The 111,676-nt window shown below is 37.2% G+C and overlaps 10 protein-coding genes, 1 long non-coding RNA gene and 1 pseudogene across 34 annotated transcripts; 6 read left to right on the top strand and 6 right to left on the bottom strand.

Annotated features, from left to right (window-relative positions):
- Positions 1–8,118: 8,118 nt before the first annotated feature.
- Positions 8,119–15,386, top strand: LOC113722449 (probable aquaporin NIP5-1). 2 transcript variants are annotated; one of them, XM_072063965.1, is made up of 4 exons: positions 8,119–9,001; positions 13,088–13,507; positions 13,623–13,684; positions 14,740–15,386. In XM_072063965.1, exons 1-4 carry the CDS (start codon positions 8,786–8,788, stop codon positions 14,993–14,995), a joined length of 954 nt encoding a protein of 317 aa, XP_071920066.1. In that variant the 5' UTR covers positions 8,119–8,785; the 3' UTR covers positions 14,996–15,386. The 2 variants fall into 2 exon arrangements, with proteins under 2 accessions (XP_071920066.1, XP_071920067.1); XM_072063966.1 differs by having other exon boundaries at positions 8,122–9,001; positions 14,800–15,386.
- A 772-nt stretch (positions 15,387–16,158) lies between these two features.
- LOC140013608 (WAT1-related protein At1g43650-like) lies at positions 16,159–19,095 on the bottom strand (annotated as a pseudogene).
- Positions 19,096–20,109: 1,014 nt separating this feature from the next.
- Positions 20,110–20,778, top strand: LOC113722423 (uncharacterized). The gene is made up of 2 exons (XR_003456716.2): positions 20,110–20,249; positions 20,729–20,778. It is a non-coding gene; the product is annotated as an uncharacterized lncRNA (long non-coding RNA).
- A 3,584-nt stretch (positions 20,779–24,362) lies between these two features.
- LOC113722422 (nuclear pore complex protein NUP98A-like) lies at positions 24,363–35,013 on the bottom strand. Of its 2 annotated transcripts, none has more exons than XM_027245731.2 (13): positions 34,583–35,013; positions 34,066–34,161; positions 33,319–33,615; positions 30,989–31,492; positions 30,684–30,905; positions 29,961–30,598; positions 28,722–28,809; positions 28,479–28,539; positions 27,886–28,021; positions 27,544–27,660; positions 27,248–27,419; positions 26,161–26,223; positions 24,363–25,364 (listed from the first exon to the last, which is right to left on the bottom strand). In XM_027245731.2, the coding sequence occupies exons 2-13, from the start codon at positions 34,079–34,081 to the stop codon at positions 24,679–24,681; spliced, it is 3,000 nt and encodes a 999-aa protein (XP_027101532.2). In that variant the 5' UTR covers positions 34,082–34,161; positions 34,583–35,013; the 3' UTR covers positions 24,363–24,678. The 2 variants fall into 2 exon arrangements, with proteins under 2 accessions (XP_027101532.2, XP_071919491.1); XM_072063390.1 differs by having other exon boundaries at positions 34,575–34,918.
- A 6,584-nt stretch (positions 35,014–41,597) lies between these two features.
- LOC113722453 (uncharacterized) lies at positions 41,598–46,255 on the bottom strand. Of its 17 annotated transcripts, none has more exons than XR_011820497.1 (7): positions 46,083–46,255; positions 45,910–45,956; positions 45,400–45,450; positions 44,766–44,821; positions 42,098–42,160; positions 41,960–42,025; positions 41,598–41,859 (listed from the first exon to the last, which is right to left on the bottom strand). XR_011820497.1 is itself a non-coding variant. In XM_027245755.2 (6 exons), the coding sequence occupies exons 1-6, from the start codon at positions 46,233–46,235 to the stop codon at positions 42,018–42,020; spliced, it is 375 nt and encodes a 124-aa protein (XP_027101556.2). In that variant the 5' UTR covers positions 46,236–46,255; the 3' UTR covers positions 41,959–42,017. The 17 variants fall into 17 exon arrangements, 1 of the variants encoding a protein (XP_027101556.2); XR_011820498.1 differs by having other exon boundaries at positions 41,960–42,022; XR_011820504.1 differs by having other exon boundaries at positions 42,098–44,395; positions 45,910–45,976; positions 46,083–46,249.
- A 475-nt stretch (positions 46,256–46,730) lies between these two features.
- On the top strand, positions 46,731–52,150 carry LOC113722416 (uncharacterized). Of its 3 annotated transcripts, XM_072063331.1 has the most exons (8): positions 46,731–47,002; positions 47,110–47,150; positions 47,441–47,869; positions 49,954–50,088; positions 50,168–50,210; positions 51,295–51,363; positions 51,456–51,570; positions 51,678–52,150. In XM_072063331.1, exons 3-8 carry the CDS (start codon positions 47,541–47,543, stop codon positions 51,806–51,808), a joined length of 822 nt encoding a protein of 273 aa, XP_071919432.1. In that variant the 5' UTR covers positions 46,731–47,002; positions 47,110–47,150; positions 47,441–47,540; the 3' UTR covers positions 51,809–52,150. The 3 variants fall into 3 exon arrangements, with proteins under 3 accessions (XP_071919432.1, XP_071919431.1, XP_071919430.1); XM_072063330.1 differs by having other exon boundaries at positions 46,731–46,998; positions 47,110–47,869; XM_072063329.1 differs by having other exon boundaries at positions 47,110–47,869.
- A 989-nt stretch (positions 52,151–53,139) lies between these two features.
- LOC113722415 (protein NTM1-like 9) lies at positions 53,140–59,955 on the top strand. The gene is made up of 7 exons (XM_072063120.1): positions 53,140–53,757; positions 54,874–55,178; positions 57,755–58,054; positions 58,161–58,544; positions 58,828–58,927; positions 59,008–59,234; positions 59,511–59,955. Exons 1-7 carry the CDS (start codon positions 53,592–53,594, stop codon positions 59,802–59,804), a joined length of 1,776 nt encoding a protein of 591 aa, XP_071919221.1. The 5' UTR covers positions 53,140–53,591; the 3' UTR covers positions 59,805–59,955.
- Positions 59,956–60,988: 1,033 nt separating this feature from the next.
- LOC113722437 (uncharacterized) lies at positions 60,989–61,951 on the top strand. Its single transcript, XM_072063755.1, has one exon. It carries the CDS (start codon positions 61,475–61,477, stop codon positions 61,703–61,705), a length of 231 nt encoding a protein of 76 aa, XP_071919856.1. The 5' UTR covers positions 60,989–61,474; the 3' UTR covers positions 61,706–61,951.
- A 5,670-nt stretch (positions 61,952–67,621) lies between these two features.
- Positions 67,622–69,964, top strand: LOC113722427 (heavy metal-associated isoprenylated plant protein 30-like). Of its 2 annotated transcripts, none has more exons than XM_027245735.2 (3): positions 67,622–68,145; positions 69,115–69,190; positions 69,438–69,964. In XM_027245735.2, exons 1-3 carry the CDS (start codon positions 67,975–67,977, stop codon positions 69,758–69,760), a joined length of 570 nt encoding a protein of 189 aa, XP_027101536.2. In that variant the 5' UTR covers positions 67,622–67,974; the 3' UTR covers positions 69,761–69,964. The 2 variants fall into 2 exon arrangements, with proteins under 2 accessions (XP_027101536.2, XP_071920121.1); XM_072064020.1 differs by having other exon boundaries at positions 68,024–68,145; positions 69,093–69,190.
- An 11,849-nt stretch (positions 69,965–81,813) lies between these two features.
- LOC113722425 (uncharacterized) lies at positions 81,814–85,127 on the bottom strand. Of its 2 annotated transcripts, none has more exons than XM_072063380.1 (2): positions 84,624–85,127; positions 81,814–84,041 (listed from the first exon to the last, which is right to left on the bottom strand). In XM_072063380.1, the coding sequence occupies exon 2, from the start codon at positions 83,946–83,948 to the stop codon at positions 82,359–82,361; it is 1,590 nt and encodes a 529-aa protein (XP_071919481.1). In that variant the 5' UTR covers positions 83,949–84,041; positions 84,624–85,127; the 3' UTR covers positions 81,814–82,358. The 2 variants fall into 2 exon arrangements, with proteins under 2 accessions (XP_071919481.1, XP_027101534.2); XM_027245733.2 differs by having other exon boundaries at positions 81,814–84,036; positions 84,624–85,126.
- A 14,669-nt stretch (positions 85,128–99,796) lies between these two features.
- Positions 99,797–103,037, bottom strand: LOC113722430 (soluble inorganic pyrophosphatase PPA1). Its single transcript, XM_072062474.1, has 9 exons — positions 102,899–103,037; positions 101,943–102,080; positions 101,784–101,812; positions 101,138–101,203; positions 100,814–100,921; positions 100,611–100,676; positions 100,399–100,519; positions 100,207–100,288; positions 99,797–100,084 (listed from the first exon to the last, which is right to left on the bottom strand). Exons 2-9 carry the CDS (start codon positions 102,073–102,075, stop codon positions 100,042–100,044), a joined length of 648 nt encoding a protein of 215 aa, XP_071918575.1. The 5' UTR covers positions 102,076–102,080; positions 102,899–103,037; the 3' UTR covers positions 99,797–100,041.
- A 963-nt stretch (positions 103,038–104,000) lies between these two features.
- Positions 104,001–107,657, bottom strand: LOC113722450 (large ribosomal subunit protein uL11c). Of its 2 annotated transcripts, XR_003456722.2 has the most exons (6): positions 107,138–107,657; positions 106,824–106,996; positions 106,568–106,631; positions 104,564–104,827; positions 104,242–104,431; positions 104,001–104,144 (listed from the first exon to the last, which is right to left on the bottom strand). XR_003456722.2 is itself a non-coding variant. In XM_027245751.2 (4 exons), exons 1-4 carry the CDS (start codon positions 107,397–107,399, stop codon positions 104,619–104,621), a joined length of 708 nt encoding a protein of 235 aa, XP_027101552.1. In that variant the 5' UTR covers positions 107,400–107,607; the 3' UTR covers positions 104,433–104,618. The 2 variants fall into 2 exon arrangements, 1 of the variants encoding a protein (XP_027101552.1); XM_027245751.2 differs by lacking the exons at positions 104,001–104,144; positions 104,242–104,431 and having other exon boundaries at positions 104,433–104,827; positions 107,138–107,607.
- Between the last annotated feature and the right edge of the window lie 4,019 nt (positions 107,658–111,676).

Below are 111,676 nucleotides of genomic sequence, written 5' to 3'. Positions count from 1 at the left end.
AAAAACTTCTCAAGTTGATGGAAAGTAAGAATAGAAGAACTTCTCAAGTTGAGAAATGTTTAGGATAAATTAGTTGAAATACATACTGTATTTATTTTGATGATCTATTTATGTAAAGTTTCGAATTCACATCTCCTGTCCTCAACCAATCAACAAAGTGTTATAGAAAAGCGAACACCAATTTGTTGGTGGAATGATCTATTTTTACTTTAGGGATTAATTCCACTTTACACCCTTTAATTATATCTACTTTGGTCTTTAAATTTTAAAATAAGACACTTTAATTCCTAAAGGATAAAATATGTCCCGCTTTAATCCTTAAGATTATAATATCTATGTGACTTTAATCCTTAAAATATAAAATATTTCCTACTTTAATCCCTAAAATATAAAATTTATCATAAAATTTGTTCGCCAATAATTTTACTTGGGTAAGATAAATTTTAGGATTAATACCACTTTGTCCCCCTAAACTTTGGACGATTACCTATTTCAATCCCTAAACTTCAAAATGGGACACTTAAGTCCCTAAACTTATAAAAACCTCTCACTTAAGAAAAATTGTTAACAAATTCTGAATGCCGTTGGTGGTCAAAATGTCCCATTTTATAAGGATTTAGGGATTTAAGTGTCTCATTTTATAAGTTTAGGGACTTAAGTGGGAGGTATTTATAAGTTAGGGATTTAAATGTCCCATTTTGAAGTTTAGGGACTGAAGTGGGTAATCGTCCAAAGTTTGGAGGGACAAAGTGGGATTAACCCTAAATTTTATACTTTAGAAACTAAATTATCCCATTTTTAAATAAGATAAATTTTATACTTTAGAAACTAAATTATCCCATTTTAAAATTTAGGGACCAAAGTGAAAATCTATATGTAGTTGAAAGGAGCAAAATAAAATTAACAACCGTTCTTTAAGAAAATGATGAAAGCACTGCACGACTTTGTCTTTATCGTCATTCTCCATAAGTGCTGCAAAGAAGCAACCGCAAAATCCGCTCAGACATGGCAATGGTAAAGAGCGAGCATTATTATTCCTCTTCCCTGTCGTTACCTAATCGTATAATTGCAATGGGGGTTCCAGTGCAGCAATATAAAATAAAACATCATACGGATGAGGGTAGGTATAGGACTTGGGTTCTGTTTGGAAGCCAAGTTTTTGAACAAGTTTTTACTTACTAGTTTTTTAACAATTTTTACTACACGAACCCCAAAAAATTTCTTAAAATTTTTTACCTACACACTTAAAATATCCAAAATACAAAAACAAAAAAAAAAAATTTCCTTCCCTTTCTCTTCTTTTTCTTCCTCCGCCACCAAACCCACCACCATCTTCGTCGCCGGCCACTACCTCAGCCGCCGGTTTCGGAGCCGATCACCTCTTCCGGTGTCGATTTTCTTTTTTTTTTTTTGCTCTTTTTCTCTCTCCCCCTCTTCCTCCCCTGCCATCCTCCCCTCTATCTTTTTTTTTTTCCCCTGCGTCTCCCCTACTCCTCCCCCACCACCCTTCCCCTTCCTCTCTAGGCGATAGGGTCTAGCGACCAGATCGCACGGGAGAGGGGTGAGGGTGGCGGGGGAAGGGGAGGGGGGGAGAAGGAAAATTGTCCAAAAAAAAACTTCATTTCGCTGCTTCATCTGCCGGCAAGAACAAGGAGAGGAGACGGGAGGAGAGAGAGAGGGAAAATGTCAAAAAAAGAAAGGGGCAGAGGGAAGGGGAACAGGAGAGGGGAAAGGGACAGAGAGGGTGGCGGGGGAGAGAGGGAAGGGGCAGAGGGAAGGAAAGGGATGGTTGGCATACAGGAGTGACAGGGGAGGAGTGGCGGCCCAAGGGGGGTGGCGGGCAAAAGAGGGAGGAACGGGGAAGGGAGTGGGAGGGGGGTGGCGGGGGAAAGGGGAGGAAAGGGGTGGCGAGGAGAAAAGAAAAAAAAAAAAAGAGACGTGGTGCTGGCAGAGGTGCTGGAGGTGGGAGGCAAAGGTAACGGGGAAGGGGGAGGGGGAAGGAAGAAGAAGAAGAAGAGAGGAAAGGAAAGAAAAAGGAAAGAAAGAAAGAGAAAAAGAAAGAAAAAAAAAGAAAAGGAAAAAAATTTTCACCAAATAAAAACTTCTACAAAAAATTTTCAAAAATTTTTACAGTGCACTGCAGTAAGAAAAACTCCAAAAAAACTCAGGTTCCAAAAAACCAAAAATGGAATTTAAAAATGTGTTCGGTTCTAAAACCAAAAACGTGATGATGCGTGGCCTTTAAAAATGGAATTTAATTAGGGAGACATGCTGTCGTAGTGGATGCACCAGTCTGATCTTGAAATCAACGCCCATAGACCAAGGATAAGGAAGAGTTGTTGCTTGTGGAACGTGCGAGATTAAATTTGCAGTTGATCTTTGATCCTTAAATTCATCGCTGTTTTTCCCAAGGCCAGTGCAGATCATGTTGATTAAACTCTCCAATTTAGCACTGCTTATTACTCCAACTTATTATTCCCAAGATACACTAATAACCTAGCCACATTTATTGCCATCCTCATTAATCTGCACAGCTAAGGTAAGATGGTATACTTCCACTAATACTGAATTTTTCTTATCAAGTTATGAGATAGATTTACAGATAAAATAGGTTATCTTTCTTTTACTATTACTTGTCGCTCTCAAAGCATAAGTTGCAATAGCATTAGTAGCCTACTAGTCTTTTTATCTCAAGGTCCACACACATATAGGCGATAAAAGTTAAAAAAAAAAGTCAACAATGTAGGAATTATTAGCTATTCAAATTATATTTAAATTAGAATTGTACGTTACAAAAATTATTATAACTGAAAGTCTTAATTTCATATAATAATCATTTAGTCAAAGAATATCATTCACACACCAATAAATCCAAACAAAAGTTATAAAATTGTTCTCCTTGTAACTGGCATATTTTTATTAAAATAAATACTATGCCAACGGTCAAGGTAAACTCGACGCTATGCTGTTATGGCGTGCTTGCCACTGCTAAATGCTGAAAATCCCTTTTTAGTTGACATATCGGAAGAGTCAGAATCACAAGCAATGCTTGTGCGAAACTCCGAATTTGCAGCTACATGCTTCTCAGGGCCGATACCAATATTAGCTAATAGGGCAAGCCCTCCACTACACAGAACATCAAGTTCTTCAGCAACAGCAGTGAAATAAATTCTACGACTTTGTTGTTTGAAACATAATCTATGCAGAATTTCCAGTTCTTCCATTATTTGTGTAGATGCTTTATGATACCTTATTTACGTATTTTTTCCTTCATAAATATACCTGTATACACTTCGATCTCAACTCCTTGCCTGATAAAGATCAGCTGTTGACTCCTTGCTATCAAGACCGAATTTTTTTGGACTCCAATTAGTGACAATTTGATTTAGTTACTTGAAAATGAATATCATTCAAAGTCAATAACCCAAGTCTAGCTAAATGTGAAAGAAGTGTCTTTTGTTGATGAAGAAAAACTGGCAAGTGAAAAAAGTGACAGAAAGAAAAATGCTACAGCACATTCTGATGACCAATGAGTGATAACCCACGTGGAATTGGAGTTTCAACGCAACAAAAAAATTTGTAATTTTTGGATAGGCATTTATGGTACTACAAGAAATAAGGGTTCAGTTGTCACTAAAAGTAAAAAAAAATTTGTCACTGTATGCTCTTAGTGACAAAAAAAGGCCTTGTCACTAAAAATATTGTATATTATTGTCTTTTTTAATGTTTTTCTAAGGTCAAAAGATGGGACTTAAAAGCCGAAAAGGACCAAAGAAATTTGAACCATGTATATTATATTATTATCTTTTTTATTTTTTAAATTTGAAAAGATGTGACTTAAAAAGTAGAAAGGAGGCAGAGGGATTTGTACTCAGAACTTTAACCATCAAACAAATTTCCCCAATAAATACGCTATTGTGATTAAACAAGAAAAAGTCATCGCACAAAACCTTTATAGTGACGATTTTCAGGAGTTAAATACGCTTTGTAATAATAACACAATTATCAGTCACTATAATAATCCATTCAATACCATTCGTGCTATTCTTAATTCTTTCAAAAATTCACTTCTGCTCAACATATTAAAATGAAATTGATTAACAAACTATGTAACCATACAACTCAATTTTAAATATATTATAAAAATACTGGCACTAATTAGGTTACAAAATAAATGCTTCATTACAAAGCATAAATGTTGCAATAGAGCCTCAGATGGTAAGCATGTCATCAATGTTATGTATAACAATTTACAAAGACAAAATCCCTACTTCAATAAGCAACAACCATATCACCAACGTATTCTCCTTGGAAACGCTTTGATAATTCCAAAAGCACTAGCCAAAAATCATCCTCTTGCTTATTCAACCAATTGAGCAAAAGAACTCCAGATCAAGACTACTATTGTAGGGCTCGCTAGCATTTACAAGAATTGAAGCAACTCATTTCTTAAGAGCTACAGGTCATAGTGGAGCTTTCTTTTAACATGGTTGCAATTTTTTTTTTGATTTGACATCACAGTCACAGCACTTATTAGATATAAAATTCAGAGCTTAAATGTGCATATGATGAGAACAATATTTATCAACTGTCAAGGAAAGACATTTTGAAGTAATATAAATAAACATAGTTAGCTAGGAGATTGTAGACTAAAGCCTTAACATCCAAAGCTTCAAACTTATCCACTCGCTTCAGGATTCAACTTTTGCAAGTACTATAGAAATGACTCTCCGATTGTGTCTGATAAGTGAAAAAATTGATTTACTCAAATAGATTTAGGTGCTTAGAAGTGATAAAGAGATTGATCATTCTAAACTGACTAATTGAAATGAAGTCAATAGTAGTAATTCGCACTGGATATATATTAAGTTTTTCCTTTTTTAGAAGTGATAAATAGATTGATCATTTTAAAAGATTGAAGAACAAACAAGTACCATATATTTGGATCCCGGGCTTCACATTTAATAAACAGAAACAACACTTTTATTTAGTTGCAATGCACTTGTACCTCTGAAAGGGCAACAAGGCCCTTCACCTCTTACTATGCTCTGTATGCAACGAAATCTACTTTTATACTGGATTGCCGATCCCTGTAGAGCAAGAAGATTAATGTACCATACCACTTAACGTAACAAAAGTGATAAATGCAGGAAATAAAAGTTAAAACCCGTATGCGAGAGTAAGATAAATAAAAAATGCGACCTAAAACTAGTGGGTTTGTTTGGATATCAAATTTTTTAAAATAATATTTTGCTTATATTATAAATACATTTTCCAACTCATCTTTTTGTATTTCTAACCACCTTCTTATCACACATTCATCATATCATAAAATGTACTACAGTAATTATTTCAAAAAATATTTTAAATAATAATAGTATTGTCAAATCTTGAAGCTGCTAAGAAGTGTAACCAATACTTATCTATGTAAAGTACCAAATCAAGGTTTAGCCATCTTCTAGATATAGAAAAACTTCATTAATCATCAGGAGGAGAGACACCTTACCAACAAAAGAAATAGAAAATCAAGGGCGGAGTACTATTTGAAAATTAGAGCAATATGACCCATAAGTGGCAAGAAGGAAAATTGCCACTAGGATGATACGTGTCAGCGACAAGCCCACGGGGAGTTGTCACTGATGCCAACTCACTATGATGACAAACACAGTGTTTTCACTATTTACATCGGTAAAGTGACAAAGTTCCCCTTGTCATAACAATCTTGTCACTAATCGGCTAGTTTCTTGTAGTGGATCCGTTTGGGAGAGGAATTTTCACAATTGTGATGAATTGATGGAGCACATATATTGAGGTTTAAGAATATTGCAGAATTAGCAAACGCCTTGTAGGTGGTTAACATGGTGGTGGTGGAGTGCAGAAATGTTGGTTATTTGCACATAGGTTGGGTAAAAAAGAAATGGACCTTTCGGTCATTTTAGTTAACAAATAAATAAATTTCCAATCGTTTAAGTAATAAATGAAAGTATTTTTAATGGTAAACATCTCATCCTTTTGAAATTGTACAGAAAGCTCAATTAGAGTGGATGGAGTTTATAGAAACTCAAGTAAAGGACAAACGACCAAGCATTCAGGAAACAGTAACGGTGGAGGAGGAAGTTCAGAAGAGCAATGAAGATGGGAATTGTATGAATATAAAAGTTGAGGTGAGTAATCAAAAAGACGGCAAGGCACTAGGAATTTGGTACAATAGCATCAAAGGCTAACAATACACATGTTGTCTGGGCTACAAGGGAAAGAAGCAGAGAAGATATTATGTTAGGCTATACAACTGAAGCTCTAAAACTGGCACTGAGTAAGAGAAGGGAGCAACATTGGCTGGAGGTGAGAGTAGAAGTTTCATCATCTAACCTGCTACATCTTTTTAAGACAAAGAAAGTTAAAGACATCCAAAACTAAAGATTATTGTTTTTGAAATGCTAGTTTAATTTGTCTTCGCATGAAAATAGCAATAGAAGTAGAATGATTAGTGTTTATGTTGCTAGCTCAATATAAGACGAGGAATGTTGGAATCCTCCGTGTCTTAGAACACTTTTGTAAAGCTCAAAATGAGCATTTGCTCAAGAATTGTATAGTTTATTTATTTTTTATTAATAATAATTCTAACGTTTTCAAAAAAAAAAAATTGTAATAAACTTTTTCCGATTTACAAACGGTACAAAAGTTATGCGCATTTTATGAATTTCCCGCAAAAAATATATAATTCATATTGTTTAGTTAAATTCTACTTGTGTTCTTGGATGAGAATGAGGTACGATGCCCTGAAATTATTATCACATAATAGCAAATGAGTTTTTAAAGCTAAAATGTCTTTGAGAGTAGATCTTAGAACCAAAATAAATGCTTCTTAATCATGTTGGTAAACGAAGAATTAACATCGTTTTGAGAGTCCATATTAACATCGTTTTGAGAGTGAGAAATAAGAAAAACAAACGTAAAACGTGGAAAACTAAAGACTAAGATGCACGCTACTATTTTAACCGTCTAGTTGCCGTTCAATATAATATTGTTGTAATTAACATATTACAACGCACTAAAAGATGTCCATCCGTGTAGTTGTATTACTGTCAGCGTATAAACTATTGGTTGTACACCGTCCAATGGCACTGCGTATGCTGGTACAGTTCTCCACGGGGGAAGTGTACAATGTACTACATGTTAATGATATGATGAGAAAAGTTTTTTTGTTTCTTTCTCTGTTTAGTCAACAAACCCGTATGCTTTGTCTAAGTGCATTATTGGGAGGGAGGGAGCAGAAAAATGGGAGAGTGAGGAGGCCGTTACAGGGCTGGGATTGGTTGCTGTATCAAAGTCCCATGTTTACAAAGTCGTCAACTGGTGGCAATTGAATGATTCCTGAATCCTGACGTTTGGATACCAATAATGTATTCAACTTAGTAGCAATTGAATCCGCGTCGTCGGTGGTGCTGGCTGCCATGATAGACAAATATAAATATTAGGCGTCTGTGACTTTAACAAACATGAATGGAAGCAGTAATTATGCGTTCCTTCAAAAAAAAAAAGAAGAAGTAATTATGCACGCAAGATGGCTGCCATGATAGACAAATATAAATATTAGGCGTCTGTGACTTTAACAAACATGAATGGAAGCAGTAATTATGCGTTCCTTCCAAAAAAAAAAAAAAGTAATTATGCACGCAAGATGATGATTGGGGGCGGGTAACGTATAACATAAGCTTGGCTCAATTAATGGAGATTTGAGTCCAGTCTATTTAAATTTTTATTACAAAAAAAAAAAAAAAACGGGGCTTGTGTTCTTACTCTCCGTACGAGGACGTATGCAATTATGGCCTGTATTGGTGATCGGAAGCGTACCCGTTTAAATATTTTATTATAGAAAAAAAAAAAAAAAGAGAGCTTGTGCGATTTATGGCTGGTTGTGGTGATAGAAGTTAAATTTATCCAAATTTTTTATTAAAACAAAAAAAAAAAAGAATTGGGGAGTGGGGGGAGATGTTGAGAGTTGACTTTTAATTTCATGCTCATTGGCTCATAGGCTAGACGGCCCCTCTCTTTTTAGTATTTATTTAACTTTATATGTATACCTTTAAATAGATGCATGTTTGCTGATTCCACCGTCAACTTGTTTCCAACCAATCCCTTCCTCAGTTCCTCCCCCAGCTTAATCAGTTGCAGTTCTTTCCATTTTTTTTTTTTTCATTTAGTCATTTTCATGTTTGCGTCTGCGGCATCCTGATCCGGGAGGTGGTAAATTAAAGCTTGAGGCTCAGACGAACCAACTGCTCCTCTAGTCTTCCATCTTCTTGTGTTCTTTTTTTATCTCCGCCACCAAAATTCTCTCCCTGATCTTTTCGTAATCAAAAGCTGGATCTCCTCTGCAAATTCTCTTTTCCACTCCACCATATTACATAATACATACAGTTTCTAGCTTGTAAACTGGACCACTTCATTCTTTATATTCCGTAGCCGCAAATTTATAAAAAGCTGCTAAGCATGTAATTCTGATCGACTCCGTCTTTTCCTCTTCCCCAAAAAAAAAAAAATCAAAAATATATATTCCAGTACGTATATGTTTTTTCATTTGCGTACCTTGTTTGCCCAGTAATCATAGCGTTATAGAGCTGGCCCTAGCTCAGAAGCTCGTGTAGCAAGACCTTTATAAAAATCCACAAATCATGTAATATCAGTCTTTCAAGTTCTTTCTCTAGAACCAAATCTTTATAAAAAAAAAAAAAAGACAAAAAAAAGAGGTTGTTCTAGCCGATTCAAGTTCTGAAGACGGAAAATGGCAGAATCGGATGGTGGAACTCCACGAGCATCGGCGCCTCCAACGCCGGGGACTCCAACGCCATTGTTTTCGTCGGTTCGAGTTGATTCAATGTCCGGCGATCGGAAGTCAATGCCCCGGTGCAAGTGCTTGCCGGTGGAGGTGCCAACATGGGGTGCACCTCACACGTGTCTCACCGACTTTCCCGCCCCAGATGTCTCCCTTACCCGCAAGGTACCCTACAACTTGGCCCCCTTTTTTTGATATTTTTTCAAATCTTTCTGCCGCCGATTAACTCTCTCTGCCTTTGCATCACTTTTGCCTGTTTTTCTATGCTTCTCCTTGTAGGTGTCATGCGCTGTAACATGTATTCTCATTCCATTGTACAAAGTTCAGCGGACACTATTATATTCTCGATTCATAGAGTTTGTTTTTATAGACATCCCATATACTATGCTAGTTTGTCGACATAATACAGAAACCATTGAGGAAGGCTCATCATTGTCCCTGGTTGATTTTCCCTTTTCCTTTTTCTATATATACACAATTAATTCACAATAATTAGATCAATATTAACAAGTCACCGATCTTAAACTTACTATCAACTCATAACTTGTGGTATAAAAATTTACCACATAATAAGACTAAATTCACAGTTAAAATCTCTATTTCCCACTGCCTTGACCTTGGTCATTTCATGACCGCCATTTATACATGATTCATAAATTTGTAACAGTCTTATAGTACTCAGTTTAATTTTTTAGGCATTATGCTAACGACCCCAACATATAGGACTTTCAATGGGCTGGGCCCAAAAAGGGCTCATTTAGTTTTAAACTTTAATTGGGCAGGGCAGAATTTTGGTTCTAAATATTATATTTAAAGTAAATGTGAGCCAAGACTAAGTTTAAATCTAATTAAAGTCCGATCCATATATGAGTATAAGTATATATGTGATGTAAAATATATATAGTAATGTATAATTTATGATTATACATATTATGACATAAAATATTAATAATTTATTTATAAATTTGTATTAATTCATAATTATAAAATATATAACATATATAATTATGTATTTAATTATGAATTTGGTCAAGTTCAATTTCAGCCTAAAACTCATATAATAGTGTGGATTAAGTTTTGAACCTTTAATATGAGTCCGAAACTTGAAAACCGAAATCCAAAAATTCATGTAATTTGTGAACCAAGTTTAGGTTTACTGAAACTAAGGCCCTATTTGGCACTTGAGTTTTTTTTTCAAGTTTGTTTGCTACAACTTTTTTAAAACTTCTGTTTGGATGGGAGTGCTTTTCAAAAATTAGTTTTTTAAATACAATAAAAATTTTTAAAAAGTATTCTAAAAGTTAATCTAAAAATTAGTTTAAATTTTTTTAGAATTTTAAAAAATATCTCAAAATATATTTTAGAAAATTTTCTACTTTTAAATATCCCAAAATATACTCTAAAAACTCTGCTACAGCAAAATTTTTCAAAAACACTCCCAAAAATAATAAACTATACATTTCAAAATATTTAAAAATTTACACACTTCAAAAATTTTTTTAAAAATTTTTACAGTAAGTAACAGTAAAATTTTAGATAAACACTCAAAAAACCCGCTTGCCAAACGAGACCTAAGATTCAAAAATCCAATTGACACCCGTACCAACATAGATGGTACGTATGGAGACAAAACTTACACCATTTAATTAATGTCATTGCACATGCTTCCCACGGATTGATGACGCGTCAACAGATATTTTGACCTCCTGCATGACTCAACAGGTTCCCCAGAGAAGTCCATTCTAATCGTTGGATGTACTCCCTCGGTCTCAATATTAAAGTTGTTTTTTTGATAATTCAAATTTTTATGATAGCGTAGTAATTATTATGTTAAATGATGTGACATTGGTAAATTTATGCATGTATCTTTTGAATTTAAAATATTTCATTTTGAAATGCGCACCAAAATTTTAAAATGATACCTTTTCAAATGATAAGATTAGAAAGTATTTGTTAAATTTGGAACATCAATAACGTGAAAATATAATGTTAACAATGACATGGAGGGAACGTGTAATATGTCAATTTTGGTGAAATTGCTCAAATCCATAGCCAGCACTGACGCCCATTGTGGAATTAAATAGCAGCATTTAGCGTGCAACAGATTCTATGTCCTACTTCTTTGTGCTACTTTCTGTTTCACTTTTTTATTATATTGTCATTTCTTCTTCATAAACATCATACTTTAATTTTTTTTTATTTTCTTGAGATTCCAATAACTAATAATTGAGTAATGCATAAAATTTAATAAATTCAAAAAAATCAAAATGCATAAAAATGAGATTTTTTTAATGAATTTTCTGCTGTATTTTTTAATTTTCTATTATATATTATTTTTTTGAAACTATTGTATTTATTTTTTATTCAATTAATAGTTATTGAATATTAAAAAAATAAAAAATTAAAATAAGATATCTATGAAAAAGGAACGACAATATAATAAAAAATAAGATAAAAAATGGCACAATAACTAGAACAGAAGATCCGATCTAGTAATGTATGCCGCCCACATGCTATCGTACGGACCTTAGCTCACTCCTAATATTTGTATCCTGCCATAAAATAAAATAAGTCGTTGCAAAAGAAGCTTTCTTTTAGTGGACTAATGGTATCTAAAAATTGGCCCTTTACCACCTCTGCTCTTGCTCACACGAAAAATTGAAAACAGTGACGGTACGTAAGAACACTGATTAAATAGCCTCCATTATGTTAATTGCGTTTGGAATTTTATTTTTCCTCCCCCTTGACTTCAAGAAAAACTCGGCCTTAATTATCACGAGGAAAGGGGTAAATCTCACAATTCTCCTATCATTGTAGCTCTAGGCCCCTCTGGATCCTCCGAGGCCTCGCAAGTTTTATTTTACTCAAGTTTAGAGTAAAGTTGACCCCTGTTGGGGTTTCCATCCCACGTCGGTCTTGGGGGTTGGGGTTTGGGTAGTTAAGTCTCCTTGGGAGCCTTCAAAAGTTGTCGGCTTTTGAAGGATTTCTCAGGAGTTTAGATTTGATTGCCGAATTCTTACTTTCGTAAGAAAATGCAAGAAGAAACATTCCGCAGGGGGCCTAGCTGGGGTTTGTGGGGGGGGGGGTAGTTACTTCTTAGCAGCAGCAGCCCTTGGAGGTAAAAAAAGCTGAGAGGCTTGACCCCTGTTGGGGTTTCCATCCCACAGCGGTCTTGGGGGGGTTGGGGTTTGGGTAGTTAAGTCTCCTTGGGAGCCTTCAAAAGTTGCCGGCTTTTGAAGGATTTCTCGGGGATTTAGGTTTGATTGCCGAATTCTTACTTTCGTAAGAAAATGCAAAAAGTTTAGAGTAAAGTAGCTATTTTAACTTTTGTTACATCTTAATCTAATTAAGTCACATCGCATCTAAATTTTTATTACACCCTTTTTTAACTTAATTATACTCTTTAGACAAATTTGTCTTAAATGGAACTTTTGAGGCCTTGTCCATTGCCCACTTTCCACCTTTCTTGGGTTTCGAATCTTCTGTCATCAAATTAGTCTCTATCCTCTCTATCTCTTCTTTGTACAGTTGCCACGTGTCTCTAACTTTTTGATAACCCAAACTCAAATAAATCGATAACAATACGTTGACAAATTTATTTAAAATCAAAACTTGCAATCTTCTTCTTTATGTAAACTAGAGTTGAAGAAATTCTGATTAGGGAACCACCGCTTGATTTATCCAAAGAAAAAAAAATAGTTTTGAGTTTATTGAAATTGCTTGATTTATCCAAAGGCCTAAAAGTTTTGAGTTATCTGTTTTAATTGGTTTTGAGTAAACTTGTTAACGAATTATTATCGATTTGTTTGACTTTGGATTATCAAAAAATTAGAGACACGTGGCAGCTGTATAAAGAAGGGAGAGAGGAAATAGAGACTAATTTGGAGACCCAACATTCAAAACCCCTTTCTTGTACCATCTCCGCTTCGCTTCGGAATACCCAAAAGGTTTTGGATACTCTTCTCTTATCCGACAATGGTTATTCCCTGATAAATTCACCATAAATATCGTACTTAAAAGTTCATGGAATAGTAATTCTGCAACAGCAGTAAAACATCGAGGAAGAAAATGGAGGGAACAAATCGTGATGAACTTGTTAATCTACTAAGACAGAAATATATATATATATATATATGAATGATGTAAAAGATTAAAGAAGTGAAGTCATCAAGAATTGGCACCTTTTGTTTTTGTTTTTTTTTTTTGGGGGGGTTTTAATAATGAATGAAATTTGAATTATACTGAATATAGCTGGGAGCAGAATTCGTGGGCACATTCATCCTGATATTTGGTGCCGCAGCTGGACCCATTGTAAACCAAAAGTACAACGGAGCAGAAACGCTGATAGGAAACGCAGCGTGTGCGGGGCTAGCAGTGATGATAGTGATATTGGCAACAGGGCATATATCGGGAGCTCATCTCAATCCCTCCCTCACCATCGCATTTGCGGCGCTCCGCCACTTCCCTTGGGTTCAGGTGCCGGCTTACATCGCAGCTCAAGTTTCGGGATCCATCTGTGCTTCTTTTGCTCTCAAAGGTGTTTTCCACCCCTTTATGTCCGGAGGCGTCACGGTTCCCTCTGTAGGCAACGGCCAAGCCTTCGCCCTCGAGTTCGTCATCACATTCGTTCTCCTATTTGTTGTTACTGCGGTTGCCACCGACACTCGAGCAGTAAGCACCAAGCACCATCACAATATAATTAATATAATTAATTACTGCCCTTCCCACCTAGACTTCATCATTTCATTTCAATTAATTCACGTACGTGTGCCACTGCATTTTATAGGTTGGAGAATTGGCAGGTATAGCAGTCGGAGCTACAGTCATGCTCAACATTCTCGTCGCCGGGTGAGTTTCAATCAATAATATGCAGCATATATGATGACTGACGTCTGACGAGTGCTAATATGTGCATACACATCATTTATTCGTGCTTCTTTCAAATTGAGTAAAGCATGCATGCATGCATGGCTCCGCGTCATATGAATATATCACCGCAATTTCCTAAATTATTGCTGGCTAATTGTACATGATTAGGGTCCTGAGAAGAAACATTAATTATCACACCCCACCAGTTTGATTTTCTTGCTGTTTTCCTCCTCCATTTCTAAAATCTTGCTTTTTGACGTCTCTCACAAAATTGAAACGTACGTGCCAATATATATGATCGATCTTCTCAAACTCTAATCCCAAAATTCCCCCTTCCTGCCTCCTCCTTACTATCTATCATCCAACCTATGACAAAATTATTAGGAACAAAGAAAAATCATTCCGCCAAGTGTGCCGTACATTTGGTTGATTTTTTGCTGCGAGAAAATTCTATTAGGAGGACATCTTTAATTTGTTGATTGACTCGCACGTGCGCTACAAGAGAATGAAAATGTTTTAGCATGCATAAGCGCTTATGTTATTCTGAACACAAAGTAGAAAGTTGCATCAAGCGAAATGTCTACTTTTTGAACTTCTTATAGGTTTCGCTGTTTTGGTCAACAAGATTTTTTTCCAAAATCTTTAAAAAATGAGGATTTTTTCGGTTAAATCTCATTTGAGAAACTATGTTCGAAGTTTCACCCAAATGCGCTAGAAAAAATGCTTTTGGTCTCCATGTAAAGTGCAAATCCACGTAAGTTATCCGAGCCAGTCTCCTTTATAGGGGCAAACTAATTTATCATCTCTATTTAAAAAGGGCTAGCTGCAATATTGTGACGTTCACTTGAGAATATAGATCGAGTAAGAAACAGGAGCAATTTGAATGCTTGAGATAATGAGAGGCTATGGCACGATTGGAAACAGGAGCATCTTTATAAGAACAGATAACCTTCATGATCCCCTTGTGTTTGCATATTTAAGAGCAGATGAGGTTTTTAGTTAAAAATTAGTATATTACTAGCATGGGTCTTCAGGTCGAGTGCAAGCAATAACAGAATGACAAACACCAACAACATTGCCATTACCTTTGGCAGGCCATCCAGCGGTGGTTCAATGAATCCTGTCCGAACCCTGGGGCCAGCCATTGCTGCTGGAAATTACAAGTCAATCTGGGTATACTTGCTGGCTCCCACGCTCGGGGCCCTGGCCGGAGCAGCTGTCTATACATTTGTCAAGCTCCAAGGAGACGAGACTGAGACTCCAAGGCCGGTCCGGAGTTTCCGTCGCTAAAACGTTTCTGGAAAGAACCGACCGGCCTAGCCAGCTAGGCCTCCTAATTTCTACCTTGTTGAATTATTATCATCATATAAAGTATTCCTGTTGATGACATTAAAAGTCAACTGCTTTTACGTAAGAATAAAGGCGTAGGATAAGGAAGCTGTGGACTTCGACGACTCTTGCGCCCCTTGGTCTGTTGTGGTGTGTAAAATTGTAGACTTAAAATCTCTGTACTGTTATGCTTTGCTGGTTTGTCCTATATGTGATCGATGTGGTGGTTGAATTAGAGACGCGAGCTAATGCCTCTGCTTTTAAGCTTGCCGTCACTTCAACGAAACAATAATCTTGCTCTTTTTTTTATTTTGTTTGTGAGATGATGAATAAAACTGTTGCGTTTTGTGCATATCTTATTCTTATCCCCACTAGCCGCAGTAGAGCACTATTTAAGATAATTCCAGAAGTTCCTTGTTCGGTTGCATCGAATCCCCTCACTTGTTGTTGGTTAATTCCAAACCCTTCTGGCCTAAAGGTAATTAAATCCACTCTAGATTTTCCAATGATCCCTTTGACTCTATCCCTTTCCCCAGTGAATATAGAAGGAGTAAAAATTAATAAGAAATTGATTTGTGAGAGAAAAATACCCAATTAAAAAAAAAAGGTAAAACTCATGAGGCTCTTGTAAGGATATTAAGAATGAGGTATCCCTTTGTGCTGTAAGACATTGTCTACCCCCGGCCTCCAAGTTTGCTGGTGTAAGACATCATCAGATAAACACGAATCCGGGTAGTATTACTGATGGACTGGAAATCCAGCAAGGCTAATGTAGATATGCTGTTTGCTTCTACGGATCAGCTGATGTATCTGCGGTCACCTTGGGACCACGGGCCGTTCCTAGCAGTTTTGTGCATTTTGCGCATCGCGTAACTTTGTTTATATTCTGCGTAATTTTGTTTGTACAATGTGTAACTTTAGAACAAATTTTTATGGACCCCACACACATTAAAAAAAAAGATATAAAAAGTGATCTGGAGCGTAAAATTTTTTTGGACCAAATCTTGATCGTGAATAGCTCAGAAGTGATCCTTCTTATGATCGCTCCTGCCCCTCGTCTGGCCACCTTGTCATCATTACAGCCCTTTCTGCTTTTGTATGGTTCTTCCACTTCCACTTCCACTTCAATAGAATCTAGAAAACTGTCTTTCCTTTTTCACCGAAGTACCCAGCATAAGCCAATAAGGATTATAAGCATGGTCCAAAGACTCGGCCGAGTTATCATCGGAACAAAGCTCTCCATTTTTGATACCAAGATGAGATGACTTCGAGATATATGGATCGCCAAGATCTCGGTCGAGATGTCTCCGACACGAATAGAAACGGCCGAGTAGTTTTGAGTCAACTCGAATCCAACCAAAAACTAACAAAAAAAAAAGGAAAAAAAAAAAGGTATGCCGAGACAAGTTATAGAATATTAAATGTTTCAAAATTTACATCTAGCCGAAACCATGATTGAATACCGAAACCGATATGAAACGATCTGAGTAGCGACCACAACTTTGAACCATGATTATAACTGCACCAATCAAGCTAGCTAGGCAGGAGAAACCATAAAATTAGTGCAGGAGATTTAAGGATTGACACAGAAAATAACTTTTTATTTGATAGATAATCATAGTAAAGCATATGAAATTATAGTGCCACCTCCCATGAAGCACATACTATAATAAGAGGTATAATTACTTGACAATTGAGAGCTTGATGATTTGTTTTGCAAGCCATGCACACTTCTGCTCGGCTAATCAAAATGTTGTATGTTCGGAAGAATAGAAACGGTTGATTTGCTCTGAGTCAACTCGAATCCAACCAAAAACTAACAGAAAAAAGAAAAAAAAAAAAAAAGGTATGCTGAGGCAAGTTATAGAATATTAAATATTTCAAAATTTAAGTTTAGCCGAAACCGTGATTGAATGCTGAGACCGATATGGAATGGTCTGAATAGCGACCACAACTTTGAACCATGATTATAGGTGCACCAATCAAGCTAGCTAGGCAGGAGAAACCATAACTTAGTGCAGGATATTTAAGGATTGACACAGAAAATAACTTTTTATTTGATAGATAATCATAGTAAAGCAGATGAAATTATAGTGCCACCTCCCGTGAAGCACATACTATAATTAAAGGTATAATTACTTGACAATTGAGAGCTTGATGATTTGTTATACAAGCCATGCACACTTCTGCTCGGCTAATCGAAATGTTGTATGTTCGAAAGCGCAAGATATGCATCAGAGTAGTTCAGACTGTCGCAAAAGTTTTGGTTCAGCTAGTTTCACATACCTTCCCAAGTGAAATTGCTCTGTGAAAACAATTGCCGAAAATATTCCCACTACAAGAAGAAGAAGGGGGCTGAACATTGCTGCAAAAACTGGTCCCATGTTACTGATTCACCATGTCTGTAGATAGTATGCTAGGGCTGATATCACAACCCCCCAAGTAGCACAATAAACAATACTCGTTGAGTGAGAAGTTAGAATGCACCCGAAAAAAAAAACTAACGTCCGGAAATTTATGCATGCAAAAAAGAAAGAAAGAAATAAAAAGGCAAGCAAATGATTGATGATAGGCTTGATTGCAGAATCGAATGCAATTGCTCATGAGCAGTAGCAGAGGAAATTGAGCACTCACACAATACAATATTGCCACGAGTTGGGCGTTCCAATGCAGCTTGCACGTTCTTGGATTTCTTCCCCAAAAGAGTGCGAGAAAAGAAGATTGTAATGATGCGCAAAAGCAAATCAAGACATGGAGGGTGAGTCGAGCTGGATAGATCTGATATGCTACTTCCTATAGCAATTAAGTTGTAGTAATGGGAATTGGGATTTGGGAGAGAAGTCGACCATACTTGTAGTTAGTCTTGCGTTTCGTGCAGTTTCTAATTGTTGAAAAATTAATCATCTCGAGAATGAGCCAAGCACTCCACGTGACATAGTGATTACGATGAGAAGAGAACCTTTTATCCAATCCTCCGTACCATGACCGTCTTTGAAGGACCGTAGATTTCAATCAGAGGACGCCGTAAAAAGCCCCGGAATAAGGGCCTTCCTTTCCAAAGGGTGAAGATAAGGGTTCCAGCGACACAAGCTATTGTACCCAACACCTTTGCTTTCCTACTAGCAGTTGAAAAGTTCACTCTCTCAATTCTGCAGAATGGCAACTAGACGGAGTAGGATCATTAATTTGCATATGTTTGTTCCATCACTTGACTGAACAACATCATACGATTACATAGCAGTACGCACGTACATACTGGCTCTGGCTGGTAGTGATTTATCAACACTATTACTAGCTAGTAGTAATGTAATGTAATGTTACGGTATCTCATAAACACAGAGATGACGAACGTCAAACCGGAGATGACATTACTCAAAGTACTGGCAACAGTTGGTGAAGGTACCCCAAACTCACATAGTAAATGTCAAGATGGATGGTTGTTCCGATTGAAGAGAGCATGAACATCTTCATCACCGCCACAAAAGAGAGGGATGGTCTTGGTCGCTTTTTCCTGTCTTCCAGCGGCAGCTACAGTTAATGTCGGGCTCTGTCGGTCATCTTACCAAATACACCAACATAATTACAAATACACATATTTATCACCTGCCTTACCATTCTAGCATATAAGCAAAAGGTCCCAAAACAAGCATCGCAATTACATGCGTCACACACAAAAAGCATGTTGGTTAAGCCCCTTGTCCAGGGCGATTTTCATCAACATATTTGATCCACCATAAGCATGCTGAACAACTACCATGGCCACATAAGAGGCACTGGTTTTTGAAATAAGTTCCTAAATTATGGAAAAAAAAGTGTTTCTACATAGAGGCTATTTGTGGAGTTGTTTCTAAAATCAGGTTGATTAAGCATTAGACAAATGCGAGCTTGAAACTTTTTTTTTTTAAGAGAAAAATGCAGTTTTGGTACCTAAACTTTGGCGCACAAGCAGTTTTAGTCCCCAAATTTTGGACGAAAACAAATTTGGTACCTGAACTTTCAAATTTTGAGCACATTAAGTACCCTTGACGATTTTTTCCCAAATTGTTACCGGAAAAAGCCATTTGACTGTCACGTGTCCGGCCAAAATGGAATTAAAAAAGGCCAAAAATGCAGTTTTGGTACCTAAACTTTGACGCACGAGCGAATTTTAGTCCCCAAATTTTGGACGAAAACAAATTTGGTACCCGAATTTTCAAATTTTGAACACATTAAGTACCCTTGACGATTTTTTTCCAAATTATTACCAAAAAAGGCCATATGATAGTCATGTGTTTGGCCACAATTGTATAAAAAAAAGGCCAACAAAATGTCAAATGCCATTATAATACTAAGTATTAAATTTAAGGACTAATAGCGTAATAAAAAAATCCAAGGACTAAATAACATCACATGAGTCAACAAAATCCAAGAACCAATACAAATGAGCTCCAATTCTAGTACATTAATCTAAGAATCAAGTCACAAAATTTTGTGACTTGACGCACAAATTTTGTGACTTGATTCTTAGATTAATGTACTGGAATTGGAGCTCATTTGTATTGGTTCTTGGGTTTTGTTGACTCATGTGATGTTATTTAGTCCTTGAATTTTTTCTTTATTACGCTATTAATCTTTAAATTTAATACTTAGTATTAGAATGGCATTTGACATTTCTTGGGCCTTTTTTTCATATAATTGTGGCCGGACACGTGACTATCATATGGCTTTTTCGATAATAATTTGGAAAAAAATCGTCAAGGGTACTTAATGTGCTCAAAATTTAAAAGTTCGGGTACCAAATTTATTTTCGTCCAAAATTTAGGGACTAGAATCGCTCCTGCGTTAAAGTTTAGGTACCAAAACTGCATTTTTGACTTTTTTTTAAGTGTACCTCGCATTTGAGGTGCTTTAGTCTTTCAGTCAAAGAGAAAAAACGGAGCGTGGTTAAGAAACAGAGCCGATTTATTCAGAAACCCTTAAGAAACCAGCAGAATTGGGGACTGCAAATTGAACCCAAATTCCATCCCAAAGCCGTCATTCTAATCTATGGAGCAGCAGCATCCATCAAGAGGAGATACAAATTGGAGGGAAGGACTGCAATTTTGTTTCATCTTACAGCCACGAAAGCTGTCGTCAGACAGCTAAGTCGGCGGAAAGCTGGAAAACGGAGCTGAGAGTGTTGAGCGAAACCTGCAAAACAGAGCCCGAAAGCTACCGGCATCATTTGGCGAAAGAGGTAAGTTTTCATCATGGTTTTACAGCAAAAGAAACAGACATATAGTCTTCGAATACTCCAAGATAAGGATAAAATCAGAAGGGGACAGAGCTTTTGGGTTAATATATTAGCCAAAGTGAATAATGTGTGGGTAGTCCTTTTTTCTTAACACGTGAGCTCGCATTCATGACCTCGCATTTTCTGAATGCAAAGACCTGATCGGAATTCCATTCCAAATTCATCCCTTTTGCAGAATTTTTTTGAAATCCATCACAAAGTTAGAAATTTGTCTTAGTTTTTGGGACCATGATATGCTCAATATCCTTCCTGACCATAATAACAATTGAGTATCCACGTATAGAGTTCGATGGAGATTTTGGGTTTTATTTATGATTGTGTGTCTGAACTTTTAATTCCGTCCACTTGTTCTGTATATACAACTATACAAGTGGATTTCTGGCTGAAACACTTCGCGTAACTTAATACTTGTATTTGGCTAGTGGAACTCTTCGTCAGTGGAGCAATAGGAATTTGTCTTTGTTGGAGCACATTATCAACCCGATCCTAAATCCGACCAACCTGATTCGATTCGATTCGATATTTCTTAGCGGGGCAGATGCAGGTCGCATACTCACAAAAATGGATACGGATACGGATCAGGAAAATAAAAACTTGCGGTATCCGATCGCAGGGTATATTATATAAATATTAAAAAATTAGGAGTCATTTTATAATTTTTTAATTTTTAATCCTAAGTGTAATTGAAGTGGCTCACAGTCTCATATTCTAATTCCATATGATCTGCCTCTCCTCGTCTTGTTTGAAGAAAGAAAGCGAATATTCTTGACGAAGCCTAAACCAAATGAACAAAACGAAGCAAAATTTGTGAAACTCGATCATAAAATTTGTTTATCCCTTTCATCATTTTCATTTTTATTCTACCTCCATCGATCTTTCCTACAAATCTTTGATCAATTCAATCAAAGATTTGTGTTTGGAGCTCAAATGTTCTATTAGCTAGATATTTAAAACATTTGTGTCTTTCATTTATTTATTTATTTGATTTATTTTATTGCAATTATGTCTCTTAAATTTGTCTCTTTTATTTTAGTGAAAGAAATTTATTTTTCTTTTTCATCACCTTTAATGCTATAAGGTCTATTCCAAAGATGTAAGAGAGTTGGGGAAGATTTTTCAAGCTTATTTTGATTATACTTTCTCCAAAAATTATCAACTCTATTCAATTCTTTTCCGAACTTGATTCCACAGTCAACTCATTTGTGATGCAGTCTTGTACTAAAATATCCTTAAGGAAGTTGGGAAAGTTGTCAAATACTTATTATCTTTATGTTTGTTATGTTGTAAAAGGATGAAATGTGTGAGAATGGTGATGTACTCAAAATTATCATGAAATTTCATTTTGTCTATTAGATATTATAATTCTTATATGTACTAAATTTATAAAATCGATTTGATAATTGGATGAAATGTGTGAGAATGATGATGTATGCACTTTGACTATAATATCTCTACCAATATTAATTGGAAAGCAGGTTTTTGTTATTGGAAAACACATTGATATTAAGTGGAAAGTAATTTTTTTAATTGAAAAATAGTTTTTTTTAGGGACGGGTACCCTATGATCCGCCCTTTTTTTTTCGGGTACCCAAAGATATTAGGAGCGGATTAGAGTTGCAAAATGGCTGATCCGATATATTAGGGTCAGGTCAGCCAAATCATGTTAGGGATGGGTACTTGACCCGTGCCCACTCCTACGTTTCTATCTGTCTTGGAGATGTCTCAACCGAGTTTTCGGCGATCTATTATCTCAGAATCATCTTGTCCCGATATCATATTGAATAACTCCGTTTCGGTGACGACTTGGCCGAGTTTTTGAACCATGGCTGATCTGGTTGCGAATCAGATTGGATGCTAAGAGGGACATTTGGGATCTACAAGCATATCCTTTTAGTGGCAGATAGATGTCATTGTAGCAGTTTCCCTCTTTATTTTTGTTTCCTTTTCTATTTAGTTGTTTTAAGAGTTTTTTTATTTTCTTGTGTGCCTATAAATAGACTTAGTTAGGGCTATTGTAAATCAACCATTCTCTTGGGCATATAAATTAAATTAACTCTTTGAGTTGTTGGCTTTGCCATGTCCTTGGGGTGTAGTCTAAAATTTAGATTCTTGTTTAATCTTGCTTAGATTTTGATTTCAATCTTGTTATTTTGGAGGTTTGATCGAGTATCAATCCTTGGTTCTTTCTTATGAAATTAGTTTATGAAACATTGAAGCTGTTCCTTTTAAATTGCTTCCACTACCGCGTCAATTGGTATTACCGCTGATACACATCACAATAGCTTTGATCACATGAATGCTACCTTAGATTGCATCGACATTCCTAGATCGCATCGATGCTCCCAACGATCATCAGCTGTTTTCCATGGCATGATATAGAAAGCTAAGATGATCTTGCAGCACTTGGATTCGCTAAAAGTAGGTCATGTGTTCAAGATACATATGCATATGCAGTGGCTAGACGCAGCTATAGACGACAAGTACGGGATATGTATGTGGTTAGGAAATTCGCTCCTGACAAGCCTATTGTGCGTGCCGTCCCTTGATGCTCTTATAGTATGAAAGGAGCATGCAAAACAACCAAAGTAGCCATCAAATCCGTAAGACTATAACACCAAGTGTTGTAGCAAAATCTGAGCCTTTCCTACGAAAATCAATAAAGTTGAATTTTGTATCACCCGGTGTGCATAGTTAAATTTGTTGTAACTATGTTGGATGGTGAAGTAGTTGAATTTGAGATTTTCCCAAGATCATATACAACTTCATGTGTTCGTAACTAGATGCGGAGGTTCATATGCAAGCATGGGCCCTATAAAATTCCAGGGAGGATTGTTCATGATCAAGTAAAAAGGCTCGTGCACAAGTACGACTCTTTAAATTTCGTGGAAGAATTATTGGCCTGTATAGTTGTTTGTGGTATGCAAATTTTCTTTCGAACTCAAGGTCAAGTTCTTTCAAAGTGGAGGGGATTGATGTGAGACAAGATTTTTACATCTCGTAGAAAATAATTCACGCACAGATAAAAAACGCCACACCCATAGATCTGGTCGCAAATCGGGTATTGAGAGGTATATTTTGGATCCGCTCCGTAGATCTACACAATTCCTCTTTATTTTCATTCCCTTTCTATTTAGATATTTTGAAAATTTCTTACTAGTTAAGTAGCTTTTCAGTCTAAGTATTTCTTGTTGTGTGCCAATAAATAGACGTAGTTAGAACTATTGTAAATCAATCAATCTCTTTTAACCAATAAATCAAATTAACTATTTGAGTTGTTGGATTTGCTATGTCCTTTGGGTGTGCCCTCGATTTTAGATTCTTGTAAAATCTTCCTTAGATTGAGATTTGAATCTTGTCATTTTAAATATTTGATTGCGTATCGACCCTTGAATTTTTCTTATGGAATTAGTTTCTGAAATTGTTCTTTTTAAATCCCTTCTTCTGTCGCGTTAAAACTATAGTGCATGAATGAAAGTTGTTTTTGCTTCCAGCAGCAATCACAAATGTATGGATAAATAATTGGAAGATGTCAAAATCATGTAAGGTTAGAAGAAATTTCCTATAAAATCCTGCTGGACAAAGTAGGAACATTGTTTTCTGCAGGAAACTCAACCATCAAGTTTCATGCAAACCAAAGATGAATATAGGAGATAAATACTTTTCCTTTCCTTGCATACATGTTATTCAAAGACTTAATTGTCACCTTATTCAAACACCAGGCGACAATAGCTCTAATGCGCAGTCCAATGTAACGCTGCGGTTCTCTTGAATTTGAATGGGACGTAAATGTCAGCAGCTATGTGACGATCACTTCTCAATGAGTACGGAACTCATAACACGAACTGCAGCCGCACTTACATTAAATGATGACCGTCTGCAAAGTTCCAATGGGAGAAAAAGTCCAGTTGGGCAAGGAAAAAGGAATGAGATTTGTTTCATGCATGCAAAGAGAACGTAGAGCGCACAGCAGCAAATTTCTAGAATTTAAAATGAATGAAAGTAAAATGGAAATAGAACATCCTTTCTTTCACAGGAAAAAGCTAGGCCCCCTAGAAAGATCACATTTAACCTGGAGTTGTTTCACCTTTTCATACTGTTCAAAACCAATAGACCAAAACAGGATATGAACCACTGTAGCCTATAGGCCAAATCCCAGATTGTAAACATACCACAACCCCCAAGGAGGGTAAAAACAACAAAAAGAGCCCACAACAACAAAGCGAGAGGGTAACGACAATCTGCAATGCAGCAGCAGTATATCTAATAAGGTGCCGTAAAATTGGTATAAATTCCTATATACATGCACAAAAACCCCAAAAAAAAATATCTAAGACAGCATTACAATTACTCCCATTCATGTTTCATCCAGACTTCAGCATCTTGTAGAAAGATATGAAGACTCATCAACATCTTCCCTGAGGCTGTATCTACTGAAATGTTTGACTCTGAACTTCCATTCTCCTTTTACTGGGTCATAAGAAACAAATTCAGCACCTTGATCCTCTGCCTTCCTTTTAAGCATCTCCTTATACTTCTCAATTCTTGGACCCTCTGTATAATGCTGTCCGGTCTTCTTGTCAAAGCATTTTATATTCAGGAGTGTCACTTCTGCAGGCTTATTAAGACCTTGTCCAACAGGAGGTTTCTTGCTCTCATCCATGTATACTATCACCTCTCGGTTATTAAATTGGACCAAAGATTCTAGATCAAGTCGGCGAACATCTGTCTCCCCAATGAACTTGATGCTGCCATAGCCGTGTCTTCCAACCACAAAATTCTCCACCCGCCGGCAGTATCCTGCTTCAACCCTTTCTTTGGCTGCCAGCTCCTGGATTTTGGGCTCTGTATAATAATCAGCATGACGAAGTTTTGGCATCAGCGCCTCAATTTCAGCACCATACTCGTAAGCAACAGCTGCTTCACCAGCTCGGTGGCCAGTAAGAGTGATACTGTACAAATCTCCCTTTTGCGTGGAATGCTCATCAGAAACCCCATTAGGCTTCTGGTTCTGTTTGACAGGATGAACTTGATCCTTGAAGCCATTTTCAACTGAAAATTCTGCATTGTCCCACCCCCAAACCGGGGTTTTTGGGGGAGGGGGGTGTTACAGTAAGACCACATCAAGCAAATATTACACATGAAAGACTAAGATTGAAGTTTTACTTTCTTCCGGAAGTAATCTAAACGTCTAAATATCTATGGTGTCAATTCAACAGATTCAAACACTATTATTAGTACATATGCTAAATTATTTGGAGACTGAAGTCCAAAGTGATTTGCATTGATTCAATGAGTTGAGGCACTAACATAACTACAAAGTGATAAAACGGGCAATAATCCCTGTAAACACGGCAGTGAATTAAGATTAAAAGGACCATCCCTTGTTAACCTTCCAACAATAAAGTCCTCAAGAATGTTAAGTTGGTTGAGACTGTATTCAACCAAAGGTAACCCAGACATAAGCTGTGAAAAAAAGTTTAATTTATAAATGACACAATTAAAAATCTTTCAAATTTCGAAGGGGCAAAAACAAAAATTTCAGAGACTTGGGACCCCCTATTTCCGTCCTTTGCTAATTAGTATCTGCTATCTACTCAGAAAAACCAAACAGTTAAGCAGGATATAATCTTGAAATCAGTAGTTTGATCTTTATTTTGGTTTAGTTTGCTCTACGTCTTAAACAAGAATATCTCTATAAAACTTTTTCTCAAGAAATAACCTATGAAGAAATACACATGCACCAAATGCAAAACTGATAAATATTCATATTCAGTAGCACATACCAGATACAAATAACATTATTGTATAGAAGTAACAAAAGGTCATGCCAACAGTTAAAACATCAACTACTTACTATCTGTATCCTCAGCACTAAACCCATTTACAGGAGGAGCAGAACCAAATTCTGGAGGTTTACCTGGAGACATAAAACCGGACAAATTCAGTTACCAGAAAATGAACCCAAATCTGAAACACTTCACATCAAAACTATATACGTGTGCATGTTGCAGAAAGGCCTGTTGCTTTAATCATAATCAAAAAACACTTAGTTTAAATTTTCAAGACATCTAGTAGCTACAAGAAATCCAGATTCTATTTAGAACAGATATGGTTGGAAACAATATCCTAAATCACAATCAACAATCTAAACCAAAAAGAAAGGCTCTAAACTTTGTCATGGCATTGAATCAGATATACACTTGATCATGGCATTGAATCACATATATGTAACTTTTGGTAGTAAAAGATGGAAACCACTACTATCAAAACAATTAATGAAAGGATAAAACCAAATAAAGCTTGATTAAGCAAGCCAAACTGAGAAAGGGAAATCATTTCTTCTGTATATATTCTCTCTCATACCTAACCATACTTTAAGGTCATCATCTAATACTGGAATTTTTGGGGATAATCAAAATCTTTGTCATTACAAATATTCATAACAAATTCATCATATAGCAAACATAAATAGAATCTGAATTAATTCTAGAACAAATTATTGTTATGTCAACCTATAAAGTCTTGAATAAGTTAGCAAGGATCGCATCACACTCACACCCCGAAAAAAAATACAATTAGCCCCTAAATTTATAAACCTTGTGTTAGCTGCATCCATTGTACCGTCAATTGTATCAAATTCACCTTGAACTATTTGACTGGATCCAATAACTCGAGCCTTAAATTTATCATCTGGAATACAACAAAATCAGGTACACCAACCAAGAAGACACTTCCCATATCCCGTTTATGCATTCATGTTTCTGTCAACAATCAAGTCTATGCATACAAGACTCAAAACGCACATGAAAGGATGACTCCAGATACAACAATGTTAATTGGGAGGAAACAAGAGATGTACACGTGTGCTTTATTTGGGGAAAAATTATGCCGAACAAACACAATTCAATAGGAATACAAATGCAATTAACAACCAAGTTTACCATTCTCATGAGTGGCACTAGATGTGTACTGGGTGTTTTTCTCAACACTCATCCTAGGTTGCCGCTGTTCCACTGGACGAATCACCAAAGCTCTAGGGTTTTCCCTGGGAATGAAAACGGCATCTGCTTTTGGTGTACTGGGTGTTTCTTCATCATCATCGAAGAAAGGAACCTGTTTATAACAGCATAAGCAACAAAATACCCATTTTGGTTGTCAGGGATTTTGCCTCAAAATGAAAGGAGATCATACATAGGAAAACTAACAACATCAGTTAATGCAACAAAAATCTCCTCACTTTAGGACCATCAGGTTTCGGATGGTATTTCCTAGCAGGCAACTTGATCCGTCTTTGGGAAAGATGTCTAGAAGTCAAAATTGATGATATCCTGACAGGAGCAGGTTTGTCAACGACCTGTTCAAAAAGCACATCATTAACTCTGTTCATGGTTCTTGCACATTGTTCTTTGGACACTCCCAACAGTAATAAGAGATCCTAATAAGCATATATACAAGTATATTATGCTAAAAAAAGGAAAAGAAACAAATCATTCAAAGAATAGCCTTAACAAAAGCATTTAAAGAATGAAAAGTTTGTAATATATTCTTTACTTGGTTCGTACAGGACAAGCACACTTACAGGTAGGCTAGAAATCCCATACTGAATTGAAGGAGAAGTGCCAGTGCGACCAATTGACATCTGTGGCATTGCTGGTAAAGTTCCAAACGGATTTGTTGGAACAGATTGTCCAACCATAGAGCTCTGAATAGCTGACCTGTATGCATGCATCAGATGCATGGGTACTAGGGTAGGGCAGATTTCAAAAAGACAGCGATCATTTTAATTAGAATGCCTAGCGATCATTTTAATTAGAATGCCTACCCTACGCCTACACCCCAATTTTCTTTGGTTAAACCCTAACTGAAGTCAAGCTACCAACTTTTACATGTTACTGAATCTCAGAAAGTAGATCACCAACTAAAAGTTGGAGAAATTTCAGCACAATAAATTTCAGCAAGTATTTCTGAAGGTGTAAATCGCCAGAAAAGCTCATAGTATAAGGACTAGGAAATGAAGATTACATTAAAAAGTGCTTAATATCAACAATGGTAAGTATTCACAATAAGATTTTGAATGGGTGTATTTAACTTCTTGATCCCATCCATCATGTGCTTATGCATACCTAGCAATATTATCAGGCAATGAAAAACTAAGACTGGTTTTATACATACGATTGCCCAAAAGCAGTCTGACCAAATATGTTTGACGTGACACCCAAGGCACTTGTACCAGCTGTTACCCAAAAGGAAATGTATGTTAGGCAATAAAACTAGAAAAAGTTTTAAAAAAAAAGTGATACTCAAGGAATCTGATGATGTTAGGAAGTCATAATAAGAAAAAAAAAAAAAATATATATATATATATATATATATATATATATATATATATATATATATATATGATATTCAACTAACCTGATGGTGTCTGACCAAAGTTTCCAAAGCCAAATGCACCAGTACTCTGAGCAGGCTGCACCACTTGAAATGGTGTAGAAATGGAAGGCTTCAAAGGAAAATCAGAAGTACAACTACAACCAATCAGTCCACTTATGCACATACACACACAAAGAGAAATAGATAAAATGAAAAATCCAATCAATTTAGACAAGGAACCTAGAGTTCATGAAATAATATGCTGAAGCAAATCAGACAAGTAGTTGGTAAGCTGCTTTCTCAAAAAGACAACTGGAAGTCTGCCATATCACTAAAGGATAAACAACCACCACCTATTCAATCATGAAAGTATACAATTTCCAACTAATATTATCATCAATTTTGCATCATAAACTTACCAAATCGTATTCCAAGATTTTCTCACACATCAATCCAAAGACATGTGGTTGCTGGGTTCCAAGCACCAAATTTCAAAAAAATTTCAAAAAGGTAAGGAGAAAGTAGTGGATTGCAACCACAAGTCCAAACAACCACCATCTATTACTTTCACCATGACTTGCACCAAATTTAAAAAAAAAATTAAAAAAAGTAGTGGATTGCAACCACGTCTAAACAACCACCATCTATTACTTTCAACATGACTTGCAACAAATTTCAAAAAAAAAAGTAGAAAAAAAGGCTATAAAAGTAGAATATTCCACCAGTAATTCATCTCTAGTTCCAGAAGTACACTATATCATAGCAAGATGAAGTATGGTGGATTGCAACTTCGTTCTTCTAACTTATGGCATACATTCCGTATTTTTACCAAAAGACTTGAAAATGATATCCATTCATTCACACAATTATATCCATTCATTCACACAATGATAATAAATAACTTTCAAAAATCATCAATCCCAATGACACTATATTATAGCAAGATGAAGTATGGCATATTGCAACTCCATCCTACTACCTTCTAGCACACAGTCTGTACTTCCACTAGAACAATGCTTCACTTGAAAATGATGATCCAGAGAGAGATAGAGCTACAGGGAAAACACTTTATGTTGACAAGACAAGTTGCTACTTTATCAAACTTGACAGAAACGGACAAGACATGTTGCTACTTTACCAAGCTTGACAGAAACGGCGTTCTAAAAACTACCTCTAACTCATATGAAATAAACTTTACCCAATATGCTTGAAGAAGAGAGAATACTCAATGAATAACTCTTCTCAACCAAATAGAAAAAGAGCAGCAGTTAATTGACTCACAGTGGTCTGACCAAACCCAATGGGATTGCTTGTAGTTAACAATGATGAAGTGCTTGAAAACAAGTTGCCACCAAAACCAGAAGATGGTGAAGTAAATATGCTTGATTGGCCAAAAGGTGGTGCACTTTGTCCAAAGGATGGCGTGGCCTGTCCAAAAGGAGAACTGGTCTGTCCAAGTGAAGGCGTAGTTGATTGGAACAACGGGGATGACTGAGTGTTGCCAAAGCTTAAGCCAGAACCAAATGGAGGATTTGTTGCTTGTGCAGATGACGAACCAAAAATAGAAGTTGATGTTCCAAAAGAAGCAGCATTTGAAGAGCCAAAAAGTGAAGGGGAGGTACTGGCTCCAAAAGGGGGGTTTGAATTAAACAGGGTAGGGGTGGATGATGTTGTCGAGCCAAAGGGGTTCGATGGGGTTGCAGCTCCAAAAGGTGAAGAACCAAACGCAGAGGAAGATGAAGATCCAAAACCTGGACTAGTGAAAGATGAAGTTTTTGGTGCAAAAGGGTTGGAAGAAGTGGAAGATGAAAAGGGGCTAGCAGACGACTGGCCAAAAGCAGGGGCTGAAGAGGATCCGAATCCTGAAGCACCAAAACCACCAATTGCAGCAGTTGACTGCCCAGCAGGCGCAGGTCCTCCTGGTAGCACAAAAATATAATAGTTCAAGTAAGAAGGTGCTTCATGAGATATACAGACTAACATCCTATGGATTAGTTCATTTACCTTTATCTCCAAGCTGATAGTCCTCCCATCGAAGTTCTTCATGGCTCTTATCCTTGTAAACAGGCATGGCTGATATTGATTCAAGTTTTCCAGCTGGTTGTGTACCAGTGTCTACCTCAGCTGTTGCCACATAAGGGGTGACCCTACTTCCCCCACGCTGGGTTCCAAAAGCAGATTGTCCAAAACCAGAGCTGCCAAATGTTGGAGTAGTAGCCTGAGCTCCTACATGAGAGTTGCAAGGAGATCAAAAACAGTAACAAAAGAAAATAGTCATAGTGATAAAACTAAGACCCCAGAAAGCTTACCAAATGGTGAACTCTGAGCTCCAAAAGGTGTTGTAGTAGTGCCAAATGGACTACTACCAAAAGTAGAAGCCGACTGGCCAAAAGCTGGAGAGGAACCAAAACTAAAAGAGGGACTACTTGCAGCACCAAAAGCAGGCGCACTTGCAGCACCAAATGCAGGCGCACTTGCAGCACCAAATGCACTGCCTGTAGCACCAAATGCCGGCGAGCTTGCAGCACCAAATGCCGGCGAGCTTGCAGCACCAAATGCTGGCGAGCTTGCCGCACCAAATGCCGGCGAGCTTGCAGCACCAAATGCTGGCGAGCTTGCAGCACCAAATGCCGGCGAGCTTACAGCACCAAATGCAGGTTGTTGACTTGATGCGCCAAAAGGTGTCGAGGAACCAAATAGATTACTACCAAAAGCGGGCTGTGACTGTTGAAAAGAGCTTCCGAATGGACTAGTTTGGGTGGTACCAGCACCAAAGGCTCCAAAAGCAGGCTTCTGTCCAAAAACAGATGTACCTGTTCATTTGCAACAATTACAAATATCACCATAAGTTACATGTCTGAAGGTGAAATAACACACAAAGCAAAGACAAAACGTCGCACATCAAAGATCGAAACACTGAAATCACCAAAGGCTACAGGGAAAAAACTACAGGCAATACCCAGATTTAGAGTGTGAAATAAATTTAAAAAAAAAAAAAGCAAAACAAGGATGGAATATTATCCCTCTGGTATAAAGGAAAGAAATTACAATTTATTGTGAACCACCATAAGAATTTAAGTCTACCATGGAACTAAGACTCTCTCCAAAGCAAATGTGTAGGAAGTTAGATAAATCAAGTTATATCTGAACTTGATAAGATAATTGCACAGCCACATACAAGGAAAACATATAGGTTTAGTCCTCTAGCTCCGTTTTGCTTGAGGCTCACTTTTCAAGTGAAGCAAGGCATACCATCAAGAATTCTCCTCAAAATACCTATTTGGTAGAATATCCTTATCCTCTATCAGTCCAAAGGTTCTGCTTTTAAAATTAAATATCCAGTAATTCAGGCCTTAGCAAAATGGTAAAATTGTTCCAATTTGACCTGCTGCAACAGAATTTTAACACAAGGATACATGCATTCTTTCCAAGGATAAGACTAACACACAACATACCCTATAAAACCTGCATAGAATAATCATTAAGACTTGATGTGAAAGATTTGCCTGTCCAATCAGGGGTCAGAAGATTTGACAGAGAGTATGTACAATAAATTAAGGGACTGCCCCATACTGTTATGTTTTTCTGCCAGGGATGTGGTTAACTAGAAAGATGTCCTACAACATGACTGTTCCACCAACATTAAGGCCACATAAAAAGAAAAACAGTTTCAACTGATTTACATTTTTGTTTTCTTCTTTTACTGGCACTATTAGGCAATCCTCTCAAAAGAAGGCACCAAACTGAATCTCATTAAAACCAATCAATTCATGAACAAAACCAATAACTCAAGCAACAACTTCAATGTAATCAGTTCAAAACACAGCAAAGAATCCCCAAAGTCAACAGTAGCAGCCCATTACTGACAACATAAGCCACAGAACACAACAAAACAACCATTTAAAGCAACAAACTTTTGCGACAAAAGACCACCCGATTCACTGAAAACTCTATGGGTTCAAAACCTAGACATAAATCCCCCAAAAAGTTGCAGCATTTGTCTCCAAAACCAAAAAAAAAAAAAAAAAAAAAAATCAGCCCCTGACATATAGTTTCTGCACTTATCAATTTTCTTTTTGTCTTTTTCTGCTTGACAGGGGCAACTAAGGAAGTGGGATAAGAGAAGGTGGTACCACAAGAGTTAAAAAGAGAAGTTGAAGGGATGTGGAGGCAAACCGAGGAACAGGAGAGCTGGAAAGAGGGTTGACAAGGTGAAAAGGAGACAAAAGCAAACTAAAACCCAAGAGTTAAAGGTCAAAGAAGCAAACAAAGCCCACATCTTTGCAGAATATTCAAGCCATACTTCCACCAATTTCAGTAACATCTTGCAAGAATTGTCATCACATGAGTAGTGGCAAATGCAATGATAAATTGGAACACATTCTTTACCTTGTTCACTTCTAAAGCTATCCCACACAACTGAATCAATTATTCTCAGAAGCAACAAATGTGAAATTGAGTCATCTCAACATAAGATTGTGAAGTGACTTTTAGACCCAAAGAGGTACAATAATTAGAACCCCCATAACCAAGATTATCAAATCAATAATCAAGCTCACATCAAGCTTTAGCACACTCGAAGTGGAAGAGAAAAGGAGGAAACAAGAAGCATATAAGTTATAAAACTTTAGGCACGTACTTCCAAATGATGATGAACTACCAAAGGCAGGAGCTGATGACACTCCAAAGGCAGGCGTTGAAGTTCCAAAAGCAGGAGATGATGAAGAACCAAAAACTGATGTGGAACCCAAAGGTGAAGAATTTTGGTTCCCAAACACACCAGTAGAAGTGCTACCAAAGAAAGAACTCCCAGTTTGAGCGCCAAAAGGAGTCGTACTCCCATAGGCTTTGGGAGCAAAAGGATTGCTGGCTGCATTGGTGGTCGGCCCAAACACTGACTGTGACCCAAATGGGCTATTAGATGCCTGCCCAAAAGCTGATAAAGGAATAGCACAGTTAGTGCACAAATTAAAAGAATGGTATAACTGTTATCAGTGGATCTATGAATCAAAGGAATCTTTGTAGATAAAAAAGGGCAAAAGGCCATATGATATCAATAACAGTCCTTATTAACAATGCAAAATGTAAAGAAAAGTTCAAGGAGAAGGAAACAGAAATGAAAAGACTAAAGATGACCAGTAAGGGCCTTAAGATTCACAAATTCTAAGTCCGTACCACATTAAGTAGTATAGAGACACACTTACAACGTAAAACAAATAAGAAAACATAAATATAACTCCTAACAAAAAATGTACCTTCAGGCCCTCCCCTCCTAGGGAAAATTAGCAAATAGCAAGGAGGAGCAAAAGGGGAAAAAAGGGGGAAAGAAAGGAGCAGTGGCAGATTGCCAGACAGGTAACGGAGAAATGTAAGAGGGAACACTTACGGCTTGAGCCAAACATCTTTCGTTCCAGAGACAAAGCCTGAATGCAACTCAATCAAGTTTAATCCAGCAAGGGAAAGACCGCAGCTCCTGAGAAAGCTGCAGAAACGCGAATGCAGCACAAAAAATGAAATTGGTAAGGACTAATCAGAGAACATTGTCCAGCCTAATTGGATCGATTGTCTACATGCAACCAACTTGATGCTGGTAATTAAGAATGAAGACCAATAAGACTAGTTCAATTATACCAAGAAAATCAACTCAATTACGAGTAACTGCTCTCTCAAGTCAGTGAATTAAACCTAAGTAGATATCCACAAAATGAGTGAATGGACCACTTCAATTCCCAAAAATAAATAAATAAATAAATAACACTAGCGGAAAAACCACGGCTAGGGGGCGGGTGGTACGCTACATAAACAGAATACAAACAATAAAAAATGTAAAAAACGAAAAGAAAAACAATTTGAAAAAGGGCCGAAGCGAACGAAGTAGCTAGGGTTACGACTTACGATGGTACCTGAGATAGGAAGAAGAAAGATAATAAATACGCCGACGACCGTCGATCTGCCACCACTTGGACTTGACCATAAACGGTGGAGTAGAGGCACCCCCCCCCCCAACCTTCCTACTCCGCTCAGCGTCAGATGGTTGTGCAATCTAGACGCTCCGCAGACTACTTTGCTTTTTTTTTTGCCTTTCTATTTCTGCACGTATTCATACATACATGTACATTTTTCCTTGTTTTCCGAACGTCTCTATGCCCTATTATTATGAGACTAGAAAGACGGAAGAGAGAGAAAGAGAGAGGAAAGGCTGTTTGCTGTAGGAAAAGAAAACCAAAAGATACCGACTTGTAAGTGGTACTTAGAAGACCAGTATTTGTTATACTCCTGATTAGGGCTTTATGAGCAAAAGGCCCTGTTCATAATTCCCGAACCGTTTCGGGTTGGTTCAAGCCCCAACGCCAGTATTGATATGTGTAGCGTATATGGCTCTTGATTCGGTGAAATCATAATTACGACTTTGCCCATCGATCAGTATATGATTTGTTTTCGCAAAGCCCCTTAAAACACAAGTTCATGATTCGTAACAAACGTAGTCCTATAAAACAGCACACTTACTGCTGTTACACCCATGTTTGATTTATTGGGTTTCAGATGCATGTCTATCAATTCTGCTGAGCTTATGTGTTTCTTGAGTTTTTCATTTACTTGGATGCTTCCTCTGTGTTTCCTACTGTACTTTCTGGAGATAATGCTTTCCTTTTCTTCCTTGGGTGTCATTTTTTTTTTTTTTTATGAGTTTTAGTTCTGTTGCAATAATTTTTCATTTCTTAAATTCATTTTTTTTATGAGTTTCAGTTCTTAGCTTGCGATGGTCCGATTGTGATTGATTAATGAGTCTATTGATATGTTAGCTGTTTGAATCATCACTTAATAATATGTGAGTAACTCTTACCAAAAATAAAAATAATAATAATATGTAAGTAAACTGAACAGTGTTATGATTGGTTCATGTCGTGAAGGAAATTAAAGCAAATTATTTTAGTACTAGTTCCCTAATTCTTTTTGGTGTTTTGTTTGTCTAGTTTTCATATTAGACTAGAAAATTTCAAGTCAGTTTCTAAATAAGTTTTGATTTATAATTGTATTTGTTTTAAGAAACTTTACAGTTTATAAATACTATTAGTCTAGTACATTATTATTTGAAAAGTTGAGTTGAGTCTTGAAATTAGGTTTGAGAGAAAATGTTATAATTGAGATTTGTGAATTGTAAAGACTACGACTTGATATTTGTTATTTGAGTTTTGGATTAATAAAATTATTGAGTATTTGTTCTGCTTCTCTTCCTACATGTTTTTATGTGTTAAAAATTGTTTCAGCTGTGCATGCGCGAATTTTGTGTGCTAACAAGTGATATACAAATTTTATATTTTCATCCTGGGACTTGTTTGTAAAATTGGAGCACAAGATCAAAAGATTTATTTTTAACAATTTGGACACATAATTGGTCCTAATTGAGTGGAGATTAAATAATTAAAATATGGATCCGCATTATTTACAACATTGTCCTGTTTTTATCTTTGATGATAAAAATAGTTTTGAGATTTGGAGATCGATGATGAAGAATTTTTTCAAAAATATTAGAATTTGGAATATTATCCAAAAGGGGGTTCACGGAATCTATAGCAGATACAGAATTATCAAGTGATGCAGTTAAACAATTACGGAAGAACAGATAGTTGAATTGCAAGACATTCCACTATTTCAGTACCCAAATCCAATTACGCATAGTAAAAAAATTCATACATGTAAATACATTAAAGCAGACTTGAAATATTTTAATTAATTTTCATGATCATGATGGAGAAAAAATTTGTGACGAAGAAGAAGAAATAAAATTTTTTGATAAGACAAAGAAATAAAAAATTGTAGAAGTTGTGGGTACACATGAACATGAAAATTTTGTGATTCAAGAAAAAATTTCATATGTGGTTGAGAAAAAATGTGAAGTCATTGATAAAATTAAAAATATACCTGAAGATCATAGCAGCGTAGAAATTGTTTATTTTGTCAAGATTGATGAAATTTTTAAAAAGGAAAATCAAATGATAGACTTAGTTGAAATCAATTATCAGGTAAACAAATTAATTGAAAGTTGTGGTACTGCTAAAGTTGATGCAGCTGTTAGTGTTAAAAAATTGAAAGAAAATTATGGCGATATTGAAAATCTCATTGATAAAAATTATGATTTTCTGGTTTTTGAAAATTTTATTAGTGATATGGATGAATTAAATTATGGAGTATTGGATGAAGAATTGGTGCGTATATTTGAATTTTTTTGACAAGAGTAATCAAACCAAGAAATTGTTCGGAAAATACAAGTTTCGTCCAATACCGTAAGTGAAAATGAAATTAGAGATCAATTATAAGTTAGAATTCCATGTCATCTATACAGCGACGGAGTTTTTTATGGAGATTCAAGTTTGTGATGGTATTGGAGATGGCAGTATCAAAAGTTTGGTTTAAGAGAGGCAATAAAGAAAATTAAACTAAGTTATTTTAGTGTTAGATTTATACTCCCTCCGTCCCACTTTGATAGTCTCGTTCTCCTTTTTCGTCTGTCCCAAATTGTAGTCCACTTTCCAATTGAAGAATGTAGTTGTATTTTAATTTTTCTAAAATACCCTTATTCAATGTAAGTTGTTGTTACTATAAACCTACCCCATTTAACGAGAGTTGATTCTTTTTTTACCATCAATTCAAGTTCCCATAAAATTGTACTATATTTAATGTGAGGGTATTTTAGGAAAATAGCAATCTAAATTTACTTTTCCAATAAAGTTAACTACTTTTTCTTAAATTATGTGAAAAAAGAAATGAAACTATCAAAGTGGGACAAAGGGAGTGATTCTTTTTTGTGTCTTGTTTATCTAGTTTTCATATCAGTTTTTAAGTAAGTTTTGGTTTATAATTTTATTTATTTTAGGAAACTTTGCAGTTTATAAATACTATTTGTCTAGTAGATTATTATTTGAAGAGTTGAATAAAAGAATTGAGTTGAGTCAAGTCTTGAGATTAGGTTTGAGAGAAAGTTTCATAATTGATATTTGTAAGTTATCATGAGCGAAAGATTACGATTTAATATTTGTTATTTGAGTTTTGGATTAATAAAATTATTGAGAACTTGTTGAGTATTTATTATCTTTTTTCTTCCTATATATTTTTTATATATGTTGAAATTGCGTCCGCTCTACTAAGGTGTCAACAGGTCGGATTCGAGTCGAAATTAAAAATTTCGGACCTGGACCTGTTTTTATGTAGTAGATCTGAACCCGACCCGTATATTTGACGAGTCCTGATTTTAGAGTCTCGAAATTGGGTCCGGGTCTAAAAGGTCCAAATTTAAATATTTTAAAATTAAATTCAAAATCAATCACAAATTCAAATTTCAAACTTAGACAAGTCAAATTACAAAGTTAAATCACAAATAACTCACAGTAGTCAAACTAAAACTAACCACAAATCAATCTACAAAGTCATTACTAAATTGTTAATTTAGTAAAATACTATATTTAGAAATATTTATATTTTATAATAATTAATATATTATTTGGATCCGAGTCGAATACGGGACAGAATCCTATATTCCGTATCCGACCCGTTTTTGTTAGAGTAAACGGGTTCGGATTCAGGTTTGGGTATTAGAATTATTTTTGAATCCAAATTCAAAAAAATTTATCGAATTCAGGTTAGATCCGGGTTTAAACCAAACCCGTTGGCACCTCTACGTTGTGTGCGCGCAATTTTTTGTGTGCTAACGTGTCGCATTAAGCTTTTCAAGTGAACTTTAATGATCTATCTATTCTTTTTTTTTTTTGGTTGCCTGTCACGGTATCCAGGGTTTTGCCTTGACTAATCCGTTGGTCGACCCGAGTCGCACACCTGATTGTGGTGGATGAGTCTCCCAACAAGGGTGGTTGCGTATGCCAGGTTTCGAACTTGAGACCTGCTTAAGTAGAACCAAGCTGCTTACCACTTGGCCCAACCCTGGTTGGTTCTATTCATGGCTACTAACTTTACTTGTTTGTGGATTTTGTTCATACATTAACTCGGTAAAAGGGATTGGATTTTCTATAGTGGATGACATCTTAATTCAATTATGACTTCTTTATCAATCATATAGGTAGAGACTATGCTACTACCATTGTGTCACTTTATCAGCCGTCGTTTGCTACTACCATTGTGTCCGATTAAAAGGTACTAATACCTCAAGGGCTATTCAATGATATTGGAATGTTCTTCTGCAATGAATATATGATACCTTAGAATGTATTGCATTTTGTTGCATAGCTAATGTCCAATGGATGTTTCATGCTATATCAGGTATTTTGTTTGGTTCCCTTTGCATATAGTTTAGATTGACCAAGGGAAATATATGAATGCAAAACCTCTACAGTGACGAGGCTTGCATGCGACCTACATTCACAATTTACACGAGTCCAATTGAAAACAACCAACGTACCTTGTATCGTAAAGAAGTAATTCAAGATTTTAATACAAGATCTTTTGTAAGTAAGGAAATAATTTATCAATATCAATTGAACCAATTTGTATTAGCGTTTTCCATGCTTGTGAAACTAAGTAACATGCTCCCAATCCAATCCCAAGCAGTAGGCTATCAGTATTAGATGATAACAATTGTGCTGATAAAGAAAGAAGAACCAAATCTTCTCACTAGTAAGACAAAAGTAAAGAAGATGCCCATTTGCAAAACTCAGGTAGATCATTAAGAGACAAAAAAAAAAAAATTCGGCTTGACTTGCGTGATGATAAAAATAAATGGAATATAATTTCGGCTAAACGGAACCTCCTGACAAGAAGAACTTTATGTTACAAAAGATGTTTGTCGTCATTATTCACACCAATGCAATTGCTGTGTCAGAAGCATATACACAAAACGAACTCTCCAATTGATATCAGAAGCATAAAAACCTTTCCAGTTAATTTCAATTTGGTGGTAGTGGTATTACTACCAATTGATTTGTGAGGAGAAAGAATAATTCAAAGAAAAGCGGAAAGTGGGGAATAACCAGTAACTTCATTCATGGGTATATGAATATTAGACCTGTGATGCATGTCCTATTAATACTTGGTCCTACTGTTTTCGCATGGCCATTATTATGTTCTTAACCCGTAAAGCCATCATAATAAAACGCAAAAACTGCTTCTAAGTATCGATCTTTTTTTTGAAAAAAGCATCGATCCTTGTGGCAAGCAAGCAGCGCCTTCAAATAAAAATCAGGATGACAGAATAACAACCACCCACCCATAGCCATATAGCTCTTATAGCGCTTATAGCTCTTATAGCTCTTAGCCATTTAGCCATAGGAGACGATGATGCTGATGAAGACGAGCCGCGCAAAATCATATCCTTTTGTTGTAAAGACAGCCATTAATGTTGCATTCACTATTAGTAATATACTTCTCGGGCAATTAGAAAGCGGTGGTTTAGGGTTGCCATCGTGACTGTGACTCACCTCTTGCATCCAAAACAATATGGGCTGCCGACACCTATGGTTGGCAAGCTAAGCTCATCGTTATCGTCCCCAGCTAAAAGAAGAGAAGGATGGACCATTGGTTGTGTAGCCCTGTTTGTAGGAACAATGATGTGGTCTTCGCGGTTCTTCCTTCAATCAGATATTGGCTCTAAGTTGACCCAAATTTCAGAACTTCTGAGACATGGCTGATTCATGTCACTTGGAATTTCCAGTGTCTCGCATTAATCTTGCCCCTCATTCAGCTTAATCGGATCACTTTAAGTTGTTCCGAACCTACCAAGTATAGTATGCTGCACTAACCATTGAAAGAAACAAATTTCCCGTCTAAACGATCCATTCCCTTAATTCTATAGCTGCTGCTGAACCTAAAATTTGGCCCTGTTGGGATGACTGAAGCACTTGCCTCACACGCTACTAATACGCTCACAAAATGAGGTCATTATTGTGCAAAGAGAAATATAATTGAAATTATGATTTCAATACGAGGTTTTTTTTGTGGTTGTAAATGTTATAAAGTCATTTCTCATTCAAATAATACTTAGCTTTGCGTTTTAATAGCTTTAGAATAATTGTACTACAGGGAAACGTATAAAAAAAATTTGTTGTTTAGGTAGATCATATTAAAGAGCACAAGACTTTCTAAATATCAAAGGAAAAATGTATTTTTTTTTCTTCAAAAATTGAGGAAGAAAATATTAAAAATAACTTAAGAATTAGTCTTAAATTCGACAAGGTTGAGCGGGGCACAGTGGGATGAGGGGATAGAGTTTTTTTAGAATTGGCTATATTTGACATAAATTGCGTCTCTACCCTTACATATGGCTCACACACGGTATAGAATAGATGTTTGAATTGAAATAATTGTTTTGGACAATTATTTTAGAATGATATATTATTGTAACATGGCGTGATGCATTTGAGATAAGAAAAAAGATATTTAAAAAAAGAAGGAAAAAGTGCTTATAATGTAATAAAAACATTTTCTCCCCGAAAATGAGTTGTTCAAACACACTGAGGATGCCAACCAATAAAATTATTCCTATCCATAGCCCTTGTCCTTTTGCCATTGGTAAGACATTATCCATAAATTTTGGCTCAAGTGCAAAGACCAGCAATGAGATAAAATTATTGGGCAAGAATTTGTATAGTATTTAGCTGTTAAAGAGAAGGCAAAAATAGTAATAAGAATGTCAATATCAATTGCCATTGCTTAGTTAAAGAAAAATGCTTTTGGGTGAATAAAAAAATAGTTTAAATTTAGTAGTAATAAAGTAGTACTATTACTTATTACTAGCAATAATATAGGATAGGGTACATTTTATATACACAACTAGCTAGGGTCTGCTTCCCACGCCTTTAGACCTGTTAGTAAGGTTCCCAGCCATGCAAAAGCAGTATATATTAGTTGATAAGAGCAGCTAAGTATTGATTAAAAAAAGATGCTTGGTTAGCACGCAAAAGCAATGTGTACTAATACAAAAGATGGAGGTACTGCAGTTGATTCTATAGCGAATATTTTCTCCTGAATGATATCCTTTGGCTAAAGAAAGTTATTCATACAGAACTACATATAGCTATAAGATAAATGAGATCAGTTAAAAGGAACTTATTAATGCAAAAGAGGCAATATAATAGAAACTCATAATAGGTGTATAATAAACCTTTAATGGAAATATCACTGTCATTCACAATTTGTTGTCTCACATCATTCAAAGAAGGCGCGACAGCAATTCCTATAAGAGTACAAATGAATGCATTTGAGGCAATATTTTAAAACAATTGCTAAAGTAACATTGGCTAACAGCACCAACAATAAATGTTTTCATGGCAAACCTGGTATACTTTGTATTGCATCTGAAAGATAATTATAACAATTGCTGCAGATTGGAGATTAACCTGCTGGATAAGAGTAGTTAGTAAATAAGGACACTTAGAAGATAGAAAAAGTGTTATATAGTTAGGCAAACGAACATGAATTTTGTAGTGTATTGGATTGCAAGGCTTGATGGAGACATTGCAGTTTTGAAGAAGAACCTAAAGAAGATAAACAGAAGCAAATCAAATTCATAGTGAAGAAGTATGGGTTTTAAGCAGGTAAGACACGGTATATTAATTGAAAGTAATATAAACTTGCTCATGTATTGAAGAGTCAAACAAAGAAATGTTGAGATTTCTTTTAGAGTCCCCAAAAAACTATAAGTAAAACTATAAGAATCGCTGAAAAAAACATAGAATCGCTGAAGATGCACATATGGTAAAACTATAAGTAACACAGAACAAAAAATGGAGAAATGACAACAAAAAATAATGAAATTATTGTTCTTAACATGTCTATGAAGCTTTGCAATTGTAACATTAGAAGAATTCAATGTAGATAGCCAAAAGAAGAAAGAATGCGTTAGATTTATTAGAAAACAAAGGAAAGTCGATCCAAAAGAAAATGACACATTTTTGGGATTATAGTAAAACTTGCACTTGCTTATACGATATGCAAGCATTTAATTGCTGAGCATATGAACCACAGAAAAAGAATTCTAAAGATAGGATAAAATTCAAGTCAATTTGTTTTCGAAGTTTCATTTGCAGTTTGTCTTGATGTGTTTGTAATACTAAACATAGGACAAAGCTGTGAGTGAGATGGTGTGTTCTCTTGCAGAAAAAGAATTCTAAACATAGGACAAAGCTGTGTTTTGCAAATGTAGATAACTTAGCAAATACATATTTTAAGAGTGAGTGAGATTTACAACAAAGGTTGAATAAGTTGAGATTTATAAGTCGTTTTAAGCTTAACAACTTAAAAATGATATTCATCACATATATAATTTTCCAAAATTTGACCCATTTTTGACATTTTCTAAAAACCTCTTATTTTCTTGCTAGTTGAATTTCTCTATACTTCATGTGTAATTCAATTAAAGATGCCATACAAATGAAAACAAAAAAACCAGTTTCACAAAAAACAGAACTCTACAGATAGTAATGAGACCAAGAGTTATTCTGAATCCCTTAAAAAAGAAGTAATAAAGCAACAAATTGAGGATTCCTTAATAAATGTTGAAATTGAAAAGGCTTGAAATGGAAAAGGATATCTTAGATGCTCTAGCTGTCTTTATAACCTGCATATAGTATAGAAATTTAAGTATTGGAGTGAGCAAATAAGAAATGTCAAGTAAACCACAACAAAAAAAATGGGTATAGAATTATAATATCACAACACAAGAACTTCAGAAGAAGCATTCTTCAGCATATATACTAAGAATCAATAAGACTCTAATCTGCCTAGAAAACCTCAAAATCCATCAAAATAGAAACATAGACAAATGAATACATAGCAACAGTTGACATTTAACAATTGAAGAATGAATCAAAGAAAAAGAAACAGAGGCAATAGTTCATGGAACATCTCCTCTTTCTTTTGCTTTTGTGTTTTTTTTTTTTTTTGGGTAAATGTAAAACTTCTCAAGGGATATTCATAGTGGTTATTGTTTATGGAGGGGTTTCAAATGGTGGACTGCTCATTTCCAAAGGAAAAAGCATATGACTTGTTGCATAAACAATCACTTAAATGCTTACAGATTAAACATTTGTCAAACGAAAAATTAGGCTGTCATCATCCCTAATACATCGTAATAATGCCTGTCTAGGCAAACAATCAAGCCTCACAAAAACTTTTGTACAATGTACAACAGATACATGCAGGCAGCAGTAAGTACTAATGAAAAAACCTACGTAATCCACTCAATTCACAGGAAAACACAAACCAACCATAAAGGATAGCCTCAGTCTTTCGAAAATAACATATCACAATCTCAGTGCAGAGAACACACCATCAATCCACATAATGTTTGTAAAAAACCCAATTAACCAAGGGCTATGGACAAAATTACCATTGAAACTGGGGTCATGATTTCATAATTGATTCAAGAACACAATATACAAATCTATAATGTTCACTGTAAAAAATAATAGTGATCTAAGGTCATGGAACATTTGTCTTGCTTACCCTCTAAAAGCTCAAACTTTTCATCTAACCACCTAAGCCTATAAGACAGTCAATTTTTGGAAACATGTGAAAAAAGCCATCGTAAGTAACTTATTCATTAAGAGTAGGTGTGTCAGGAATAGAAGAATTGAGGAAAATCAAAACATGAAAAACATAAAAAAGTAGATAATTAAACAGTGGAGACAGATCAAAAAGAGGTTATCTCAAAAATTGATCACTCTATATGAACCCTATGCAATCTTTCAACATTGAATAACCAGCTGGTCCTGAAAAGCAAAATCAAAGAGTAAGTTTAATGCAAAGGCAACTTAGTGGTACAAGAGAACCTAATTTCATAATATTTTTTTGTAAAACATTCCATACATGGGAAAGATTAAAACAAATAAGCAACCTGGAACTAAATTAGAAAGCTATCTGCCAAAAGACAACAAAGGCAAGAGCTTTAATGCAAGGCAATGTAAATGAAATACACGCAAATCTTCAACCAAACTATTTAAACCTAAAATATGAACAATATGTTATAGAATCTATGACCTGTAAAACATAAAAACCCAAAAAAAAAAAAATTCAGGAGCAAGACCAATTACAGTAAAACTGATGATGAAGTAGAAGAGAACTGCAGAGAATACAACATACATGAAAACAGAGAAAAAGCACCACCATACTGTAATCCTGAATAGGAAATCGATGGTCTGTCAAAACAAAGAATTTTGAAATTAAAACCAAAACCAACAATTGAGAAAAAATTAAGAGGCTTATGCAAGTAAATCATTGGTGCGTCACTTCCCAGATCGAAATCTGGAAATGATTTGAAAAATTACTGCAAGGCAATAAATCTTCCAACAGCTGCTTCAACGGCAACTGGTCGTGCTCTTTGGACCACAAACTAGAATCTTGAACTTAAATCATATGCCATTGACCTATTTTTTTCCCCCAAAGATAGCTTTGAAAAATTAATTTGCAAATCTTGATCAATTCCTAAGATTATCATAAAAAACAATTTACAAATTCCAATAATAGGAAGCCTACAAGTGAACGTAAATACTAAAGTCACAACCTATTACCCTCAATCTTAGTAAGTATGGAACTCCTAAATTGTTGCATCCTTAAAAGATAATGAGCAAAAAAAAAAAAAATTTATTGTCTCATGAAATTCAATCGAGTAAAATAATAAGAGTTCAAAGAGGAAATTTTATACAAATAACTATACAACGAAATTACTAATTTGTAAAGTGGTTTAAAAAACATAGGGAAAGAAAAGAAGGCTTACGTCTCTGTCGAGAACATAGGTCTCATGAAACTTGTCATGCTCGGACGAAACCTAAAACAGGAGTAAACTATAATGTACATAGAAATACTAACGATAAAAAAGAAAACAAAAGACAATCATGTACAAAAAAAAATTCCAAGATTGCACTTGAAGGGAACATATATCTAAATTTTCAAGTACACATCCAAAAATAAATCCAGACAACCAATATACATAGAAAGATATTTATTTTTTTTTTTAAAAGATGGCAAGGAAAGAATTCAAGGAAAAATTTAGAAACTGGTTATTAAAGGGGGAAAAAAACATCTTTTCTGCTTGGACCACTGGCTTTTCCGTTCTCCTGCTTTTGCTTGCCATTTTCTATATCGAGTTGGTTGGATGTATTATTATGATAAAGAAAATGAAAGGCTAAAGAAAGTTGAAAAAAATATGGCGAAAATAACAGGCAAGAAAAAAATTGAAAAAAAAATATATAAAAGAAAGTCGAGAAAGGAAAAATGCAAGTCTAACCTTAACCCTCTTGAGGCCGGAGGAGACCTGTAATACTGTAATTTCTTCTACACCGGGAAAAAATTTACTTCACAAATATATACGTATTATATGTTAAAATTCGACTGGTAAACCCTCTAAAAAATCGAAAAGGCTAAAGAAGTCTTGATGATGAGAAAGAAAAAAAGTCTTACTTTGTTGTTGCTCTTGGTCAGAATTAAAAACCAAAAAAAAAAAACCAAAGAAAAGAAAAGAGGAAGAAGATGAGAGAAATTAGAGGATGATTGAAAGGAAGATGAAGTGAAGAGTGAGATTAATGATGAAGAAAGGAAATAAAAAATGGGCATTTCTGACTTCTCAATCTCCACCCTACTTGGTAATCACGATAAGGTTAAGGAAAAGAACAATAAAAGGGCACAAACATGATTAAAATTACAAGAAAGCCTAACCAAACATTAATAAACGAACACACAAATCTCCAAATTTATGGGTAAAACCGGACCACCAAGGGCATTATAGAGAAAGAAAATGCAAAGTCAATATCAGAAATTCAGAAGCCATAAATTTCACCTTTTTGTCATATTGGAAAGACCAAAATACTCCTAAGGAGAGCAGATGAAAGCTAATAAACAGTAATCCAAAAATTTTTTTTATATAATATAAAAATATATGTACTATCATCGTCAGATTAACTAAATATATATATATATATATATATATATATATATATATGTGCGCGCGTGTGTGTATAAAAATTGAATTTTAAATTCAAAATTTGCATGATTTTGTACATGATGCTACTTGATGCAAGTAAATGAAATAGGTCGACGGCCGAGGGTCGCGTGACTCGCGTCTCACTGTCTCGTCTTTCTTTAGGTTGTGTTTGGATTGTATTTTTCGTCATTTTTCATGGAAAAATTACTGTAACGATTTGATATATGTGAGGGAAAAAGGTGATAGGGAAATGTGATCACGGAAAACGACAATATTTTTCGACGGAAACAAGCAATCCAAACAAGGCCTTAGTTTCTTGCTGGATTCAACTAACTCTCATCAAACCTTTTCGGTTGTTCGTTTTCTTTTCTTCCTTTAACCAAAGGGACCAAACCAGTCGGTTGGATCTATCTTGTTCCTCCTTGCCATTTTCATATTTGTTTTATTTATCGTAATTGCAAATTCGAAATCGTACTTAAGATTTTGTTGCCTGCGATGTGTTTGCAGATGAGCTGCTGATCGTTAAATTTTGGAGGAAGAGATTAGTAGTAAGTAGTAACTATTCTCTTCGTTGGTTGTTCAAGATTTAATTTTGTATATTGGGGTTTCTTCACCTCCCTCCTAAGTCTAAGTAGTACTTTACCACTCGTAAACTTTTACCTGTTTTTTTGTTTTCTTGGGGTTTGTATTTGGTAACTTTGTTTCTTCATTGAGTCGACAATTTATTTTGTGGGCCTTTTTTTTTTGGGTTTCTTGGGAGGCGGGGTGGAGGAGTGGGGAGAGGGGATTGCAAAGGATTTGCTCACTGCCGATTGTAAAATTATAATCCTATTCCTAGTTACAGAGAGGAAACAACTTGAATGGTTTAATAATCCTTCGTTACTGTATTCGACACCCCCGCGGAGAAGTGAAAATTAGCTGCTACAGTTGCGGGATAAATGAAAGAAAATGTTGTTCCAAACCCAGAGGCAGGATCACAAGAAACTAGTGTGGCCCTAGGAGCTGACGCTGCCGGTAATTCATGTCATGTTGAAAAGCAGAGCTTGGATGGAAAAAGAAACCATGCCTCATCGGAGCATTTAGCCGTCCCAGAAGAAACCCCGCTTACCATTTTGGTTTCTCATCATCCTGAGTCGTTGCATCAGCACGGTGATCGGATTGCAAATCCAGCCCCTGAGACTGAGCTCAACCAGAACGCCTATCTGGGTAAGGACTCTCCTAAGAAGCCTGACTTATCCAGGGATCCTAGTTCTCATGAACAATGCAGGTAAAAGTTGACTAAAAAATCAACTCAATCACCTATAAGTGCAATTGCCTGCACCTCAATGTATTCTTTTATTGCTGTTTCATAACTTATGCTTGAATCTTTTGATTTCATTGATATTGAAGTTTATATCGAATTGATAGATGTAAAGAAGCCAATTATTCTATCAGCTTATTGTCAAAAGTCTCGAGACTGATGCTTCCTGCACAATGTTTCTATTGCTTCATCGCAGTCGATTCAGAATTGTTTGACCTTATGCATTTGCTTTTATACAAGTACAGCGTATACCTATTTGGTTGCCCTGTATTCTGGATTGAGTAGTGTATATAATTATGTGTATCTAGAGTGCATAGTTATATCGCATGCAAAAGCAGAAGAGACACATTAATTATATGCTTACAAGTTGTTTTTATGAGATCTACTGTCATGTCCTTGGTCCAAGCAATGGAAATATCAATTGCCAGATTATTGATACAAACTCCTCAAAAATGCTAGCTGAAGTGTGATTAGCCATTTGGTGACTTAATATTGCAAATACTTTCAGTGGAGTGACTTCCATTGACTCTTTATTAATCTGGAAATCAGATTTGTTCTGAGAACACTATCTCCGTGTTCCAAGCAATGGAAGCAGTGGAAATATCGATTGCCCAATTATTCTCACAAACTCCTCAAAATTGAAGAGCAGTGATATGTTATCGTATATGCATCCAAAGAAAAAAACGTTCCGAGTAATCTGATTTTCAAATCAATAAAGAGTCAATGGTAGTGACTCCAGTGAAGGTAATTGCAACATTAAGTCACCAAATGGCTAATCACACTTCAGCAAGCACTTTTAAGGAGTTTGTGTGGATAATCTGACAGCCGATATTTCCATTGCTAGGAAGAACGATGTAGCGTACTCTGAACAGTAGATCTCATTATAACAGTAAATCTCTGAACGATCTGGTTTCAAATTAATAAAGAGTCACTGGAAGGGACTCCACCAAAGGTAATTGCAAACATTAAATCACCAAGTGGCTAATCACACTTGATATACTTGAAGCAAGCATGCATAGATAACTGTAACATCATGTCATACAGGCATCATGATAAAACTCAGTTTTTTTTTTTTTGGGGTAAGTGGGAGGTCTTCAACCCTGGACCTCCTACTTACAATCACTCCTAGTTAGTTTCTAGTTTTCAGAAGTAGCATTGAAATATATTTGTTCTTATTTCAGATAGCATTTAAGTGTGGTATAATTTTGATCCATTAAGGTATATTTCTGTTGGAGTTATGGTTAGTCAGTGAAGATGCTCTAGCAGAAGTTGATCTCAAGCCCTGATATACATGCTTATTTGCTCTCAAGCTCTGATATACATGCGTATTTGCTCTCAAACCCTGATATGCATGCGTAACTACTACTTTCAGGGCAATTTATTACCGGCCATATTAACATTCTGTTTTGGACATACTCAATGTCCCATCTGCTTTCTCGAGATGACTATTCTCTTCCCATATCCAGTGTGATATTCTAGGCATCTGGGTGATCATTTTAGATTAGTACCTTTGTCACAAAAATTTTCTGATTCTTCCCTCACCTGACAACATAACAGGACTTGAAGATACTCGCCAGTTGTGAAATTATGTTTAACCTGATGGAGACTCCTTTCATGTTTGTTTGTTTCATTTTGTGTTCCTCCTCGTCCACCTTATACTTAGCTTTGGGTTAAGGATGGTGTGGGAACTGCTGGTAACTCTGTTGGGTAGACATCAGATAATCTGCGATGTAGGTTGGTGGGAATAACTCACGTTAAATGAACTGTGCCTAATTGCATTACAAAAATGCTTTACTTCAAAAGATTTGGAAGGGAATCAATAGCATGGCTGGTAGCCTTGTGGTTGAGCTTTGAGGGTCCAGTTATGAAGTTTTCCACTATTTAAAAGTGTTTACTTCTGTCTATATCAGAATTATGCATGGCATAATTTCTAGAATTACCTGGGATGAATTTCTTTTCTATATATTTTGTAAGCTTTATGGAAGAATTATAGCAAGTATTAAAAAGGTATTTAAACTCTGGAACCTTGTTGACTTTTTGGCTATATGCAGAGTATGTCAGCAGGAGAAGGACGACACTTTGATAGACTTAGGATGCCACTGTCGAGGTGGACTTGCAAAAGCACATGAATCCTGCATAAACACCTGGTTTAGCAGTAGAGGATCAAACAGATGCGAGATTTGCCAGTAAGCTATTGCATACAACTTCCATTCCGTAGCTTTTGATGTATATTAGCCTAATGTGTTCTGGCATTTTAATCTGTAGGCAAGTAGCTGGAAATGTTGCAGTTCCAGAATCCCAGCCAAGTGTAGGTGCCTTTTATATTTTATTAAAATGCAAAAAGCAGATTCCCTTTTGACTGTTTGTATACTTAATAACACGCTTCATTCTGGTCCTGTGATGTGGGTTTTTTCTATGAGTGTGTTGAGTAGTGCATTCAAGGAAACTGGGATTGAAAATGATTTGGTTATGGCCAGGCAGTTGTCGTATAAGACTGATGCCTTCTGCTTTTGAACTCAATGTCTTATAAATTATAAGTTATGGTGATTTGAATCAGACCATGCAGAGTGGGCATAGATTATGTTGGAGAGAAGAAATTGCTGTTCAACATTGTTGTGAGCTTTAACTTCTAGTCTCTTTAGGATGTCTAGGTTGTAAACCTTTGAGATGGAAAAAACAACTTAAATACCTTCCAGAGTCAATTTCTTGTAGCTCAAATCGTGTTTTACTTCCAAAAAATGTAGAGGATCGATCTTTCCCCAAAACCCCCACACACCCCCCTCCCCCCCCCCCCCCCCCCCCCAAAAAAAAAAAAAAAAACTTCAACCTCCAAAGTTCCCAAGTTACATTTAAGTCTTGGCTATTTTGCTCAACAATTTTGATTAAAGAAGGCAACAGAAAGAGAGGAAAATAATTGATAGAATAGATGTTCATTGAACCAACTTAAAAGACTCGTGAAAATTGAGATCCATGCAGCTGGAATCATTTCAATAGTTGCTGAAATATTTAAAGCAAGAGTTCCATACCTTGTTGGTTTTTTTTGAAAAGCTTAAAGAAACTGACAAATTGAAAGTGTTATTTAACTCAGCCTGCAGAGGTGCAAATGGTTTGCTGAACTTTTTTAACACCTCGACTGTCTCTCCGTAGTCAGGAGAGCTGAAGGTGGATTATTGTAACTTGAATAAAGCATCACTGGCAAAAGTAATTGAAGAGTTTAAATATTTGAGGGAAAATGACACGTATTTGTGTTAGATTAGTCTAACTTTTTTGGTTTATGTATTTAAAATTCTATTTCCAAACAGTTGGAAAATGACACGTATTTGGTTTATGTATCAACTCAATAGTTGTCTTGAAAGGCTTTATATTAGTTAAATAGTTTGTGTTTGTGACAGGCAAGTTATTGGGTATGGAGAGTAGGCCCTGCTCATAGAGGAAGACGTATTGGACAAGGCCGTGAAAGGGTGAGGCTAAAGTAGACAAAATTTCTACAGAATGGAAGTCATCACACACACATGTTTAATGTTTTCGATGCCCTGGAATTGCTATATTTTAGGGTTGTTTTGGTCCTCTTTGGGTGGCTTTCTCAATTCTGATTGGCGGTCTTCTGTTGGATGTGCTTATATCAATCACCCTCGGTGTCTCAGCACTCCCTGTAAATATTATTATTGGTATGGTTCCTTGATGGATAATAATGGATTTTATGAATTTCTGCAAATAGGACTTGTGCAATCACCACCTTGTAAACTGAACACAAGCTTGAAAGCAAAATTTGCAGGAGTAATCGTTGTTTTGGGGCTAGGAACTGCTCTTCGGCTTGCATTCGAGTTCTGCAACGAATGGAGCTTAAGAAGAGTAGTGCACAGGGTGGAAGCAAATGCCAGTATGGGGTATCATCCTGCATTGTAGACTAACTTGTACATAAATAGATGCCAGCGGCAAATGTTTGGTGTCAGCAGAAGATATTCAAGAATTGGCACTCTGTTGGATCTCTCTTCCTGCTCTACATGGCTCGTTGGAGAGAGATGGAGAGCATGTGGATTAGGCTCTAAGTTGCTCCTCCTCTTCTTCCTTTTTATCTTTTTTTTTTACCCTTCGCTTCATTTGATGGTACACTACATGTTGTCCTTGGACGGGTGAATTGAGCTGGATTTTGGGTAATGTTCAAGTTTTGCTATAAACTTTGGATGTGGATTTTCCTTTCCCGTGTATCGGCTTTAAGTCGCAAATGGAATTCGGTTACCTGCGTCATTATTGAATTGTTAGAATAATACCGGCGAAATTTTGTCAAATTTGTGACATAGTCACCTTGGGTGGCGATCAAGTTGTGGCCTTAATTAATACCATTGATAATTCTGCAGGCGCATGACAGCCAATAATGGGGTGTAATCTTTTATCCTCTGCCTCTAAGGAGCCAGGATAAAAGAACGGATCTAAAGTGTTACATTTTCTGCTAAACTGTGAATTTTGTCCACATATGCAATTGAGAGTGTGGGTAATAATTTTAGAGTTTTTTTTATAGTGTGATCACCGTTGATTTATTTATTTATTTATTTTGGTTTTAGATATTTGAGGCTTTTATTACGAAAAAGAAACTATCCAAACAATGAATGAAATATGGGGGTTAGACGTTATTAGATAACAAACAAGTAGAACAAAAACGGGAGTTATCTTTCTAACACGTGTGATATGGTACCAGAATTAGAACAAATGACGTGGAACTAGAATTGGTAAATTTCTCTTTTTCGGGGATAAGTTTGAATTGGTAATTTTACTAGTAAATGAACCAAAAAAGTAATTGTCACAAGTAATAATGAAGAAAACGAGAAAAGAAAGACAAAGTTGGGCAAAGAATCCCAGAAGGATGGGATGAACCATGAAGGAACGAGAAATGAGTGGAGTGGTTCGAGTATGTCGCGAGATAAAGAAAGAGAAGGAATGAATCGAGCGATTCGCTGCAGAAGAAAATGTGAGTGCTGTGTAAAATGCTTGCACTTGCATTTAAAAATAAAACGGGGGATGAAGCATGAAATTGTGAAGTTAACCAAAAAGAGAAAAGTTAAGGATTGATAATTTCCGTTGGCAAAAATGCTGCAATTGGCCCAAATAATGCTGGCCATAGAAGATGAAGTTTAAGAAGATTGCGACGACGGTAATAGTTACTTACTGCTCCTCAGTTGTTGCAAGTGTCTGGAGGGAGCAGTAGTCCCTAAAGAGCGTTTTCGGACTACGGACCAGTGAGGGAGCAGCTGAGCGAGTCCACAAACAACCAAACGCGACACATAAAAAAGAGTAAAGTAGGGGAGAGGAGTAGATTGAATTGATCTTATCGTTTCGTCAAAAAAAAAGAGTAGATTGAATTGATCGATAATTTTCACATTAAAAGTAGTAGGATTTTAGTACATAACAGCTCAACTGTTAACTCTTGCAGCAGAGACCGGAATGAATGAAGAATGAAGGAGGACTCAAAAAAACTATAGCTCAACAGCAATCCCCATTCCCCCACCCACTTCTCTTTGCCATTTCTAAATTCTTCTATTAAGTACTACATTATTAAGTATTATAGACTCTTTGTGCTTACTGGGTCCTTCTCTTTCTTCTTCTTCTTCTTCTTCTTTTGGGGCGGGGAAGGGAGGGAATTGGCATTAATACAAGTTATCAGAGAGCGTTCGTTCGTTGTGTTTTCTGAATTATGGGTGTTGTGTCGACGGAATCTTTACCGCTTGGGTTTAGATTTAGACCCACCGACGAGGAGCTCATCAACCATTACCTGAGGCTCAAAATCAACGGCCGCCATGACGAGGTTCAGGTCATCCCCGAAGTTGACGTCTGCAAGTGGGAGCCCTGGGATTTGCCTCGTATGTCCTCCTAACTCAATAACTACTCCTCCTTTCTTTCCCTCCTCCTCCTTTGATTCTACTACTACCCTAGCAGCTTTACCTTATCCTTCAATCTATATGTATATATACACTCGTATCTTTCTCTGTTTGTTGGTTCGCTGCTCTCCCTTTCCTAGAAGATTTATGACTTTGATGATGTGCTTTTCTTTTTTTAAAGTACAAAAGTTCGATTCCTTGCTACTTCTCCTTCGTCCCCCTCTTTACCTCCTTTCTTTAACCCCAATTTCCCCATTTTTCATTATTGTCAGGGCATCTTCTTTCTTTGCTTTATGTTTTTCAACTTCCCCACCTCGAAAATTAACCCATACAACTACTACTTAATCCTTCTTAACTATTGCTACAAATATGCAGCCCCATCTTTATCCATCCATCTCTCGGGGGGAAGGGGGGGGGGGGTAGGGGAAATAAATTCCAAAGTTATAGCTCCCGAATTTGTTCTATTATTCTTTCTTTTGTTCCTATTCCTTATGGAATTTGTCTTTCCACGCGTTGCTGGCTCTTTCTCGTCGAGATGCATTTTTTCTCGATGCAACATCATATTCCCCACTCGGTGAATGATAATTAATACGAGCTCTATCTTAGTATGCTGTTCCCTTGTTTTAGGTTCTCACTAACCTTTCCATGCTCTGCTGTTTGTTGCTAGTTTCTTCTAAAACCATACTAGTGCTATTATTCTGAGGGACTCTTCTCTCTTCCTCTTCCATGCTTGATTAATTAGTCGTCCCCTGTCTGGCTTTTACAACTTTTTCTCTGAAGGTTCATTTCTTCTCCTTTTTTTCCTTGTTATACTAGTTTGTATCTTTCCTGGTTCGAGTCAACTCGTGCCTTTCCCATGTTGCTATGTTGAAAGACAGGATTGTGTATGGGTGCTCAGTTTCTGTTCACCAAACTTTTCTTCCATTTCTAAAATCATTTTACACGTCTGCATTTGATTACTTCCCGCGATCACTACCGACTAGCAAAATTTTGGCAATTTTTATGTACTACAAGAAATTTCATCCATTTGAATCATGTCTGTAGTGTCATTGTCTTTTCATGTCCTTGCAAGTCAAAACGTTTTTTTCTTTGTTACAGAGCTTTCAGTCATAAAGACAGATGATCCAGAATGGTTCTTCTTTTGTCCACGCGATAGGAAGTATCCAAATGGGCATCGCTCTAACAGGGCCACTGATGCTGGTTACTGGAAAGCAACTGGCAAGGACCGTACCATTAAGTCTCACAGATCGTCTCCCTCTAGTAACTCTAGCACCCACTTAATTGGCATGAAGAAGACTCTTGTTTTTTACAGGGGTCGTGCTCCTAAGGGTGAGCGTACCAGTTGGATCATGCATGAATATCGTGCCACTGAACCGGATCTTGACGGAACTGCCTCTGGCCAGGTTTGAAGTTTCCTCTTTTTTCTTCCACACGCTCCTTCCTGTATCAGTGTATTTGTACATTTTTTTTTTTTTTACTTAATTAGCTCAGAAAGTTTGGTTGTTACTATGTTGTCGTAATTGTTACTTATTTCTTTTTAGAATAAAAGTCTACTTGCTGAATAAAGCTACTATACCGTCATTCATCACCTTAGCTAATGCTAAATATTTTAACCTGTGGACCTTGTTAATGAAAGAGATACTCCATTGTGCTTCGGTTTGATGCACCAATCGGTAATCAATAGGAGTTAATACTTTTTACTTTTTAACTTGCACCATTCACATTAATTTCTTTTTTCTATTTCTTTGAATCTTGTTTTAAGTTTTTAATATGGAATGTCCAGAAGGTATAATGGGACTTCAAATGATATTTTCCTAAGGAGATATAGGATTACGGGGTCTATCTTTATTTATGCTAATTTTGCATAGGGTGGTTGGGTCATTCTTCTTTGCATGGGGTCTATCATTATATTTATTTTAGTTTTTAAAATTTTGTTTTAAGTTCTTCTTCATGCTGTTTTTATTATTCTTCTTTATTGTGCTAAGTTACCTTCCCAGTGCTTCAGTGACTTCCTTTTGAGATTTTATCTAAGCATGTTGTACACTGGGTGTTGTTCAGCAAAAGATTTTAATCATGATGAGATATTAATTTGAATGAGAGGATAGTTGAGGCATGGATGTGTGGTTTGTGTAGGAAGCACCATATAAGCTTAATTTTATATGGTGTAGAGACTGTTGGCAATTTAGGGTAGACAACTAAACCCTAGGTAGAAAATCAGAATTGGGAGCACACTACAAAGGACATGAAGGGGGAGTATCTTTCTTGGAAGAATAATGTACATTGACACCCAGCTACAGGTCCATGCTGTACTTTGAGTTCACTAACTGATCATTTGAACAAACTTTATGACAATAGTGACCCGGATGAATTCTGTAGCTGATTGGCAAAAGTGAGGACTTATATGGATGTTCACTCTCTTTACTAGATAAGCCAGCTGTGCTTGTGAGGTTTAGGTGTGCTTTTATGAGCATTTGCTTCTAGTTTTGAGCCGCAACAACCTAAATTTCCAGCTAAAGGATATTCTTCTTTGGGTTGGCTCTTAATGTTCCAAGAGTCATTACGTTGTGACCTTGGAGTGGTCCTCCATGAGAGGCATGTTAGGCAGCTGTACCATTTCTGTTTTCTGTATGAAGTTTCTCAGCTGCACTTTATTCTGAAGGATCTGATTGGAACATTCTGATCTAGACTGTTTTTTTGAAGTGCTGGGGTAATAGAGGACTTCTTTATCAGTTACATCCCATGCTTGGTTAAAGCAAACGCATTGAGAGCTGTGCCCCTGTTCAGTAAGTTTTAGTAGAGCAGCCAATTCATCTGAAAGCAACAATTCTTGGTGTCCATGATGTGGGTTGTAGCAGTAATAGCTTTCTCTAGGGATTAGTAGTTATACGTCTGTCTGTTTATTGCTTTTGCATATTTGAGTGTCATGATCTGACCCCAAGGACAATTAGCTTTGCCATTTTCACTACCTTAAAAGTGCTTGGTTCTTCTATGTTATTCGAACATTATCCGATATACCTTTCAAGATAGAATATAGCCTTTTGAAATGTTTATGCCACTAATCATCATTCCCACCCTGCCACTATGAGTACCACTATTACCACCAAGTCCTTTTCCTTTTATGGATAGCACAATTGATGGTGGAGAAAAATTTAGGGCAATTGATAACTGTGGCATAAATACTCTAATTCAGTGAAGCTTTATGTACGACGTTCTTTGACCTTTTAAGGTTAAATTGCACTTGTGGTCCTACTTGATTTGAGTATTAACTAACTAGGTTTTTAAGTTTAAGCAAATAGACCTTTTGTTCCTTAACTTCTCATTTTGGATCACTGAAGGACTACTCATCAAATATGCGTAATTACTATGAAAAGGAAACTTATACTAAGTTCTGCCCTTCCCCTCCTTCATCCTCCTTCCCCTCCTCCTCGTCATCACTGCAATTGACATCGAGAAATAAGAATTATGATGTTGACTGGAAAGTAGATGGTGTCTTCTGTTTATATCCATTAATGTCTATAGTACGATTCTCCTTCTAGCGATTCCCTTGCCATGTTGGCAACAGTATGAATGACATTCTGTGCAAAACTTTAGGGACCAAATATTAGAGACAATAGTGAATTTTACTCATCTTCTTTTCAATTAGATTTCTTTGATGGAAAGCCTCCTCCCATGAAAGAATAGAGGGAGAAAAACTAAACTAAGAAAATGCCTAGAAAAAAGGTACAGCAAATGAATTTTCATATTTGTGTAGAAAAAAACATGACTTTCTTTTTACGGAATTGACAAAGAAACAGAATTGACTTCTGTTTTTTGACCTGTGTCCCTTCTTTTATCCCCTTTTGTTGTTGGAGGGTTAATTTTGGATCTTTACTGATTTTGTATTGGTTTCTTAACCCTTTGGGCTGCTGTTATTGCGTCTCTCTTAGCTATTTGTTAGTCTGTATTGTTCATACATTTTTCCTTCATTAACATGATGCAGGCTGCCTATGTCCTCTGTCGGTTATTTCATAAGCCTGATGAGAAGGCTGACAGTTCTAAATATGATGAAGTTGAACCAAGTGGTTCTTCCCCAAACACAGTCAAGTCATCACCCGATGATGCATCATCAGATCTGTTTCAAGAACGATTAATCCTTGATATGCAGGTTTGCAAGCAACCAGCTGGTATTGAGAGGTGGCTGACAGATAAATCAGATGATGTGACCTCTAATAGTCTTCTGCATGTTGAAAGCTGCACGTCAGATGTTGAAGATCACTTAATAGAAGCAGCCATTACAGAGGTAAGGGAAACCTGTTTTATTATCTGAAATCTCTTGAGAAAGCTTTCATCTGGATGTCCAAGAAACTTCAAGTCCGGGGGTTTTTTGTTCCTGCTGTTTACTTCAGGTATATCCAACTACTGGAGGACATCCAATGTGTCATGAATCCAGAGATGGTCTCGATTGCAAGGTCTTCTCCCCATTAGTGTCTCAGAATCACACAGAGATAGGATGTCCTGATTCACCTTTTGCTGATGACTTTGGCTGCGATCAGAAGGGGATGCACTTTCAGGATGGCACCTCGGAACAAGATGTTTCTCTGACAGAACTATTGCATGTCCTTCAGAATCATGATGCATATCCTTGTAAGGAGTCAACAAGTGAGAAGTTTCTATATGTTGGTAGCAGGAGCATGTTACCTGACCAGCTACATGAAGGGCCAGCTGGAAACTGCAATCCCAGGGATTGGGGTGCATTTGGGAAGGCAGGCGAAGATATGGTCATAGAACAGGTAAAACATAATCATCTTCTTTTTGGCGGATCCTTCAGTTGCTAATTTCAAGTTTTGTTTTGGACCATGCTATTGGTTTGGGTAAGCTTGAGCATTTATTTTGGTTATGGACAACGAGAAGAGAGATTAGACACTGCTGATTATTTGATTGGGGTTGATGAACTTCAACGCAACTTTTGCTTGTCCCAGATTATGTTTTGATGATAACTACCTTCTTATCATCCAATGCTTGAATTTGTTCTTATCATCCAATGCTTGAATTTGTTTGTTGGCATATCTGTAGACTCTTACATGTCCAAGATCCTTCCAGTCTCAAGCACCAATTCGTGATGCAGACTCCAGACTGAGTAACGATGTTGGTGCATCTCATGATCATTATGCCGGTAAGACAAGTTATCTGCCTGTTGTATTGTGGATGCTTTTGGTAATGTTGAACAATCTCATCAATCTTGTAACCATGCAGATCCTGTCAGTCTTGGTGGCGATCATCAGGAAGGAACTGGAATCAAGATTCATAGACGTCAGGCAAGCAATCGACCAGGTTGTGAAAACCTGGCCAAACAAGGCACAGCAGCAAGGAGATTCCGCCTGCAGGTGGATTCTGCTCCAATCGCTAATCATGATGGGAAATACAGCAGGGCCAAGGGCTTTAGCAATGAAGAACAAGACGAACGCTCGGTTACAACTGAGGTGAGATTTAATTATTGATTCTGGAAGTATTAGTGATAAGTGAAACAGATCCTTATAATCAGCTGAATTTCTTGGAATAATTCTAGCACCCTTAAAGCCATGCTGCTGCGAGGGTTGACCCCAGAGTGACCATTGACTAGGAAGACATTTGCTAATTAGTTAGTCTTCGTTTTACATTCAGGGAAAAGAACTTTGGCTATTTGCAAAATGTGTTGGGTTGGAGAAGGCATGGAAAGAGAGAATTTGTCTATTTATTGTTTCCATTTGTCTTTGCAGGATGACGAGTATTCCGAATCTTCATGCACATCTGATGAGCCAGAGGGGGGAAGCAGTAGCAGTGAGAGTGGAATAAGTGCGCGAAAATTCAAAGCTGGACTTGCGTTGACAAATAAAGAAGCTGATGAGAAAGACAAAGTGAAATGGAAGAAATTTCTTCTGAGGCCACCGGGTGATAGCAGCGGAACCGGTTCTTTGACAGTTTATGGCGTGAGCATGTATCTTGTGATGGTCCTGTTTATATTGTTTGTTTTCCTATGGAAATGCCCTAATTTCTTTGCATTGCACATCTGAAATTGTTCATGTACATCCAGTAGGCATTATGTTTTTTCCTTTTTAGAAATAATTTCTGGAGGCTGGTTGTTGAGCCATTTAGATTGGGTTGTAAGGTCTGCCGTCTGCACCTTTATATAATTATAAACATGTAGCTCCATTTTGTGTTGTACTTCTTGTCTGTGAAAAATTTATTATATATCCCCTTCCCCCCCCCCCCCCCCCCCCCCGCTTAAAAAAAAAAAAAAAAAAAAAAAAAACTCTCCTCCTTTTGTACACTTCTGGAGGGTGCTATTTAATATTTATAATGGTGCGAATGCAAGTTAACCAAGTCGAACACCTTTATAGGAGTTTTTTTTAAAAGAATGTACTGCAGTGATTTGATATATGTAAAATAAAAAAATAATTGAAAAATTATAATTCAAACATAGCCTCAGGGTTCAAGTTTGCTTGGTTAATTTAATGAGTTTGAAATTGTATTAGAGATTGATTTGTTTATCTATCGAATCAAATGAGCTTTTATCGAGCTTAACTTGTATCAAACTATTGTAACTGGAAATTTTTATATATAAATTTTAATTTATACTAATCAAACCGAGCAGAGAGAGAGAGAGAGAGAGAGAGAGAGAGAGAGAGAGGAAATGCTTGCATTAGATATAGCTTCAATCCATGCAGATTTCACCAACTTCAATTGAAGTGAGATTACAATAACTGAAGTGAATTGAACAGAATCTAACTGGAGAGGGCGAGGAAGGGGGAAGGGTGCAGCACTCATGGATGGACGTCGAATTTTTTGTGTTTTATATGCGATGGAAGTTCTTGTTGTCAAGAGAAGAGATAGGACGAACGGCGAAGCACGTGGACTCCAACGAGAAGAAGGCCAAAAAAGAGGGATGAGTAAAAAAGGAAGTCAGAAATTTGGGGGGTCCGCTTCGCTTTCTTAGCGGATAGGGATTACTACCGCTGAATGCTGATTAGCAACCGCAGCCCAATGGATAGGCATTGCCATAATAAATAATGATAATTACTAACACAATATATAGTCAGCAGTCACGGATGCACTACTAATTACGTACTAATCTAATTATGATCCATTCATATTCTACCAATATATTATAAATAAATAAATTATACTACATTTTTCGCTGCCCCCACCCCCCGACCTAGAAAATTCCGGAGTGACTACTGCTACTTGCTCCAGCGGACAGATAGTTAGAAGCCCACCATCCCCAATTTAAAAAAAGGGAGCAGGACATGGATTTGAATACCGCCACCACCACTACCATCTCCGGCTGCCCTGCCCAGCCCATGGATTTAGCCGTAGCTGCTACTGCTACACCATGGCACGTTTCCTAAACATATACTCCTACTGATATAAAATCCCAGGCAGGCTTTGGAAGTGGACTGAGATTTATACATAGTAATTTTCTTTTATATTTATTAGTATTAGCAGTCCCCCAATCCACACCCCAATATAGTACTAGTAGTCGTAGTTCGGTGGAGCCGCAGACGGAATTTCCCAGGACGGTCGCAATTCTCAATTGGAATTAAGCTGCTTCTACTTCCTGCTCCTACATCCAACTCCACCTCATAATCCACACGACTCCTGTCCTCGGATCTTTGGATAATTATCTAATATTCTACTCTAGTTGTTTCGCAATTCGGTACACAATACAACTGCTGATACTAGTATGATACTGGTGGCCATAGTGGCGGAGCTGTTGGAGGAGTACACGGTGTTGGTGGCTAGGGTGCTGGAGCATATGTTCAACCAGGCTCCCCTCCCCTTCCCTCCGCGGGTTCGTTTTCTCATTCTCCGTAATCTTCCCTTTGCTTCTTCTTCTCCTTCTCTTCCTCCGCCTCCGCCTCCCCCTCCTCCTCGTGCTTCTCGCGACATCACATCCCCTCTTCCTCAGTCCTGATCCATGCACACTTTTCGTACTAGAATCCATCCGTCAACTAATAAGATCCTGCAAGCCCAATGTTAGCCCCCGGCCTCCCTCTTATTCTGTTTTAGCAATTTTCAAAAATTTTTCTTTCTTTTTCGTTTTCCTTTTCTCTTTTATGTATATTACATATATCTAGCTGCTAGCCTCCTAGAATTTGATTACTAGCACTACTATTACAGAGATCTGTATATGAAATTGTGGTTTTTTTGCCTTTTTGTACATGTAAGAATGCATGTTCCCCCTGAATAAAAAAAAAAATGCATGTTATTAAGTGTTAAATTCTGCCAAAATGATACACCATACTAAATATTCTTCTTCTTCATTTGCTTCTTCAGGAGGAAAAAAAAAAACTAAAAACAAAAACAGATCCCTGGCGGCGAATAATGCTGGATCAAAGAGTTGATAAAAAATTTCTGGAATGTCGTACAGACCAATCCCTAGCATCCCCTGCTCTCTGTATTAACTATTAAGTAAGTAGCACGTAATTGTCCGGGTTTGTTAACCTTAGTCGCACGTAGTTGTCCTGGTTTGTAGCTCCACGGATTCCGTTGCAGGAGGCCCGCAACTTTCGATCCAGAGGTCTAAAGTCCGGTCAAACCATAGATCAAAAATAGGGGCGGACTAGATTCAACTTATCACTAAATACTTTGATAAGATTGAAGTTTGAAAATTAAAAATTTAAATTTAAATTTGTTAAGTGATTCAAGTGTTAAAATACTAAATTTAATATATTTGAGCATATTTTTACAAAATTTTGAGATTAATGGTCCAAGTTGGCCCGAGCCAAGCTCGCCCAATCTGGGCCTTCTATCGCACTTTGCTGTTGCCGGTGAAACTGCAAAAACGCTGGATACTGGATAGATGGTCATGTCCAGCATTTTTTTTCCTCATATTTTATAAAATGATTTTTTTCATCCCTCACTTTTAAAAATATAATTTTATATCCCTTACATATTCATATCGGTCAAATTTAGTCCCTAATTAGGTTTTCGATCATTTTTTGACCGAAATCCATCACGTCCAAGGCACGTGATCATTTTTGAAGGGTAAATTTGTCAAATTATATTTTACATAATCTAATCTATAGTCCTCCATATTTTATAAAATAAATTTTTTTATCCCTCATATTTTATAAAATATATTTTTCATCCCTCACATTTCACAAAATAAATTTCTCCATCCCTCACATTTTAAAAAATGAATATTTCCATCCCTCACTAATTATGTGCGTGAGGGAAACCCTAAAAAAAATATATGCGCGTGAATACATTTTGTTTAAACACATGTATATGTCTATTTGATTTTGCTTAATAATATGAATAACATAAATATATGTATGTGTCTATTTGATTTCACTTAACAATACGAATACCATATATTATACGTGATCATTTGATTTCATATGGTATTAGCTAGTAAAAAATCTTGCATTCATTGTCAAGCTGGCCAATAAAACTATTTTCGATCAAAATACAATAAGAATATGCAAATTAAGGTTCTATTGGTAAATATTAGTCATAATCATACAAAAATAGAAGATAGCCCACAAGTTGGACCCAATTACATACATGTATTTATGCTATTATTATTAAGTAAAATCAAATAAACATATACATGTGTTTAAAAAAAATGTATTCACACACATAATTAGTGATAAATGAGAAATTCATTTTGTGAAATGTGAGGGATGGAGAAATTCATTTTGTGAAATGTGAGGGATAAAAAAAATAATTTTATAAAATGTGAGGGATGAAAAAATTTATTTTATAAAATGTGGAGGACTATAGATCAGATTATGTAAAATATAATTTGACAAATTTACCCTTCAAAAATGATCACGTGCCTTGCACATGATGGATTCCGGCCAAAAAATGATCGGAAACCTAGTTAGGGACTAAATTTGACCGATGTGAATATGTAAGGGACATAAAATTACACTTTTAAAAGTGAGTGATGAAAAAAGTTATTTTACAAAATGTGAAGGACGTTTTGGACGATTTTCTCTTAACAAAAACTAATGGCTCTGTTTGGATTATCATTTGTTTTTTACAAACTATTTTTATGTGTAGAATCTACAATAATAAATTTTAAATATAATTCAAAAACACACATCTCAAGTATAACTTACAAAAAATTCTAAAAAAAATGCAAACATAGGGGAGGGGGTGGTGGGGAAGGGAGAGGAGGGAGGAGGAGGAACAAGGGGAGGAGAGAAAGAAGAAGAGGAAGGAGGAGGGGAGGAAAGAGGAGGGTGATAGTGGAGGTGGGGGGAGGAGAGAAGGGGTGATGGGTAAGGCTGCAAATGAATCGAATTGAGTCTGGTTTTGGACTTATCGAGCCGAACTCGTCTTAAAAATAGGTGGGTTCGAGTTCGAGTTCAAACTCGACGAGCCTATAGAATTGAGCTCGAGCTCGACTCGATAAGGCTCACGAGTTGAAGCTCGAATTCTGGCTGGCGAGCAGCTCAAATTGAGAGCACGAATTTTTGACTCGTGAGCAGAGCTCGTTAGCTCGAATTTTTGGAAATTTATCTAACAAAACCATTATTTTCGTCGTCATCAAAAAAAAAAAAAAAAAAACTTTTCGTCAACTGCAAAGCAGGGGGAATCACATTACATCAAGGACTCGTAGTAAAAAACGTATGTCCAAAACCAAATTCCTGATCTTGATTATTCAGTTTAAATCGTCAGATTTTTGAACTACAAGAAGATGTTCAAATTACGACAACTTCCTGCAAGTACAGAAATAGGGACGAATAACAACTTGGTCAAAGTGGAGGAATAAGAACGTAGCAACAAAATATTATTAATTTGTCCAAATATTCGAAAGAAAGGTCCAGTGTAAATTTTTGCATTCCTGAGCCGCTGTAAGTTGGAAACATTTTCCCTTTTTTGTTTCAAAACGACAGTCCTACCCAAGCTTCAATCTTTCATACAAAGATTGCCCCTTTCTGGCTCCTTGGAAATTCAAGCAACAGAGCCAGAACTGAAAATACAAATTCCACTTCCAAAATAACAGATTGACAACAAAAAGCATTAATCGAAAGAAAAGGCCAATCAAATTATAACATCCCCCAAGGAGATTCTAAAGTGCCGCTTTTTCAAACATACATTGTTTGGAAAGTAAAAAAATAAATAAATAAAGTAGAAGAAGGAAGGAGGACATGCATTGTTTCTTACCATGGTAGGAGCAAGCAAAGACAATTCAAAAACTTATTATTGTGTCAGACCGCCAATGCTGCTTAGCTGCTACTACTACTAATGTAAAGGAAGCTGACAAACGGGAGAAAGGTTAGGGGCTTAGGGCTATGAAGTGTGGGCTGACGGTGGCGGTGGCTAGGGTTTGTGTGAGAAATTGTGAAGGAAAGACAGAGAGAGAGATACGGGACTTAGGGGCTTAGGGCTATGAAGTGTGGGCTGGCGGTGGCGGTAGCGGTGGCTAGGGTTTGTGTGAGAAATTATGAAGGAAAGACGGAAAGAGAGATACGGGAGGAAGTAATTAGAAATGGAATGCAACTTCTGGAAATGAAACTTTTGATAAATTCCAACTTAGTAATTAGTTATAAAAATAAGGATATTTTTGTAATTTCACAAGGCTCGTCGAGCTAACGAGCTTAAGTTAAGATGGCTCGAGTTCGACTCGCTTTATAAACGAGTCGCTCGAGTTTGACCGAACTCGAGTTGAACTTTGACTCAAGTGCTCGGGAGCGGCTCGATTCGTTTGCAACTCTAGTGATAGGTGGTGAATTTTTTTTAATTTTAAAAAAAAATACTTCAATAAGATTTTAAATTTCAAAAACATCTCAACAAATAACTATAATAAAAATTTTTCATATATAATATTATAGTATAGTGTCTCCAAAACACCTTTTTAAGTTTGGATATGGTTTAAGTTGAGGTCATTAGTTCAACTCTCATATCCTCCCTATTCGGGATGGATCCGATCCAAGTAGCTAGACTTGAGATCGTGAGCTACTCGATTAGCAGTTTGGCTCGAGCTTGCTCTGATCGAGCTCGAGGAGCAATAGAAATAGTGAGTCAAGTTCAAGTCTAGTTATGAGATACTCGATGAGCTCTATCGAGTATCTCATAAAAAAATTATATATAATATAGCTCTATCGAGTATCTCATAACAAAATAAAAAAATTATATATAATATATAGAAAATTACTAATACAGATAAGCAACTTATTAAATTTACAATGAACCATTCTAACACATTTATTTATTTGTCTGGACAAAGCAGGGATTTCATAAAATCATACTTCTTATTTCTTGTTTTTTAGAGAACTTAATTTGAAAACATTAAGGAGGAAAAGATCTAATTTAACAAAGGTTTTCAAGCTCATTTTTTGAAATTAAGTTGAGTACTCGAGCTCAGATCTTATACGAGTACCGTTTTATTTTGTTGGTCCATAGAGAACTGAATTGAAGAAAGACCATATGGCTATTGGAAAAGATAAAAGATTTGATTCATATTCACACAAAGTGAAATAAGAAATCACAAAACACGGAATTGAACTTTTGGTGATTAATCTACATGCGGAATGTAGATATTAGTGCCGAAATAGGAAACAAAGAGAAAATGAAGACGTGAAATGATACCTCATCCCCGTCCACAATGGGGTGCAATAGCTCCCACAGTGAAAGTGTAACAGTCATGATTTGATAATTTTAAAAGCTTTAAATTTTATGGGACATGTATTGTGTGAATTATTAAAATAAATATATGATTTGATTGTGGATTCATGCTATTATAATACTCTGCAGAGTGTAATCTAGAGTAAGGGAAGAGGGGATAATAAAGTCATGTTGTGACAATCAAAGATAGGAACAGTCTACAAAGCGGCAAGTACTTTTGCGTCACCAAATGACGAACCAGAACCCAATTCTCTTTGCTTCAATATAAGTTTATTAAGACTAGGAACAAGTCTTGTTATCCACAGTTTTTCGGCAGACCCGGATGTTCTTTTATCGTTGCCCACAGACCCGAACAATTGTTTGTATTTAATATAACTCGTTCGTGTTATGTGATGGTACTCAGAGTCAGATTTGGAGTATATGGAACAATAATAATGGTAGGCATGAACCAAAAGCATCAGATCCTCTTAGCTCGCACAACGTACCACATCGCAATTATCTGTCAGTCCTAATATACTTTATACATAAGAGAAGAATCCCATATATGTCCAGATGTTTACACACTCAATTCTCCTAGTAGTCAATGTCATACATTACACACACACACACACACACAAAAAGACAGAGAGAAGGAAAGAAAGCCTATAAATCAGCGAAGTGATCATAAAATCGGCCGGGGAAAGACCAGTACACGGGCGATGAAGCGAGTGTTAAGGAATTCATTCGAATTCTGTGTTATTTCGTAAAGGGATCAACTATATATATGTGTGTGTGTGTGTGTGTGTGTGTATATATATATATATATCCGAGGCACGGCTTGGTTTACTTGTGCAAGATATTGAAGAAAAACAGAAAAAATACAAAGAAAAGAAGAGGAGATTTTGAAGAAATATTTGATTCAAAGCCCGTCTTTTACTTACTTAACCCCATCCATCTCCCACGAGGCTCGATATTCGTTTTCCAATGTCAGCAGCCATATTAGCTTTAGCTAACCCCACCCGCAATTCCAGGCTGCATTAAAAAAAAAAAAAAAAAAAAAAAGCGTGGTTTTGGATTCCACTCCCCCTGCTTTTTAGAACTGGCTTCGGTATTTAGAACAAAAGAATAAACCTGTCGATTCGATTGGAAGTATTCCGCATGCACTGAGTATGTACACGACGCTCACGTGCCTATTCATTCTCAAATACTCTTCGTAGGTCTGGCGACTAATAAATAATCTGTTAATTAAACACTCATCATTCCCGTGGAGGCAAGAAACTGGTAACAAAAGGGAAAGTAGTACTGTCATATCATGACCAGCTTAATTACTTAGCTTTGTTGAATTGGAGAAGGGAATATGTTACCAAGAGGAAGAAGAAGAAGAAAAAACTACTCCATATATAAAGAGAATATTAGGACTGAAGGAAGAGGTGCCTTGGGATTGGAGGAATATTTTTAATAGAGCATTTGCCAGCCTCATCAATGATGCCTTCTAGTACTAATTATGGGTTCTTCCCCTTCCCATGCGTCTCTCCTTTCTTCTTTCCTAATTAATGTAACTCTACATAACGTTACTTACATGGTAGGTGTAGTATATATATCTAGAGAAGGAACCTGTTGACAATGGTTAACCTACCGGAAAGGCTATTTGGCTTTGTCGTCTCAGCTCTTGCCTACTGTTTCTTTCAATATCATCATCATCAACACTCCAACCACCATCACCCCAAAAGCTCCAACAACGACAATATCAGCTACAAAATGCCCAAGACCAAGGCTCGACCGCTTTCTTTGCAGGTTTCACTTCCATCCATCCATCCTTCATGTTTTACATATACTCCATCATATCCACATGCATAGATACATGCGTACTCAGGTTTATCCTTTAGAACCGGTTGTTGTTCGGAAATCAACTTTGTGTCAAATGATTCCATCATTCTTCTATTATATATTTATTTATTGTTATTATTATTTGGGACATAGGAAATACCAGCCCGTGTCGTTCAAAATCTGGCATACAAACTTGTCTCACATAAGAGATATACATATGTATATATATATATATTTAGGGGGTAGGGGGGGGTGTGTGTGTGTGTGTTCGTATGTGTGAATGAATGCTTGTATTAATCGGTATTTCGTACGTGATACATCATACATGTTGTTGGTGAGAGAGATGTCACACAAGATTTGTAGGAATAATTCGCTTGGCACAAAAAATGATGATTGACAATTAGATGAGTGCCCAAAACCCCAAGCCATGAGCTACGTACTGTCGATAATAAAGTTTTCCAGCATAGGAGCAGTATCAATCATCCTTGGTGAAATCTCCTTAATTATTATTGCTGCTTCTGTTAATGAACAAAGCTAGCTTGCAAAAAAGAACGAAGGAAAGAGAGAGAGAAAAAAAAAAGGGGGGGAAGAAAGAAGAAGAAGAAAGGTAGTCAGTCGTCTTACCAAAGCCAGATGGGATCCCAGTTCCACCTATTTTGGAAGGAAAATTAATAAAACTTGAGTTAAACAACTGAAACCTAAAGGCCCTAAACCAAGTAGACAAAGACGCAGGTTTAATTGATGAAAACGCTCTAGTAAGTAACCGAATTAATTAAGATCAAAAGGAACAAATTCAGGTATATATACTTTTGTGATCAAAAGAAAGAGCCCTGCATAGTTAATGCTTTTGTGGAGAGGGGAATCTGCGATGCGCGTATCATTTAATCTGGGGAATATTAAAGAACCCCTACTAGTGTTGGTTGGATGAGTTTGCAGACGGTGGAGCTGAAAGTGAGGATGTGCTGCAGTGGCTGCGAGAGAGTTGTCAAGGACGCCATCCACAAACTCAGAGGTATAATTGGTTTCATTACTCCTTTTTAACACCAGGTAGTTCAGTCACTGATTTAATTTTATTTTAACCGCAGGAGTACAATATACCTGCATGCATCGAATTTAATTTCCACACATACTAATTCTTAGTATAGACACAGTTGATTAATTAAGTGAGTAATTAATCTCGGGTCAGACACTACGAAATAGCAGCAGTAGGTTTTTTTTTTTTTTTTTTTTTTTGAGGTTGTGTACGCATGTATGTACAGGGGTGGATTCAGTAGACGTAGAGCTGGAGATGGAGAAGGTGACAGTAATTGGGTACGTGGATCGAAACAAGGTGCTGACGGCGGTGAGAAGGGCGGGAAAGAGGGCAGAGTTTTGGCCCTATCCAAACCCCCCGCTCTACTTCACTTCCACCACCAACTACTTCAAGGACACCACCAGTGATTTCAAAGAGAGCTACAACTACTGGAGGCACGGCTACAATGCTGCCGACAGGCACGGCAGTCTTCCGGTCACTCAACGGGGAGACGACAAGGTCAGCAACATGTTTAACGACGATAATGTAAATGCCTGCTGTCTCATGTAATCTCTCAATTTCCATACCTACCAGTCTACCACCACCCGGTTACTATTCTATGGTATATAAGGATATATATATATATATATGACATGTATGTACCTGCCTACTACCTTACTATACACTCGTTGTAAATGATAATAATGTAAATTATGTGCTGAGTCGGTTCAATTGCATATATGGGATTCTATTTCCATATCTCGCTTTGCACCACATACTGTCAAATTTCACAATGTGCTGCCTCAAATTTCTATCAGGGAATGTGCGTTTTTTTTTTTCCCCATCCCATCTGAGGCTACTGAAGGCCTGTTCAATTGTCGTTATAAGATAAGTTTAATAATGCGGGATTGTGCCTGCGTCTCTCGTCCAAAGCCTTCTTCTGAGGTCCGTCTGTTGCCTTGCAACGTTGCATTTAGAGGAAACACACTCAAGATAAATGGGCCGGGCCACTACCTCAAATGACATTGTTGAACGAACTTTTGAATCGCAGAATGCTCAAAATCAAGCTGAGGCAAAATATACCCGTACAGTTGGCAGCCCATGATAGATTCGGGCATTCAATTACTACAAACACAAACTATCTGGGCAAGTCTTAAGCCGTGGGGACCCTTCCCCAAATGACTTTTATTACGGCAATGAATTAAACCGGTCCCCCCCCCCCCCCCCACATTCATTGTTATTATTCATATAATAAATAAATGACGCAGCTAATTAAGCCGCCCGCCCGCGCTCTTTATTCATTTTGATGCTCGTTCATCCGGTCTCTCTTTCAATAAGGAAGGACCAAAACAGGTACAGCAATTCGTATATGTCACTTCACAATTAATAAACCTCTCTTTGATGGTTATGATGACTTGTTTCACCTCAAGTTTCCAGTTTCCACTTACCTCTCCCTTATTTTGAACTAATTGATGAGCAGTACATTTGCAGGGGGCACGTACCACCCAGTGTTAAATCCATGAAGATTACTCGAATGAATGAACTTTTGTGTATCCATTTATTTCGTAGCTGAATAATTCTGGGGCCCGCGTCTGCTCGAAACTCAAAAGCCAAGGAGGAAAATGTGCTGAACTATTTAATCACTCATCGTTGAAAAGGCTACACTGCTATAGCTAGCTTAACCAAAACTTCATCCTACCTATATACAGTACTTGATTAAGATATACACGTACGTGTTAAAAAAAGAAAAAAAAAATCATTCTTCATTACAAATGAGTATGATAATGATATTGAAGCCAAAAGGTCAAAAAAAGAAAAAGAGCAGATACACAAAAGAGAGAGACTGGAAGAAATAATTAATAATGAGAAAGAGATTGGAAGAAGCTGAAGCAGAGAGGATGATGATGGTAGGGGTGGGTGAAGGAGACGAAAAAGGAAAGGGTGAAGGGTGGATGGGTAATGATCGGATCAGCGGGTGGCTGGCAACAGGAGAAAGTGCATGGATGGAGGGTTCAGTTTGGGATACCTTACCACAATCAATCATCACGGGGTACTCCGCAATGAATGAGGGAGAGAAAGCTGTATCCTTTCGGACAGTGGGGAAAGGCATGGAGCGGGCATGCATGTTGCCATGTTTGCTTTGCCAGTCCCATGCATCCAGGTGGGGGGTACCTACCTGGATCGTTTTCGTTCTGGACGGGATGAGATGGGCCTGAAAGAAAAAGTTCTGCAGGTCCACGGACACTCCTCTCTCTCTCTCTCTCTCCCTCACACAGTCTTTTGTTTCTCCACACCCATCACCTTCACAAACCTATTCCACCACTGTACAATTCATGAATCTTCCTCCTGGACACTTTTTCTTTTTTTCGTTTAAATTTTCTTTTCTTTTTCCTTCCCCTTTTGGGGTTTATTGGGTTGTTGTGTTTGTGGTGTTTTTGGGGGGTGAGGAAAGTGCATCATGCAAACTTTACGGCTGGTTATGGAAGCTTGTGCTGCTCAGCATGATCAGTTGCTGTCGCTGTTTACCGCGGCCTAGAATCTATACATACATGTCGTTATAATTGCGAAGTTGTTTTCTGGGATCTGCTGCCATCCTCTTTCCACCCCCATCCTCTCGGGGCACTGTCATATTGTTAGTACCCCCACGCCCCCGCCCCCGCCCCAAAAAAAAAAAAAAAAAAGCCTTGCTCTTTCTCTGTCAATGCCTGCACAGACGCTAGCTAGCCACACCTCCCCAGTTCCCTTCTGATCAATTCGTGATTTTTGGGTATTCAGGTTGGGTTGGGTTTCTTGGGGGAAGAATGGGGGGTTTGTCCGGCGGCTCTCCCCTTTTGCTCCTGATCCCCTGCCATAAACACTCATTTGTTGTCTTTTTTTTTTTTAAAAAAAAAAAAAACACAAATTCAATTATTACACTAGCTACTTGCTGATAATATTGCACGAAACCGAGGATATTGGCCAGTGTTCACTTTTTTAGCATCACTTTTTGTTTCGCCAAGCCTGCATCTTCCTTACCGGTTTCCAAAGACGTACGTTTATGCATCTAGTCCTCCTCTTCTCTCTCTCTCTTTATTTATGCATATGTCTGTGTGCTGCGTGTTTTTCAAGGGAAGAAGAAGAAGATTTTTTTTTTTAAAAAAAAAAAAAAGAAGAAGAAGAAGAAATCATGATCAGTACGTAGTCGGAGTAAAGGAGGGAACAGAGGAGTTAGCTGAGGAGGGACGAATTGGAGAAGCACGTATGCTTTGAAAAGTGGGTAGCAATGTGCTGATTCAGGAAAGAAAGGGGGGAGATAAGAGATGGCATGCCCAGTGCCCAGTGCCCTCTGTCATTCTCACATTTCACACACGTGGCACGCACCATTAGTGAGTGAGGAGTATTATTAAGAAAGAAGAAGAAAAGGAGAGTGTCAGTAGCAGTAAATGCCAACATGCCAAAGAGAAGATGGACGGAAAGGAGAAAAAAAGAATCATCAATTCACGGGTCATCACCTGTTACTGTTGCATTGAAATCAAAGCATACAAATACCAACGCGGCCCGTCCATACTCAAAAATTCACCATCTCACTTCACTGTAATTTGCACTTGCTCTTTCTGCAACAATTTGCACTTGCCAGTGTTGCCGTCTTCTCTCGAGTAGAATCAGAATGCACGCTTCTGTGTGTCCATCTGGGGTGGTCGCCAAAAGTTCCGCGACCAAATACCTTGTACTTTTCATTTTAAAAGCGCGCTCCACGTATCGCCCTTCTTTTCTTACTACGTTTTTTTTTTTTTTTTTTTTTAAAATAGCTTTTCTTTCTTTACTGTGGTCATTGATGAAGCCTACGTCTCCTGCTTAATTCCTAGCTCATGCCCTCTATTCTTTCTACAGCTACACCGACAGGCTAAAGTTACTACAATTATTTTAGTATAAAGCCTACATTTATAGCCTACATATATGGGGAGGGAGGTGATTTCTTTACACGTCTAGGGAGGGGACTACTTCCTCTCTGGTTTCCAATTCCAATATTAGCATCAGTATTTTGTGGCATACTGCACTTATCGTCTGTGGTTGCTATTTTTATTTTTTGTGCAGGGGAGCCGGGCACACCAAAAGGACGAAAGAGTGGTTGATAATATGGACCAAGATTTCAAGATAGCCACGTACCCCCACAAACCCACCCAAAAAAAAAAAAAAACAGAGTGATCCATCCATATAATGAAGACTCACAAGAGAGTTTTTACATAATAATAATAAAAATAATCAATTGTGAGAGTGATCCATCCATATAATGAACAATGCAGGTAGCATCCTCAGTCTTTGTACATATTGCTTGTTCGACTTTCTCTTTTTTTTTTTTTTTTTTTTTTTTTTGGTGCATTCTGATCATGGTAGGTAGCAAAGAAACGGTTACATTGCATATCCAAATTTGCACTCAAATCCTTCTTATGACCTGTTATACAGATATCATTTAACAATTAAAAATAACAGCCATGTTACAACAAAATTACGAACATCTGCTAAGTTTGGCAGTAGGAATGCAATAAACTGGACCGAATAAATTGCAAAAAGAATGAATAGAGTCCAGTCGTTGGAATTGAAATTAACGAAAATGATGTATAAAAGGATCATGTAAAACACAGCTTAACCGTGAAATGTCAGCTGCCCAAAATTTGTATTCAAAAGTAAATGAAACGTTATTTAAAATAGAGGCAAATGGCTGAAGTAACTGCAAAACAAAATCCACGGACAAAAGAAATAGCAAATAAGCAATGCAACAGGAAAGACAAACCAGAGGAAGAAACTTTCATTCAATTTTTTGCACTCATGAACCATATCATATGCACAATAAGTTTTGGGTAAATTATCTTTGACCCTCCTATCATTTAATTACCTATACATAACCCTTTCATGCTATGTTTTCAGACTCGGACCAGGTATCGACTCGGCCAAACTCAGGGGTCCATGGGCGGCTCGATCCGGGTTGAATCGGATGATGTCATAAATAAAAATTATTCAAAAATTAAAATATTGTAAATAAAATATCTAAAATAAAGGTATATTCATATATATTTGATGTTTCCAATATATTTAACAAGAAAATACAAAGAAATTAGAATAATCAAGTAGCAATTTAAATTATTTAATGAACATTAACAACTTCAGAATTAAAATTATGGATTTGATTGAAAAATAACATCAAATTTTAGGACAACATTTATAAAGTAGTGAGATATATTAACAAGTTTTAACAATTTAGGGGTCAAAACATAATATTGAAATATTTTAACCTTTTTTTAAAAAAAATGCTCTGGTTGAACCGGTTTTTCAGGTTTTTTCCCAGTTTTTCCAGTTTTTGACAGGGTTTTTAGTCTTCCGGTTTTGAAGAATAACTCGGACCGAACATTTGGCCAGTTTCCAGTTCGACCAGGCGGTCCGGTCTGAGTTTAAAAATACAGTTTTCATGGTATGGGTTAAATTGTCACCATTAGTTTTGCCATTAAAACTAACTGTAAATATCAAAAAGCCAAAGTCAAACTAGTAAATTGACAAATTTATCCTTTCACTGATTTGTTTTTCTTTTTTCCTTTTTTTTTTGTTCCCTTTGGAAAGAGATTAGAGATGATTTTAGAAAACTATACTTTGGCCTAGTAAATTTTTACAAATATTAACTATCCATAAATACAACAAAGAATAGATAAATAAGATATACAAGATACTGTTAAAGATTTGCAGTCACTAAAGATTTGGTATAAATTAAAACCTATAATAATATTTGCAATCATTAGAGAAGAGGTATTGATCTAGTGACTAAAATTGAAATTTCAGGATTTAGAGGTCTTGTGTTCAAATCCCCCTACTCCCTCCCCACTTCTTAAATCCTACTCTTCTCCCCATTAGAAAAAAATAAATAAAAAAGATATTTCAATCATTAAAGATTTGGTATTTTCTATTTCTCACTTGTCCACTTGTTATTTTTTTTATTTTTTGTATATGGAGAAAAAAAATAATGAAAGGGTGAATTTGTCAATCTAATAATTTGACTTTGACTTTTAATACTTACACTCAATTTTAACAAAAAGATCTAGCGAAGAAACTTTAGTTGAAACTATGAAAAGATTACGTATAGATTTTAAAACTATAGAGAATCATATGGTAAAGTATCAAACCACACAATGGTTAAAGGTAACTTACCCTATATTCTATCATAGATTGCATAAAGCTGACTAACCTATCAAATATATGCTCCAATCCTGTAATTGCGCAGGTTCAGCAGTTAAGTCTTTGATATTAAACTAGGGCTAGCAAAACAAAAAGGAAAAATATAAGCCAAGCTAGCCATTACATTGTCAATCATACGTAGTCATTATATTGTCCCGCTTCTGATAATGTTCAAGAATTTGAAAAGATAGAAAAAATTCTGTTAGTCAACAAAATTAAATGATCGGCATGTATTCTTTTCATTATAATATGACATAAACCCTCGAGGCAAATTTTCCAAATTAATTTTTAAAAATTACAACTAAGCCAAACAAAATATTCAAGGGCATAGCTTAGATTATACATTTGCTTTCTTATACCAGTGAGATTAATGAATGAATTTTAAAAGGATTACTTTTATATACATGTATATGTACTATCAGCATTGAATACATGACAACCAATCCAAACTTGTATTTAAAATCCAAATTTAGCTTATGCATCATTAATTTAATCATGATAGTGTATACACTGATAATACACATAAAATTTACTTATTTTAAAAACAAACAAATTTATTACTCGGATCAAAATTATATGCATCAAAGTGTTTGAATTATGCATGTGAGATCAATATCACAAATTATTTTAGCTGAACGCCTCATTCCATCCGTAGAGCAATTAGCAACTAATGATCATAAGTTTTTTTTTATCTTCTTTAAAATGCAATTACAATTTTCTTGGTAATGCATTGATTGGTAATCCAAAATAGGAAAAAAAATGACAATAATCAGGGATTATTAACAAAATAGAAACTTAATTAATTCTTTCCAGTAAATATATACTTTTTAATTTCTTATATTATAATATGATGACTAAATATTTTACGCAAGTAATTAACAATATAACTTAAGGATGCAAAGAAGGATGAAAGGACAGAGGAAAATTAAATGAAATATTTTTACTGAATATGCTATCCCTCTCAATTGCTCTACACTGTTCCTTCTTATCCTCCTCCTCATTTTCCCCAAATTATGCACAACCCCATGCTTCCTCTCCTAGGTTTTTGTTTCTGTCGGTTGATGAATTTTTGTATATATAGTCATGAGATTGAAATGAAGGTAGTATTTTGGATGGGTTTTTGTTGGATATTTTTGCTTAAAAAAATTTGACAACATTGAACGTATTGTTTTATATGAAATTTACTACATTGATGTGTGCTATTTACCAAAATTATGAACATAAGTTACCACTAATTTGTATGTATCTAAATATTTTCTTATATTGTAGAAAATTTTTTTTAAAAAAATGGTGGCATGCTATTTTAGTTATTTAACTACAACATATTAAGGAAAAAGTATGCTTTAAAAACAAATCTTTGAAAAGGTAGAGGAAAAAATAGTGTATACACAATATGTGCATATGTTTTTAAAAAAAAATTAAAATTGCATCACAATTTGGTAAAATAATCATTCCCTCCACCAGAATTCACATAATATTTAGGATTTAGGGGGAAAAAAACGTTAAGGAAAAATAGACTTCAAGCGTCTCGTAGAAAAATTGTTAAATATAAAGCCTTTATTTAGAAGAAAAAAAAAAAAGTGTTCTACCCATTGATAACGATCTCAAGGGTTTATACGGTATATTGACAACAGTCTGCGGCCACAAATCGTCAGCTAAGGTTGATGCCTACACTACTGGCTCAAGAACAAGAAGATGTCTTTGTTTTGAGGTGCAAAGTGTAGGCACAATACTGACGAATAAAAATGAAGGGATGTGGTAGTAGTTTGGGCGGCATCAGAGTGAGTAGCGAAACGCTACTGAAATGCGGAACCAGGTTAGAGCGCTAAGAGTACGTGGAAAAGCTCTGGTTCCGTTAGCTTTGTCCCCAGCGACAAATGCAGACCACTTGCTATACTGAATATAGTACTGTAGAAGAAGGGGAGAGTGTACAAGTACAACGCAGCGGGAATCAGAGCGGGCAGTGGCTGACTTTTTTGCAGAGACCTGGGTCTGGTTTGCTGCTGACTGCTTTGCTAGTTTGCTTTGCCAAAAGATGACCTACTACGTATACACAAGCTTTAGCCTTGAGCCTTCAGCCTTCAGCCTTCAGCCTTTAAGCCTTTAGCTAGCTACTCGCCTAAATAACTTTCCACGTCTTTCAAGATTCAGTACTGAATTAAATGTACAAGCATTTCATACATACATACATACTGCTCCCTCCCTCCGTTCCTTATTAGATGGCCTGAATAACTAATTCTCTTAGATTAAGAAAGTTGGTTATTTTCTAAAAGTCAACAAAAGTTTAACTTTACTTCTCAAAATTACCCTTTATCTCTCTTCATCTCTTCAACTACTTTTATTGTTAATGCTACAAATACTGCATTTAATTATTTAGAGTTCCAATTCAAGAAAGTTGAAAGGGTAAGCAAGGGTAAATTTGGAAAAAAGTTCATAAATGCTTTCTTGATATCATAAAATGACAGATAAAAAGAAACAATGGATTAGGACATCTAATAAGGAACGAAGGGAGTATATCACGCCTCCTCCCCATGTACATAGGCTAGGGTCCCCTACTACGTAGTACGTACTGCCCCCAATTAAACTCCTTCAAAAAAGGAAAGAAGAAAAAAAAGCCCTCACCTAATCTAAGGTCTACCACCGGACCATATATATAGGATACACATGCAGAGAGCGGTGACCGGTGAGTAGGATGAGCAGTGGTACGTCGAAAATAGCTAGAAACTGGAAATGATGATGATGGGATATGGTTTGCACTTTCACTCGGCGGCCAGCTGAGCAACTAAGAAGAATAGCACAGCATGCAGTAGGTAAAACAAGGAAACCCCTCCAGGCCTTCCGCACCCAGCTTTTAATTAAGCCTTTTCCGTACGTACTATTTTTGCTCCTATTAATTCAACTGTGGTGCGGTGCGGTGGTAGTAACTAGTGCAGAATTAATGCAACGATCTTTTCGACCCCAGCAGCATCTTCCGTCGACGATAACTGCAAAATGCGCATGATATGTCACCTAGCTAATTCGCAGAGCAAGAAATACACGTGTACTTACATATGTATAGTAATCTTATATTTGGATAAAATGAAAGAAATCCAACAAGTTAACTATACTATAGTAGCTAGTACTTAATTATATCTTCTCTGGGCGCGTAATATATATATATATATATATATATATATATAGGAGAGTAGTAGTAATGTTATTTTAACAAGAAGACGGTCGTATGAACTAACTAATAAGGCTGCAGTGACGGTCGATGGATCTCATTGACCACCCGGCCTGGTGGTGCAAGTAAATCCGAGCAAACGTCCCTCCTATTCAAAATCATGCTAGCTAAATCTAATAATAATAGGTATGGAATGGAATCTGTTCAGATGATGATTACAATCGGTTGTCATTTCAAGCACTGTCTTCGTTCATTCAGCGTTTATTCAACCTACAACACTTGTTGGATTCTTCTTCTTCTTCTTCTTCTTCTTCTTCTTCTTCTTCTTCTTCTTGAGCATGTAACTGACATCGATCAGTGATCAACGCCAAAGGGCTACGTTTGCGATCAAATTAAAGGTCCTGCATCCACACAGCCTGCAGTTATCAATCAAGTTAAAAATGGATTTGGCTTGTTAAACAAAATGACGATGATGTATCTGGAGATACCCTCCTTGGCTACCTACCTAATTAGAATTAGAGAAAGAATGTCTCCAAGCCATTCGATTTAGTGCTCGGCAAGGAACCAGTGATTCACATCATCTTCCCAAAAGTAACACAAATTAAATAAGCTGATGCTTAAACCTTCCAACAGCAACAACAACAACAATATTTATTTCGAAATAAAAAGTTCAAGTAATATATTAGCAAACGTGTAATATTCATCTTTACAAACAAAATTTTCTGCTAATATATACCTTAACTAACACAACAACACTGCCTGTCATCTATATAAACAAGAGTATTAACTGCCTGAGTTTAGACCACAGCAATTAACAAAAAGGCATGCATCCACTTATCTTTCTTTTTATCTTTCCCCTTTGCAATTTGAATGACTCTTTAAGCTTTAAACATTATTTTGCATCAGTTTGACAATAGACTAATGGCGGAATATTTGGTTGCCAAACTATATAATAATTAGCTAAAAAATGATGTCAAGGGTGAATGTGCAAAATCAGTTTTCCAAAATTAAACAACTTTTTTTTTTAAAAAAAAATTTCCAAATTAAGTGTTCGTTCATGTTTCTTCGCAACAATTGTTATGAAGAATATATCTTAGACATGACTGTAGCTTGAGCGTTGTTCTCCCTGATTCCACCCAACTCCCAAGAAATGGAAACTATTTCCTTAAAACTTCGAAAACAGAAGATAGCATTTCAATTATAGGATTGAAGACTTGCGCATCCAACCTAACATATAGAATCTGGAAAAAGAATCAACCAAAGCAGCAAAAACTCTTCCATTTTACCTATAAGTAGAAGCTAAAGATGATGGAGCTGATTTGATGAAAAGCACAACGCTCAGCTAACTATTGCATTTTTAAGAAACTAATTAAATATTTTTGAATAAATAAATAAATAAACCCTTGTAGCTAGGGTTGCTTTTATAACAACAGTGCTTTCTATGTTGCACTAACATATTTTTTCAGAACAATTATGATGATCCGAGCATGGTTTCACAGCTTGTTTTTCTTTAACTGTCTTTACAAAATAGTTGTTAATGTATGGGAAATGCTCAAGTTATCTTATTAGAGTAGTCTTGTATCATTCAGTAGTACATAGAACATTGAACACATAATTGACCATGGAAGCCAAAAAAAAAAAAAGGCTTCAAACAATCATTGCTTAAAGAAAGATAAACTCTTGATTCTTTTGCTCCTCATCTCTAATCAAATAAATATGTGGACATGAATCCATCTACGTACGGCCATGTAGCTAGGATCATATACCGAACCAATTCAACAAGGACAAGGAGGAAAGTAACACTTCATTATTACTAAACTACAGTCAGAGAGATCTTTGCTGTGAATGCTTGTGCAGGTTGATTCTGTTAAGAAGAATTCATTTTCCTGGCAAGGGGGGTGTGGGCGACTAAGAAAACTGAAAGCTCATATACTGCAATGCTTAGTGACATCGCACAAATTTAAGTTTAGAAGATTGGGAAACTCAAAACAACATGAAATATATATATGCACTTACTGTCTGACTACATATTCTTGTGAACTTTACTAAATGGACTAAAGCGGCAACTTTGAAGTGGAAATAAAGACTCAAAGATGTGTGAGCTTTTAGCCCAGCAGCTCGTATCCTATGGTTAACTTTGTATGACGTTAAACTCTCATAAGTAACAAGGTCCTGTTTCTTCAGCAAATTAAGTTAATTTAGTGACCTCCATTGCTTCTTGCAAAACCAAAAGAATGAAAGTACAAGAGTTACAGAAGAAAAGTTCAGGAGCTAAAAGGGTGTCTGGACGACATGAATGACTTCAATGAGAATAGAGGTGAAGGAACATAAGACTTTAGATTTTTGACGCCATGGTTATGTAACATACAGTCTCACAGCAAGGCATTATGATATCTGGACCATTATATATAGTAATGAGATGGCTAGTTTTAGGTAGAAGAAATATTTAACAATCACGAAAGAGGTGTCCAACGGGTAAAGGCAAAAATCCAGCATATTGCAAAGCCAATATATATATATATAGAGTAGGGTACACGAGAAATTAGGGTACACGACAGAACTAGGCTTAGTAGAAAAAAAAGAAAAAGAGGAATAAAATGTTGGAAGTTGGTAAAGATATTTTAAAACCCATGAATAGACATTGTTCTGATTTCTGAGGTGACACCCCGAACACAGTTATCAAAACGAGCGACGACCTCCCCAGGGTTGACGTGAACACCTTTTTTCTACGGTTGGAATCTGAACGAAAATAATTAAAGACAGGTTGCGGATGGATGAAAAGGATCGATTTGCAGCATTGATCAGTGCCATAAGAGGTAGAAAAGATGGGAATGAGGCAGGAGACAGAAGGAAACAATCAACCTAAAATTTTGGGGAAAAAACTGAATTTGAGCAAAGCTACAATTCTAGAAATGGAGTAGCTAGCCAGCCTAGCAGGACTGAATGATGGATGGACGTGTAAAAATTGAGATAGATAGATGGCGTACCTTTTCAAAGCTCTGGCAAATGATCTGCGCAGGAGGCGTGCCCAACGACGCAGCGACAAGAATAACAAACCTACCAGAGCTAATTGTTCAAATGAAACAAAACAAAACAAAAATTGCAAAAAGAAGCTTCAATTCCATCACATTGTACCCGGAGAACGCCTGGAGCAAGGATGTTAGCTTGAAAAGAACAGCACTAAAGAGAAAGATAATAATGTAGTAAAAGATTAACATAATAGTAAGTTGTCCCGAGGGAAAGAAACAGGCTGAAGAAGTGACATGAAAGATTTTCTGGAAGCAATACTCCACGGGAAAAAAGCCTATATATAGCGACGATACACGTTGGGCAATCAAAGCCCTACAAAAGGAGGTGGCAGCGCATTCAAGGCAAAGATAAGAAATAAAAATTATAGGTAGACAAGAGGCATGAAGGATCTGTAATGCAACCTATCCGTGTTGAATGAAATCTAATTTAAGTTGAAATTAACGGGAGTACTAGCAGCAGTAGTCCGTATGTAAGTATTGCAGATAACAATAAATTGAAAAAACCACTGTTTTAACAATACGAGTATTGAAATTTTTTTTTTCTTTTGTTTTCCACCTTTCTGAGGGCTTCTCATGATGATCACATCAGCCATATTTCCTTTTTCTTTTCTTCTTTGAGGACGTCTCCGCACAGCCAGCATGAATTTGGAGCAAATGAAAGAGCTCATCCTTCCTTCCCTCCTTTCTTGATCATATATAGCACTAGCATTTGTGGCTTTGGACGCAAGGCCGCATTCACGCAAGTCGTATATGTCGCAGCTTAGAAGATTTTTAGTCACTCCCGAGTCCCCGGTGCCACTCCATCTAAGTATATATCCAAATCCAAGGACATAGATGCCTTGCCCTTGCTGTCGCTGCTACTGCTTTTGTTGTTGGAGGGCATTGTGTGGAGCGGTGGACGGCTGGCATAATTGTATGGCCTCAACTGCAGAGGACAGGTTGAAGAAGAAGAAGAAGAAGAAGAAGAAGAAGAAGAAGCAGGCGGAGGTGGAGGTGGAGATGAACACAAGTGGGGAAATTGTGATGGCATTGTAGGATGAGCGACTGCAGTGGAAGGTAATACAAGTATGTCACAATTATCATCCTCCTGATCCTCCGACGACGACTCCGAGATGGGGCAATCCATGTTTACTCCAAACAGCCGCAGCCGCTTTGCTGCGGCCTTCCCTTGGACCAGTGGCACCGACTCAAACACCATTGGCTCCTCCCCCTCCCCATCCTCCTCTACCATCACCTCCTCCGGGTTCAGCCCAACGCTGCCTCCTCCTCCTCCTCCTTTCTGCACCATTTGCACCGTTCCGATTCCCAAATTGACCGGATGTGGCCTTGCAGCCGCAGCGGATCTGAGATAAATGAATGGGCCGGAACAAGGGTTTCCCGTCATTACATTGCCGTAGGCGTAGTTGTTGCTTAGATGATGAGGATGAGATGGATGGGGATTGCTGTTAATACCGACACCTGTAGCAGCATTATTTAGTTGTAGCAACTGGTAATGGTCCCTGGGGTTTTGCTGCTGCTGATGATGCTGCAAGTAGAAAGGATGGTTCCAAGGATGGCGGAAAGAATATTGATGATGTGGAAGCAGCTGCGAAAAAGTAGTAGTGGACATGGAAGGAGGCAACTGAGGGTGATCGGGAGCGTCGGGTCGGCGCCTCCAATCAATGAACAATCGATCCTTGCCCAGCTCACCCACTCCGCGCTGAAAGGAGACGATGTCCCCGGCATCGAGCTTCTTTTCCTTGACGAAGCGGCTCCAGCCTTTGGTCATCACGTAACTCTGGCTGCTGTTCCAGTAGGAGTACCTGAATCGCCACGGCTTCCCATTTCTGTCTTCGAAATTCAAGAGGAGTCCCTTCTCGTTGGTGGAGGAGTCGAGAGGGAAATACTTCTCCGCGTGCTGCTTGGGGATGACTAATCTGTTGAGTTTGCCGACGTCGCTCGGTGTCACCACTTTATCAAACATGTGTTCTCTCTCTATTATCAACGGCGCACTGGTAGTGTTCCCTCCTCCCACGCGAGGCTCATCGGCATCCTCAACGATGTTGCTGCAGCTGCTGCCGTTTGTAGTAGGCGATGAAGAAGAATCCATCGCCATGAGATCAAGCTGGGAAGCTCCACCACAGCTGTAGCCTCGGAAAGAGACTCTCCTATCATCCCACGGTCCCCGTGGTTGGTGGTGGTTGTAGGATGGAGGGAGAAGGAGGTCTCTCTGCTGCTGGTACTGATGATGATGATGTTGAGGAGTAGCAGCAGCAGCAGAAGACGGCTGAGAAAAAGGGCGGGTTGCTCTTGATGAATCTTCCTCGTAATATCCTCCTCCTCCTCCTCCTCCTCCTCCTGGTTGTCTAGGGGCCATGAAATTCATGATATTCAGTAATTATATATGGCGCCTGCAGATATTGCAGCCTCCCAAATCCTGCTGGCTTCTCTAATTATATCCGGGATGGATCAATCTATTCTTCATACGATGCCACAGAGAAAAGGTACCAATTAAAAAGCAAGATGAGAAACAAGGAGGATATGTTACTAGCAAAAACGTAAACCACCATAGTATCCCTTTTTTTTTTTTGGGGGGGGGGGGGGGAGATGATATTTGGTTTGGGTTAAAAATGAACACCGCAAGGCCTCAAAAGCTGCAAGACTGGACTAGAACTTCGAAATCTGGAAACTTTTCTTTTCTTTTTTGGGTGCTGGGGTATACAAATTAAACCAGTGTATTTGGCTTTTGTTTCGTACTAATTTAGTTGGCGTGCTTTGGTCTCTCTCTCTCTTTTTTTTGGTTGGGGAGGGCGGGGGTTGGTGGGGTGTTGGTTTACAATCACTCACTCGATCAATTCTAGTGTTGAGAGGAAGGGATAAATTAGCTGAGAAATTCCTCAGTAGGAGGGCCAATAAGTGGTCTCTTGACACAAAGCCAAAGCAGCTTCCAGTTTCACTAAAACGAGGGTCGGTTGCATTCTTATTTGACCAATGGACACCAAATTAAGACTCCTCCCACCAAATTAAAACCAAATGATAGTGCTGTTACTCTTTAGTATACCTCCTAGTGGCGGTGGAGTGCAAAAAAAATGAAGAGCTTCTTCTTCTTAGGCGCGATCGACCAACTTCTTCAGCTTCTTCTTCTTCTTCTTCAGCTTCAGCTTCTTCTTCTTGCCGACTACTACTGCATCATTAGAGCACCTAGTTTGGAGAGGAAGAGCAGCCACACCATGAATTACGAGAAGAGCAATCCACGAAATGGATTCAAAATACCACTCCTGTCGTCGCTAGTAATGCATCCCATCCCATTCGCTGCCGCAAATGGGATATGTTCCTATCCTTTTCCCTTGGTCGAGAAGAGAGTGCCCTTTTACTGTGCGTGTTTGTGTGTGAGAGAGAGAGAGAGAGAGAGAGCAAATGAATCCCCAGTCCCACCCTGGAAGCTTCTTAAGTTAGGCGATTTTCCCTTTGTAATTTATTCCCTCATTCATTCAGAGTTTCACAGAGAGAGCTAGAGAGGAAGAGAGAGAGAGAGAGAGAGATGGCAGAGCAGAGAAGAAAGACTTTATACGCGGGGCTAGAATGGGATGGGTAGGGGTGATGCTGTGCAATGGGCCCCCCACAAATCAAATAATAACAATCAACTATCTATCTGGTTGGCTTCGGCTCATGTGAGCTCGTCCTTGTCATCAGCCTGCCCGCCTGGCTGGTGTCTCAATCAATATTCGACTTTTATTTTTCAGTAAGGACTCTTCTTCTATTTCTCAAGTCTGGAGTCCAGACGTAGGGGGGGTTCTCATTTTTTGCTAGTGTTGTAATTAACGGAATTCAGAGTTATAAGTGTTATGATAATAATTTTATTACTATTATTATGTGGTCCAAAAAGAAAAAAAAAATTGATCAGAACACATCGGGCTAAAACCAAGGAGTACCACTAATGTGATTCTAGCTAGCGTGGAGCTATATGACTTAGGTAAAAACCTCCCCCTTTGATTCGAGAGAGAGAGAGAGAGAGAGCTTCGCAGTTTCATTTGTATATGGAGGACGATTATTTTATATAAGTTTTTTTATTTTTTATTGAAAAGGTTTTTTTTTTTTTTTTACGGTCAACTCTATTTGTTAGAACAGTTTCCGTTGAATCTCAATATCTATTTTCTTTTAAATGTAATAGCTCTTGGAATATTATTATACTGTATGGTAGATAAGGGGTAAAAGAGAAAAAAAAAAAAAAAAGGAACGGCCGTTAGCACATTTCTTCAAATAATAATAATAGGTTATTCAAATATTCCGAATTATTTATTGATTATCTTGTAATTTAATTATCTGAAAGTACCAAAATAGGACCTCAAAGAGCTAAGGAATTTTTGCTGTCACCGAGACCTTTGTTCCCATAGCTTTTGTAGAAGTGATTAATTTGAATACTTAATACGCCATCCCACATGCCAATAATATACCTAAGCCGGTAGCCACTGCACAAGGGAGATGTAGGATTCAATAAAACTACACGCGGTCGGTTACTCGTATAAATTGACTTTGCTATCGCATGCAGTTAGTCAGTCGTACGCTCGCTCTCTTAAGTTGGATTTACAGGCGACGCTTTAGATTAGATTAAATTATCTAATACTAGTATTAATTAGAGTACCCGAACATCAACATATTAAATGGTCTTCTTTCCATGATTTTCCCATCTGCACATGCTACTTGTGCTCCGACCCCGGCGCAAATTTTTTTTTTTTTTTTAAAAAATATTTTTAACTCAAGAAGACTATTAATCTATTGGCTCCATTCCACCGGTCTGCCTTTAAGTTTTAACCAGAGAGAGAGAGAGAGGGGCAGAGATTTTTTTTTTTTTTTTTTTTTTTAGTTGATGATTAAAATCATTAATTGACTTTGAAGAATACGAAAAGGATGCACAATATAATACTCCTCATACATATTTCGGTTAGGAGGAAAGAAAAGAAATCTAAGTTTTGGTACTCGCCAAGGAGTGGCCATCTCCTGGACATTTCTTGAAATAATTGTGAAAAAGTAAAGAAAAAATTGTTATATATTCTGGTGGATATTTTTCAGTACTGCCCACTTCTAGCTAGCTAGAGTGGTTGAATTGAGGTGGATGGTCTATGAAATGGTAGTGATTCAGGACCACCTAGGCTGCTTAGAGCCAAAGGAGCCATGCCGGTGAGGGATGGACCATTTGGGATTGAAAATGGCTTCATGCACTATGGCATTAGAGGTGGCAAAGTTCGTGTTTTACACCTCTTTGGATGCTGTTGGATATTATGCTCCGAACGCCTTTTTGCACTCAATCTCTTTCCCACCTCATTTACTCAGGTTTAAACGGGTTAATTATAGGCACTAAAACCCCCTTCCAGTTTTTGTGTTTTTTTTAGTATAATTTGCAGAACCCAATCTTGCCACTTTAATTCCTCGATCGTGTAGGTCAAAACCCAGTCTTGGAATTTCTTTCCGACTGAAATACATCTTTTTCCACTCGAGCAATTATTGTGCATCATCCCGTTTTCAGTTCTATTTCTCATCAAATGCTCCACATCTCATCTCTCTCCTCCTAATTTCAGCAATTATTGCGATTTTTGCTCTTTGTTTTTTCAATGACAAAAAAAAAATACACAAATCCAACTTAACTATTGGGTTTCGGGGTAGGGAGGGATTAGGGGAGAGGAGGGGGGGGGGGGGGACGGAATGTTGAAAGGAAAAAAAAATTACCACCATTAGTTATTAGTTTAGGGACTAAGGTCATACAAAAATAACATCAGGGACTATATCCCAAAAAACACTAATGGAAGAAACTAAACTGCAAAATACATCAGATCGACCAACAACATCGTAATTATTGTGAACGGATAGTTTCGAATGTTAGTCCAGGAACCAGAATGACACAAAAATAATGCTACTGTATCACAGAACACACTATATATTATTGTTTATTGCCTAGGGTTTAATGCATTTAATCCCATGTATAATTCCAGCCATTTGCGTACATCAAGTCGTGCCCATAATTGCGTGAGAGAAGCCTCCAAAGTTATCTTTGCATTCAATTACCAGCCCACACCCAACTTTCTAGTATTTCACTTTAACCGAACGTGTCATAGGTTGCATGTTAATTTGACCGATGCGTAAGCGAAGTAGGCTACAGGTAGAGCTGTTAATCGAACCGGATAGCTTGTAAGTCAAGCTCGAGTTGGCTCATTAAGGGCTCGATTCGGTTTGTTTTTCTTAGTAAACAAGTTGAATTCAAATTATATATGTACTCGGTTATGAATTGAGCCAAGCCGAGCTTGGCTCCCAAACTATTAGACAGGCTCGAAATATAAGGGCATTAGTGTCATTTCATTACATGTCTGATAATGATATCTCAAATTCCAATTCCCAAACGAGGATTCCTGTGATTGCCCTAATTTTTCTTTCCTCTTCCCTTTTCCATAGCCCACGCCCGCACCTTCCTTCGTACCAAATCACCAACCCATCCAGCACCCTACCGCCATCACTCGAGTTCATTAAGTTTGGCTCGATTTTCAAACTCAAGTTCGAGTTCGAAATCGAGTTTGACGAGTTGATATCAAACGGCTTTTAAATCTCAAACTACTAATCGAGCGAGGTCGAGTTAGCTCAATAAATATTCAAGTCGAGTTCAATTATCAGGTGCTCGAGTTCGACGCGACTCGATTAATAGCAATAGTTATGGGCTAACCAAACCTGTCTTGAAGTTCAGTTGAAATTAAATCCCGGAGCTAAATAAGTGTTATTTACAAGTGTTTGGAGCACGGCATTCATAGGCAAGTCTACGTAATTTTCCATTATGTGCTACATTTAACAATTATCTAATAATCTGTAAAGGGTCGGCCTACGAGCGATGTTTTAGTTTGAGAAGCAATTATATAGTAGATTTTTCATCATCACATCGGTTCTTCCGAGAAAAACTGTTCGACCAATCCTCTAATTGGCGGGTGATTTGGAAGAAGAAAATACATGGGGCAATGAAATAATGAGTTCTCCCATGGCCAGCCATAAACCGTGTCCTCCAGGGTTGGATTGTTTGTAGGGCAAGAGAGATGCAGAATGTGACATGAATCGCTATATCCACAAGGCGAGTGGTCTGCCGCGTAAAAATAAAAATTTTGTACGTATGAGGTTAAAAATGAAGATAACAAAAAAAAAAAAATTTATTTCCTTTTTTTTCTTTTTGAAGAGGGGAGAGGCCCAAAAAGAAAAAAAAAGGAAAAAAGAAAAGCGAGGCCACTGCTAAACATTCAATTTAGTAGCATTCCGTTCAGAGGACACGTGTCACTAAATTCATTCATTTTGACAAGTGAGCCTGCTCTGTAGATTCGGCTAACTAACTTCTGACCTAATCATCAATCTTGAAAATAATTATAAGCATATTGTGGGAGAAGGTGAACAGCTGAATTTAGACCCCGAAGCTCACACCAGCCCGATCACATGGCATTTTTAATGGTCCATAGCAATGGCTGGCTTGTTTTACATAAGGTAAAAATATGATGGATGTTACGATAGTAAACTCCAACACTCTTCTTTGCCACCCCTTTTTGCCTTTCCTTCTTAGTTGAGTCCCCAAGTTAGAAACCGCAGTAATAAAAATGCGCTGGTCGCCTCCTAAGTTTTTTCATCATTATAATTTGCCTTGAGTTCTTTAAAACCAATTGACTTGCTCTCCATTTCCATGACATACTGCACAGAACTCGCCATGTATTTATAAACTTTCTTATGTTGATGCCATGAAATTTTTTATATTGAACATCAAAGGTTCCAGTGGTTAGAGACTGGAGATTTAAACCAACAGGCAAAAATTTTTCTCGGATAGTTCATAGGCAGCAAACGTGATACTATTCAAGTTAATCGATCTCCCAGGAAGATCTTGACCAGATTCCGTAGTACATGAAAAGTGATGCACGAGGGGGTACGTCTATTGACCTTTCCTCGGTAAATTGCTCCTTTAATCAGCAGTAAAATAAACCAAACCTCAAAGTTCTTATTTATTTATTTACTAACTTCATTGAAGCTAGGTTTTTAGTAGTTAGTGTTATTTAGAAGTATGTGTGTTTTCTTAGTGTTTGGATACAAAATTTTTTCCAAATAATATTTCGCTTGCATCATAAACACGTTTTTCAACCCACCTTTTTATATTCCCAATCATCTTTTTATCTCACATACATCACATCACAAAAAGTGTTACAGTAAAAAGGTTCCATTGTTGGAGAAACGTATAAAAGGTTCTGTGTTGATTCTCCATCACCTTAATAATTTTGATCATATCTCTTCTATATTTTTGACAAAGTTTGGATACAAATCTAATCATGAGTCAAAATTTAGTTTGACATGAGAAGTTGATTTAGAAAGAGATGTATTTATTGATGATAGAGAAATATATGAAATTTGTGATATGGATGAAGGTTTTGATTTGGGATGACTGATGAAGAAAAATATGCCAGTAAAAGTTTTGATTTGCATACCTCTTTGGAGAAATTGGGAGTGATGAAGAAAAAGAATGTATTGATTTGGTTAAAAAAATTTTTTTTTTGATTTGATAAATCAAGAAAAAGAATGAGTTTATCTATTTGGGTTCTGCAGAAACTCAAATTCTATCTCCGTCTATCCATCAAGACATTATTAATTACTTTCCGGAAACTAACTATCATTAATTGAGCAGGGCTACCAAATTAACTGCACTTCTTGCAAGATGTAATAAAACGTTACAAAGACCAGCTTTTTATTTTAGTATGGAAAGTTCAGTCAAAATAGGTTAAGTGATATTATTCAATTTCAAAAAAAAAAAATTAGTTAAGCTTAGGAAACTATCAATGTCCGTAATCGTACACACACTTGTCCACGTAACCATTAACCAGTTTACATAAATAAAGAAAGAGTTTATCTATTCATTCCTAGAGAAGAGAAATTGACAGGTACATCATATATGTTTGTATTGTAGCCTACCTCCACATAGGCTGGATGCGGTAAAATTCTCGATATGAATACAAAAAAAAAAAAAAATGAAAAAAGAAGATAGAAATATTACAAATGAGATGAGATGCCGTAATTGTGAAAATTACAAATAACACTTATCCATTTTATCGCCTTTATCCTTATATTTTAGATACACATGTGATACTTTCGGGCATCATTAAAAAATCTCAATCGGTAATAAGTTTATAACATCCAAAGTCAGATTAATGTTTCGGCTGCATTTTAAGGAGGTACCCTTATGCTTCTGCTTCTGCTTCTGCTTCTGCACACATATGTAAAATTGTAAATAAATAAATTTAAAAAAAAAAAAAGCCATTATAGAAATTAATGTGATTTATCATTTATGACTTTCGACCCCAAGTGTCCAATCATTTTCTCAGGCCGGAATGGAAACATGATCGAGGAATTGGACAGCTTTGGAGCACATCATTCGTAGGATAACGCAGCCTTCGGGATATATATATCCACCCAATCCCTTGATGAAGCTCACCTACCCCGCGCCCAGGTTGTGTAGATAGGGATACCTTTTACAAGATCCACATGTGGGAATATCCCACTTTTGGCTTTTGACTTTAATATCATATGCAACTTTAGGTCAGCCCGCCCCCCCAAACAAACGTCCACCACAAATTTATATCATGGTCATTAATGAAACTCTTGCCCGTTACTGTATAGTATAGTAGGAGTTTAAATCAGCCTAATCAAGTTGTAATTTTTATGTTTAACTTTGTCTATTTTTTTACTGAATTTGAAATTGTTTGATTATTAAAAAAGAACTAAAATAAGCTTTTATGATGTTGAGTTCAAGTAGTTTGAATGTATTATATCTAAACTTTAAATTTAATGTCAATTGAATTACAAATTTGAAAGTTTAATGAATGTGAAATTGTATTGATGTAGTCTGACTTGATTACTTTTTTTTTTTTTTTGTCGACATAGGGGTGTTTGGGTCAATCCTTACGGGGCCCGACTAATCTCCTGCGGCCCGGACCGGGGTCTGACTTGATTACTTGAGAAAACCAAACGTAAACAAGCTCTTAGAAAATCGAATTGAGTGAGATTCGTGTATGGAATAAGTGAGATTCGTATATGGAATAATTTAAGTTCTGTCCGTCAACCATCATACTATGTATTAGACCTCCTCAAGTAACTTTGATGTCCCGTTTCTTGCATTATTTGGCCAAATTAATTGAGGCTGCAAGTCACTAATGTGTTTTCCAATTCCCACTCAACCAAGCTATATATATATATATATATACTAGAGACAGAATCTCTGGGATCTACTAAGAAAAACAATATAATTAATTAGTTTTTGAAATTAGAAGTATCAAAAGGCAAACTATATGGAGTTCTTGAATAAACCAATCATCAGAAAAAAAAAAACTACAATCGAAAAAGACAAACCCAAAGAACTCACCTCAATTTAAAGGAAAAGTTATGCATTCCACCAAATATTTAATAGCCATAATAAAATCAAAGAGGTGAAACCGAAAAAGAAGAAAGGGTATCAGCTAAACATGGGGACATAAATATGATAATGATTGTTCAAATAATAATTAAGTTAATTAATTGTAATTAAAATTTAATTATGTAAACATCCAATTAATTCCTTAACGGATGAGAAAGGTTTCAGAAAATTGGAAGATTTGGATGTTAGTATAATAAATGATTCAAAGGACTTTTATATAATTCTATCAAAATACAAGTTTTATTCAATTGTACTTGATACTCAACTTGGCACAAAAAATTATAACATACCAAACCTGCCCCTATCCTTAAATGTCTGAAAGGTTATATAAGTAATTATAGTGAAATTAAAGCTATAATGACTTGTACTCAATGTTCCAATTACTCTTCAAACACTCTTACATTCCCAAAATAGCCTCACTCCTGCGGTTGAAATCTAGTTCTAAACTCGTTCTTATATAGTATAAGGATAAACATCCAATTAATTCCTTAACGGATGAGAATGATTTCAGGAAATTGGAAGGCTTGGATGTTAGTATAATAAATGATTAAAAGGACTTTTATGTAATTCTATCAAAATACAAGCTTTATTTAATTATACTTGATACTCAACTTGGCACAAAAAATTATAACATACCAAACCTGCCCCTATCCTTAAATGTCTGAAAGGTTATATAAGTAATTATAGTGAAATTAAAGCTATAATGACTTGTACTCAATGTTCCAATTACTCTTCAAACACTCTTACATTCCCAAAATAGCCTCACTCCTGCTGTTGAAATCTAGTTCTAAACTCGTTCTTATATAGTATAAAGATATACATACACACACATATATATATATACACTTAGTAGTGGACATCTATTAGTAGTATTAAACATTTGTTTGTTTATTTATGTGTCTCATTAATTACCGCGCGGTACGTACAATTGTACGTGGCTAATAAATGCAATATTTGGAAACGTGCCTTTAGAATAATTGATTGATTGAGAAATTGATCGCCATTGCAAACATTTGTGTACTTGTGCTGGGTAGTAGAATCACATCTAACTAGGAGGGGAGACACAGATGCGAGTTAGGGAAGCAGTAGGCCTGTCAACGGGTCGGGTCTAGACCCGGATTCGGATTGGATCCGTGAAATTATTGCGGGTATGGGTAGGGATTTAATTCCGTTTTCCGGATCCGAATCCGGATCCGTTTTGTCAAACAAAAAAATGGGTCGGATACGGAATATAGTATTCCGGTCCGTATTAGACCCGGATCCGGATATAAATGAATTAATAATTTTAAATATATATATTTATCAATATAATTTGATTAGAGTGATGTATTTTAATAAAGTTAATTTGATTTCTTTTCTTATTTGGTTTTTTCTTTGCATTAGTTAAAAATTAGTTTACAAATATATTTTTTTTTCATTTTTATTAGAAATTATAAATTTTGCTAAATTTGTTCGGGTAGACCCGGATCCGGGACCCGCCGGACCCGGATCCGGAACATAGAATAAAAGACCCGTTGGGTAAACGGGTCGGATCCGGGTCCGGCATAGTAATTCGGGTCCGGGTCCGGAATAATGAATTCCGGCCCGGACCCGACCCGTTGACAGCCCTAGGAAGCAGCAGCAGCTAGCTATCTGAATCTGCAGGCCAAGATTTGAAGGTTTAATCTGTTTATTTTTCCGAATTCACAGCATTAGAATATTTTTTTTGGGGTTTACAGAGCTATATATGAAATAATCTGCACCACCTGTATCTGCTGTATGGGATTTGCCAGAATGAATGCCAGTAGAGCAGGCACACAAAGGATGGATGGATGGATGGATGGATGATTATGGGGTGCATGGTTATGGTGGAGAAGTCTCCTAGTCCTAGGTACGTAGTTTTTGAGGATTGTGAGGGATGACATCATCCGCTCAATCTTAATTACCTGCTCAAGTGAAGTGTATTGTATTGTATACTTACTGGGTTAATTTGTGAGAATTGTAAATCAATCAATCATCAAAGAGTACGGAACTCGTACAAGCTAAGGGCTGAGAAGAGGGAAGAAATGACGACGTTATTCCCTGAGGCAGAAATTCAAATTAATTGGATAGCTAAGCTAAGCTAGGCAGCCCATGTTCTGCCTTCACATGCATAGCTTTGCTCTCAAATTCCTCACAAAAAGCAATTAGCATTTGCATTGTCGCCATTTCCCCATAGAGCTGCAGCTGTGCATTTGCTGTATATTATTATTACCCAATGTCCAATTAACTGATTAATTGGAGGAGGAGGAGGAGGAGGATCGGATAACTGATTAATTGCAGTTAAAGGAGATACTGGGAAAAAAAATAAAAAAATTACTCCTTCCTAGTGCCTACGATATATATATATATATATATAAAAAAGAAAATTCTACTACTAGTAGCACACAATACTACATTAATGTGACGAAAGGAAATCCTGGTTAGCTACTCCACAGCCGACATTAACATTAAATAGTTACTTGAGTACAAAAATAATACTCCTGTAATTGCAATTTGTTGGTAGTAATAGAGTCCACTACAGCAGTAGTGGTACTACTAGTGTGAGGTAAGTAGACGTGGGGGAAGGAGGTGGTGTGCGTCATTAATCCTGATCACAGTGACGTTTGCCTGATTTGAACTAATCAACAACCTTCAATTAGCAAAAGGAATTTTATCAAAATACTACTCCACTAATCTCTGACTCTTAATTTGACATGACACTCACACAAGGCCGATTGCATTATAGTATTATTGCGTAATTTGAATCTCCCGATCGAGTTGAAGGAAGCTCCTCGCATCCCTGAGCTGCAGCTGCCCATACCCATCCCACTCGTTCTTCTATTAATTATGACAGTTGATACGCGACACTGATATTAATTATGACCATTAATTCTGTTTTAAAACAGCTATATATCCAATTTAATTTGGAGGGGAAAAAATGAAACAACAGATATGAGTTGTACCCCGCCCCGCCCCCTTCCCCTTCCCCTTCCCCTTCCTTCTTTTGCCGCCTCCTATCCATGCGCGGCCTCACTTAGCTTGCCTCCGTTGAACTACTACTGCTGCGCGACAACTACATGTTCTAATTATGGAGTACCATTTTGTGCAACCTGTCTCTACCAAAAATTGGAAAAACATCTCATTCATGAAAAACTAAACCCTCCCATCGCTGCCCACTGCCCAGCCCACCACCTCCGCCCAGTATATATATATATATATATATATATATATATATATATATACATATCCGATAGCCGACTGACCGGCCGACAGCCGTAAGTGCCACGGCCCTTTGCTCTGCTACACGTGTAGAAATGGAAAACTAAAATGTTTTTGATCATTAGAAGTGTGCGATAGAGTAGCAGCTGCTCGGTTGGTCGCAATCGGGGGATCGAGTGTGCGAGCGCGTCTGTATGTGCGCGCGCGCGCGTGTATGTACATACAGACACACAGGTTATGCATTTTATTTATTTCTTGGGTGGCCATCATGGACGAGGTTTAAGTTTGACGAGGTTGTATGGTAAATCGCACACATGGGTGGGAGTGGGATTAAAGTAAGAATTAGGAGAAGGGGGTGGTGCTTTGTTTAATTATGATGATGATCAGATAGGAGTAGTAATTAATGTGGTACGTAGCACATGATTCTACAATATCCCAGGCTAGGCTACAGCGGTACAACAGCCAACAAGAGAGAGAGAGAGAGAGAGAGAGAGAGAGAGAGAGAGATATATATATATATATAGAGAGAGAGAGAGAGAGAGATCCGACGATCTCTTCTCTTCTCTCCGGAACATATACCATAAGAAAAAGCTCTGCTGAGGAGTAAGTATTATTATAGGTACAGTTGGTATGCAAGTTGGTTTTTGTAGGGCGGGGTATAGGCACATTATAGTAGGCGGAGGACCACTTAGCCGAAGTTCACACATGACAATCCTTAAAAACAAAACCAAACTTCGCCATGGGTTCCAGTTCCAGCTCCTCCTCCTCTCTAACCTTATCCCGCTCTTTTGACTTTCTTCCAGTCCCGTTGGGATTGGACGAGTTTAACTAACTACAACGTGCATGCAACGATATAGGAGTAATACCCAAAGTATATGCTTTGCCAGCCCTACTTCTTCATAAGTATTTGCTGCATAATTATTTGTAGAAAAGACAATAGGGGGTGGAGTCAGAATATGTGGATCCAATTCCAGGGACACAAAAAACCCTAATAAATCTGTAGGTTATTGCGGTCCACCGACTTGATTAAAGCTTCAATCGGGACTCGCGCACTTGAATTGAATTCAGCTGTCAAGTTTGTTTCGGATAGCGCATCATTTGTATAAATTTATTTGCTTACATTCTATCAAATCACCTTTTCATTTCATTTACTTAACCGTCATAAAAAAAAAATTTGTTACGGTATTCTTTTTTTAAAAAATTATTCCAAATAATCTATTATCCAGATATTAAACACTAGCCCGCTACCATCCCCCGTTACAATACAAACACTAGTGTCAAATTCACGTAAAACTGCAGCACCTTCAACCTCCATTTTTCCTCTAGCGGGGATTGGAAGTTAGGCAGCCAAACATCCAAGTAAAAACAATCGATCCACGAAAACATTTGTGACGTGTCTTCATGTTAATAGATTTAATGAGACATAAGTTTTGTTGCTAAATGATAAACAACAACCGTTGTTGGAAGTGTCGGCCGGGGGCTTCATACCCCTTCCTGGCAGATTAGGTTCGAATCTGGCTGTCATGTTTGCAGGAGATTTTATATTTAAATAAATAAATAAATATATATTTGAGAAATGAAATTTTCTCTCTCAATTCACATACAATTCGACACGAGATCAAACGTACGACAGACACAAACTTTGTCCAGCTTACCGGTTACCTGTCGAACATAGACCTCTGTTGAACAAGCCCACTGTATAGGCCCATAAGCTAATTTATCGGCTGCTTTTCATCCAGATCCAGTGTAGGAGAAAAGAAAACGAATGAAAAATAAATAAATAAAGTAGTTGCTTTGGCAAAATTGAGCAGCTAAAGGATCCTCAAAATTGGATCCAAGCAACACTCTGCAACATCTCAAATAGGAGGAAAGTCAAAAATTGGCCAACACAAAAAGAGAGCTTGGACAACATAGTAGTTGCTTAAGTTATAGTCCAAGCCTAGCCCGCTAGCCCAATCTCACTTGTGAACGATACTCTGGAGTAAAGCCCGGACCAGCACGTCCAATTGCCCAAAGAGGGTTTGTTTGTTTGAAGGACCAAAGAGGGTATTAATTTGTTGATTGTCTTGCAGAGTAGTCCGTAAATTTCGGCGGTGTCGGGAAGGGTTTAAGGGAGTTTGGAGGCGAAGAAAGAATCGAATATCAACAAAAGCCAAAGAAAGAAAAAAAAAAAAAAAAAAAAAAAGGAGAAAAAACCCTCGGATCTTCTCTTCTCCGTATAATAACTCGGAATGGATCCATACTCTTCGTCGTCGTCGTCAAGTGGAGCGTCGCCGCAGGTTTCGACGGAGGACATCATGGACCAGGTCAAACTCCAGCTTGCCCAGGCCTATGCCGAAGAGTTCCTCGAGGTATATTATGTATATGCTCTTCCGTCTTCTGATTTTATTTTTTGCCACTACTAAGGGGAATTTTCTGCACTATCTATCCGCTTCTAATATTATTAGTGATTGTCTTCTCGGTTAGTGTTTCTGTTATTCAAAATTTTTTTTTTAAACTTAAAACATTGTGCTATCTGATTTCTTTGCCAGTGCTACTACTATCATGTGCTCTATTGTTCAATGTACTTCTCGTTGGGTGTTGATTTTGCTCTGTCCTTATTTTTGGATACCCCCACCCCTCTATTTATGGTGTCTGTGATGCCTGTGTGCGGATGAAAAGTATTGCCCCAAATACAGTAGATTCATTTCAACAAACCGCATGGGAATTGAACTTGGCATTGATTTCTCCTCCTTCATTTCCTCATGTATCTATTTTATTTTGAAAATCATAACGATCAAGTGGATTATCCCCCTACTCCTTCCCCCCCCCCCCCCCCCCCAAAAACACTTAAAAGCACCCCCACCACCTATGGAGGTACATCATCAGTACGTGTATAGAATTAGTTTAGTTTTTACTTTTTGGTCTTAAAATATGCTTATTGGTTTTACTGTTCTACTGTCGGTCGCTTACTGACAACGATTGCAACTCTAATTGGGACTGTATTGCCAAATCTATTCTGCTGTTGAAACCCTACAGAGCTCCAGGGTAATTATTAGTGGCAAATTTTCTGCTGTTGCACAAGGGAAAAATATGTTTTTGGGCTCTCATTTGATTTATTTATTTTTATCAATTTCAGCTTTTGAACACTCAGCACAAGTGGGCTATCAACACTAGGTTCATGCGTTTCATTTATGTTCTTTTTAGCTAGATGGCAACCATGAAATATGGTAAATACTAGATGGGAACAAAAGGATTTGACAGTCTAGAGTATCTTTCCCATCAAGTTTAATCTTATTGCTAAGAAATTTACTATTTGTTTCCTATGTTTCCATTGCATTGATATTATCCTAAAAGATTCTTGCGTAGAATAAAGTACGTCTATGTTATTGACGATGTAGCCTGTCTATGTTATTTGTAACCCAATTTCAGATTCTTTTCTCCTTTTTCTTGACATTGTGTCTTCTAGAGATTTTGAAGAAGAATACTATTCTAGAGTACTTGTACTTTTTTAACTACAAGAAATTGGATGCCTTGGGCGGCATGTGTGATCGGTTTGACTTTCTTTGAGGTGATATATTAGGAAACTTTTAATCCGTGCATGTTACATCATCAACTAGTCTATATTTGTTCCGGTAAATATTCACTTGACTACAGAATATATTTTGTTGCATGGATGAATAATTGACTACATGCAAACTCGGCTGCCCTTTTTTTTTTTGGCGGCTTTCAATTTTCCTTTTATTTAGCTGGTTTTTCAATGTATCAAATTGAGGTTGAGCATTCCATTTCTGCTAAACATTAACCTATTGATCATGTAAATGGTTTTGTCGATTCATCATTGTGAAAGCTTTGCTTTGTTTTTGCAACCATGATCTAGACTTTGAGGGGAAAGTGCTTTGAGAAGTGTATCACCAAACCTGGGAGCAGCCTGAGTGGTAGTGAGAGTAGTTGTGTCTCAAGGTGTGTGGATCGCTACATTGAAGCCACTGGTATCATCAGCAGAGCTCTTTTTCGAACATCAAGCTGAAGTTTGTGATCTGACAATTTTTAAAACTTTCTTCTGGAAGTTGTTGGTCGGCAGTTAGGAGGTTGTCATTTTCTATTTCTGATTATCATTGATAACATAGAAATTTGATATTCTGATGGGGTCTGTAATCCCACCCGGTTCATTCCAGAATACGTCAAACTTTTTTGCTTCTTGTTGGTAAATTGCACTTAATAGCTAAGTGGACATGTCTATCGTTATATGGCAACGCTCGCTGTCGACAGATTGCCTCAGTGCCAAAATTATGTCTTTATCATCCCGCTGTTAGACGTTTTATATAAACATCATGTGGAAGTAACAGTTAGTACATAGTTTTCACGGAGAGGCAATCCCATTCGGGACGTTTTAGTTTCCTCCATCAAGAAAACTGCAAAAGGGCTACTTAAGAGCAGTAGGTAACCATTTCATGCCGCTCTATTGGACATTTCGTCCAAAGCTCCTTGCCTCATATCAATTTCAAAATAAAGCACTACTCTCTCACTTGAATATGAAACTCAAATCGAGTACCAAAGTCGGCATGTAAACGGTATAAAACTCAGCTCCTCGTTTAACAATCGCAAACTTTAAACTTCAAAACAACATTCAGAGTTCAAACAAAATAAACCAACCCGAATATTATGGTCAGTTCGTCAACATTGAAACAAATCAAATGGCTATATAGTTGAAAATCAAATATCCTATAGCCTCTCAAATTGAGGATACCATGGCTTTTGCTTCAGGCATTAGCAGTGTGGAGAAGTAGTGAAGAACGCCATGCTATTTCATCTACTTCCTCAATGTTTGCAGTATGTACTCAGCATAGAGGTCCCTGCACCAAAAGCAGCTCATAAAGTCCCTCTTGAGAAATGCATCGTCATTAAGGCCCATCTATCATGTTCAAAATATGCATTTCCAGCCTACTGCTAATCCAGGCGTCAAATGGGCACTTACATGGAGTATTGCATGGCATCAACAGCTGTAGCAGCAGGCAGAAACTCATTCACTGCAACCTCCTTGTTCTCATTCTTCTTGTCTAAACAACATTCCAACAAAAACATCATGTTTACCATAAAAAGCCATGCAGTACAGCTGATAGATCCTAAAACAATTTTATGCAAAATAATATGTTGGTAGCGAGCATACAGTCCTCAAAAAATCGACGGATTTCAGCAAGACGATGGGGGGGAAGCTGATTGATATCTGTGTAGTGCCGATACTCTGGATCATCAGCACATACTGCAATAATCTTATCATCCTTCTCTCCCTGGTATAAGAAGAAGAAGTCTTCTTATGAAAATCCACTGATGACAGCACTGAAATTATGTTCACTAGGAGGGAAGGAGTTTGTACTGTACCTGATCAATCATGGGCATTAGGCCCACCGCCCTTGCTCGAAGAAAGCAACCAGGGAGAACAGGTTCCTGTTACAGACGTCAATTTGTGCTTCATCAACCATCTTTAAAAAAACTAGTAAGGATGCATTAAGAGCATTGTTTTACAAAACATAGATTCATGAAAAGAAAATCTAATTAGTAGTTCATATTACAACTCTCCTTGCCTGCATTAGAACTAATACATCCATTGGATCATTATCTTCACACAGCGTTCTCGGAATGAAGCCATAGTTGTGAGGATAGACCACTGATGAATACAAGATACGATCCACCTAAGGTGCCATTGTAAGACAGAGTGAGCAAAGTGCATCTAAACAAATCACCAAACAAATCCAAAGGCCAAATGTAATTTTGGAACTAATACTTTTGTGCTTCTTGATTAAGTTGCATCCTGATCTGCAGATCCTTATAGTATGTATGTGAAAGAAAGTAGCTTCATATTGAAAATAATCTCAAACTCAGCACATGCTAAAGGAACTTCATCATACCTTGATCAGACCAGTTTTCTTGTCAAGTTCGTACTTGACTTTGCTTCCCTTTGTTATCTCAATAACCTGTAGCAGTAAAATAAAAGAAGATGATGAAGCCACAGAGTCACTTGACAAGTACACTACTTTTCAAGGTTCAAGCAAAAAAGCTTCTAAAATAAGATTTTTTTTTTTTTTTTCCAAATTCTATATGTGCTAGACAAATAAGATGGGCGTTAGAGGCCATACAGCAACTAAAACTGTGGCTGCAGAAACTATGTGGCAAGCTGCATTTTGATTCAATTAGAAACGAAATATAGCAATAGCAACTTGTAAAGATGAGCAAATTCATTCATGGAGTCAGATGAATGACTTCTTTCTAGAAACACATTCAAAGGAAATCTTTTGGACATTATCCTCCTAGGTGGATTTGTGATTTTCAGGAGGTGACGGGGTCTTAATGATCTGGAGGAAGTAGTGGTATAAATCAAGTTCACCAAAAAGTTGTAGCATTGTGTTTACATTTATTAGAATGTCAGTCCCCAGATAAGAGTGTTGCAATTACTAAAGCGTAAGTTTAAGATATCATTTTGCAGAACATATTTGGAACAGCAAAGGGATCCTTGAAGAAATATGCTTTTCTAGGAGTAAGGAGAGTGATACATACAACGTTGAAAATTTGAGGAGCCCCGGGCCCTGGTTTAACAGAAAAGCAGTAAAAGTATCAGGTGATTGTGAAATTTATGCACGACTTCATAAAGGAATCGGATAACATGCAGTGAAATCAGGAAATAATAATTAAAGAATCATCATATTTCAAATTTACCGATCTCAAGATCATGCCAAGGATGAGCAGCCACCGATCTCCTTGACAAAGATGAGAGTATTCGCTCATTCAGACGTGGAGCTCGCCTTTGTGGAGATGTTTCAGCTCCATTTTCATTTCCGTCGCTGCTCATTTTTCCTAATCAGAGTAAGAGGGAAATTGAATGAGCCATGGCTTAAAGAATAGAAGATTGGAAATGTGGATGGTATTTTAGCGTCCGGGAAATAGAACTATCGAATCCCTCAGAAACCAAAATCGTGTAGGACTGGGGATTTAAAGATTCTGTACAACATTTTCTTGCAAAAGTCTCTACTTGTGGGCAAGGGTAACATTCAATGCAAAAAGCACGAAGCAGAAATGTTACAAAGGATCGGCAAATGCTACTTGGATTGTTAGGAACATTGGCGCAGATCTAAATTACTAAATGTTGCAACAGCACTTTCAAAGGAGTAAATATCCAAGTCCAATCCCACCCACCACGGTCAAACGTTAAAACGCAATAGCAATGGAATAATTACCGGTACAAAACCACCCCGTGAGGCTGGGACGCTGTTTGGGAAGAGTTAAAATTACCAGAGCCAGCTTTCTCCATGTTAGTATTCATTTTACAGGCCTAAATTAATACGGGGGAAGTCGGAGGCAACCAACAGGGAAGACGGGGGAAGTCGGAGAGAAGAGACAAGACAACCAACAATGATCGGAGCAGAAAATGGCCGGATCTTTTGTTTTTCATGTCTTTGGCCTTTACCAAGTCAGTCAATGAAACGGAGGAATAGCAAAAATATACTCCATATAGTACTAATCATTTAGGCCGCTGCAATTACAAGTCAATAAAGATCACATGCCCAACAAACAACAAATTGTATAATTAGAGGCTCCTCCCAAGACATTGAACGTACGCATGCAAATTTCATTACCGACCGACTGACAGGAAGCAGGCGTATGGAGTAAAATACCTCAGACTGGGTTGGTTTTGAGAAAAGCTGGTTGTTGTGGGGACGTCGCTTCAAGAAAGAAATGAACAGAAAAAGGCCGGCCTGCAGATGCAAAGAAATGAACAGAAAAAGGGGATTGGGAACAGTGATCCGAGGACTGGGCTGCCAGTGTATATATATATATATATATATATGTATATATTGGAGGGGATTCATAACCAACCAAAAAGGGATCCCCACTACAAATACAAAAGCAGAAACAAGAACCACGTGGTTGAACCCGAGCACAAGTAGCTCACAACCATACCAAGGCCAGGTCAAACGCCCATACTTCTTGCTGGCCCTCCACCACTTTTCCTTCCCTTAATTCCCATTGCTCCTCGTATGCCTCTCACGTAAGAGGGAGGGCTGGGATTGTTATTATTATTATTATTATTATTTGTATACGCCGTTTGTTGAAAAAAAAAATTATTATTTGTATACGCAAAATTCAAGCCACGTCTTTAGCTATTCCGTTTTTGAGAGGCGGAAAGAAAAGAAAAGAAAAGAAAAGAAAATTGGTTCCGATAGTGAATGGGTCTGGACTTCGGTACATTGCAGGTTGGATCCATCCCCACCCCAAGACTGTTGCAGAACCCATAATGTTGCGTTTCTCCAGATGCTGTGCACAACCGACTTTACATCATGGTCCAAGTCCAAGTGCTACCGATTCAAAACTGTTGAGCGTTGGATTTCATGGTGAAGCCGAATTCAAATTGGAGTGGTGAAGGAGGAGCGGTATCTTTGAACCAACCTCCTCCAATCAAGACCAAGAGCTTAGCTAGGTATTCTGTATGGAGGATACAAGCTGTGTTCCTTGAACAATAATGACTCTGGAAAACCGGGGGGGAAGAAAGGCCTTGGTCTCAATTCTCTCAGTGGCTGTCAACAAACATGATGGCACCCAAAATTTGGGCAAACCCCAATTCAAAAGGTGGATTACCCTCGTTCAAAAAATTTAGCAGGACAGAGATTAAATGAAGATCAAAATGCCGTCTCAAAACAATCTTCAACTGGCACCATTTACATGTCTGCCTCTGGGGAACTTCTAATGAAGCTAGCTAGCAACCATGCGCGATCCACATAAATTGCACACCTAGATGTTTGCCATTCAAAAGAAGAGTACAGATGCTATTTGTCTAAAAGATTTAACAAATCAAATGAACATTTTCATAGGAAATCAGGATTTTCCTCCCTCACTTCTAACGTGTCCTAAGGTTCTGAGACGCTGCAAGATATACGGTTACTACAATTAGCTAACACTTGCAAAAACATCCTCAAAAAAGTTCAGGTGCACCAGAAAGTGCTGGTACAGGATCACCTACCAAGAAGGGGAGATGGGAAAGGTTTCGTGCTTGATAAGATCAAATGGATCTAAATATGCTTCAGTCGTCCTGCATGGCCATAACCTTGCTGCAGCACTGCAAATTGGAGGCTTTTTCCATCTTCCAGCATTCAGTCTACTTGATAACTAACATCTCTTGTAACTCCAACTACAGAGTCCAAGGGTCAAAACTGCAGACAAAGACAATTCCTCATAAAGTAATTTGTCTTTCTTCCAAACGCCTCCAAAAATGTTCAAACTTAATATAGAGGTCTAACACGTTCAAAATTTGAAATGATCGACAAAGCAAACAGTATACCGACCTGGCACAAATATGAAACAAAGGAAACTATAAGGAAATGCACCAAGTAACCAACACTACACTAATTCTTTCTTTTTTGGCTCAAGAACTGGAGGGTCAACATCAATTCCCATATTAGCAGCAGTGCCTGCAATAATTCTCATTGCTGATTCAATAGTTGAACAATTCAGGTCTGGCAATTTCTCTTGAGCAATGCTCCTCAATTGATCAATAGTGACCTTCCCCACTTTCTCTCGCTTTGGGTCTTTGGAACCTTTATCCGCTCCTACATAATCAGTTTACAATAATAATAATAATAATAATCAAACTTTGGTAGCTCATACCTCTTGTATGCCAGAAAACAGATTGAAAAGGTCAAAAGCATACTATACAACCAAAACATATAGTCACAGCGTAACTAAAAGTGTCAGATCCAGTTAAAAAATCACCATTTACCAACTTCTCCCCTCCCCCCCCCCTCCTTCCTTCCTTCTCTTTCTTGTTGTCAGACGCACAGCCTAACATCCAATCTGAGAAACAGCACCCAAGCCAAGAAGAAATGGAGAAAACAATTTTATGAAAATCTCAAACTCGTCTAGACAGTTTCACCAAGTATATAGATATTAAATTGAAAGATTTTAATGAGCCACTGCCGTTATTGTACATCCCAATTTACGTTCATCCAATCCGTTATACCCTTGTAAAATCTGTCAATGATGCATGATTCTGTCAATAATACATGAAAACTTAAAAAGTACTTTTTTTTTATATGATGCATGATTCTGTCATACCCTTGTGCCGTTTATGATTCTTCAGCTGTAGGAACAATGTCAATGTAAGCTTGAGACTAACAAAATAACGCACAGACAAAAACTCTTGTATTTTTTTGTCATGTACGACAAACCTATTTCAGACTGCTTCCATTTTATTTTATTTTTAGGTTCAATACCATTTATTTCACTGCACGACGATTGTCATGTGATTATTCAATAAAGCTCAGCTGCCAAACATCTACAAGCCTTTTTTGTAAGTGCACAGAAATCATCCTTACAAAGCCTGTCAGCTCCATTTATTACACTCAGCAACCTAGAAAAGTGAACTAAATCAACATCATACTTGTCTTCACAGTTTCTCAATCTACTAACTCTTATTGAGCACAATACAAGCACATTTTGAGGATTATTCTCTCAGAGAGAGAACTGAAAGTTACCAAAGGCATAGTAAAATTGATGGGAATAATCATAATCTATACTTTCTCCACCTTAGAACAGCCTACTAGTAGCAGTCAGGAAAGTTCAGAATAATGAGGCAGATATGGTCCATCCATTGACATTCGTATCCTAAAATGCCAGATAATTTTACAACATATCATTCTTATGTTTCTTTTCCTCAGCTTAAGTATATCCTCCTTTTGCCTTTTTCTGTTTCCCATGCCCTTAATTCCTTGGGTTGAGACTCGCATATAAAACATCTTCAGAAGGGGAGAAAACAAGAAAGGCCAAAGATCCTTGCCGAGAACATGAGTTCTCATTCAAGACTAAATTATCCCTTACCACAAATGCTTCCAGTAAACCATGCAGACAGCTAAGAAGGAATAAAAGTCATCATTGGTTAGTTCCTAAGCTCTAAAGTAGAGATGAGTAAAGTTGAATCTGTCCCTCAAAAAGGAAAGCATTGTAATGCGTTTATCATCTCAAAAGGAGATAATTACGCAAATTAGAAGCCAATAACAGCTAAAATACACAAAATAGAAGCCAATAATAGCTAAATCTGTAAGGTTCCTTATGCAAAGCTTGAAGCCAAATTTCAGCCAGCAAGACAAGAAAATGCCAGAGGCGCAGCAATTTGTCTTTCAGAAGTGCGTGGTCTCTTCACAAAAATAGTAGCAATATACATTCAAGGAGAAGAAAAAATTATTCATTAAGAAAAAAAGGGAATGTGCGAGTGTGCGAATGTGCGAGTGGACATGAAAGCAGGAAAAAGTGAAATGTGCGAGTGGACATGAAAGCAGGAAAAAGTGAAATACCAGCAGCCTTCAATAGCAAAACTGAAGCAGGAGGAGTCTTCAAGATGAAAGTGAAGCTTTTATCCTGCAAAGGATCATAAAATTAAGCAAAGAGGACGACGAAAAGAAAAATAAAAAGGAAAAAGAAAAGCAACTCTAGACTAAAAGACAACAAGATAGACACCACCCTCCAATCCAATCACAAATGAAACCTTATGGTACTACTTCGAAAATGAAACAGAAAGCAGTTGGATTTAGATGGAAGGAGGGGACTGACATCATAGACGGTTATCTCAACTGGGATAACAAAACCAGCTTTATCGGCAGTCCTGGCATTGTAATCCTTGCAGAAGGCCATAATGTTGACGCCCTTAGAACCAAGAGCAGGCCCCACTGGAGGAGATGGGGTGGCCTTCCCTGCCTCCAGAGCCAGCTTAATAACCCCAGTCACTGCAGCAAGCACCCCAATATGATTGTAGCCATTATAAAAAACAAAAAACAAACCCAAAAAAGTCGAGAAATTTGGAGGAGTAAAATGAAAAGAGAGGAAACTTAAGCAAATAGTGGAGTAATAGAATCAAAAGGGAATACCTTTCTTGGGTTTACCGCCTGGCTTTGGCGGAGCCATGGAAATTACTGTGAGAGGCCTAGTAGCAGTTGAAGAAGATGGCTTGGTAAAGGGTTGTCCGTTGGCATGAAATTGGAGAGGGAAATTAGAGATGTTATGGTTTGAGGACAAACTGAGAGAAGATGGGAATGCTGAGAGGTTTCTTGGCTTATTCTGTGAAGCAAGACTACTCAGAGGACTAGAATAAGTTGTACCAGTGCGTGACACAATAGCAGAAGAGGCCATTTTCACGGATTTCCTGATCGTATTATTTCCAAACAGAAGTGGAAGCAAGCAGGAGGCAGGAAAAGATCTCGTTACAACTTCAACGGCAACAGGAGAGGAAGAGGGATGTCTGGAAGGAGAAAACTATGATGGCTGATTTGATTGGGCAAACACCCTCGGAACTGCAACTGAGAGAGAGAGACGGGGACAGAGAGTTGTTGTGGATAACATCCGTTACACGGGCTGATGCTCCGCCATCTGCCGACGTCGTTTACGGCCCATGGTGGTTAGACTAAGGTCATGAAACTATTGGTCAAAAGCAAACTTTGGGTAGACCCGATTTAAAGATCCAATTATCCGGATTGTGTCATATCATTCGAAAAAATGTTGTGACGCAAAAATTTAAATTATTAAATCTTTGCAAATCAGGTTTATTTATTTAAGTGTGAGTCTTGTTTAAAAATATCCAAAACAATCTCCTTTGTGCGTTGGATTAAAAAATGTGGGATGCAGCCGTAATTCATCAAAATTGATGGAGAGTAAAACGGATGCTGGTGAAATTCATTTAATCACTTTGAAACACAAGTCACAGGTTGAGAACGACAGGGAATAAATCCTTATCATTTCCATATTTAGGATTGTTAGCAAATTGGATTTTGCACATGACTTCACCTTAAAAAAAAAAAAAAAAAAAAGTGAAAATCAAGAGATGCTTAAAAGATAAACACAAATATGTTGTGTACATAAACATGATGTTTACCTAAAGATCCATTAAGGTGTCTTAAAAATAGGCCAGATATGGATCCATTTTGAATCCAATGTGAATAATATAAAGAAAGGTCTTACGACTTGAGTTTCTTTTCAATTCTATTGTTAATGTTTTACTAATTAAATTTGAGGGCATCTCAAAGATTAAATATCTAAAACGGAAACCTCTACTGTTCCATGATTTTAATGGAGCTTGAGAAACATTTTATTAGTATGTTGAGTTTCTTTAAGGGTCCTTTTGTTTCTCCTTTTGCTCTGAATTTTGCTCTTAGGCCCCAAGACCAGTCAGTTGGAGACAATAATGAGGGGGTATGCCATACCGTATCCGTATGTCTGCGAAGTGCAAAGGGTAGTCATAAAATCGTCTTGACTTTGGTTGAGACTAAAGCTCAGGAGAAAAAAAAAAAAAAAAAGAGTTTGGTTGAGACCTGGAAGACGACCACTACAAACATGGGAATTAAAAAAAAAAAAAATACTCCATTAAAAGAAAAGGGCGTAGAGGTGGGGCTCCGGCTTGCTCTGTTTCGATTGTATCGTCAAGTGGGAAGTGTGGGACGCCGTAAGCTATATAATAGATGATGGGTGGTGGGTGGTGGGACTCTAGTTCTAGACCAGAAGACGGGAGAGGAAGGCCCCTTCCCCTGGATTCTTGGATTGGGTGTCCCTTTCAGCTTGCGGCTGTCGATATTGCAAGCAAGCTAAACGCATGGGTAGATCTGATCATACGCATGGGTAATTCTGTGGTATAAATTTTATCACATCACACACTTAATTCTTAAAAAATGGTGTGATAACTGCTTGTCTTATTGAAATATATGTTGGTAGTATTAATCACTCCCTAATTTGGCGAAAAAACCAAATATTAATTAGTGAATCAATTTGTTTGTTTCGGAAAGGGGACGAAGATGAATCTACAAAATGAGTTCATTTCCATTTGGCCGCAAAACGACCGGGATAGATAGATAGATAGATAGATGGCCCAACCAAATAATCTATACATATATATATATATATATATATATATATATATATTTACACACACACAAATAAGTGAAATAACTAATACAGTAATTAATTGTCTTCCTTATCGCTGCTGCTATTACTTGCTGCATTTAGTGGAGCTTGGAACAATAACTGGAGCATATTAAACTCACACACACTCACCCGCACGGTGGCAATTGTTTTGCTCTCGACGCTCTTCTCACTTCTCCCCCAACCCAGAAATGATAAAAGGAAACCCCATTTTTTCCAGCGTCCCACCTCAAACATAACTCCACTGGATTACTACGAGTGGTATAATTCCCTGCCCCCCCCCCCCAAGCCCCCGGGTCGTTACTCGTTAGCCATGGGTTTCCTCTTCCACATCATCAGATTACCGACAGCCCTGACTGGAGGACCATTCATTCTAAACCTATGGACCCATCTCAAGTTGTTGGCCATGGGAGCACTCGCCCATCTGGGAATCTACAAACCACCCCCTGACCACCAACATCATTCCGCCGACGATTCCAACAATTACATCTTCATTTTCGATGAGGGCACCTGCCCATCCCTCGTCCCCATTCCCGTTCATGTCGTCGCCGCTGCCATCAAGACTAAAGTGCCTGTACTCCAATTTCAAGATTTTCTGCTTTTACAACAAGTGCGAGAGCCAGAAGCAGAGGAAGAAACGGAATCGTCAGCCTCATCATCACCATCGCCATCACCCTCACCCTCACCCGACGGGGACAGAAAAGGTGGTGATGATATGGTTCCGCAGAAGATGTGCACCATCTGCCTAGACCCCGTAGATTTGAAGCACCAGGTGAGGCAGCTTTCCAGGTGCACCCATGTCTTCCACAGAGATTGCCTGGATACATGGGTCGATTCCGGTCAGGTTACTTGCCCGCTCTGTAGATCTCTATTGCTGCCGCCCAAGACCAATCTCACCAGATGCGCTCTCGCCGCCCCCGCCGCCGCCCCCGCCGGAGATCCACCTCCATCCCCGCTCCAGGACAATGCTCCCTAGTTGACTTGTCTTTATTTCCTTTATAGCAATTTTAAATCTCTCTATTTCCTGGGCATCATCCGCAGATGGGATGATGAGGTGGTTTGAGATCTGTAACTAATTGTTAGTGATGCCCCTTTTCCTTTTTCTATGCAAATATGTGCTCCGTTACTGCCCATTTCAAAACGCTCTTGACAGCTAAGCTCCGGCGAAAAGATTTCTTCCCTTCACCCTGCGGCCGCGGGAACTATTTTACGGGGTAGTTAAACTTTAGTTCCTATAGCTATTCCGGGATGAATAGTGAATACCAATTACGACCACTCGATTATCATCGCTTTTGTATTTCCGACGACTGATGACTCAACATCCTAATTTGCGAATTTCAGTTCATTAACGCTATTGTTTGCCATTTCTTTTGCTCGCTCCTGCGCACGAAACGCTCTCTCTCTCTCTCTTTTCCCAAAATGCCCCACTTTCCAATATACCAATTACTCCCTCCGTCCCACTTTGTTAGTCTTGTTTTCCTTTTCCGTCCGTCCCAAATTGTAATCCACTTTCCCATTAAGAAATGTAGTAATCTTTCAAATTGTCTAAAATATCCTTATTAAATATCTTGTTATTAATATACTGTTATTAACTACTAACCCACTACATTGAATACATTGAGTTTTTCCAATACTAACCCATTAGCCGTAACTGATATTAATTAGCACTCTTCGTGATTAGCATAAGGGTATTTTAGGAAATTATTAATCTAAATTTATGTTTCCAACCAAATTAATTACACTTTCTTAATCTGTGTGAAAAAAAGACCAAGACTAAGAAAACGGGACGGAGGGAGTAGTACAACTTAATCATTCGGGCCGGTTCAATTTACAGCTTCAACGCACCCTTAGGCATCCTTTACCCGCTATGTGAATGGTTCATAAAAAGATAATTAACTTTTATCAAACGAAAATCAATACATGCGTCATGTTAACTCAACGCAACACGTTAAATTTTAAATTTGGGTAGAACCATAAAACTTGCACGAAAGAAATTCAATATTTTGTGAAGTGTATAAAATTAACATTCTTCCAAAAACAGAGAGTCAAACAGCTATTTTCACATTTTCCAACAAAGAATTATGCATAAAACATGATAAATAATAATATACAAAATAAATATGTGTGTGTGTGCCAACTGAATGAACACTACAGAGAATAAGCAAGCTCTATAGAATATGTGTGCGCGCGCGCGTGTATATATGTATATGTATGTATGTAGTAAATATCAAATTTTAGAATTCTCTAAAGCAAATGCTGTCGATTTATCCTTAGATAGCCATTCATCAATACTGAGTCCTAATGGATTATCCATCATCAATCTTCTAATTGTATTAACCATCAAGTCACGCGTATATCTGGGGATCGAATTTTAATTTTAATGAATTATACATCGATTGTCTGATTGTATTAACCGTTGGGTCAAATGCTTCTCATCGATAGTCTAATCACTCCTGGAAATCAAAATTTACTCTGTTCGCTAGCATCTTTAAATGGGA

This window comes from Coffea arabica, chromosome 8c (genome assembly GCF_036785885.1).
Source record: "Coffea arabica cultivar ET-39 chromosome 8c, Coffea Arabica ET-39 HiFi, whole genome shotgun sequence".
NCBI classification, from domain to species: Eukaryota; Viridiplantae; Streptophyta; class Magnoliopsida; order Gentianales; family Rubiaceae; genus Coffea; species Coffea arabica.
Note: the sequence above shows the minus strand (reverse complement) of the source record. Positions and strands in the feature narration are given on the sequence as shown.

Excerpts from the sequence above, each read along its gene's own strand:
- LOC113722449 (XM_072063965.1), top strand. The coding sequence starts at position 8,786 with ATGGCAGAATCGGATGGTGGAACTCCACGAGCATCGGCGCCTCCAACG. Across the intron at positions 13,508-13,622 it reads TTGCCACCGACACTCGAGCA|GTTGGAGAATTGGCAGGTAT; the intron begins GTAAGCACCAAG and ends TGCATTTTATAG. Across the intron at positions 13,685-14,739 it reads CTCAACATTCTCGTCGCCGG|GTCGAGTGCAAGCAATAACA; the intron begins GTGAGTTTCAAT and ends ATGGGTCTTCAG.
- LOC113722422 (XM_027245731.2), bottom strand. Across the intron at positions 31,493-33,318 it reads TAGTTCATCATCATTTGGAA|GTACATCTGTTTTTGGACAG; the intron begins GTACGTGCCTAA and ends GCAAATGAACAG. Across the intron at positions 30,599-30,683 it reads CTATCAGCTTGGAGATAAAG|GAGGACCTGCGCCTGCTGGG; the intron begins GTAAATGAACTA and ends TTGTGCTACCAG.
- LOC113722453 (XM_027245755.2), bottom strand. The coding sequence starts at position 46,235 with ATGCCCATTTTTTATTTCCTTTCTTCATCATTAATCTCACTCTTCACT. Across the intron at positions 45,957-46,082 it reads TGACCAAGAGCAACAACAAA|AAGAAATTACAGTATTACAG; the intron begins GTAAGACTTTTT and ends TTCCCGGTGTAG. Across the intron at positions 45,451-45,909 it reads CCGGCCTCAAGAGGGTTAAG|GTTTCGTCCGAGCATGACAA; the intron begins GTTAGACTTGCA and ends CTCCTGTTTTAG.
- LOC113722416 (XM_072063330.1), top strand. The coding sequence starts at position 47,541 with ATGAAAGAAAATGTTGTTCCAAACCCAGAGGCAGGATCACAAGAAACT. Across the intron at positions 47,870-49,953 it reads AGTTCTCATGAACAATGCAG|AGTATGTCAGCAGGAGAAGG; the intron begins GTAAAAGTTGAC and ends GGCTATATGCAG. Across the intron at positions 51,571-51,677 it reads CCCTGTAAATATTATTATTG|GAGTAATCGTTGTTTTGGGG; the intron begins GTATGGTTCCTT and ends CAAAATTTGCAG.
- LOC113722415 (XM_072063120.1), top strand. The coding sequence starts at position 53,592 with ATGGGTGTTGTGTCGACGGAATCTTTACCGCTTGGGTTTAGATTTAGA. Across the intron at positions 53,758-54,873 it reads GGAGCCCTGGGATTTGCCTC|AGCTTTCAGTCATAAAGACA; the intron begins GTATGTCCTCCT and ends TCTTTGTTACAG. Across the intron at positions 58,545-58,827 it reads AAGATATGGTCATAGAACAG|ACTCTTACATGTCCAAGATC; the intron begins GTAAAACATAAT and ends GCATATCTGTAG.
- LOC113722437 (XM_072063755.1), top strand. The coding sequence starts at position 61,475 with ATGATACTGGTGGCCATAGTGGCGGAGCTGTTGGAGGAGTACACGGTG.
- LOC113722427 (XM_027245735.2), top strand. The coding sequence starts at position 67,975 with ATGGTTAACCTACCGGAAAGGCTATTTGGCTTTGTCGTCTCAGCTCTT. Across the intron at positions 68,146-69,114 it reads CTCGACCGCTTTCTTTGCAG|ACGGTGGAGCTGAAAGTGAG; the intron begins GTTTCACTTCCA and ends ATGAGTTTGCAG. Across the intron at positions 69,191-69,437 it reads CGCCATCCACAAACTCAGAG|GGGTGGATTCAGTAGACGTA; the intron begins GTATAATTGGTT and ends ATGTATGTACAG.
- LOC113722425 (XM_072063380.1), bottom strand. The coding sequence starts at position 83,948 with ATGAATTTCATGGCCCCTAGACAACCAGGAGGAGGAGGAGGAGGAGGA.
- LOC113722430 (XM_072062474.1), bottom strand. The coding sequence starts at position 102,075 with ATGAGCAGCGACGGAAATGAAAATGGAGCTGAAACATCTCCACAAAGG. Across the intron at positions 100,922-101,137 it reads AGAAAACTGGTCTGATCAAG|GTGGATCGTATCTTGTATTC; the intron begins GTATGATGAAGT and ends ATGGCACCTTAG. Across the intron at positions 100,677-100,813 it reads ATGTATTAGTTCTAATGCAG|GAACCTGTTCTCCCTGGTTG; the intron begins GCAAGGAGAGTT and ends CGTCTGTAACAG.
- LOC113722450 (XM_027245751.2), bottom strand. The coding sequence starts at position 107,399 with ATGGCCTCTTCTGCTATTGTGTCACGCACTGGTACAACTTATTCTAGT. Across the intron at positions 106,997-107,137 it reads AGGCGGTAAACCCAAGAAAG|TGACTGGGGTTATTAAGCTG; the intron begins GTATTCCCTTTT and ends TGCTTGCTGCAG. Across the intron at positions 104,828-106,567 it reads TTTGCTATTGAAGGCTGCTG|GAGCGGATAAAGGTTCCAAA; the intron begins GTATTTCACTTT and ends CTGATTATGTAG.